The sequence below is a fragment of the Lytechinus variegatus genome, chromosome 4 (assembly GCF_018143015.1).
Source record: "Lytechinus variegatus isolate NC3 chromosome 4, Lvar_3.0, whole genome shotgun sequence".
Taxonomy (NCBI): domain Eukaryota; kingdom Metazoa; phylum Echinodermata; class Echinoidea; order Temnopleuroida; family Toxopneustidae; genus Lytechinus; species Lytechinus variegatus.
In genome coordinates, this window is record NC_054743.1 from 25,951,688 (window position 1) to 26,095,866 (window position 144,179).

At 35.4% G+C, this 144,179-nt stretch overlaps 4 protein-coding genes and 8 non-coding genes across 12 annotated transcripts in view; 10 read left to right on the top strand and 2 right to left on the bottom strand.

The window, feature by feature from the left end:
* Positions 1-12,983, top strand: part of LOC121413697 (exportin-4-like) — a 19,752-nt gene extending 6,769 nt beyond the window's left edge. The window contains 5 exon segments of the mRNA XM_041606622.1: positions 963-1,057; positions 2,070-2,145; positions 2,148-2,323; positions 10,952-11,044; positions 12,122-12,983. Of these exon segments, the coding sequence (XP_041462556.1) occupies positions 963-1,057; positions 2,070-2,145; positions 2,148-2,323; positions 10,952-11,044; positions 12,122-12,319 (638 nt within the window). The 3' untranslated portion in view covers positions 12,320-12,983.
* Positions 12,984-20,023: 7,040 nt separating this feature from the next.
* On the bottom strand, positions 20,024-24,849 carry LOC121412621 (transmembrane protein 242-like). Its single transcript, XM_041605400.1, has 4 exons — positions 24,747-24,849; positions 22,645-22,745; positions 21,143-21,286; positions 20,024-20,579 (listed from the first exon to the last, which is right to left on the bottom strand). Exons 1-4 carry the CDS (start codon positions 24,847-24,849, stop codon positions 20,442-20,444), a joined length of 486 nt encoding a protein of 161 aa, XP_041461334.1. The 3' UTR covers positions 20,024-20,441.
* Positions 24,850-25,097: 248 nt separating this feature from the next.
* LOC121413698 (palmitoyltransferase ZDHHC9-like) lies at positions 25,098-78,912 on the top strand. Its single transcript, XM_041606623.1, has 10 exons — positions 25,098-25,154; positions 27,167-27,517; positions 33,948-34,108; positions 43,463-43,618; positions 44,477-44,614; positions 63,760-63,847; positions 68,103-68,205; positions 70,802-70,911; positions 71,439-71,568; positions 77,219-78,912. Exons 2-10 carry the CDS (start codon positions 27,189-27,191, stop codon positions 77,657-77,659), a joined length of 1,656 nt encoding a protein of 551 aa, XP_041462557.1. The 5' UTR covers positions 25,098-25,154; positions 27,167-27,188; the 3' UTR covers positions 77,660-78,912.
* A 21,568-nt stretch (positions 78,913-100,480) lies between these two features.
* Positions 100,481-124,403, bottom strand: LOC121413699. Its single transcript, XM_041606624.1, has 8 exons — positions 124,055-124,403; positions 112,312-112,363; positions 111,260-111,312; positions 110,474-110,602; positions 108,722-108,918; positions 102,635-102,712; positions 101,328-101,544; positions 100,481-100,585 (listed from the first exon to the last, which is right to left on the bottom strand). The coding sequence occupies exons 1-8, from the start codon at positions 124,224-124,226 to the stop codon at positions 100,539-100,541; spliced, it is 945 nt and encodes a 314-aa protein (XP_041462558.1). The 5' UTR covers positions 124,227-124,403; the 3' UTR covers positions 100,481-100,538.
* Positions 115,681-115,753, top strand: TRNAK-UUU. The gene has a single exon. It is a non-coding gene; the product is annotated as a tRNA-Lys (tRNA).
* TRNAK-UUU lies at positions 116,173-116,245 on the top strand. Its single transcript has one exon. It is a non-coding gene; the product is annotated as a tRNA-Lys (tRNA).
* On the top strand, positions 116,644-116,716 carry TRNAK-UUU. The gene has a single exon. It is a non-coding gene; the product is annotated as a tRNA-Lys (tRNA).
* On the top strand, positions 117,137-117,209 carry TRNAK-UUU. The gene has a single exon. It is a non-coding gene; the product is annotated as a tRNA-Lys (tRNA).
* TRNAK-UUU lies at positions 117,614-117,686 on the top strand. Its single transcript has one exon. It is a non-coding gene; the product is annotated as a tRNA-Lys (tRNA).
* Positions 118,106-118,178, top strand: TRNAK-UUU. The gene has a single exon. It is a non-coding gene; the product is annotated as a tRNA-Lys (tRNA).
* TRNAK-UUU lies at positions 118,583-118,655 on the top strand. Its single transcript has one exon. It is a non-coding gene; the product is annotated as a tRNA-Lys (tRNA).
* On the top strand, positions 119,173-119,245 carry TRNAK-UUU. The gene has a single exon. It is a non-coding gene; the product is annotated as a tRNA-Lys (tRNA).
* Positions 124,404-144,179: the final 19,776 nt, after the last annotated feature.

The following is a 144,179-nucleotide window of genomic DNA, read 5'->3' on the forward strand; positions in this document are numbered from 1 at the left end:
TCTACGCTCTACCAGTGATACCTTCTTATGGTACAAATGTAAATTAATGAAAAATAGATTAGCACCCAAGAATATGTTCCAGTCGTTCGTGAATTCATTTGCAACTTATGATCACCTTTATAGAATATTGATGTCAGTAGAGCATAAAGGTAGCAAATTCGTGTACATGGTTTACAATGAACTTAGAGGGTAGGATAATTTTACAATTGATTGTTACTCATTTATGTGTGATACATTTCACTGATCAGCCTACTTAACTCTTGCGTGTGTGCCTTGTAGCAAGATTTTTACTTTTACTCCTTCGTGTACCATACTGTGTCGGTGACAAAGAACTCTTGTATGTGCGTGTGGGTGTGTGCGTGCGCCTTGTAGCAAGATTCTATTTATACTCCTACTAGTACCATACTGTGTGGGTGACAAAAAAAATATAGAGGGTCTTACAGACACATTTCTGAATAGATTGGTTTTGATAGCACATCCTGGTCTTTGTTCATGGCATAGCTATCCCAGTTGACTTTAAAAGATATTAGGTACCTGACCCACTTCAATGAAAAGAATAATGATCGTCATTTACATTTTGATGAGCCAACTCAACTTGCTTGATATTTAAAAGGCGCAACTGTCAGGCAGAACAACAATATTTTTTATGATGTCTGTTCTCATAGTAAATTGCAATCACTTTTCAAGTAAATATGTCTCCCCCACCCCCCTCCCTCCAACACAGATGCCAGTTGTGATAACGATCTCAAAACGAGTTTGAACAGAATCCCTGAAAATGACCAGCCAAGTTGTATGTTCATATGCCAGGTGATTGTTGTAGAAATTGTGTAATTGCTGAGTGATGCAAAATAAGCATGACATTCTACTGAGGTGTAGGGTCTTTTTCCAGGCGATTAGTATATGCTGTGCCCATTTGCTTACACGTGGTTTACTATTAAATATGTAATTTATCTCCATCTTAGATGAGCCAAATCCAGCAAGCAATGTTTCTGCCCCTGATGTTGTCCTGTATGGCCTCAACCTTCTTCTACCTCTTATTAATCATGAACTTCTCAGGGTAAGACTTGTAGCCATTGTACCAAATAAAAAAAAACAAAGTGAGATCTGAAGGTTTCGGAGGGGATGGGAAATTTGATGAGGATGAGTTTTGCGGAAACCCCAACTTTGTCCTAGCTTAACCCTAAAATGGCCTCAACATTTTCTGCGATCATTCTTTTTTTTGACCGCGCCACTCACAGAATTTATACTTTTAAGTCTCGCGCATATTTTGAGACCAAATTTATGACACCCAGGTACGCGGTTCCGAAATTACGCAACATTTTGTAAGTGCATGTCAGACCAAAATTTTTTCCAAAACGTGATTTTGTGTACAAAGTCAATGCAAATTGAGTTTTCTCATCTTATTCATAAAGATATGATTATTTTTTACTTTAAACAGCTGAAATCAATTGATTTTAGCATAATTATGCTTCAAAAAGGTTGTGCAATAAATCTGGTCAAAAAACAAAAAAAACAAAAGGTTGAAAAACAAAGAAATACATTAGAAATTCATAATACAATAAAATACATAAGAAATTGATTTCCAAACCAAAGTTTTTTTCAATTGCGATTGTTAAGAATGCTACAAAGAATATTTTTACCAAAAATTAGCATTCTAGGAGCTTTATTTAGTGAATTAGAGCAAAAAGTATGATTTATGCATAAATTAGCATAATTAATTCATATAAAATAAAATCTCATTATTTTGAAAAATTTCACCCTACAGCCTTGTAGATTACATAGCACACTACCAGCGTGCAAATTTTTGAGGCGCTCGCGTGATCAGCGGCCAAGATCTCAGGGGGGGGGGTGAATCAAACCCCCCCGGCCACAAGAACTGCCAAAAAGCCTGGCCTAGTTAGGGTTAAGTCTCACTCTTAACGAAGAACGTTGCATGATAATTGAAATGTCAACCCTATCAAAGTGAGCTTTGAAAATCTCATGACATTAGATTCTGTTGTTGAAAGTTTAGAAAAGCAGAGAATCATTGAAATATTTAATCTCAAGAGTCGTGTCTTTTCATTCTCCAGTTTCCAACCCTATGTCAGCAGTACTTTCGGCTCGTCACATCCATCGGTGAGCTGTATCCTGAACGTCTTGTTCGCCTACGGGGGCGCTCTTCCAGAACCTCATGGCGTCGATGGAGGCAGGACTGACAGAGTTTGGTAGCGACGTTTCCTGTATGACCCTAGATGCCTTGACGTCCATGGCCGAGCACTGTGCTAAGAATCGTCAAGTGGTGGCGGGCTCTCAGCTTGATCATGCCATGGAGCACTTTCTAAGGGTAAGGCTATTGTGGCACTCAGGGAGCATTTCATGAAAAGTTTAGTCAGCCAATCAGATGCAAGGATTTCTAGTAGCTTATAAAGTATTGTTATTAATAGTAATAACTTCTGACAATGATGATACTATTTATAATAGATATAATAATAATGAAAACAGGTTGATAATAACTAAATGAAAATAAAACAATTATATTAACAATAATAATAATATAGTAAAATATCAATAAAAGCAGTTATACAAATAAACAATATTAATGACAAAGATGATAAAGACCAAATACATGTATAATGATAAAATTGATAACTATATTGAGTAACTCGCTTGTTCATATGTTCACCTGTTTACATGATTTATTTATTTTGACTATGGAATATGAGAATTTATTGCAAGATTAATTGCAACCAAGATCTTTGCTATATAATATATTATTCTGTTCTCTTATCTATTTAGTATTAAGTTCTATATTGTATGTCCTGCCTCGGCAGTAATAAGCCAGGACCTGGGCTACTTTTACTTCCTTTGTTAATTGTGTTTGTAAACTACTATGTAATTGTTTTATTTTATATGTTATCTGATCCTTTATGAATATTAAAATAAAGTGATACAAAATCAAAATTTGATGGTGATAATCACTGACATTGTGCTTCTTAAAACACTCCACATGGATGTCGCTTTATAGACTATAAGTATTCATACTGTTTTCATTATATTTTAAGGGCATATTCTGAATTATTTCCCTCACGTTTCATTTATGCTAATTTATTCACTCATTCATTCATTCACTCACTTCCTCACTCACTCATTCATTCATTCATTCATTTATGCTGTTACATATATGAATAATTGTAAAAGAATTTTAAAAGCAATTACATTTATCTATTAGTTATTTCCCTTTAAGGATAGCCAAGAATTGTAAAGAACATTCCAGGATGTCTTTTTATTATGCAGGCCTTGCCTATTTTAAAGGCCAAGGAGTTTTATTGTTGAATAAGGAAAAGCCAAACAATAGAATTGTATTGGTAGTGGAAATGAATAGGCTTAGGTATTTTGTTTACACTGTTGATTTCAATGAGGTCATTCAAGAGTGTTCTGGATTTTGACTGCTCCTGAAAGGAGAAAGTTCTTTTGGAAGACAATTCTAGAAGCTTGTAGATTAGTCGGAATTTGAGAATGATCTAGAACACTTGTAATTAGTATAAAGCTGCAGATTTTTCAAGATGATCATCACATCATATTAGATCACTTGATCATCACATCATATGAGAGCAGGAGATCACATCATATTAGATCACACCATCACATCATATGAGAGCAGGAGATCACATCACATCATATGAGATCACTTCACCAGATCAGATCAGAGTAGTTTATGCATCAATGAACTGTTTGCAGTTATTTTGAGAAATTATCAGTTCTCATCGAGATCATCAACATCATCAACCTGTTCAATGAACACGCTTCAACCCATGGATTACTGAAATTGACTGTTAATCATCATCAACATCGTCTTCACGGACATTTCAACTCGTTGCAGTGACTCTTATTATTCATCGGACTTCAACATCAGTTTCATCATCGCCATCATTGTGAATTTTCGCCAGTCAACTGGGATTTTATCATTTGGATTATTACTTGGATATAGCATCATCACTTCGGGATTTTACATCGGACACTTCAAGAGATTTATGTAAGATCATTATTTGTTTTATTTATGTATAATTATTTCCTGTAATAAAAAAAAAAGGAAATTTAAATAAAATTTAATTGTTATTTGTTGCAGTATCGTAACAAATAATTTTGGGGGCTTGTCCGGGAAACAAAAGCCAATTTGTACAAGCCAATTTGAAACTAAAACAAGTTGTCCGGGAAACGAAAACCAAATTTGTACAAGCCAAGGCAATTTGAAACGAAAACCAAAATTGTATAAGCCAATTTGAAATTAAAAACAGTTTTTCAGGAAACAAAAGCCAATTTGAATTGGAAACATTTTGGAAAGTTCTAGAATATACTGTACTGTGTTATTACGTGCTTGTATTTGTGTATATTCACTATGGCTACATTTGATGTTGAAGAATTTCTTGCAATGACAGAATTGTCATATGATCATTTGAAGTCACTGAAGAAAGATGATTTGATAACAATTTGTGATCATTTGGGTGTATCTCTAGCCCCAGGTTTAAAGAAGGCAGAGATAATTGACTTGTTAGCTAGTCACATGAAGCTTACAGAGGGGTCTGAAACTTCTATCAATATTTCAGATGATGCTCAGATTCAACTTGCAAAATATGAAATGGAAATGAAAATGAAAGAAAAGATTGAAATGGAGAAAATAAACATTGAAAAGGAGAAAATGAGATTGGAGTACCAGTTAAAGTTGAAAGAAATGGAGTTAGCTCATGCAAATACTAACTCTACTAAAGATAAATCTCCCAAGGCTTTGATGTGGCGAAAAATATTCGCCTTGTGCCAAAATTTGATGAAGAGGGAGTTGATACATATTTTGTGTCATTTGAAAAAGTGGCCAAGAGACTGAATTGGCCCGAGGAATACTGGACTCTTCTCCTTCAAAGTGTTTTTGTTGGAAAGGCTGCAAAAGTCTATTCTTCGCTCTCTGAAACGCAATCATGTGACTATGCTACAGTAAAAGAAACAATTCTCAATGCATATGAGTTGGTACCAGAAGCGTACAGACATAAATTTAGGAACATGCAAAGACAATCAGGCCAGATTTATGTTGAATTTGCTAGGGAACAAGAGATGATGTTCGATAAGTGGTATAGATCACTGAAAGTTGACAAAGATTTTGTTCACCTTAGGGAAGTTGTCCTCCTAGAAGAATTCAAAAAGAGTCTTCCTTTTGGCATTAAATCTCACTTAGATGACCATAGAGTTACTGAAGTCAGTAAAGCAGCCATAGTAGCTGATGAATTTGAGGTCACACATAAAGGTAGTGGAGATAGGCCTCCTTTCAAGAATTATTGGAAAAAGAAAGGTAAAGGGTCATTTGAATCCCACAATAAACTAGTGAGGGAAAATATGCAAGCAAGGATAAAGACGCTAACAAGAATCAGGCTAGTGGGGGCACAGAATCAACCAAAAGGTCTGAGAGTCGTAGTTCCAAAATTTGTACTCATTGTCATAAATCGGGACATTTGAAAGAATCATGTTGGAAATTGGTTGGAATGCCAACCAAAACTAAGAAAGACATGGGTTTTGTCAAGCAAACAAGTGTTCCCTCGATGGAGTTTGTTCCATCAGAGCCCAATCGAGATGTTGAGAGTGTTTCTCTAGAATTTGCTGATAAAGTCAAGCAGGTTGATGAAACTTTTAGAAGTTTTTTGCATGATGGTGAAGTATCCCCTTGTTCGACTGGTGCTGCTGGTAGGTCAGTGGTGATCCTTAGGGATACAGGGGCTGCACAGTCCCTGATGGTGCCAGGTGATTCGGCTCTTCCTCTGGAGAGTTCAGAAAAGGCCAACGTCTTAGTTCAAGGTATTGGCCCAAATTTCATGTCGGTTCCTTTGCATAAGGTCGACTTAAAGTGTGACCTAGTTAGTGGTCCTGTGACTGTTGGTGTCGTTCCAGAATTACCCATGAAAGGTGTTGATTTCTTGTTAGGTAACGACTTGGCTGGAGATAAAGTTGTTGCATCTCCAGTGGTTTCGGAAAAGCCCGTTGAGGTAGCTGAAACTAAATTGTTGCAGGAAGATTTTCCAGGGATTTTCCCGGATTGTGTTGTTACTAGGTCTCAGACTCGTAGAGCTGAAAAGGATGATGCGGAATCTGCTGATGTAGAGGAGAGTACTGATGTCTGGTTAGCTGAAACCTTTTTCAAGGATTTGAATGGGGATAGTGTTGAAGGCTCTGTTGCTAACAATGATAGTTTGTTTAGTAAATCCTCCCTTGTACAGGCACAACAGGCAGACCCAGAATTAAAAAGCTTGTCACAGAAAGTATGTTCTGTGGCTGAGGCTGATAAGGTTCCTGAGTGCTTTTATGTCAAAGATGACATTTTGATGAGGAAATGGAGACCTCCCGGAGACCAGCTGATGAAGATTGGTGTATAATTCACCAGGTTGTAGTTCCTCCTTGTTACCGCACAGATATTCTGAAAATGGCTCATGAGTTACCTATGGCAGGTCATGTCGGTATTCGGAAGACAGAAGATAGAATTATGAGGCATTTTTATTGGCCTAAGATGCACAAAGATGTTGTGCATTTCTGTAAGACATGTCACACATGTCAGATTATTGGTAAGGCACAGCCTTCTATCAAGCCTGCTCCATTGATACCAATTCCTGCATTTGATGAACCTTTTACTAGGGTTCTTGTTGATTGTGTCGGACCCTTACCCAGAACGAGGTCGGGTCACAGATTTCTCCTGACGATTATGGACTTGTCTACACGGTTTCCAGAGGCGATACCTTTGAGAAGTATCACTGCAAAGACAGTGGTGCAGGCGTTAGTGCAGTTTTTCACTAGGTACGGTCTGCCGAAGGAAATTCAATCTGATCAAGGGTCAAATTTCATGTCAGGAATATTTCAGCAAGTTATGAAGGAGTTGGGAATAAAGCAGATCAAGTCCTCTGCTTATCACCCACAGTCCCAAGGAGCGTTAGAACGCTATCATCAGACTTTGAAGACCATGATTAGGGCTTATTGTGAAGACTATCCCGATGACTGGGATAAAGGGATCTCATTCCTATTGTTTGCAACTAGGGATTCCCCTAATGAGTCCACAGGTTTCAGTCCATTTGAATTGGTCTATGGTCATGAGGTTAGGGGTCCTCTAAAGCTTATCAAAGAGAGGTTTATGGTTCAGGATGATGATGTAAACCTTCTAGACTATGTGTCAAAGTTTAGAGAAAGGCTCTCAAAAGCTTGTGATGTGGCTAAGGAACACTTGAAAGAGTCGCAGGGAAAAATGAAAGCTCAAGCTGACAAAAATGCAAAAGAGCGAAGTTTCAAGCCTGGAGACAAAGTGTTAGTGTTGTTGCCTTTGCAAGGTGAGCCCTTGAAAGCTAGGTTTAGTGGTCCCTACATAGTCAAAAAGAAATTGAATGATGTCAACTATGTGATCAGTACCCTGATCGAAGAAAGTCTCAAAGAGTTTGTCATGTAAACATGTTAAAAGAATACTTTGAGCGAGAGGCTAGTCAGCCAATAGGTACAACACAGGTCAAAGAAGAAGAAAAACATGTAGATGTTCATGAAGAAGAATGCTATGAAAAGACAGATAATGAATTGTCTTATACAGATGTATCTAAGAACGAACCATGTGGTATAAAGTTGTCTAACTCAGAGATGTTAGGAAATATGGATGAGGCATTAAAACACCTGCCTGAAGATCAGAGAAATGATATATCTGGCCTGTTAAGAGAATATGAGAATGTATGTAAAGACAAACCAGGTCGTACACCTTTAACTGTACATGATGTAGACGTAGGTGATGTAAGACCTATCAAACAGAATCCTTATAGGCTCAATCCAAGCAAGTTGGAAATGGTGAATAAGGAAATACAGTTTATGTTAGATAATGACATAATCGAACCGAGTCAGAGTAGTTGGAGTTCTCCCATTGTAATGGTTCCAAAGCCAGACGGCTCTCAGAGATTTTGCATTGATTACCGGAAGGTAAATGCAGTAACTAAGACTGACTCGTATCCAATTCCTAGGTTAGAAGATTGTATTGATAGGGTTGGAAATTCTGCCTATATCACAAAGATAGACTTGCTTAAAGGATATTGGCAAGTGCCACTGACTGACCGAGCCAAAGAGATATCAGCCTTTGTCACACCCGAAGGCTTATTTCAATGCAAAGTCATGCCTTTTGGAATGAAAAATGCCCCAGCAACCTTCCAAAGGTTGACAAATCAAGTGATTGCCGGACTTGACAATTGTGTCGTATACATTGACGACATCCTAGTATACAGTGATACTTGGAATGATCATTTGAATCATTTGCGAGCACTGTTTGACAGGCTGGACAAAGCCAATCTAGTAGTGAATCTGATGAAAAGTGAATTTGCCAAGGCAAAGGTCACATATCTTGGTCATGTGGTTGGTCAAGGGCAAGTGCTACCAAGAGAAGCCAAGATACAAGCTATCTTAGACTTCCCAATTCCCACAACTAAGAAAGAATTGCTCTTAGGTATGAGTGGCTTCTACAGGAAATTTGTTCCAAATTTCAGTACAGTGGTTAGTCCTCTGACAAACCTGCTGAAGGCAAAAGTGAAGTATGTTTGGTCTGACGAATGTCAAAGATCATTTGAGAAATTAAAGGCCATTTTGGTGAATGAGCCTATTTCGGCAGCTCCAAACTTCACAAAGCCATTCAAAGTAGCAATTGATGCATGTGATGTTGGAGTAGGAGCAGTATTGCTCCAAGAAGATGAAGAAGGCATCGAAAAACCAGTGTGCTACTTCTCTAAGAAACTCAATCGGTTTCAAAAGAAGTATTCAACTATTGAAAAAGAGGCCCTGAGTCTCGTACTAGCCCTTCAGCAGTTTGAGGTGTATCTAACCAATGGAGAGATTACAGTCTATACAGATCACAATCCTCTTGTGTTTTTGGAGAAATTCAAAACAAAGAATCAAAGACTGTACAGATGGAGCCTAATGCTCCAACCATTCCCTTTGAAAATTGTACACATAAAGGGAAAGAATAATGTAATTGCTGATGCTCTATCAAGAGTATAAAAACTGAAATTATTCATGATTTTGACCAAGTGTGTCATTTGAAGAAAACATCTTTGATGTTCATTTATTTTAACATGTTCGTTAAGTACTATATCTTTGTACACGATAACTGTAAATGATTTATCAAGATGACTTTGAACAGTTAAAAGAAAAATAATCATAAAGAAACCTTTACTACGGTAAAGCTTTCTTTTCCCCGGTGGGGGAGGTGTTACATATATGAATAATTGTAAAAGAATTTTAAAAGCAATTACATTTATCTATTAGTTATTTCCCTTTAAGGATAGCCAAGAATTGTAAAGAACATTCCAGGATGTCTTTTTATTATGCAGGCCTTGCCTATTTTTAAAGGCCAAGGAGTTTTATTGTTGAATAAGGAAAAGCCAAACAATAGAATTGTATTGGTAGTGGAAATGAATAGGCTTAGGTATTTTGTTTACACTGTTGATTTCAATGAGGTCATTCAAGAGTGTTCTGGATTTTGACTGCTCCTGAAAGGAGAAAGTTCTTTTGGAAGACAATTCTAGAAGCTTGTAGATTAGTCGAAATTTGAGAATGATCTAGAACACTTGTAATTAGTATAAAGCTGCAGATTTTTCAAGATGATCATCACATCATATTAGATCACTTGATCATCACATCATATGAGAGCAGGAGATCACATCATATTAGATCACACCATCACATCATATGAGAGCAGGAGATCACATCACATCATATGAGATCACTTCACCAGATCAGATCAGAGTAGTTTATGCATCAATGAACTGTTTGCAGTTATTTTGAGAAATTATCAGTTCTCATCGAGATCATCAACATCATCAACCTGTTCAATGAACATGCTTCAACCCATGGATTGCTGAAATTGACTGTTAATCATCATCAACATCGTCTTCACGGACATTTCAACTCGTTGCAGTGACTCTTATTATTCATCGGACTTCAACATCAGTTTCATCATCGCCATCATTGTGAATTTTCGCCAGTCAACTGGGATTTTATCATTTGGATTATTACTTGGATATAGCATCATCACGTCGGGATTTTACATCGGACACTTCAAGAGATTTATGTAAGATCATTATTTGTTTTATTTATGTATAATTATTTCCTGTAATAAAAAAAAGGAAATTTAAATAAAATCTAATTGTTATTTGTTGCAGTATCGTAACAGTTCACATAATCATCCATTCATATTTTTATTTTGGGGGGAATTGCCTAGACTCAATACTGTCACCAAAAAAAATGGCTCGAAGAATTTCAAGGATCTTTCTCCAATTCTTTTAATTGGCTTGTGTCTGACTCATGTCTTTACAGAAATACATGTATGGAGGATTGGAAAGAATTAAGTTGCTAAACATGTAGACTGTGCCATGTCTTTCACAAGGGAATCCCTCAAGCATCTTATCATTGCCTATCATATTATCATTTACAAAACATTGGGGAATGGGGGAAGCATCTGTGCAAGACAGGTTACACTTTTATTGTGTGACTCCTGCTAAATGAAGTGATATGGGTCCCGTAACACAAAGGTTAGCGATTGATCGTACGCCTGATTTTCACGATTGATTGTACATTGTAGTCAATGCAATCAACCGTAGAAAAATGTTCTACGATCGTTGCTAAGCTTTGTGTTACAGGCCCCTGGTTTTCATTGCTGCAGTCACACCAAGGAAACAGACTCCAAATGGATGGATGGTATGTCAAGTAATAAAGTAACAACTTTATTTGGTGTGAAGTTGGTTCCTCTGAGTGATTGGAGCACTAGATTAAACCCCTAGGAGTTTTCCATGAAAAGGCATGGCCATCATTTACCACAGGATTTTGTGAAAGCATGTTGGGTCTCTCTGTTGAATTCCATTGAGAGGTTTGTGATAGATCCACAATTTACATTTTTTGATTATTTTTTTTCTTCAAATTCTTGTAGGTTTTATTTGATACCATCGTGAGGCAGAGCTTTGATATGGATATCATTCCAGCGGCTGGAGTTGCTTTCTACACACTCATATGTAGCCATCATGTAAGTCCATCTGTGTTTCTACAATCATCTATCTTTCTTATTTCTTCAAACCTGTAGTATTTCCATCACAATAGTGTTCTGTCTTCCGTTTCTTTAAATCTTTTGTTTCATTCCTTCCAACATGGAGTCTTTCCAGTCCATAGTCATTTGTCCATTATTTCATTCTTTTATAGTCTTTATCTTGTTTTCATACCCTAGACTTCTAGTCTGTAGTATTTCATGCTTAAGCTGTAGACCTGATTAAGATATAATTCCATTTACTGTTTGCTATACTAAATTTAGGAGGAATAACCTTTCTATAAAAACTGTTCAGATGAAACAAATTTTCTCCACATACTATGTTAACTTTATTAGAGTGGTAAAGCTAATTTGGCAAGGGAATAAAGATGTTAGTTACTAATTCTGTGACAGTTGATTTCTCCTTTGTATATCTTTAATATCCTACTCCAAAATATGTGCAGAAGTTTGATGGAATACAGCCTTTAGTCTCCTGAATATAATTATATAATATTGACTAGCCTTGAGGGGAACATCAAATATATTGCCAGCAAATGAATCATATTGGCCCGAGTCTTTAGACGAGGGCAATATGGGTCATTTAAGGGCAATATATTTGATGTTCCCCAAAAGAAGAGCTAGTCAATATTTTTATTATCATCCAAATCAGATATCTAGAGCAAAAATCATGATAATGGGATATTTCTTTTAAAAATAGAGTTCTATTGTGTCATGTTAATATCGGTCTAGGCTCTGCACTTTACCATTATGACGTACTTGCAAGCGCTCGGATCCAGCGTTGTCTTTATTATGACGTATATTGTTGGTGCGCGGATCCTTGAAGCGTATCTCTTTATTATACGCATCCTAAAATGCCCGGATGTGAGACCAGGGAAAATACAAAGGTATATTTTGTGTCGTCTCTTCATGCAAAGTAAATACGCGCATTGAGACCGAGCAAAATGCAAACAATATACCTACGCTTCTGATATTCAGAAAATGTAGTACAGTTTTGTAAATGACCAGCTCAGATGTCTGATACGGAGGATAATTGTTTTTATTTCCTTTCACCATATCCAGGAAAAGTACAGTGAGTTGGTTAACAGCATCCTCCGTCACCAACCAGATCCTTCCAACTATCAGCGATTAGCTACAGCTTTCAGTCAGCTTACACCAAACAATGAAGTCTTCAATCTGGACCGTGCCCATCGTATCAAGTTCCAGTCCCAACTGGAGAGTTTCCTAGTCAATGTCAGACCGTTGCTTATTGTCAAGTGATGGCAGTGTCCCAAGAGGGGTTGCATGAACCCTTGGTGTCAGAGGTAGTGCGATTGGTTCTTGAGGATCGTCTCCTCTTCGTGGTATGGCTTACTGCTCAAAGACGTTTACTCCGTTGAACTTGCCTGTATATCTGGATCGCGCCCATAGTGTCAAGTTCCAATCTTAGCAGGAGTGTTCCCTTGTCAATGTCAGAGCGTTTGCTCTTTGTGAAGTGATGACCATGCCTGAAGAAGAATTGACCCAAGATGTCAAGGTTAGCGCGATTGGTTCATTGTGGTTCTCGATATCCTCTTTGTGGAATGGTTTATTGCGTAAAGACTCTTTAATATCTATGTTGAACTTGCCTCTTCTGTTCATTATACGAACCACTTTGGCATTGACCACTTCTGTCTGGCTGCTCACCACATTCCATCTCTATCAGTGTTAGGGTTTCTAGAACTAAAGGTTCAAGAATTGAAGGTGTAGGAATTCAATGATTGTAACATAACAGTCTTGATAGTCTTTATTGAAGGTCATTGAAACTATCAGCATTGTGAGGATCAAGGACTCGACAACTGAAGCATTTTTGTACATTGATGACCTAGATCGAAGATCTTGCCTGTTGAGGATGAAAACTAAGGTTTAAGAATTCAAGAATTTTTGTATCTTTATGATCTTGAACTAAAAGTTTATCATTGGTATCAACATTCAAGAATTCTTATTTGCCCGTGTTGAACTTGCCTCAAGAATAGTTGAAAGTACCAGAAGGGTAAGATTAAAAAACTGAAAGGTGTTACAATCTGAGCATTTTATAACCATGATGATGTTTATATGAAAATTGCAGATTAAGTGATAAATGTGTAATTATTGTAAATCATGTTGTCTACAAAACACATTGTCTTCCTCTGTCTTGGTTTACTCTGTAAAACGTATCAGATTACCGTGAATGAATGTGTTGTAAGGGCTTGTCTCATGTTTGGTAACGTCAGCTTATCTTTACATCCCAGTGTTGTATAAGAACATGCCCTATGGTGACCATAGGAGTGTGTTCAGATGGAAATTCAAATATTCTGTATGGTCACTCCATGGTGGAGTATGAACATGACCAGTATTGATCATAGGAATGTGTTCAGATGAATTGATTAATCCAAGTTTTCAAGTCTTTCAATACAACTTTAATGTACTTTATATTACTGTATAAACATGCCTTGAGAGCTGAGATGGAGCAATCATTGCTTGTTTTCTTAAATAGGCAAGTGTATGTGCTGAACATAATTTGGTTATTAGAGTAACCTGTGTGGGAGCAAAGGGAAATTTTGAAACATGAGAAATCTTGAAGAAAATCTCTTGCTCAAACTGTGTGTGAATAATAAAACAATGTATTTTGTACATGAACTTTATTATTTGTATAGTTAAAGCCTTATTTCTGTATTTCTTTTTTTTTCTTTGCTGTTAGGTCGAGTGTTCATGTTATAGAAACTATTACAATTGAAAAAACAAAACTAAAACAAACATATTGATAATATACATGTAGACTACAATTTAAAATGTGAAGAGAAGTGATTATTAGGGGAAAGATGTTTTATGTAACTGCTTGAGAGCTACACACATTATGAATGCAAGGAACATGCTCTTTGTTACTAGATCAGGTGCTACAATATGTCATTTAATTCCCATCTAGCTGCTAATCAAAGTTGAAATCCGATATCTGCGAAATAATACATGTATTCTCATCATTAAAAAGCATCTCATTACAAAGTCATTAGTCAAAATGTTAGGTGGTTGATAGGACATTTAGCTTCATATGTTGTAAACAAGCACGTATTTGGGTTATCTGATTAATTGCAGAAGATCATGTCATGCATGATTAAGTCGTAGGTAACGTACAAAGAAATGTAAGAAACAATCGTTGTTGTCCTCTTTTGTGCTAGACATTTATTGGCAATTACAAGTTAAATTGAGCTCTACTATTGTTACCAGTATATTTGTGTATTTATTTAATTATCTTCTTGTTCTGTAGACTGTAGCTACTTGCCAGTATAAAAATATCCAATGTTAGGTTGGAAAACTGAAGAAAACAAAAGATACCCCTCCAAACACACACACAACAAAAGTGTGTTAACCATTCCAATGATGTGAGTAGACAATGTACAGAATTACTCTGTTTATGTGTAACTTTGCTTTTAATTATTTATTATGTACATACATGTATACAGTAAATTCATACACTATCATTAAATTCATCTTTGAAATGAGTATGGCATGAAGTTAATGCAAAGACATGTATGGGCAGCCTATAGGTCCAAAATAATATATTTAAATAACAATTAACACACCAAGCAAAGGCTGCTCTGTGATAAAGACAATCAGTCAAGGATTCAATTTTTCTTATTATTTATATTCAATAATCAGAAATGTATGGGTAAACAGTAATGATGATAATGATGATGATAAATATTTCTAAATACAAATATATCTTAATACAAATATATCTAAGCGCTTCATATTATTACCTTGATTAGCATGGCTGCCAATAAGCTCTTAATAGCATTTGAGGAATGGATGAAGTTTGGCCCCAACGACCACTATACAGCGTTGGGCCTTGCCTTCCAATTAAAGATCAAAATTTGTATAAATGATATAGAATGGTTAATTAAAGGATTATGTACGTCTTGTGAGCCCATTATTGATCAATTTGCCAGTGTAGAAGGACAATCATCTATCGATATTAAAATGAATGTTAGAAATCATTAGCCAGAGATCATGCTACCTATCCAATCTTTGATAAATATTCAACCATTAGAATTATTGTGCAAGCATTTAATCATTTTTGTCTCACCTGCATAGCAGAGTGAGACTATAGGCGCCGCTTTTCCGACGGCGGCGGCGTCAACATCAAATCTTAACCTGAGGTTAAGTTTTTGAAATGTCATCATAACTTAGAAAATATATGGACCTAGTTCATGAAACTTGGACATAAGGTTAATCGATTATCACTGAACATCCTGCGTGAGTTTTATGTCACATGACCAAGGGCAAAGGTCATTTAGGGTCAATGAACTTTGGCCGAATTGGGGGTATCTGTTGAATTCCCATCATAACTTTGAAAGTTTATGGATCTGATTCATGAAACATGGACATAATAGTAATCAAGCATCACTGAACATTTTGTGCAAGTTTCAGGGGAGCGTTTCATCAATATTTTCATCCGACAAGTTGTCAGATCTGACATCTTTCCTTGATTCTGATTGGCTGAGAGGCACTGTTCCTATGGTAACTGTCGGATAAACTGGTACTTGTCGGATAAAATGTCCGACAAGTCCTTTCATGAAATGCCCCCCTGGTCTCATGACTAAGGTCAAAGGTCATTTAGGGTCAATGAACTTTGGCCGATTTGGGAGTATCTATTGAATTACCATCATAACTTCGAAAGTTTATTGGTCTAGTTCGTTTAACTTGGACATTAAAGTAATCAAGTATCACTGAACATCCTGTGCGCATTTCAGGTCACATGACCAAGGTCAAAGGTCAATGAACTTTGGCCGAATCGGGTGTATCTGTTGAATTACCATCATAACTTTGAAAGTTTATGGATCTGATTTATGAATCTTGGACATAAGAGTAATCAAGTATCACTGAACATCCTGTGCGAGTTTCAAGTCACATGATCATGGTCAAAGGTCATGTAAGGCCGATGAACTTTGGCCATGTTGGGTTTTTTTGTTGAATAACCATCATATCTCTGTAAGTTTATTGGTCTAGTTCATAAAAAGTGAACATAAGAGTAACCATATATCACTGAACATCTTGTGCGAGTTAGAGTAGTTTTCAAAGTCAGCACTGCTGCTATATTGAACCGCGTGATGCAGGTGAGACGGCCAGAGGCATTCCACTTGTTATTTTGTGCTGGGCTTTGTAGCCTACATGTAATAGTCATGCTGCATTTGAACAGGGTTCATAAGAAATATGCGCAACTGTAGTAGCTTACATGCATGTACTTGCATACTGCTACTGCCATAAATGTTAACTACTGGTTACTCTGCCAAAGTCTAACCTCTTGGGAGCAGAAACATCTGTTCTTCTTCGGCAAAATTATACTTAGAAGATTACGGTTTACAACACGTTTTGAATAATCTGGACTGAAAAATGCTTCAACTTAGGCGTTTCATGGACTGATGGAAGTTCGACTTAGGCAGATCTGTGTGTATTTTAGTAAATACTTGATTGATGTACCCTAAATGTGCCATGTGACACACTGCCAGTAATTAATAGAATATTGGTTTTAAAGCGACCTTTTATTGACAAATCTTGGGGAAATCAAGACTTATCTAGGAACAGAGAAGGGATTCAAGTCTTTCACTCGGCTGCATGCCGGAGGGTGTTATGTAATAGACGCCGGCATGTCTGTAGGCGAGCAATAGCAAGTAAACTAACCAACCAGAAGTAAACTGCGTGTTTTCACTTTGAAACATGTACCTTCACAGTGTTTATTTATTCTCTGTTAGCAATCAAGAGACTTGCTATGAGTCTAGGAATGGGGATTGTTGGAAACTGGAACTGCGATGATCCGAAGTATCAAGAGTTCGGTCGAATCCGTGCTGTCCGAACTTTAATCGCATTAGTACGACGGGCACTCATGACGGACGGATTATATTATGCAAGTCAATTGGCCTTTTGCAAATTTCGTATTGTTTCAATTTTCCCATGATTTGTCAGTTGCTGGGTATTTTTCCCATATTGGGAATGTTCATTTCTCTGATGAATCATTGAAGTAGAATTATATCATTCAGTTTAATGTAATGGAAGTTATATATTTGCATTTGCAATTCTCCCAATGAAACAATGGGACATACATTTTAGATTCACATATGAATAACTGATCAATAGAGGAAATAAATTTGAAGGGTTGTATATTTGTTAAAGAGAAATTCCAGTAGTTGCAGTAAACACTGATTTCATGAGAAAGTCTGTAAAACAGGGCTTAATTGTCAGTATATCATCGAGGATCTAGATCTGGTACAGTTACATTAACTGAACTTTGTGAATCTTGAAATCTACGCTAAAAAATGTTCACACCGAAGATCTCCAACACAGATAAGCGCACTCGGGCCAATGTATAATTATTGCTTAGAGCGTCGGGCCCGACGCTCTACCCGAATCGTGTGCTTATTTGCTGATTTCTCAGCAATTACACAATTTCTTCCAGAATCCTTCGGCACATGCGTTTTATTTATACAAACAGACATTTTGGTGGTCATTTCATTGGATTCTGTACGAACTCATTTTGATATCGTTACCAAAACTAGCATTTACCTTTAAAGTCACTAAAAAAAAAGAGTATGTCAATGTGAGCCACCCATGCATTTACAATAAAGATACTCTTTTGGTATTACTGAAAGGAAATTTTCTGTTGTTGAGTTAAATTTATTTTTATATATATGTAAAAAAAATTAAGCTTTGTGCATCGTGTTAAGATAATTATGTAACTTGTGAATTCGATATTTTTAGTGAAATATAAAAATATAAAGCAATTATGTTATAACTTCAATATAAATGTATTGCTTACATTCTTGTTCAAAATACAACAGTGCTCTGATTAACTCGATTCCCTTGTCTTGTCTGTACAAAGTTATGAACATGCTTGCAAGAATGAAGCATTTTTGTTGAAACGTATTATTTGAGTCTTTTGAAAATTATGGAAACCATTTGTACAAGTTTGTTCTATTGACTTTTTAATCAAGCGATCAAATGTAACCTGAATTTCAACATTTTCTTTTGATTCTTTGCATTGCAAAGTTTTCATGCATCATTTGGAAAGTGTTCATGCGCATGAATGCTAATGTGAAATTTTCCTCTTTCTTTCAATCTTGTTATACTTGATTTGATGAGCTAAGTTTCATAAGGTACCACCTCTTGCGCAAACTACTAGTGTATGCAAGCACACATTGTCCTAGATTTGGAAAGACTTGAGAATTGTGATTTTTCACGTCCTTTGTTTCAATAGTGGACGATGGACAAGACATAGTGCATTGCCTATCAATGATATCACTACCTCGGAGTCCACTGTGTTAATGTACAAATCTAAACTCTGTCAGTAACTAAGTTTCTGTTGAATGTAGATGTAGTACCTTGTGCAACAAAGCTCTTATTTTTTTCTATAAAGAACATTCAATATCTTTGTCTTCTCTCCATAAATGCCTTCTATTTATTTTAAATGTAAATAAACTGAAAGCGAAATTCTGCTTTCATGAAAATGAGACTTGAATTGCCGGTTCAGTTTTGTGATCTGTGTTTCATGCTTCAATGCACGCCAAAGTAGACTTGTATGATACAGATTCTAAGACCCGATCTTTCCACGAATTGCAATTAATCCAATCCAATCTCATTATAGAAAGCCTGCAGCACTCGCCTTTTTTCTAGAAATTCTTTTTAAAGTGTTTTCTAAATGTAAACAATCAGCCATGGTAATTGTTGATTTGATAAGTCAGTACTCCCGTCTTCCTCTTTGTTCATAAAGGGAAGGTACATACCCCCTCTTTGGTAAAGAATCATGAATTACTTTCCATATTTGAGATTGATTGCATCATTTGCAACTGTTTGAAAGACCAGTAGTAGAATCCATGATTTGTTTTCTATATCCATTACAATGACCATACAAAAATAAAGGTTAATATTTCTTTTAAAGTTTTATTATTTGAAACAAATTTCTGAGGCATCCTCTGATGTATTTGCTTGGTTTATTGAAACTATTCAAAGCAAGAACTACAGTTGATTTAGTTTTAAGAGCCTAAATTAATAAAAAAAATCAACACTTTGTTTAACATGATATTACGTGTAGACACATAGACTGTGATTTGGGAACTGTATTCATAAAATATGCATACGCTACATACATGTACAAAAATCTTTAGCCTGATTTTGCACATGAGAAGCTTAGCTCAAAGGGCACTCCTTTGTCATGGACTTTTTTACTATAATACAATGTCAGAATAAAATCAACTCCCCAAATTCAAAATATCTTAAAATCGCAGAGATACATGTAATATTGTCCACAAACCTGTACCAGATGCACTACAAAAATTGGATTTATCAGTCAATTATATGCGATTTTATTTTATGAATTCTAAGTTTATATCGATTTGAATTATGATAATAAACATCCTTTGTTGAAGCACCAGAGAATGGAAAAGAACAGGTAACTAGTCATTGGTAAAATCATGCATTAATTACGAACAGTTTTATGAATCACTGCCCTAGTTTGCTAGAATGTCTGGTTACCATATCGTACCCCATAAAATCGTTGATTACGATCACAGGTTTGTTGTATACTTTGTAAATGCATCATGAACCAATCAAATAATTCCCCAAAATAAAAACATAAAAATACTGTGTTTAGCAGTACATTACAAACTCTTTGCTATGATTAACAGGATACAGTTGTACTCAAAAGTTTGTTGACCCTGCCACAAAAGGTACTCCTTCATGCCGAGTGTTGAATGTAGACAGCAACACTACAATGTGGTTGGGGTTCACCAAGAAGATATCTCCTTGGGTTCCCTAAATTTTGAGCACCACTACGTATCTGCCGACCTTTGGACTTTGTGAAACTCTTGACCTGAACCTCGCCACCTAGATAATTTTTATTCATAGAGTTGTCACAATTTTTGTCATTACTTGGTAAAGAAAAAAAAAGAGCAAATATTTTTAAGCACTAGATCATACCAATCCTCTAATTTACCACCTCAGCCAGAAAATGTGTTTCTTACCAAACTGGTATACATCTGTTATCTAACCAGATTATTGAAGTCATTGATAATCACTAACTAGTCAAATAAATTGCATCCATCTTTATTCTCTCTATCCCATCCATTTTTAGTTGTCTGTTGGATATTCCTAACTGGACTCCTTGATCATTTGATTAAATAGACAAAGATCATTCACCAGAATCTCGTCTCAATGAATGACATCCGTCTATACAGTAATTAGCACTCTTCTAGGAGACTAGTCAATGCCCATCAAAGGACCAAATCCAGGTCACAGACTGGTACAAACTTGCCAAAAGTCGAGGCATAGGTCTCTTCATTATATGTTGTATAAACTCCTGTCATAAGGCAGTTATGAGTTACCAAAAGAATAGGTCTCAGTCTATATCATTTTTCGTCCTCTCATCCTTAAAGATTTCTGCTTTGAATCTTGCAATGATGACCTCCTCTGGTTCAGTCTCGTTTCGTCTGATAGCAGGGGCCACTGATTGGAATTTCACCTTGAATTCTTCTACCTGGAAGTGAAATAAAAATATGAAATTCAACAATAAAAGATAAATGAAGTTCACAACAAGACAGGATTTAAACGAACAGTCTTATTTAAAGGAGAGAGTCAGAACCACAATACCCTGACGTAGGGAAACAATGGCATGTTCAATTATTTTTGTTCCTGGCTTCAGATCACAATCAATGTAAGCAGTTGATTTATCTGGAATTTATACTGAAATTTGATTAGGAAACACAGGATATTAGCAAAGAAAGTAGAGAAAATGACAGAAGAGCAGTAAATGAAAGAAAGACAAGTGGGAGGGGAAAGACAGATTATGGGGTGCATTTTACTTGAAGGATCAAAGATGTACATAATGAATATTATTATTAATGTGACAGTAATATAACAAAAATAAAAGAGAAAGAAATTATAGAAAAGGGTATTAATTCAAGAGAAAAGGGAGAAAGGAGGAAGAAAGAGAGAAAGATAAAGAAGGAAACCAAGAATTTAAACAAGTCCTTTTTTTCAAGAAAGGGAGGGGAAAAATGAAAAAAAAAATAAGCAGCAATGTTTTTGTTGAACACTTACATTTTTAACTCCCAAGGCTTTGCAAACCAAGAAGGTAAGAGACCCAACCCCAACGATGGCCCAGAGGGTTCCCCACCGTAGGGCTCTCATCCCTAATGCTGCCCCACTCTCATGGAGCTCAACAGATGGATCAGGTATCAGTCCCTATTCAAAAACAATGATGAGACATTAAAGGTCAAGTCCACCTCAGAAAAATGTTGATTTGAATCAATAGAGAAAAATCAGACAAGCACAATGCTGAAAATTTCATCAAAATCAGATGTAATTAGAAATTATGACATTTCAAAGTTTCGCTTGTTTTTAACAAGATAGTTATATGAACAAGCCAGTTACATCCAAATGAGAGAGTCAATGTCACTCACTCACTATTCTTTTGTTTTTTATTGTTTGAATTATACAATATTTAAATTTTTACGAATTTGACGATTAGGACCTCCTTGCCTGAAGCACAAAATGTTGAAATAATGGAATTCCACGTATTCAGGGAGGAATGAAACTTCATTTCACATGACAATGACAAGAAAATAAAAATATTTCATATTTCAAATAATATAATACAAAAAAAATAGTGAGTGATGTCATCAGTTCCTCATTTGCATACCGACCGAGATGTGCATATAACTGTGAAATGAAGCGAAACTTTAAAATGCCATAACTTTCTTATTTTACATCCGAATTTGATGAAATTTTCACTGTTATGCTTGTTGGATTTTTCTCCTTTTATTAAGATCAACTTTTTGGTGGGGTGGGCTCGTCCTGTTATAATTAGACCTGTAGCCAGATGATGTCACTGGTCAGTCTACAGCAAGGAAGAAATAACACAGGGGCTTGGGGCCATTCTGCCCCTAAAAGATCCCTAGGGGCCGTTTCATAAAGTTGTTTGTAAGTTAGGAATGACTTTAATATCTACTGATTTTTCTTGTGGTATTAAAATGATATTCCCCATTAAATGTTCACCGGTGATTATTCAGCGTGTCAGAAAGGCTCACCAGTCATTCTTATAGTTGCTCTTAACTTACAAACAGCTTTATGAAAACACCCCCTGGAAATTAAAAAAAGAGCCCCGGAAATCCCTATTCACTGCAAGGACAAAAGGGTTTATTTTCAATTCGTCTAATGCCAATTCATCCAATTGTCAACTCGTCTACCATCATTTGGTCTACCATTAGTTCATCTACTCACTGCATGGTCAAATTTAGTCTAATGCCATTCCGTCTAATAACCAGTTGGTCTAATAGCCAATTAGTCCATATACCATTTGGTAAAACTTTGCAAAATAATAAAAGAAACAACAATAATTGATGATGATGATGTTAATACAAACAATAATAATATTAAACAATTAACACAAAATTCATCAAAAACAATAAAAGAAACTTAACTTGAAGTCCAATCAGAAGAGCCCATTTTGGACTAACATTTTCATTTATTTGTTCAGATTATATACACAAAACTTCCTCCAATTACATAGATCTAGATTCACAGACTATTCTTAGGATTACCTTGGAAAATGATCCAGGATGTCTTCTCTTGGCCTTGGCTAAAGTCATTCCAAACCCGGCAAATATAGCCATTCCACTGACTCCAGCCAGGAAACCAATTTCTGGGAAGATAAGACAAGAGGTTTTGAATATGAAGTTACATGTCAGAATCTGATGTTGCCAATCAAAACTCTTTCTTGGAAATGATGTAAGATGTCAATGGGCTGTATGCCAGTAGCATCATTAAGCCAAGAGAGGAATGCCAAGTGCTGGTGTCCTCATGCTCTCTTACTTTCTATAGCACCAGTAAGGGCCACTGTCTCTAAGCGTTCTTACAAAGAATGTGGCCCAAAAAACGTATCTGTCAATTTTTGGGCCAGCACCTCTAACATAAAGGTTAAGTCTATTATATCATCATGGTCTCTGCCAAAATAATTGGGCCTACTAAAAAAAAATAGATTCAGAATGCTGACCGTCGACTGTTGACTTGTCTCTAGTCATGCTACTTTTAGTAAACACAAGTCTTCATAAAATTATATTAAACAATAACATTAGATTTTAATATATCTTAAATGTTTGACCTAACTTTATCCACTGCAGTGGATCACCCACTCCACAGCCACGATGCAACGGGAGCTAGCTGGAGTGGGGAAAATAAGTAATTTTGGTCACAAAAATGATCATCATCATCATCATCTGGTACGGGATGAAGGCGCAAGCCTGTAATTCCCGGTCGCTTCTTGTAAGATTGGTCACTGGAAACTACTACTTCATGAGCTTGCGTGAGGAGTCATGGAAGCTCAAAGTGCTTATTTTGCCAAAATATATCAATATTTCTTTTAAATTTGTCTGTTGATGGCATTTGTATTAGGTTTTCAGGAAGACTATTCCAGTCATTAATTACTCTTCTACTAAAAGATTTATTTCTCACATCCAGTTTGCTATGGGATTTCAATAATTTCATGGAGTGACCTCTTGTAGAGTTACTACCAGACTTGGAGAAGAAATGGTCTGGAGAGATGTTGACCAATCCATACAAAATCTGGTATTTGATATGATATTTAATGATTGTTTAAAAGTGTTTTCTCAATACAGCATTGGCATACCATAGTCCTACCTGTAGATTCTCCACAGGCAGGATGGTAGCAGTGAACAAGTGGGTGAGTGAAGCCAACGGAGTTCAGCTGAACAACCAACATAACACTACAGAGACCGTAACCCAGGGAACTCCCGCCCGCGTAGCAGACGGGAGCCCAGGAGCTTACTGTGTAATTGACCATACTCGCGGGACAAGGGTAGATTATGGTAAAAATATCTAGCAAGATAAATTATGAAAACAGAAATTATGCACTTACCACGATTATATGGATGATGGTCTAACGAGTGGCAGTTTTTCTGACATCTGGGCACAGACTGAAACCTCAAAAAACGAAAAGTTCTCTCCTTCTACCCCCGTCTCGATCTCGATTGGCCATTTTTGTTATGAATTGTAACAAAATGGCCGATCGAAATGGGGGTAGAAGGAGAGAACTTTTCGTTTTCTGAGGTTCCAGTCTGTGCCCAGATGTCAGGAAAACTGCCACTCATTAGACCTTCATCCATATATTATAATCGTGGTAAGTGCATAATTTCTGTTTTCATAATTTATCTTGCTAGATATTTTGACCATAATCTACCCTTGTCCCTTGAGTATGGGTAAATACACGGTGAGCTCCTGGGCGCCGGCCCGCTATGCGGGCCAGCGCTCCCTGGGTTACAGAGACCGAAGCTCTTGGACTTGGTCTAGATCTAGTTGTCCCTCTCTGGAGTCTCTGCTCTGTCCTCCGACTCCCTGATCTTGGCAAATATGAAATAGGGCTTCATGAAACTTTTAAGTGAAACGGTTAGCGGACAAGTATAGTAGCTCACTATCTCCAATTTAGTCAAGAAGTTAGACTTATGAGTGACGCGGTGTTGATAAACGGTTCCCTTGATAAACAGGCCCCTTACCCTGTCTTAGGGCCTACAGAAAATTCAAGCTGTGGGACTGAGTAAATTCAAATTTCTAGTTAATGAACCAAGTAGTAGGCCCTAGTAAGAAAAACTACGAACGAATTATATTTCTTAATGAATAAACAACTCACTTTGAATTTTTGTGTTTTTTGATTGATCAGACTGGCAATTCGTGTCCATTTTGAGGGACATATTATTAGGTGATTCATTCGATGATTCCATGGGAGCGGCCATCTTGATTCTGGTCAATCAAATTTCTTTTAATTTTGCAAAGAAAAGAGACAAGCTCATATTGAATAAATTATTTAAAAATATTTTTTTCAATATGAAATATATTATAATTTGCTTTAATGATAAAATCATTAATTTAAAATATTGTTTATTAAGGATAATTTTTTTCGAAATCTTATTTGCAAAACCGGCCATAACCCTTTGATGACTCGCGATCGGATGAGAGATCGAGAGAGAGCAAGAGAGAAGCAAAGCCAAGCCAAGGGTTGAGTTCATTTTATCCTCGTAGGGTGAATTATTTTGGAAAGGTATTGTATGATAATCTACAATGTTTTTTTAGGTTTGAAGTTTATGTTTGATTACTGTGGAGTTGTAGTATTCCGTACAAAAGCCCAACAAGAGCAAGACAAATTAATAAAAGTGTAAAACTTATGTTTGCAAACAGCTCTGTCTCCAGAAAGAATGTCCGTCACTTGTCAGGGAAACTGTTCGGGCAGTGTGTTGTCGCAACGGGACTTACCCGGCCGGCCCGTTGCACCGCGACGGTCAGGTCTCCGAGCCGTGCCTGGCCCAGTGGCAGTGAACTGCGCTGCTTTTGTCTTGCTGAATTTTAATACTGAATCTGGGATGAAGTAGGGTCTAGTCTAATTTTACATTTAACTTTTAAGAAACGGCAATGTCAGTCATGATTGATCAGACAGCTGGAGCTGGCAGCCGTCTGCTTCGAGGAATTTTTTAACATTTTTTTTAAATTTCTCGTATTTATAATATCCATATTGCCTGGTGAGTCGAGCCAACAAACGGAGTTTAGCGGAACAACCAACATAATAAGAGACCGAAGCTTTTGTTCTAGATTGATCAGTACTAGTCTCTCCAATATCAGTTGTTTAGTTACATCCTGATCCTTGGCCTTTATGGCCTTGTTTATGATTAAGTGGTAACTTAGAATTTCCATTCTTCAGGTAGAAATTTTCAGCTCACGCTTTGTTGCTCGCATTATTTGAATGTTGAAATATGTAATGTCATCATTGCTAAATGCAACTGTAAGCAGCAGTCATGACAGCTAGTGATCCATTTTTGATCAGATCAAAACAAGTAAAACAATTCTGCTCGCGCTTTGCGCTCGATGTGATTTTTTTTATACACATCTTCAGGATCACATTACATAGCCCAGAATGTTTAAAAATTAAAATACATGACAAAATAGCTTGCACTATTCAAGGCTATTGAGATTATTATATTTTCATGTTAAGAATAAAGCTCAGAAGTGACTATTAGGATGACCCCTTCAAAGAAACAAACGGAAATCAAATTCAAGCGGTTGATTGGGGAAAATGTGGCTTAAAAAGATTTCTGGTCCCCACCCCCCCCCCCCCCTATTGGCGAAGGCTGGATCTGCCCCTGCTTAATACATACATGTACAATGTAAAATAATGTTGGATTCTTCAGGTAGAAATGTCAAAATTTTCAGCTCGTGCTGCGTGCTTGCATTATTTGATTGTTGAAATATATGTCATGGCTAACTGCAAGCAGCAGTGATCCATTTTTTATCAGATCAAAGAATATATGAAAAAGTTTTGCTCGTGCTTTGCGCGCACAATATTTTCTTTTATACACATCATCAGGATCAAAAACATAGCCCAGAATGTTCAAAATACATGAAAAAAATAGCTTGTGCTTTGCGCTCGCACTTTTCAAATAAGGCTTGTGAGATTATTATATTTCGTATTAAGAATAAAGCTTAGAAGTGACTATTAGGACGTCCATTCAAAGAAACAAACGAAAATCAACTTTGAGCAGTCGATCAGGGAAAATGTGGCTTTAAAAGATTCCCCCCCCCCCCCCCCCCCCCCGCTGTTGGTGAAGGCTGGATCTGCCCCTGCTTAATACATGTACAATAATACATGTTGGATACCAAAAATGTCCACAATTGTACAGCTCTTCTCGTGTTAAAATCTTGCCCATTGAGGTCTTTATGAAGTTATAATGTTCATGTTGCACAAAACATTTGTATAGAGCAAGCAGGCCTGTAAATTTTCAGAGTTTTATTTTAGGGAAGGGCCATTTTCCTGCAGGACACATCTAATGTATTGCACTAGTTGAACATACATGGAAAAAAAGGCACAACACATCCTTCAGACCAATTGTTAACAGGGGCCTTTAGGCCATTTGTGAAAAGTTAAGCCCTGGGTACATGCACAGCACTTTTGAATTCCACACCAGTACAATGTTATTTCCAAGACAGTTCAAGTAGTTCGGCGAGTCTTTTTTGCAGTGTTCGAGTGTAATTCTTTATATTGTTTGTATTATCTCTAAACAGTTCTTGAGAAGGAGAGGGCTTGATGGTCTCACCAGGAACCCTGGCTGCAGCCAACACCCAGACAAGATTACTGGATGATTCCTCTCCTACCCCCACCAACCAACCCCGAGACACCGACGCTGTGGAAATAAATCTGGAATCGCGTAACAAAGTGGTGCCGAGGAGCACGGATGCGACAATGACCTCGCCCACCATGGCGACGACGAATGAGATGCGTAAGAAATGGCAGGTCTTGCCAGGAAGGAACTCATATTTTTGTGATGGTCGAATTCTCATGGCTAGGCAGAAGGGAATATTCTACCTAACTACATTTCTGATTCTTATGGTCAGCACAATGTTCTTTGCTTTTGAGTAAGTACTATTTTCATTTTGATGAAGGGTTCCTGTTATTTAGGCCTACTCAGTCAGTATATGTAACCAACAAAGGCATCATAAATGTATGTTTGTCCATCCCAACCTTCAACTTAGCATTTTACTGGGGCATTTTATGAGGTTTATTAGTCTGCAGGCATTTGGTCTATGTACTTCTCAGATAGCCTCATGTACATGTACCTATTTGGTCAACAATTTGGTCAAATTGCAAAGTGGTCTACACTACCCTACATGTAGGGCTAATACCTACATGTACTTTGTGTAATTCTTATTTAGTCTTATTTCAAGTTTAAGTTAAAGTTTAATTTATTAAAAACCAGACATACATGTACATGTATGAGTACAAATCAATGAACAGATAATACAAAAGGATCATTTGACTAAACGGGTAGAGTTGTAGACCAATCGGCAATCTGTCCAGGAAATCTCTTTCATTATAAAATATGATTATCAAACAAACAGTTTGAGGGATCAACGTAGAACTTTGAAATGGAATCATGTAAAGACTGGAGATAATCTGCCAAGAGGTTATTATACTGTAGGTCGAAGGTCGCAAGAAAATACATTCTGAGATATTAAGAAGGTATGTGTGATGGATCATCTTTGAACAAACTTTAATCATGTTCATAAAAATGGGGCAATAATGATATGTTCCTCAAATTTTGGGGTATTAATGAGCATGATGATGTAGGTCAAAGTTCGTCAGTGTGTGTGAATATACATGTACATATTATTATTCAAGCATGTCTCAGGTATACTTTTAGGAATGAAAGTTTTCTGATCAGATGTACAGGTGTCACTACATGTACATGTAGGTCAAAGCTCTTGGAGAGCATTGCTTGTCCCAGTTAAACTTGATCCATGAATGCATTTACATGTAGTACCAGCCTATATATAGTTTTGTGTAGTGTTTGAAGTTTTGAAGTTAAAATTCTGGCAAAGGAACAGAGCTCTACATGTGAATGGCAGAAATTCCAACTCTGTGAAGTTGATAGCAAGTCAGGAAAAAAATTACACAGGGGCTCAGGGTAATTTCACCCCTTAAATACATAAACTAAAGATCCCTAGAAAATTAAAAAAGAGTGCTTAAAGGTCAAGTCCATCCATGAAAAATGTTGATTTGAATAAATTATAGAAAAAAATCAAACCAGCATAACACTGAAAATTTCATCAAAATCGGATGTAAAATAAGAAAGTTATGGCAATTTCAAGTTTCGCTTATTTTGAACTCAGTTATGTTTGAACTTATTATGAACTCAGTGTCATGCAAATGAGTCAGTCGTTGATGTCCATCACTCACTATTTCTTTTGATTTTACTGTTTGTATTGTAATATTTTACATGTATTTTGTACAGATTTTACAATAAGGACCAAGTTGACCAAACCATAAACAATGCCAATTCCACATGTTCAGGGAGGAATTAATCATTGTTTCATATGACAATGAGGAGAAAATTAGAATATTTCATGTGTTTCATATAATAAAATACAAAAGAAATAATGAGTGGATGACGTCATCAGTCTTCTCATTTTCATACTGACCAGGATGTGCATACTGTATTACATGTATAACTGTTTTGTGAAATTCAGCGAAACTTTGAAATGTCATAACTTTCTTATTTTACATCCAATTTTGATGAAATTTTCTGTTGTAACACCCAATATCCATTGGTCTATTACATGTAGGTACAAATGTTTCATCATGATTAACTACATGTATGTACCCTTGATATATTTCAGTACATGTACCATGTACAAACACATGTAGCTATCATCAGATCAGAGAAAAATATCTGAGTTTGCACATTTCATTTCAGATGCAATGGTTTTGAAAGTAATAGAATAAGCACACACCCTTTTCCCTCATCTTCCCTAAATTTAGCAACCTAGTTTCGGTGCTCCAGTTCATAAAGATCATGTGTACTGATTATCGGCTTGATTCAGCAGACTTTACAAATCCCTTTTTACTCCTCCTATATATCCTCCCATCTCCACTATTATAACTCAAAACCATATTATGGTATCCTGAATACTTTGTGACCCTTAAACATAAAATATGTACATAAATGTAATTTGATTTTGCTACCTCAGGGAAAAGGGTAAAGTGCTTTACTAAAAGGTTCATTCAATGCCAACATCTTTACTGTACAAGGCATTATACAAGAAGAGTTTACAGAAACATTTGCTACTGTACAGTGCATCTGTACTACTGTACTACTGTACTGCAATAAATGCACATAGATCACATCTGAGAATGGATCAAAGAATACAGTACATGTTATCAATATCATAACAAACAAACAGAACGGTACATGTAGTAACCCCCACCCCCCCCCCCCCCCATAACATGTACATGTCTACAATTGGGGTTCACATGAGATTCTTTAAACTTTTCAAATTTATGCAAGCATCCTGAAAATTCACAGAAACTTCCCATCTGTCTTTACAGAACAGTTGTCATTTAATTTCTGTTTAGCCAAGTTTCTCTCCAGAACAGTCAATAGTGAGAAGTTGTTAATCAGGCATTTCCTCTCCACTTTACCCTTCTATTTTTATTTTGGAGAATATTGCCTTGACCAGTGAAAGGATTAATATATGGAAACCTTGGATTAGTGTATTGAAGCTAAATAATTAATCCATGCATGATGTCAAAGTTTTATGGAACTAATTATGAAAAGGCAACTATATTGTAGACATTTCAAACTTCATTTGTATATTGGGATAATGTGAGAGATGCACACATGTACATGTAATAATAAATAATAGGCATTTATATAGCGCCATCTATCTAGAAATATTCTATTCCGAGGCGCACAAGAAAAGAAAGAATGAGAAAGTTTGGATGAGTGTCAAAGTGCCAATAACTAATACTGTTAGAAAAGATAAGATTTCAGTTTGGATTTAAAGGTCTCCAGTGATTGTATAATTCTTAAATTTAATGGCAAATTAAAGCTCATGCACCATGTAGACACTTGGCCTATACTTGGCTGGTTTTTGTACGACCAAGCACGTACTTGTACATTGTGCAGGCTGTGTTAATTGAAGTTCATTACTGTAAACATGTAATTATTGCCGTTATTGCATTAGAAATTAACAGGTGGTCAGCTCTGGCAAAGCATTTTAAAAAGGGGAATCCAACCCAAATAAAAAGTTGCTATTTAATAGAAGAAATAGAAAAAAAGATATTAAAGACAATAGGTGAAAGTTTGAACAATGGTGGACAAGAAAGTTATGACCTTTTTAAAACTTGTAAAAAGTGGTAATAAAACCTATGGAGACATTGAATTGGCTGCATTGCTGATGATGTCATAGTACATGTACATGTAGGCAAGGTCAAGTCTTCCATTAATAATTCTAACACTTATTATGGCTAAAATGTCTTTTTCATCAGAAGTTTCACTTCAAATACATTCTTTATTGAGGACATGAGTCCTGTTCAGATGGAAATCTATGCCTAAATTTGTAATATCCTTGTAATACAGGAAGTACAAATACAGTATGTATTTTTTCTTCTTTAGTTTTACATTTTTGCCCAAAACTGGACCCACCGTTTGATAATGGATGAACATTAGGCCTACAGTACATGACCTGATAAATCTCTGAGTTTGTATGTTGCAGTTTGGGAAATACTGTAATAGTAAACCTTTTCCCTGTCGTGTTATGATCTGATTTCCCAAGCTCTGCATTGCAGTACGAGTATGCATTGAAGGTTGTTTTAAAGCTAACACTAGTAACTACTCAGTTGAATAGGCATGAATACATCATAGTTATTTATAGAGCACAAAATAAAATTGAAAAAGGGTTTTTAGGGAAAACAGTGTTGTGGACTTTGTACAGTACAGTACTACGTACATGTACACTCTTTTTTTCTTATAAAAAGCAATTGATTTTTTTGTGTGCGTAAATACAGAGTATTGTATTTCTTTATTGCCTTTTTATTTTATTTTTTGTTTCATAATTTTGATATGACTATGAGAGTATGAATTGCATTTTCTGCCTTTGAATATATCATATAGTACGTAGCCTGCGCATGTTGCAGAGCTGCCAAGTACATGTAGTACAGATTTTCAGTATTAGTACTGAAAAATGAGAAGAATACTGATGGTTTCATGCAAAATACTGATTTCTCAAGTTTCAGTTTTATGTGTTGTCCTATGGTATTTCTTTGAAAATACTGATTTCCTCGCCAAAATACTGATTTTCAGCTTTAAAAATACTGAAATGTTCTTGTTCAGGTTGGCAGATCTGATGTTGGCCTACATGTACATGTACGTGTACATGTAAAATTTTTTCTTCTAAAGAGATCCATTCCAGAGAGCCCGATTAGAGTAGGCCTATACATGTACATGAAATCTCTCTTTTTTTAGGTGATCTGTCAATCGACAGATCAACTATTAATTTCGTACTGTGAATCTTCTTTTTTATTTATTTCTTTATTTATTTATTATTTATTTTTATTTTCCCACCTGTTCTTGTGAGCACAAAATCTCCAAATCTACATTGTCAATAATCTTCAAAATATCATCAGATATGGGGACTTATCATGTGATGTGTATAAAGCAAGTTCAAGGTCAAAAGGTCATCATGACGTCATCTAGACGCCATTTTGTAAAATCACATTATCAATCATATCTTCATTATCAATGATCGAAAATTAACAATATTTTTAATTGTAGTTGTAGAGTCTAGAATTTCACTCGATCTACGTGTAAGATTGTGGAAGGGGGGAGGGGGATGGAATCATTTGCTATACTTGTACATCATCATGTACATGTAGATACTGTCTTTAATACTGACCCCGACAAGGGTGTGACTATTTTGTGAAATTAAATGAAACTTAACTTCATGCATGTAATTTGTAAAATAAAAACTTTCTTTACACTTTTAAACATCAGATTCTAAAGGGGAAGTTCGTCCTAACAAAAAATTTATTGTAAAAAAAAGTAGCAGAATAAAAAAATGAAAAAATATTTGCCAAAGGTTTCAGAAGAATCCATCAAAGAATTAAAAGTTTTTTAGAATTTTATTATTTGATTTGTAATGTCATATGCAAGCAGCATTCATATAAAATCAAAGAAATTTCATTTTCTCTGATAAAATTGATAACGGTGTTTACTGTATCTACATTGTAAGTTTGTACAATGTATATCAATAGAATAAATCATTTCACACCCGATAATGAATAGAAAAAAAATAAGTTGTCAGGAACCATTAACAAAAATGAAATTCATCTATTTATACTGTAGCATATGGGGCTGCTGCTCGTTAATGACGTCACAAATGCAAAGGTTAAAATTCTAATCTTAATCTTTGATTGATTTTCCTCAAACCTTCACCAATATTTTTTATATATATTCTTTCTGCTATTTTTACAACAAACTTTTCTTTAAAGGGTGATTTTTCCTTTAATGAAATTTTCAATGTTTTTCTTCTTTTTTTTTTCCTTTTTTTCAAATCAACTTTTGTATCAAAGCCTGAGGGTTAAAATCCCCCTTAAAACGAGGAATGGGAATTTAGAAAGTACCGGTAAATGTACTTCAAACATTTCAATGTTCACCAGATGGACATTTTTTGATGAACACCGTGCATTAGCCTTCAATAGGGAAATTGAAAGCCATCCTTGCAAAGTGCCAGATATTATGGATGCCTGTGGGCAAACCGTGTGATCCCATTTTGCATGCACAGAAATTCTGAAATCTGAATTTAAAACCCCAAATCAATTACCATTGATTTCCCTGCCTCTTCTAGACTTGACTTTGTATTGCATTTCTCTTTATTGAATTATTCGCCCCTTTTCATTTCCCTCCATTGCAGATTTATCTTCTAGCCCCGTCCCCCTCTTTTCTTCAAACCTGGGAGGTGTGATCATAAAACTGATTTTAAAGTCATGCATGATTTGCTATGCCTGACTGGTCGCCTGTTATTGTGCTTTGATAATAATGAGATGCTCCAAATTTTCCCTGGTGTTTCAGCAAAATGGAGCTGTAGCAAATGCTGGATTTTACCCTTTTGATAACAAATTGCATCTATATGTATGATTTTTTATACTTTATATAAGAATTTGATATGGGACGTTTTGGGGAGTCAGAGTCTGAGCAGCACCCAAGAATAGCTTGCCAGTCACATAAATGTACAAACTGCTTGCTAAATGTATGAAGTACATGTATGAAACACTAACAATTAAGGCCCCACAATTATTCCCCCCCCCCATCCCTTTCCCCACTTTCTATTTGCCTTTCCTTTTCCCATCAATACCCTGTTTTTATGATCAGAATCCTCAATTCACAATTTCACAATGAATATATGCATTTACATGTATCTGTCTTCGAAAAGTAATTAATTTGAAACAGTTTCCATTATGTATTGAATTTTCCCTTTCTCTTCATTTTATTCCCCCATCATGGTGCAGCTCCCCGTACCTCGCCAACAGAGTAACGATAGCCATCCCCTTGATTGCAGCTGTCATGGTGGTCTTCTGCCTAGCTACTCTCTTCAGAACAAGCTTCACAGACCCAGGGATACTACCCAGAGGAACGGCAGCAGAGCTTGCAGACCTAGAAAGACAAATAGGTGAGGGAATATTTATAACTTGGGTCATTAAAAAGGGGTACTCCAGGCTGAAAATAATGAATATGATTTTAATGTACAGACTAAAGTTTGTGTGAGGAAAAATCTTGTTCTAAATATAGATAGATTTCATTCTTTTTGTGTTTCTATCCTGTCTAAAGTTACAAAAATTAATAATGTTTGGAATTTGTAAAAAATAAAAGCGAAAAAAGTAAATTGTTTCATACATATATTTTAAAGTAAAGATTGATGTTGAATGGGTATACAGATATTAAAAACAAGGTGGCTCCTCGCATGAAATTATTCATTTTTTTATGTAGCATTTTGACTGTTTTTTTTTTTTCCTTTTATTTGTGTAACATAAAATGATTAAACCGCCATAGGGGAAATATCAACAGCTATTGTAATTGGATTTATTGCAATAAAACTATCAAAACAAACAATCGCAAGCAGTCTAAAGACTGAAATATACATGTATGACTGTTTACAAATAGAATCATAAAAAACAGATGAAGTACCGTAAACATATTAAGTTAATGTTCAAATACAATACACAAATTCATACAAACAAAGAAAATAATAGTATCATAAATGTACATTGTGTATGAAATGATAAAATGGAAATGAGACCCAAAGAGAAAAAGGAAAGAGGGGGCTGGGGGGGGGGGGGGGGTTGCCAGGCCCCTGAAACTTAAACAAGAGCCCCAAGTCAATCTAAAGAAAACCAAAACCACACACAACTATCCAAAATCTCAGAGGGTCTCACCTGTACTAAAATAAAATACCAATAACAAAAACATAATTACCATAAGCGTAGGTGCCAATAAAGAAGAAAAGGGGAAATGAAAGGTATATGAAAGAGGAGGAGCTCGAGGAGACTGAGGTACACGTAGTACATGTAGATGAGAAAAGGCAAGCAAGAAATGAGTCAAAAGGCAAGGCGAAACGTGAGAAGAGAAAAAGAGGCAACCTTCTGATTAGAAACTCATCATACAATACAAGATATTTAATAATGATTACCAAAGGAAGAGGGGCAAAAAAATTTGCACTGTACAATGTACATGTACATTATGTTACATACATGTAGAGATCAACCGATGTGTTGGCTCAGTTGGTAGAGCGTCCGTCTCACAACCGGGAGGTCGGGGGTTCAAACCCCAGCCGCGTCAGACCAAAAGACGTTACAAGATGGGAGTTGCTGCTACATGTACCCTGTTTGGCGTTCAACGACTATGGATAGAGCCTCGTCGATCTGGCGCTGCACAGCGGCTGCCGGTCCCAAGATCAATTGGGCAAAGCAAATTTTCGGAGTATTTCATTTCATGTCTATTTCGAACAATGAATAATGGATTTTCTTCATTTTCATCAAGATAGGGACTCCCTAGAAAGGGACTACATGTACATGTAACATTCAAGTAAATTTGCTTTTTCTTTTGTAGAAGATGCCAAAATCATCCAATCCATGTGGCTTTGTCCTTGGATGCTTATATTGGTGTAGATGTACATAATAAGTTTTTAGGAATAGACTTTAAATGAAAATTCAGTCTTCCATCTTTTTGGAAGGAAATTGAGGGTTGTACATTCAATTCAATTTCCATTTGAATTATTTTTGATAGAAATATTCATTCTAAATTCATTCCAAAAAGATTTGATATGAATTGATTTAGGGAATGCTTTGGCAATTTTCAAGGGGATTTCCTATGACTGCCTTTTCCACATTTATTCTTTGTTCAAAGGTTAAGTGTACATGTAATCATTGTTTATTCATAACGTTGAAATATTCATATTTTTATATATTACTCAGCCCTATAATCATTTAGTCAAACAGGCATTAATGTGTAATGAAAATGAATCAAAATAATATTAAGAGTATATGTTATTTTTCAGTGTTTCATAATACTACATGTATTCTACAACATCCCATGTGTATGTAAACAAGACAATACACATTTTATAATGACATTTCTTTTTCATGATTATCCTCACTATGAAATAAAAAATAACATCGTTATGATGTCTACAGCACTCTCATTTCATCTTGGCGGACAGCTACATGTAGTCAATTTGGATGCGTACACACACGCTCCTTATGCCCCTTGGATGTCATTTCATTTTAAGAGTGCCTGAAAATTAATCATCAAGATTAACTTCCTAACTGCCTGGTTCGGCAACAGACTGCTGGCTTTCTACTTCAAAATGTCAAACGGCCGGTCCCTCAGTATCGCACGTAATCACTGGCTATATATACATGTAAGCAACGGGCAAAACTTGAAAGGCCAAGTCTTATCATTTCATGTAATTTCATAATGATTTTAAAGATTTAAAGCAAGAATTGTATTTTGTACACTGAAAATTAGATCATAACATGTACATTGTACATTGTATGTTACAAGTCATGTGCTGTGTAACATCATGGGTTTTGTAGATTGAAGTTTAGGAAAAGATCACCAGTGGTGGCAGCAAGAGGGGGTATATATTGTAGGCACTTGTCAACCCCCCCCCCCACCCAAGTTGGAACCAGTGACCCGACCCCCTTAATTTTTGATAAAAGGTCCCCCCCCCCTGAAATTCCCGGTGCTGTCACTAAACATTTGATAATGAATTAAATGTACATGTACATGTAGTTCTTAATTACATGTATGTAGGGAAAGTTTGCAAAACAATGTATTTAAAGAATTCTATAATACTACATGTAGTGTGTAATTTTTCTCTTGTGAGTTTTTTCGTGAGCATGTACATGTGTACACTGCACTTAAAATAAAGGCTTCACACCTTCAAATAGTGAGAAACAATTCCATCAGTGATAAAGTATTGCTGAAAATTAAATATTCTGTAAAGAAAAAGATTGCTTGCAATATGGTACCCCTTTTACATGTACAGGGGAGCTCTGTTTTTAAAGGCCAAGTCCACCCCAACAAAAAGTTGATTTGAAAAAAACAGAAAAATCCAGAAAGCATAACACTGAAAATTTCATTAAAATCAGATGTAAAATATGAAAGTTATGACATTTTAAAGTTTCACTTTATTTCTGAAAGTTGAAAACAGTTTACACATCCTGGTCTGTATGCAGGTGAGGTGACCGATGACATCACTCACTCACTACATGTATATCCTTTGTATTTCATTATAGGAAATATAAAATATTCTCATTTTCTCCTCATTGTCATGTGAAAATCAGATTCCTTCTTGAACATGTAAATTACTATTGTCAGTCACGTTGGTCATAAAGGTCAAATCTATATATTGTCTAAAAATGTCTACATGTATATGATTTATATAGACATTTATAAATTCAAATATTAAAAAACAAAAGAAATAGTGAGTGAGATACCTCATTGACTATCTCATTCAAATATCACTGAGTTGTGCATACACCTGTAGAACTCTTTGGTGAAAAATAAGTGAAACTTTATCATAACTTTCACATTTTACATCCGATTTTGATGAAATTTTCAGTGTTACGCTAGTTTAATTTTACTCTGTTTATTCAAATCAACATTTTTCTGGGGTGGACTTGACCTTTAAAGGTTTACATAGTACAATGTCCTTTCAATAACTTTGGACTCTATCTTGCAGACAGGTCCCCTAAACTTTCAGACCACCTCAAAGTTCAAGAATAGCAAGTATTTTCAAATCAGGATATTCATCCTGATCTACATGTACATGTACCTTGATCAGAAAATGCCTGTATTTTTGTCAATTTGAAAGCAAAAATACTTGTAAAATTCCTTTAACTATTAAATTACCCCTATTATTTGTACATTTTACTGTAGGCCTACTACAAAGTCAAAATTACAAGAAAATTTGAGCATGATCGGTTAAGGGTTCGCATTGAGATGAAAATTTTTTTTTTAGGTATTTTTATCAAAATTGCGTTTATAATAATCTTTGGTATCTCAGGTTTCAAAGAACTTAGTTTCATGATGATTGATAATTCCGAAAGTACCGGAATAGACCATTTTATTCACAGGGGTGCTGTTTACCTCTCATCACGGACGGACATTTTTACTTAAATTAGATTCACTCTAGTTTAATGGTTTTTAAAGTTACTTTTATTTGGTTTGGATGTTCTTGCACTCTGAACAGTAATCTATTATCAATTATAAATTAATAGAAAAAAATATTAGGAAGTAATTTTTTTTGGTACATGTAGGTGTTAACATTTCCAATTTGAAATTTCCGTCCGTGATGAAAAAAAAGATGAAAATTTTTTTAATTTTTTATCAGAATGGAAATTAAAAATAAAAAGGTGTAGAGGTATCTCACTAAACACTGTACATCATTTAATTTGAACATAGCTGAGATCCATCCATTTTATCCATATCATAAACTCAATAAAAAATGATCACGGACGGACATTAATTTTATCACGGACGGACAAAGTAAATTCACTCAAATTCAATTCACTAGAGTTTTATTGTTTTCAAAGTACTCTTATTTGGTTTTGATGTTCTTGCACTCTGGACATTAATCTATCATCAAACATAAATTAGGAGAAAAATAATGTATTACAAATACATTTTTCTGGTAGATTTTGAAATTTCCATCCGTGATGAAATTGATGTCCGTCCGTTATCAGTTTTTTATTGAGTTCATGATATGGATAATATGTATGGATTTAGTTTTTTATTCATTATCAGAATAGAAACAAAATGTGTGAAGAAGTATGTCACTAGACAATGTATATCATTTTATTTGAACATAGCTAAAAAAAAATCCATACATTTTATGCATATTGTAAATCAATCAAAAATGATCACGGACGGACATTAATTTCATCATGGATGGACAAGTGAGCAATATAAGCTAATACTTGGGAAAGATCCATACATGCAAATGAGAAACTTTGCTGAGCAGATTACAAATTTAATTTTAGTTTCAATTTTCAATGAGAAATGGCACTGAAAATTATTCAGAACTCAAATGGATGGAAACTTAAACTCTTCACAATTTTGGGGATTGGGGGATTTGGGGCTAAATTGTCAGAAAAAATGGTTAAACATACATGTAATTGGAATGCAGAATTGCAGATAAAGTTGGAAAGCTACATACATGTACATGCCAAAAAAGCAGGAAATAAAAAATGGCAAGAACAAGTCCAAAACTGTAGATTTTATCAATACAAGCTTCCAGAAAGTGATGTAAAACAAGAAGAATGCATAATCTGATTTAAGCAGAAAAATCTTCAATTTTTTCCATGTATAAACCCTATGGATTCTAACAGAACATGCCACAGTCTTTAGGCTTGTGAAAAGTACAAGAATGCTTTTTTTTCAAAGTCCATTTTGGAGCTATTTTTAAGCAAATTGCTTTGTAAACTGAAAATGCATAAAGATTGCACTACATTGTTGAGAATTTTAATAAGCTTTTGATTGTTATATGATTTATCAATTTCATTTGGATTCTGTCAGGGCCTAAATACATAAGGGTTGTTGATGTTATGGGGTGTCTCCACATTAATACGGGCCAAATATGAATTTAAAGAGAGCCTCTGACAAGTGTTGTGATCATACTTGATCCAACAAACAAGCGTAAGGATCAGCAACCTGTGAATCTTTTGGATTTAGGTATTAATGGACCCCAAAAACATCTTTGTTCTTGGAAAATTAATGCCCCAAAATGTATTAACATGTATCATCATGATACATGTATATCATAAAAATACTTGTATCAACATGATCATTGATAAACCAGATGTTGATTGAGTATATGTACTAGTATTCTATAATTTGAAAAGAAGACAATGTGCATTAGGACATTCTTTACATTTGATTTTGACAAGAACTGTGTTTAAAGCAATCGTACGTCTAGATTATACTGTGCATCTGCATAGAATCAAGTTGTAGCAACTTGATTGTGCAACTAATACTGTTTATCATATTAAATAATGTACAAATCATTATAAATAGCATTTGTTCCCCCCAAAAAGTAATAAGAACTTCTTACAAGGTACTTCCAATGTATTTTAATTGTGTCCGTCCGTGATGTCCGACTGAGATGTCCGTCCGTGATGGAAAATATTTGCAATTCTCTCAGAAGTTTGATATTGATTAAGAAATCAATATGCTGAACATACATGTAGAAGCTAACATACCTGAGTGTAAGTTGCATTAACAATTATTGGTCAATGTTAAGCCGTTTAGATAGAAACATTAAAAACGTACGAAAATTCTGAAAACCACATTTCTATCATGTCCGTCCGTGATATGGCACATTTAGTGGATTCCTATGTTTGTAGGTAACCATGGCAACAAACTTTTTTCATCATTCAGCATACTTTGTCCTAACCTCCTCTATAAGAAACAAAGGAACCTTGTTCATCTTATTCCTAATTTGTTACAAGCCTTTAAAGTTTCCAAAATCTATCAAATGTCCGTCCGTGATGAACCGATCACGCTCATTTGCAGGTTTTTTCCAAGGTTCTAGGTATTCTTGCAGAGTGAAATAAAATTATGGGAATTTTCTCAGCAAGCGAGTAGTTGGGAATGAATGCTGTGGTGTTGACTGTTAATGCCCTGAGCGTGTTGCTCAACATTTCATTTTTAATGCAGAATTATTAGGTATTTTTTTTAGCCTGAACAAGTTCTTGTAAATTTAACAGATTCTGGTGATCAAGGCAGTCTGAATACACCTATTGAGCATACTGCACAAATTGTACATCAATCTATTCCACAGCCAAATTTAGCATTTCATGCGCTCTGTCTGACACTCATTCAAATCATCATGTCACAATCATGTTTAAAGAACAGTATTAGACTGCATAGCAAATTTCATGGAGATTCTTAAATTGCATGCGAAATTGCGAATTGGAGGTCGCTTACCCTGCAATCTTCATTTGGTGGAATCTGATCTGGGCCGAAGCTCTTATGGTTGTTTGCTGAACACACCAATGACACCATGCAGGGTTTCCAAAACTGCCCTGGAAGAGAGTGCAAGGTATGGATCAGTTGTCCTGTTCAGACCAAAACAAAAATCACAGTTACATACATGTATGAATAATAGGGTCTTCATTTAGCCAGCCAAAATGTCATATGAAATTAGTTTTGCTGGTCAAAAACTATCATCAGATCATTAAAGATTAATTGCGTGCTAATACTGTCCTTTCCGAGCCTCTTCAGTAGAGTCGGGTGTGGATCAGGGGAGGGGGGATCTCTTTGATTTTAGAAACCTCTTTGCCCCCCCCCCCTCCAAAGCTGCTTTATTCAATTTATTTACCATTATCTTCAATATTTTTTTGTATTTCATACTTCCCTATGATGTAATTGTTTTTTTAAATTAGAAACCGCCTTTAATGTCAGGGTGAACTTCTCTTCATAAATAAATTATCAGGAATTCAAATCAATGAAAAGTTCCTGTACATGCAGGTTGCAGGACATTCAGAAATACACCAAAGTTGACATTAAAGCAATTTTGTTGAAAATGCAGAATTTTAAGAAATAATCTGCTATTTGAGAGAACCATTTTTGGAGTTTGAAAAGGATATTGTTCATAGATGTTGGTAGAAAATGCATAGAAAATATCTGATTTTGTCTGTCTCATTTCCTGGATTAGTTTAACCATTTCCACCATAGTTGTATGACATTGAATTTTGAAGTGATTATTAAAACAGATAACAAGGTACATGTAGATTGTAAAATTTATGAAAGGTACATGTACGTGTATTGGGGTTGTGACAAAGGCTTTAATTCTTAAAGGGGAAGTTCACCCTGAAGAAAACTTTCTTGTAAAAATAGGAAAAAAAATCCGTTAAAGAGTAAGAAAGTTATTAGAGTTCAAAGTTTTGGATTTGTGACGTCATAAACGAGCAGCTGTCCCATGTGTTATGTAATACAAAATGCATAAATTTCAAATTTTGTATGGTTCCTGATGACTTAATTTCGTTTTCTTTTCATGATCGGGTGTGAAACGATTTGTCTATTGATATACAAAAGTTACAGTAAAAACCATTTTCAATTTTCTGAGAAAATGACATTTCATTGATTTTTTACCATTCGCTATGTAGGAATGCTGCTCGCATATGACGTCACAAATCAAATAATTGAAATTTTAATAACTTTGATTATTCGATGAATTTTTCTCAAACCTTCGGCAATATTTTTCATTAATTTTTCTGCTATTTTTACAATAAACTTTTTGTCAGGGTGAACTTCCCCTTTAAATGTAAAATCTGTGCTTTTATAACTTTGTGAATTTGACATTTTATGGTCAGTGACGGATCTGGCTTTTTGCTATTAAGTAGGGGTTTTACAAGTTGGTTTGACCCTGACGAGCTGCGACGTACATGTAATCCCCCCCGTAATATACCGGTACATGTATCTGCCTCTGCTCTGTGTGTGCAACTCCAGTAAACAGGGAAGCAGTGTTGTACATGTAGTTTGATCCCACACTCTTTTTTAAAATTATGTTTAGGGAGTTTGAGGTGGGGGTTAAAACCCTATTAAAAACAAACAACCCGCCCCCCCCCCCACCTTGATCCGCTGCTGGCGTTGCAGCTGATTTCAGTCACTTGTGTCACTTATCAAAACCAAGTTATATTTCAGTCAATAGGAGATACTTCACATTCATGTAATTCTACGTGCTCGCCAGGTAGGAAGTCAGAGGAACAAATTTGTTTTGGATATCGCCTGCCCCAGATTCAAAGATTGATTATAAATTGATATTTACCTTCAAGACTCTATAAAACTTCTGGTCATTTCCGTTACTCTCGCAGTAATCTTTGCACAGGTGTTTTCAAGCACCTTTTCGAATACCAGTTTTCTCACTGTAATCATTTCAGTGAAATCAAGAAGTTTTTCCCCTGCAGGAGCGAGATTAAAGAAAATCCTTGAAAGGTGGACGTAAAGTCTACATGTACAATCAGAAATATTTGTATCAAAATTTGTTTCCCTCTGTCCTGAATACAGGTAATATGAATTTGTATCAAATGATGAAATGAAATCTTTGAGGTATAATTGTTGCCTGAAGTCAATTTGTTGATAAGTGCTATCGGTGCATCAAAGCAAATTGTTGTTTTGTCTATAGGGGTTGTATTGACTATTGAACTATTATTTTTGTTTGTCTGATTTTGGGGTTGAACTATGAAATTCTTTGTGATATATATATTTTTTACTTTTTCAAGCAAAGTTTGTGATCTGAAAAGCAAAACTTTGCTGTAGTGTTTTTTTTTAAGATGTTAAGTCAGAGAAAGTTTTGACCAGTTTACTTTTTTTGCTCCAAGTCCTCAGAAAGTGATATACTCCAAGAGACAGAACAATGGTGCACAGATGTATGTATTTTATTTATTTTGCCAATACTATCACTATGATTCAATTATTTCAATTGTGAAAAATTTTGTTTTTTCTGTTTCTTGTTCTTTAGAACCCCCAAATCCAGATAATCCCCAGTACAGGCCACCACCAAGAACAAGAGAAGTGACAATAAAAGGCCAAACCATCATCCTAAAGTACTGTTTTACATGTAAGATCTTCCGTCCCCCGCGGGTCTCGCATTGTAGCATGTGTGATAACTGTGTTGGTAAGTTTAAGTCCGTTGTTTATACTCATTTCTTTGTTTTCTTTACCTGTCTGTTCTAGCATGATTTTCTTAAGTTCTAACTAGTTGAAACCACTACCTTGACTCTATTAAAAAAGTGCAAGTTATCAATCAGTGTACATGTACTTCAAAAGAAGTAGCATGAACCTCGTCAAGTTGTGATTCAGTGCACAAACTAGCAAATTTTGGTGCAGTCTGCTTTTATAAAGTAGCGAATTTGTACTTATTTGTTGCAAATTTACATTGTCTTTGTACAATGTATTTGTCATGTTCTGAATGTTTATGATACTGTACATTTACACCTGTGTCAACCTCATTATTAGATTTAATTGAGGTTTGTTGTGATTAGTCATAAGCTCAAGTCTATCAATATCATCATTCTTGGCCATGTTCATGGCCGACTGGCCGTGATCATTAGAAGAGGCCCCTTTATGTAATCCACTTTCAGTGTCCACCTGCCATTTTGCAATTCTGTTCATGTATACCTTACCCCCTATAAGATACTTAAAAGTATTACAATATTTAGCACTATATGTCATATGTGAAAACAAGTGTTTGATGTTATCATTATTGATATTTATGAAAGACTTTGCTGGACGTGCTACTAGCAGGACTATCATTTTTCTATGATTTGAAAGTAAACACACGTGTAGTATCTGAGCCTTACTTGTATTGATATATTGTGAATCAAAGTTTAAAAAAATGAATATAAGATTGTATTTTTTTCCCCAAATTTTGTTGATAGATTATTAATTGCCAGTTCGATATTACTTTTCCATTTTATTGATTTGATCTCCACCTTTTCTCCCACTTCCCCTATTCCTTTTTTTGTCTCTGCAGAAAATTTTGACCACCATTGTCCATGGGTGGGAAACTGTGTTGGCAAGAGGAATTATCGATATTTCTATCTCTTCTTAGTCTCAACGTGTATATTATCTATGTTTGTCTTTGCCTGCAATATTACAACACTTGTACTAGGTGAGTGATCATTGAGAATGACTAAATTATTATCTGAAATGTGTTTGTGATGGTACTTGTGTGGGAAATTTCCATCTGCTTGCTTTGAAAAGGGGCAATGTTCTCCATTTTATTGATCTTCAACTTCATTATCTTTTGTCCTCATTTTTTTAGTCTTTTCTCCCACCCTTCACTCTTTTGCTCTTCTCTTTCTTGCTCATCCACCTTTTTAATTTCTTCTTCATTATTCTCCTCCTCATCTTTGTTGTCGACTTGTTATTTCTTTCCGCCTTCTGCTTCTATTTCTTCTTTTTCTTGTCATCGTCGCTTTCTTCTTCTTTGTAGTCGGCCTTCTTCGTTGTTGTGTTCTCCATCACCTCTTCCTCATCATCCTCCTCTTTTTCTTCTTCTACTTCTTTTTCTCGTACTCATTCTGAATCTACTTCCTCCCTTTTCCTTCTCCTTTTCCTCCTCCTCTTCACCCCCTCCTCCCCCTTCTCCTGCTTCTTCTCTTCTTCTCATCCAGCTTATTGATATTCTTTATTTTGTCTTTGCGTCCTATTTTCCCAATATAGGACCGCAATCACTTGACTTTTTGGCATGGGGAATTTTTATTTCTCCTGATGATAATGTCCAATTACTACAATCTCATCTGCATTGTAGGAACCATTACGTGTGAAATCGCCTGGGTGATTAATTAGTCCATTTCCTGTCCGCCGACCGCTAGCTGTTTTATAATTGTGTGTCCTGTGGTATTTCTTGTTTTTATTTATCCTACAATTCTCAGTGTCTCAAATGATTTGAAAAATGTCATTGGCCATTGAATTCAGAGGCCCATATAAACACAATGCTTAGCGATGATCGTAGAACATTTCTCTACAATTGATTGCATTGACTACAATGTACAATCAATCGTGAAAATCAAGCGTATGATTAATCGCTGACCTTTGTGTTACGGTATCCAGGTCTGAGGTTTCCCGTAGGATCTGGCTTAATTGGTGTGTACACTCCTATTCAGGGAATGAGCATGGGTTTTGGGTGTATTTTCTGTATAAAAATTTCTTCTGTTTAAAAATTTGAAGGTTAATGCATTGCTTGGTTTCTCTTGTACACTGTAGATATGTACATGTATGCTCAAATCCATACTCGACCAGTGCCCTGCAGTGCGGAACGTAATTTTTTTTAATCAGCCATCAATAGCAAATTCCATGGCACCCTCCTTCAGTTAAATATTGCATTTATTTAATACCATTCATGATCTAGACACCATCAGTTTTCAGGATTACCCAATTGCAAACATGATCTTTGTCATAAAATAAATGTGTTGCCATTTGAAAGAACATATAGGGTGATTCCATACGTGTCGTACGGGACATTTAGAGAACATTTGACAGTTTTTGACAAGAAAAAACAAAAAATATTCCAGTAACTATAGGTGGTCATCAACTACTACCAGAGTGTAAGAAAAACCAAGACTTAACATGACTTGAATTCACATCCTGTATAATACAGATTAAAAATAGTAATGTGTCGTACGGACGCAGAAAAAGTGGCTTTTTTAGAAACCTCAAGTTTGTACTCAAAAGTCTGTGAGTTGGGCAGATAAATTTCATAGAAACTGAACTCAAATTGACACTCAATTACCCAAGAACAAACACATTTATAAAAGAAAGCAAAATAAACATTCATGAATAAATAAAGCAAATTATAATTTTCGAGAACATTGTGGCATACGGGACATTCAAAATGTGTCGTACGGGACATCTCTAAATTGAAGCCAAACTTTCTTACTTTATGTCACTTTGACTTCTTCAATCACATTATTTGGCTGATGATAATGATAATCCCATCAAACTAAGACATTCATTAGGTTAGAAACCGCTATTAGGTGAATATTTCTGTCAATATATCATAAACAAAATAATGTGTCGTACGGGACAATTGTGTGTCGTACAGGACACTTCTGTGTCGTACGGGACACTTGTGTGTCGTACGGGACACTTGTGTGTTGTACAGGCACTTGCGTGTTGTACTGGGCAGCCTGAATAAATAAACATGAACTTTTTATCAATCAGAAGGAGCATTATACCCCTAAATTCTTGCTTATTTATATACCTACTATTTATGGTTTCTGAATCCAAATCCTGCAATTAAATGCATTATTATATTGTGTGTCGTACGGGACATTTTTTAATAGGACAATAATTGAAAAATGAAGGGCAGTAATTAGATCCTTATGGGATAAATCGATCACCCATGGGTCAAACAAAGAGAAACTCATTTTATGAAATTGCATCATCAAAAATAAAATTGTAGGAAAAACTTTTGCATTGTCATGTGTCGTACGGGACATTGCCAAAAATAGGTTCGGAAAAATTAGGGCTGCCCCTATTATGGATCATGAAAATGTTGTAGATATTATTTGGAACCATCAATGATATATTATTCTATTGACCTGCAATATTTTCAATCTTCTCTTGCTTTGCAAATAATTGTTTCAGGTGGAATTTGTACTTGACTATTCAATGAGCAAAATTATTGAAAATTTAAAATTCCATTGTTCTCCCCCAAAAAAACTATATCTGTCTTCACTTTTGGTTAAAACTAATAATTTTCATAAAATTTAGGTATCATAGTGAAATATTACACTACTTACTGGGTATGACTTATTGAAAGCATGTTGAAATTTATGATAATTTTGAAGTTCTAGTGTGGAATCGCCCTCTAGTATCAGGGCTTTTATTTTTTTTTAGTTTTTAGATTACTCGTACAGTATCTTTGTATTTTTAATGAATTGTCAGTCTTCTCATGAATATAAACCTGCTATCATTATTATATCCTTCAATTTACAGAACACATGTTGAGTACACAAGTATTGTTTCCCCATCTTATGCAATTACCATGACAATAACATGTCCAGCGCATTATTAGACAGCACATTCATTACATGCCTGCCTGCAGTAATAAGGAGTCGCAAAACGTCCTGACGTCAGACATGACGTATGGGAAGACCATAATACTTGATTAGAGTTGTAACATTACACCAAACTTTGTAAAAATGAGATGTTTTTGTCTATTTTCAGTCATGCTGAAATAAACAATCATAATGGCTACAAGCATGCATGAAGAAATTTGTCCTGTTCTGTCAGCAGTTTCCATTTTTCAATTTAATCTGCAAAAGTATAACCAGTTCATTTCTGTCTTAGAATTTTAAACTTCTATTGGCAAAGAGAAAGAAAAATTGATGAATGGAAAAAGTGAGCACCTCTGGAGAGTTGATAATAACATCAGAGATACTTATCCTATAGAATTTCAATTTTCAAAATCACTGTACTGAACTATGGCTATATGTACTTAAATAGTCTACGGGCACAGACTTAGATTGATGCATTATCAACAACTGAGTCTTGGAAAGAGCATAGTACAAATTCTAACAAGTTACATATAAAGTCAAACATCAAATTATTCCTTTATAAAGCCTTAGAAAGGAAAACAAAATCTGACCACTTTTTTCGACAAAACTGATGCTTGTAGCTTCCATTTGGAGCTCCATTAGTTTTTTTTAATCTATTTTTTATTGCTTTATACTTATTATACTCCTCCTATAGATAGTCATAGTCAGCAGTTTTTATTGGTGATTTATTGTATATGTATTAAAAAGCTACTGACAAAGATCATTGTTTCTGATTGGCTCAGATCAAACTTGTCAATGAAAACCACTGGTAAAGTGCTTCATGAAACATCCCCCTGACCTATATATACCATTTGCCTGTTTTTGCTCTTCGCTGCGAAAGCTTGAGCTGTATTGCGTTATCTCATCAATAATAAGGCTTTCATTGAATATTTCATTTTCCAAGAATGGAATATCAGCTGTTGATAGCCCCAAGTGTTTTGATTCACTTAACTTTAACTCAGAGTTAATGCCTTATAGGGGCTTTCACACCCATGCAGTAGCAAAAAATACCTTGTATTTTACCAGCATGACAGCAAATCAATTGTAACATCCCCCAAGAAATACTTGCAAATACAGTGCATGTCAATAAAAACCTGACAGTTTTGAAAAGTCTGTCAAAATTTTGTTTGAAATTATGATGTCTATTTAGATGCTTTTAAATCTTTCAAATGATATATTAGAAAAACAAGTACAGTTCATGCTTGAGCGAACACTAAACGTTTTTGTCAGGGGTTCAAAAAAGGCTTACGCCAAAACGGCTGAAAATGATAATATATTGATCATCAGACTTCTACCTAATAAGCAGCCTCTTCTTTTCATACATTTTCATTTTTTTTGTCATGACTTTTGAATTATGCTGTCAAAACTCGTTTACAGAGCTACACGAAAGCTACATGTATTGACTTACTTGAGCCAGGGAAGGAATAAATTTTTATTCTTAGGGGCTGTTTTTTCCATATTGGGGCGATGGCTGAATTTTGGGGTATTTCGTTAATTTCAAGGGGTACTTTTCTCCCAACGAGTACATTGTAATGCTCTGTGAGCATACATGTATTTCATTATTCTGATGTATGTAGAATATTGATTATCTAAATTTTCTTTAAAGGGCAGATATTGCGGCAACTTTAGAAAAGATGGTCACCCCAAAGCATTCCATTTTGCAAATTTTAGGGTGATTTTGGGTGTCATGAGGGCAAAATCGCCCGTCGCACTCATGAGGGCGAAATCGATGTCACCCTCATGCGAAATCACCTGTCTCCCTCATATTTTCCCTGCACTGACCAAATTATTGTGTGATTTATCTTTTAGTATTGATTATTGTATTGAGGGAGAGTGGAAATACTCTCATTTATTTCTTTCAATAATATATACATGTAAAAACATACAAATATCATACATTATTTTGAACATAAATATACAAATATAATCATGAAACATTAAGATGAGATTTAAAAAAAAATAATGAAAGAAAAAGGTATCCCAAAAAGCCTCAAAGGCTTGAAAAAAGGGAAACCAAGAATGAAACATAAGTTTAAGAATGATTATAGAAAATGATTTACAAAAGAACAGAGTACTGGAATGTTACAACAGTAACATTAACATAGAAAAAATAAGAATTTCGTCATCCCAAGCTAAGAGATTTAAGTTGCCAATGGGGAGAGCTTGTAATTTTTTTTTACATCATTGTATTTGTGCAACAAAGATTTAATATGGTGCCTTTGAAAGGCATGAATCCCTTTGTCAAGGGGACATTGATTCCTTGAACAAGTTAAATTGTGTGCATGACAGGGCAATATTAGCAGGAAAGGATTCATGTTTTTCAAAGGCACCATAACCTTTGTAGCACAAATGGAATGATTTTAATAAATTACAAGCTCTCCTATTAACAAAGCAAATCCCCTTTACAGGGTTAACAATTTTATAAAGGAATGTTCAGTAGTAGAAGATATCATATAAAAAAATGATATTTTAAGTATTAAAAATCAAGTTTTGTTAATGAATTTTGACAGAACAATTCTGCTGATTAGCAAGAAGTATGATGATCGATATATTTTCTCATCTGCCATTTTGGGGCTAACCTTTTTTAAACCCCTTACAAAAATGTTCCGTGTTCGCCCAAGCATGAACGAAACTTATTTTTCTAATGGCATTTGAAAGATAAGACTTCAGCATTAACTTCAAAATAGAGACATTATGATTTCAAATAAAATCTTGATAGACTTTTCAAAACTGGCTTTTTTTATTGATACAGACTGTATAGGTACCTGTGATATTCCTAGGCCTTTTGATGGGATTTATAGATGAATATATGCACCTGTATCATTTGCTATGAAAATAATGATAATGATATAACATTTATATAGCACTCAGTACATTGTTTCGAAGCCCTGCGTACTATTAACAGACCTTTAGCATGGCCATCCAGATCTGGCGTTCAAGCAACTCAAGGAATTCCTTCCTAACAGGATCTACTACAAAAATAATAATCTCGATGCAAAATGTAGATTCACAATTTGCCAAATGATGCCATGCGATTTGAACTGTGGACCTTGTGGTTGAGACTTCTTCACTGAGCAAAAGCACTTCTTCAGGAACACACCTCATAGCCAAAAGAACTGTACCTGATCCATTAGGCAGGTTTGCAGAAAGAGATATTGAGGTGTGAACATGTCCTTGGTATATTCTGTGATCTTGTAGGAGTGAAAGCGCCTTTTGAGACTCCAATACTACTTCGAAAGATGATATCTGTTTTTACAGGTTTCTCGAAGCTTGCCTTTGGTCATATCTGTCGGTTTTTGCAGGTGTAACTGCTTGCCTTTTGAATAGATATCTCTGATCAAACACGCACACTCTCTCTCTTTCTCTCTCTCTCTTCAGTCTCTTGTTGATCTTATGCATTTGTTTGTGTTATTTCAATATTCTAATATTTTTTAAATATTTTATAGTTATTCTTTATTTCGTTTTTTTTTTAATACGTTTTTTCTGGTTCAAACTTGTCTCTTGAATATTGATTTTTTTTCTCTGCACTGATCAATGAATTTGAAGCCAACCCTAGCATCTCTGTTTTGAAGCTCGTTCTTTGAACATGTACTTTATGACTTTGTTATTTGATCTAGATTGTGATGATGATCCCTTGAAAGCTATACTAGTTTGTAGAAAACATGTACTTGTTTTCCTTTATCAAGGTCATTTAGAATGTGATAGCTCAAGAAAGTAGTCGCCTGTTCAAATTTTTTTTTTTTATTTTCCGGGAGCTCAGATAACACTCATCAGCTTACTAGTCATATTGCTTTTATACACTTGTTTATAATGCAGTATTTTTTACAGGGTATTCCAATAATCAGGATTTGTTTGTGTATTAAAGGAGAATGAAACCATTGGAACAAGATAGCTTGTGTGAAAACAGAAAAATCAAAGAAACAGATCAACGAAAGTTTGAGAAAAATCGGACAAATAATGAGAAAGTTATGAGCATTTGAATATTGCAATCACTAATGCTATGGAGATAGCAAATTGGCAATGCGACAAAGATGTGTGATGTCACTTGTGAACAACTCTCCCCATTACTCTAGTATATATTTCACTAGAATTGCCTCTTTTATCACATCTATCCATAAATCATGTGTTCTGTCTACATGAGGGCATGTAATGCATATTTTTCAAGAATACATCATGGATAAAGAGTTTGTATCATCATAAGAAAAAACAAAAAGGGACATTTTGAGGGTAATTTATAGTCCACCAAAGGGAAAGTTGTTCATCAGTGACATCACACATCCTTGTCGCACTGCCAATGTGAGGATCTCCATAGCATTAGTGATTGCAATATTCAAATGCTCATACCTTTCTCATTATTTGTCCAATTTTTCTCAAACTTTCTTTATTCTTATTCTTTGATTTTTCTGTTTCTACACAAGCCTATTTGTTCCAAAGCTTTCATTCCCTTTAAATACAAAATTCAGATATTGCAGTTTTTGTCTCGCCTGCATAACAGAGCGAGACTATAGGCGGCGACAGCGACTATGTTATTCATAGATCTTTTCAATAATTCTATCCAAGGTGGAAGGTATGACATTTTAAAGTTTGGCTTATGTTTCACAAAACAGCTATATGCACAACTCATTGATATGCAAACAAGAGAGTCAATAATGTCACTATTTCTTTTTTTATTGTTTAAATTATAAAATATTTCAAATTTTACAATTTTTACAATAATGACCAACTTGACTGAACCAAAAATATTAAAACAATGGTAGTTCAACATATTCATGGAGGAAGAAATCTTTATTTCTTATGATAATGAGGAGAGAATTTAAATATGTCATATTCCATATAATGAAATACAAATAGAAATAGTGAGTGACTAACGTCATCAGTCCCTTCATTTGCATACCGACCATGATGTGCATAACTGTTTTGTGAAATCACGCGAAACTTTAAAATGTCATAACTTTAACCTTGGCTAGAATGATTGAAAAGATCTAAGAATAATTTCGATTTAATTTTCAGCATTACACTATTTATATTTTTCTCTTTTTACCCAATTTAACTTTTTTGTTGGGGTTGGATGACTTGTCCTTTATCAGATGTAATTTTCTATAATGAGCTTAAAAATCACTTCTGTGAAATAATTACAGGAGCACCTAACTTTAACCTATTAAAAACCTAAACCTGAAACATAATTTCATATGTCTGATTCTGAATAGATTTTAACATTCAAAATTCTTGCAGAAACTTCAATCTCAACCAAATGATAATGTAGACATTAAATCAATAGCTCCCAACATGACAGAATTCACCTCTCAGAAAAAAATTAAAGTCTGTCATGATGAGTAGATGACATGAGCAATTAACTTGAAGTTCATGTAAAGATTACCCCATCTCGATGTCAGTTGAAAAGTGAACATCTTGTTAAAAATTCAAAATATTTCATTAGAGTTTTATTCTTAACGGCAGTGCATATTAAAAGGGAAAACTAAGCAGTTCCTTTCATTTGTTTCTTGTTTTTGTTTTTTTTTGCCTCTGGGATGTAATGTACCTTGGATAGAGTGATTGAAAAGAACTATGGATAACATGTTTTTATCAAAAGAAGATCTTTCTTCTTCAAGGCATAGAAGTCAGTTCCCCATCATCCCAAGTTTACCAATCTTGTGGCTTGGTTAGCCCTCTTTAGATGTATTAAGACCGACTCGATCACCTAAGTTAACATAACCGTCACTCCCCGAGTCCCCAAATGCTATTTCTTCCGCTTTTGAGAAAGTAATTTTTGGCAAAGTATCTGCTCAAAGGGGGAGGCATTAAATTCATGCCGTGCTATATGCAAAAGTATGTACGATATTATACTTTATTCTATATTGCTGCACATCCATGTCTTGTTTTGCACCATTTATTTGAATTTTTGAATATCTCTGAAGTTTCTTAATCAAAAGGAAGCGCTTAATATGAGCGAAATTACACAATATTTATTTCCAAATTAAATCACAGAGGTTTCCATACTTCGCGAGCATGGGAAAGGAAACGTCCCTCTTCTAGCTTGCATCATCCCTTTCACATTTTGAGTTCGTTTTTCTTCGTAATCGAGATCTGAGAAATGACAAATTTAGAACAAGTTTCAGGGAATTTTTTTATATTCGAGGGAAGGAATATAGCGCCTATTTCCTACCTGTATATACCCGTCTTCTACTCTGTTTGCGACATGAGTTAAAGAAATTTAATATGGATACACTTTTTACAATCAAATCTGATTTGACCAAGGTAGGCTCAATCATTTCTGTTCTCTATTTTTATAAAACTTAAATTTTTAAGCTTCTACGCTTTGCGCGGTAAGAGGAATTACATGTATTTCAACTTCTTCAGTCTTTTCCCATTTTTGGGGCACTCATAATTTCTTTCGAAAACAATTTTGTTTTAATCATAGCAAGTCAATAATAGAGTTGATAAGGGTACTAGAGACACAAGATATGCCTTCTTTTGATTTGAATTTGATGAGATATCAAAATCATGGTGCTCTCCCCTACACAGAAATTTCAAGCTTGCGGCAAGCGTGCGACTAGCTTGCGCAAGCTTGCGGCATGCTAGTAACTAGCATGCGGCTAGCTTAATAAGCGTGTAATATGCGTGCAGAGTAATAGTTAAGCGATCTTTTAGCGAGCAGGGACTGTTCGCTATCATGCACTCGCTTATTAAGAGAGCGCCCTGCTAGTCGCATGCTAGTTACTAGCAAGCAGCACGCTTAAATTTCTGTAGGGGCTGTAAAGGGAAGAGGGGGGAAACTCCCCCTTCCTGCACCCTCCCCCCTTGGGAGTGCGCTTCGCGTGCCCTGTTAGTGTTGGCACCTTTCGTGTGCACTTACCGCCCCCTCCAAAATTAAATCCTGGCTACGCGGTTGTGCTCAACTACTCGTTTGGTTGTGAAAGATGGTTTCACACTGCGAGAATGCCTACAACCATGGAAAAAAGCCCTTATAGTATTAAGGTAGATTTGACAATGTTGTCATCTTAAGATGATAAACCCATGAAATAGCCTGCTGATTGTATCTTCATTGCAAATAATCTTGATTTTTAATCATGCTGATATGCTGCACAGAGAAAGAATTATCATGGTGGCTGTTGGTGATTTCACTTTCCAAATTACTTTATAAAAGAGAACACAAAAAATTCCCATTTATGCAGCGTGTAATGCTTATCCATTCTTGCAAATTTGTGGGAAAAAAAACTTTTCCTGGTGCTCCATCAGAAAAAGCAGGATGATTCCAAAACTCGGTCTGATGAAGATGGGCTATTGCTATTGCACATATCCTTCAAATGAAGAATTAATTTCAGGTAATGTCTAGATCTACAAACATATCTAGATTTACTGAGTGGGTGGATAGAAATAATGTTTTAAAGGTCAGAAAACATCCAATCCAGACTGTATGATTAGTTTTTTGTGTTATTAATCCATCGATTGGGATCCAGGGAGATATTTGTGAAAGATTAAGAATTTCCTGAAAAAAAGTCAAGATGAGAATGATATAAACTCGGAGAAGGAAAGAAATAATGGAAACACCTAAAATGGGTAACAAACTTTTGTTTCGGTTTAATAGAACAGTGGTGTAAAGAGCTGATTCTTGGAGACATATGGAAACAAAGAAAATTTTATTACAAACAAGAAAAAGGGGGAAATGGGAAAGTTATTCCAATCTACCTATAATCAGACCATTCAAAACCAATTAAAGAGATGATCTGTGAATAGAATGCTGAGAGCCGTGATAGATTAGATATATCTGCTCACAATGGAATTCCAAATCATTATTCCATGCATTAGGCTTCCTGTTGAAGATTGAATCCAACGTCTAGGCTTGGTCCCCATGAGACCATCCATGCCCTGATTCCCAGATGCTGCTCATCATTCATTTCAGATTTTGTTCCCTGCCAGATACCATAATATTATCATTCCGCTTTCACGCCTCGGTAATATCATCGCCCTGTATCTCTTGGGAGCTGCTGCATTATCACCTTAACATCCTCAGGCAGGCTTGCGCCATGGTGTGATAGGATGCATCCGCATCGTATCACACTAGAGTTAAATATCCAGCATAATTGTGTAGCAGTGGGACTATTATGTGTCGGCTTAGCACCAGACCCTCTGAAAGGTTGAAGAGAATCAATGTGTGGGTGTTGTACACATGGAATGATATTGGGTTAACCATTTTCCCTCAGGTTACAGTTATATCAGAAGAATCATGATCTGCATTCATGTTCATTTCTTCATTTGAATAGTTAGAGGGGAAAAATTTGAGGAACATCTAAAAGATCAGTCATTTGCAGCAGACTTTTTTCCATATTTGATTTTCCTATAAGTTCACAATTAATAGTTTTCACTCATCCCAAAACTTCACTTTCCCCTATAAATACATGTACAAGGCTAGTAAATTTCAATTGTTCTTGAATGTTTGCATTCGAGATGCAATCTCTATCTATAATAAATTTTTTCACAGATTATGAATGAAAAAAAGGATTCGCTTTTTACATTTAGTCGTTACAAAAGCTTGAGGATCAATTAAGTCCTTTTGTAATTGTACATCTATTATACAGTGCGTCCCAGAAAAAACGAAACCGAGATTTAGCGATCATTTATCATTACTTAATCATAAATAAAATAGACAAATGACCTACCAATTTAAAGCTTAGAATCTCCTCTTTCATCTGATATTACTTAGATTATTTCTCATTCACGCATGAGTGAGCAAATGCAATTTGAAGAAAAGATATCAAAAACTCATTTCGCAGGGGGTATCTGGGTTTCAAAAAGAAAACCACATTTATGAAAAGTTCAATATCTCCTCTTTAATTTGATACCTAAATTACAGAAAATTGTCACGAAATAACAAAGTTCTGGTCATTTGAAATAAGGCTTGAATTTCAATAATTTCATAAAATGAAGAGGTTCTCCAGGCTGGCTTTCAAACTCACTGAACACTCCGTTTTATTGAAGATCAGCCATGCATAATCTTTTGTTCACCATGCGAAAGCTTCTGTGGGAAACTGGTGAAAACACGTTTATCTCATGAAATTATGGAAATACAAGCCTTATTTCAAATGACCAGAACTTTTTTATTTCTTGACCATTTTCTGTAATTTTGGTACCAAATTAAAGAGCAGATATTGAACTTTTCAGAAATATGGTTTTCTTTTGAAACCCAGATACCCCCCGCCAAATGAGTTTTTGGTATCCTTTCTTCAAATTGTTTTTGCTCACTCATGCGTGAATAAGAAATAACCTAAGTAATATCAGATGAAAGAGGAGATTCTAAGCTTCAAGGTGATAGGTCATTTGTCTATTCTATTTATGATTTAGTTATGATAAATGATCGCTAAATCTCGGTTTCGTTTATTCTGGGACGCACTGTATAAAGGGATTTGATATAGATATCACATTCATGGAATATCTTTATAATTCAAAATGACACTGCATGCAATAGCTTGAGTGAGATCTCTTTAAGTTTGTTAATTTGAGAGCAGGTTATTCATTCATGACAGTTTACAAACAATTTTTTTAATCTCAAACATGTCCTTAAAAAAGAATTGTCTAGAATCTAAATCTTTACTCACTCTCATAATAACAATAAACTTGGAGCCATCCTTTTTTAGCACGGCTCTGTATATATTTGTGACAAATCTTGATGAATTATTCTTGATAATGATATCAAAATTTTAAATCTCTCTTACTCCTTTATGCACACTGAAAATTACTGAACTAATTTATTTATGACAGTTAACAAACAATTAAATCTGAGACCTGTCCTTAAAAAAATTGTGTAGAAACAGAATTTTTACTCACTCTCATTTAACAATAAACTTTGATATGTTACTGAGCCATCCTTTTTAGCACAAGCTCTGCATATCTTTTGTGAAAAATCTTGAATTATTCTTGATAATGATATCGAAATTTCAAATCTCTTTGGCCCCTGTATACAAACAGAAAAATACTGAACTGTGTACTATAATTATTTGCTTATATGTTTGTAAATTGTGGATGAAAATGTTGAGTGCTTCATGAAGCATCTTGCCAGAGATTTTCATTGACAAATTTGCTTTTAGCCAATCAGAAATCAGTTGCTAATACATGTATCTAATATAAAGAAAATAACTAATTGTTTCATGAAATGCTTCCCAAATTCATTTTCATGCGGAACACACTGTACAGTACATGTATATCATCTCACTGATGTTTATCAGCAGAGCTTGCCACTGCAGTTCAAAATGAGAAAGGCTGCTGGCTATTCACCCCGTCACTCTCGTCAAATGGTGAAGAAGGCACCATTCAGATTGGGATGCGACTTGATGGGATGTTTATTGCGGCCCCGAGGGTTACGTGTGAATGCAAAATTTTGGATGCACCTTCAATATAGGGCCTCATGATCGGGAAACTTGAGACAGGGTTTTTGCAACGCCAAGGTGCATTCAACGACGGCAAAGTACAGTGCTTCGAGACAAGGGTTTGTGGATTTGATGGGATTTATGTAGTGGCACTTTTACAATTTCAGTAGAGGAACGGGAACATACTTTTTATTCAAAGAGAAAATGATGTTTTTGTTTGTTTTGAAAAGGAAAAGTAACAAAAGACTTGCAAATTTTGTCTGTTTACTCATAATGACACAATTACGTCACGAAATGATATTTTTTTTTCATTCAATGTTCAGACCTTGATGCTTTTGCAAATGTTTACATTGAATTTGAAATGATTGTGTACATTGTAGGTGACTGGCAATGATATTTCTAAAATGATATAATGAAAAGATGTTTCAGTGTATGTGTTCTTTTTCTAAATGAATATTTTTGGTGAATCTGAGAAGGTGCATTTAATGTGCATCTGCCCTTGAAGCCTTTTATTAAAATTAGGAGAACATAAGTACAAAGTAAGATCTTGCACTTATACTTTTTTATGTATAGGTAATTTTGCCTTCCATTTAAAAACTTCCTTTGACTGTTTCACCATTTACAAATGTACCACATCGGGTGGAAATTGTTACTATACCTTGTGAACAAAAAAAAACTTGTCCTATCACAAAACCCCAATTTAAGGATGAATTATGTCCTGAACATATTTATTATCTATTTTATGGCCTGAAAATGTTTGTTCTCCCAAATAATTTGATACCAAATTTATGTGGATAATCAGGAGGTATTCTTTGCAGTGATGTTAATTTTGATTTGCACCAAAGTATTATAAAGGCATGACTGTAAATTTAATCCAGTTATCAATGATGTCAATCCTACAAGGGTTACTTTAAAACCTGTTTTAAAACACCATTTCATTAAATTATTATGACTTTTAATAAACACTTTTTCAGTGTCAATTTTCAAGTCAATTTCATTGAAAATGGATTCGCATTTCGCAAATATACTAAATCATGTAGGATTATGACATCATTGACATCTCGATGCGTTCATTGCAGTCATGCCTTACTTTGGCGCAAATCCAAATTTACATCACTTCAAAGAATACATCCTGATTATCCAAGCATTAACACTAACCACGTAAATATGGTATCAAATTATTGGGGAGAGGATATTCTTTCCAGCCATAATTATGATTATGCATTCATGACATATTTTTTTTCCTTAAATGTGGGATATGTGAGGTGTCAATTTTTTTTACTCACACGGTATAATTATAAATGTATATACACATTGGCTCATGTCTCAAAATATCAAAATACCAGATAATTTTTTGTTACATATTCATGTCAGCTTGAGCCAAATGAAATGTTTGCAGTTTGTAGCTGACTGGAAACGTGTCTAGAAATACATTCAAATTTTACTGCATTATTAAAGGGGAAGTTCACCCTGAAGAAAACTTTGTTGCAAAAATAGCAGAAAAAATAGTAAAAAATATTGGTGAAGGTTTGAGGAAAATCCGTTAAAGAGTAAGAAAGTTATTAGAGTTCAAAGTTTTGGATTTGTGACGTCATAAACGAGCAGCTGCCCCATGTGTTATGTAATATAAAATGCATGAATTTCAAATTTTGCATGGTTCCTGATGACTTAATTTTGTTTTCTATTCATGATCGGGTGTGAAATAATTTGTCTATTGATATACAAAAGGTACAGTGAAAACCATTTTCAATTTTCTGAGAAAATGACATTTTATTGATTTGTTACCATTCGCTATGTAGGAATGCTGCTCGCATATGACATCACAAATCAAATAATTGAAATTCTAATAACTTTTTAATTATTTGATGAATTTTTCTCAAACCTTCGGCAATATTTTTTATTATTTTTTCTGCTATTTTTACAATAAAGTTTTTGTCAGGGTGAACTTCCCCTTTAAGGGTTCTTATTCCTTTGTAATACCTCAAACCCCGGGGGGGGGGCGTACTTGACCAAAAAAGTAGTACATTTAGGTATGTGCCACGGGCGAGACAAAAAATGGGGGTCTTGAACGGGCTTATTGTAGAAAGGAGGGTCCTCGGAACGGGCTTCGGAACTACATTTATGTTTATGAAAACGGGGGTCCTTGGAACGGGTTGCCTGCGTGTGAATGCGTATGCATCCCTATGGAATGTGCATGCAGCTAGCCCGGCGGCATGGGCGCCGGATGCGCTAGCGCAGAGGCGATGGTCAGACAGCGCTCTGCGGCCTCTTTTCACCAAACTTGTGGCTCATTGTAGCAGATCAATGGGACCAGAACGGCGTAACAGAAGAATATGCAAAGCTTTTGAGCGGTTTCTTCTTTTTTCTCGTAAGAAGAAAATGCTATGCTTTGGAGTGGCTTTCTTTGTTCTTTTTAAAAATGCTATGCCTTGGAACGGAAATTTTGAGTGTAAAAATGGGGGTCTCCTCCGCGGCACATACCCACTATGCATGCAAGGGAGTATACTGAGTGCCCCCCCCCCCCGGGCCTCAGACTTTCTGACTTTTACTTCCCACTTCCCATAATCTTGGAGAAATCCTTCTGAAAGATCTCCTTATTTCTACGTGTAGAAATGTACATGCCAGGGTTGGCGGATTTAAATCACGTTGATTTAAATCACCATGATTTTTTAAAAAAATCATTGATTTAAATCACTTCCATTGAAAAATGTACAAATCATGGACAAAGTATTTGTTCAATGCAGTTTTAATTCTTCAAGTCAACTGAAAAACTTTGAATTAACTTTATATCAATAAAAGATCAACAAAGTCTTCATATCTACTTAAAACAAATTAAAATCAAATTAATAAAATCAGGTAATTCCTTAAAAACTACAGATGTATGTTGTCAATAGGTACTCATTTTTTGTAAATTATGTCGAGTTTTTCTTCTGAAATTTTACATTCTTTGTCAGTTATTATTAGTCAATTTCTTTCTTAACATAAAGTTTTCACATAATCCAACTTTTCAGAGAGCAGTTTGTAAAAAAAAATATATAATATATAAAGTCAATGAGAAAAGGTTTGTTGGCAGTTTTCCAGTTTTGATCCTTCGCCTACACATAACTACTTCTGTCATGTAAAAATAAAAAATGATACCTGCATGTAATCAACATATTTAACATGCCTCTTATTTCGTATTGTTACATTTATCATACATTTGATGTTTTAAATAACATAATTATAAAAATCACATTAACATAATGTAGTACAGTCATAAGCTTTCTCTTATAAACCTTTTAAGTCACTGCAGCCCATTTTATGTTCAGTGCTACAAATAATGGAAGTTTTGTATCTGCATGTAATAATGGAAAGAGCTCTATAACAACAATTTGCAAAACTCAGAATAAACATTTAACACTGCATTTTAATGTTAAGATGCAGGTACTTCAGTTACAATCATTGGCAGTTGTAAGCTGTGTCTCATTTGAAATAAAATACTTCTTTTTGTAATACATATGTTGTAATTTAAGCAGTTTTGCAGTTTTTATCCTTTAAGTTAAAAGTAAGTAGATTCTTTTTCATACTTCATGGATCAAACAGATTTTTTTTTAGAGAATATGGGAATGAATATTGTAGATTAATGTAAAAAAATCACAGTAACAAAATGTAGTATAGTCACCCTTTGACTAAGCTATCTCCTATATTGTTCTCCAAAACTGAGAGTTTTGCATCTATATCTGTAGCAAGAGAGTGCTTTTTATCAAAAAGATCCTTAACATATACAGTTGTAGTCTGTTTTTGACATATTGTAAAGCTGTGACTAATTGAAAAAATCATTGATTTGAATTATTTCTCTTACAATATACATGAATACTAGTAATTGGCAAAGGGTTTGTTGGCAGTTTTGATAAGGGATTTTTTCTCTTGGATTTTTTAAATATTTGAATGAAAAATCCCAGAGGGGAATTTTCTCTACTCACTGGGAATTCCCTATGGAATATTCCTTCATAGGCCTATGTATGATAGAATTAAGTTCAGATACATGTACATGATTCCTCAAATTTATTTTTAATTGTCCATTTTTACTGGATTTTAATTACAAAATATGTGGTTAAGAACAATATTAGGGGTGAAATGTATAACATCAATATTGATGTCATTGTAAGAGTAAGGGGGGGGGGGGATAATTACCCTTTTTTTCGAAGGAACTTTAAAAAAAAAAAAAATCTGATTTAAATAAAAAAAATCTGATTTAAATCAAATAAATCCGATTTTTTTTATTTTTTTAAAAAAATCAAAAAAATCGCCAACCCTGGTACATGCACTCATTTGGAGGTTTTTTTTCTTTCTATCTTGGAAATATTGCAAGTACTCTCATTTGCATGCTCTCATTTACAGAGGAAAATTACCTACATGTAGAATGTTTCCAGATAGGGAGGTATCTGTATAAATTCACTATATGGGGCAAACACAAATTGAGATTATTTGGTACTCACAGTTGGCCTTCACAGTATGTTTTTCTCTTTACACCTGTATGTACATGAAATGCATTGAAATGTATTCATTGCCTGTCAGAATGATATATCTTTTACAATCAGTATAGATGTGTTCTGAGCTGCAAACTGTCAAGGGGACCCCTTTATTTATGATGCATGAATAGTAATTGATGTTTCGACCCTGGCCAGCAAGTGACATTGTTGCGGAAAAATACATTGTATTTCATCTCATGCAACAATGTAGGTTGATTTGTTGTGTACAGTACAGCTACACATCCAGCAATTTTATAAATGTATTATGCTCTACTATGATGACATATATGCACATGTAATATACCATTTAAGAATTGTTTTGGCAATGTTTGGAGTGAAAGTTGAATATGTTTAGAAATTTCATGCGAATGTTTTAAATTTAATTGTAAAAACATTCATTTGGGTTTGTTTATATCTTTCTAAGTTTTACCCGATTTTCTTCATTTTCTCATCAATTTATTTTGTTTCTGCCTTTCCATCTACTTTCCCTCTCCCAATTTTTTTTTTTTTACTTTCTTCAGTATTGCCTACCATTTTTCCATTCTAGATCCTAATCATTCCTATATTCTTTCTTTTTCCTCTTCCATATTTTTTTCCTTTTCCATCTTTTTCTTACTTTCCCATTCCTACATTCCATTCTCCACATTTTTCTTTGTTTTTCTTGTGTATTGAGATTACCCGATGAATCAAGATTTCTGATTCAATTCATGTAGAGGTCTTTGAATTCAATTTCGGGTGTGTGGAGTGTAATGTGCAGTCTTTGATCTTGTAATTGTTGTTGATGATGTGCTTGATATTCACCATTATTATTTCAGTGTTCCATTACAATTTTGTGTTTGTGTCGATTGTACTTTAATGTATTTTCCGTAACACCTAATCTTTACAAACTTGTGTCAGCATCTACTGTAAGAAATGAAATTATGGGGGAATGGCCTTTGCTTTATATGCAGGGCCAAACCTGTGGAATGCTCTTTCACAAAGTTTGAAAATTGAGACATCAGAGAACACCTTCATTGGCAACCTGAAAACGTACATACCTGTTTAAGAGCGCATAAACATTGATTTATTGTTTTCATTGTCAAAGGTTCTCTTTCTCTGTCTCTCTCTGTAATGCTCTGAAGCGCTTTGGGCAGCTACATTAAATTATGATGGGAGGGTGAGCTGTATGAATCTTATAGCATGTATTATTAATATTAATGATATAAACAGTGTCAGCTTTCGAGCGACAGGTTATTTTTCATTCTCAATAAACCTAATTGAATCATTTCTCTCTCTTGTTCTTCCATTTCTCATCCTTTCTTTTCTGTCTCTCCATCTCCCTTTCTCTTTTCTATTTTACAGTGAGCACGGAGCAAGGTGGATTTTTAGAGGCTCTGAAGAACAAGCCAGCCAGATATCCTTTTCCCATCTTCCTCACACCATTAGGCAGATATCCTTTAGCCTGCATATCATCCATCCATTCTTTCCTTTAAAGCCTAGCGCACACTATGTGACACGTCTGCACAAAGATTCGATTCGAACAAATCACAGTGTGTGCCAACCTACGATGCGCAGCAACTGCGACCCATTTTGTTGCAGTAGGATCAAAGACCAAATCTCAGACATTTGATGTGCCAAAGCTTTCTGCAATTTTGCTAATTTCAGCCTTTCAGATTTGTCCTCGACGATGATGTCATGGCCAATTTGCCGCGCTTCTGCAGCGCAGACAATATACGTGCAAGAAAGAGGCGCCATGAGATACAGCGCGTTGCAGAGCTGTTGCAATGTATGTGCTGGCCTGCGATGCGATTGTACCGTGATGGGATTGGAAACTTGTTGCATTTGGATCTCGGTGCAATCGCTTCGCATAGTGTGCACTGGGCTTAAGGTTGCATACATGAATAGACAATGTTTCTGTGTATGTGTATGTGTGCTAGAATCATGGTTTCCGAACTCCTTGTGAAGGGGAGGGGCACTTCCATTAGAAGGCGCAAAAATAGATGTCTTTATGAACATGAAATGATGAAAAAGCTGCTATTTGTAATGTGATTTTGCAGAAATAGTCTCTGAAATCGATGGAGCACAGAAGAGATCTATATTGTGATTCTATAACATCCAAGATTTACTAACAATTTATAAAGCTCCGGGCACTCTTTAAAAAAAAAAGCCAAAAAAGCACATGCCAGTTGCCTCCCCCCCCCATCCGTGCATTATTATGGCCAGATCCCAAATTGGACTTGGATTTTTTTCAACTTCAACTGCACAATTTCTATAACAAGTTTTATGAAATGGGGGGGGGGGGGCCTCGAATAGTTTACACCCTTATAGCATATTCATCAGTCATACGGAATACAATTTGCATGCCATATGGTACTGTATGGTACATCATGACATAAGGTACATGTAAGAAGGGCCTTTTAAGTCAAGTGATTTTTAATTCAAGTTTATTTTTAATTATCTCATTACATGCCATGGTGTCATTTTTTTTAAATAATCTATTGAAAATACAGAGTGAGTTTTTTTTTCAATTTACTACAATTGGGGATGTATGCCTTGGGGTCTTTTTGGGAAGGGGGTTCTTTTAGAGCAGGGGTCCTACTGGCATGATAAGTCCTTTCTAATTACCCCCATAGAGGGTTAGAAGCTTCTGAGATGACACTGAACTATGTTGGTACACACACAAGGCCATGGGTTCACCTTTCCTCTCCATTATATTTTCATTTGCCTGGGATCTTTATTCATGTTTTTCCATCATCTGTGAAAGAATTGTATAATCGTACATACATTTTTTTTTCAAAGACACTTTAAATAATGTGCTATGTGCCCAGGCATATGAATTTCATAGTCTAACCAGCAAAAGCTTCCCTTTTTAAAGCCCTCTACAGGTTGTTATTGGTCTACTGTATTGCCCCCCCCCCCATGTAGAAAGTGTAGGGGAAGGCGGGGTAAGTTGAGCATAGGGGCAAGTTGAGCCACCAGCCCCAGGCCAATAATGAATGAGTCAGACATTGTGGTGGTGTCATGTCTTGATGACCCATAGCATAACCCCTAACCCCACCACATTGTTTTCAACTTTGAAACAACAAGTAGTTTTTTAGAGGGAAAAACATGAATTTCAGCCAAAAAAGTAAAAAAGAGTGTGAAATAGATAAGTGCTTTATAAACACACACGTCTTTGAATATAATAAAGACATGATAACAACATTATTAGTCCAGGTATGGATCTTCATTCTTGTCATAGTCTTTTATATGATGGATGCATAATAAATGCGTGGATACAAAATTATCACACTAAGTTCGGACTGGGGTAAGTTGAGCCAAACAGCATGGGGCAAGTTGAGCCATGGTAATTCCTATGGTAATATATCTTAAAAACAAACAAACCATAAAAATCGATTGAAATGCTGGCTGAAAGGAGCAAATTTACATGACTGCACTTTTCCTTTTAAAGGATGTTAGTATTTATAGAGAATTAGCAAGTGAAAAGACTTTAAACAAAAAAGTGACATGCTGGTTCTCCCCTCATACATTTTGTACATAGTTTTTGTGGCTCAACTTACCCCAGAAGGTGGCTCAAACTTACCCCATATATGGGGCAAGTTGAGCCATTTGACATCGTTTTTTTTCAAAGGTCACGATGACTTTTAGTGTGGGGATAGAAAGTTAAATATAGGTGGAAAATATTTCAGAAGAATTAAATTTCAAGGCAAGGTACTTATTTCGACAAGATTATTAATCATATCAATTCTCACATGCAAAAAGCAAAAACTGTCACAACTTACCCCGCCTTCCCCTACAGATGTTCAAGGTACATGTCGAGAAAACATACATGTAATGTAATACCTCATTATCGTAAAAGGGATACATGATTTTATAAAAGCTTTTGGAATATATCCTTCTGCCCACGTTTTGAAATTACCATTAAGTTTGAGTATTTCCAAAGCATTCAAGATTGGCAAATACTTCTTTCTGTAATGCGAGCAGGTGTATTTTGCATCTGTTTCTTATTACTAAATGCATTTTCCCTGGAGGTACAAACCAAATTCAAGTTAATAGTCATCTTGTTTATTTTTCTGGATCTCGTTTTCTTTTTGACTGATGCAGTCAAAATTGCTGGTCGCTAGAATGCTTATGAGAAAGAATGAAAAACAATAATTTGATCAATGTGATTGTTTTTAAGTGTAGTCTTTTCTTTGAAATTAAAGTGTGTGTTTTCATAGAGAAGAAGAGAAGAAGGCATTGCCAATTATGTTGCACACACTCTAAATTTCAAGGATTTAGAATAAATCAACAACCTTAATATCAAAACTTTTTGAAATCAAATCTTAAAAGATTGAACATTAAACTTTTTAGATTTAGATTTGTATTTAAATTCACAAGATTTAAATCTAAATCTGATGATCAGCCAGTCACTCATAATGGCTGATCGTGATTATTTCAAATCGGTGAAATCTAGAGTGTATTATTGGCTCAACAACAATCAAAATAAATGCTTTCTGAGCCTGAAGCTTATATTTTATATACTGCATGTTTTAAAGGGGGGTGGGGGTAGAATCAAGGGGGTGGGTGTTTTATAACAGCTAAAATCAATGTTAAGGAATTGAGGAATAATGAAATGTCATGAAATTGATTTTTATCTCACTTAGAACCAAATTCATCATTCAGTGAATCACCTCCCGGTTTCCATTGCATCTCCATCTGTGCAGCTGTGTGGATTGAGATAGAATCAGAGAGTATAATGTGACATCACTCTGTCTTCAATCCCATCCACTGACATTCACGTAGAGTAAACATGTAATCGATGAGCGCCAAGAGACACTCGACTGATTTATTACCAATCATTATCACTGAGCTAGGGTTATCCATGGAGGGATTGCGAATACTGCTGTGCTATTTATCATTCTGTGTCTCATTCAGACATTTAGAATAGAATAGTGTGACTTTTTGAACTCCTATGTTTTACTTAGAAATAGGGAAAAAATGATTTAAAAAAAATCTTTTTGCTAGGGGAATCCAACCCAAGTGAAATTTTTGAAAAAAAAGTAAAATTTATCAAAACAGATCTATTTGTTTAAACGAAAGTGAACAAACATACAATGTCATACGACTTCAAATCGACCACAAAAGTGTGATTTTTTTTGTGTGATGTAGTGAAGGGAATACTCATCCAATTGCTTCTGCACAAAACGACTGAAATTTAATTCATTTTCAGAAGTGTTACTCAGAATTATATATTCATTAATTAGGGAATGTACGAATATGATGTATAGTGAAAAAAAATTATTTCCATTGTTGGATTTCCCACTGTTCTGGGAAAGGTGGAAACTTTTATTGTGAGCTTTTAACATTGTCGTTGCCTGGCCAGCACTCTTCTGATCCAAAAGGACTGTTTGATGGTGAATTCATGAAAGCAGTATTATTTACCTTTAACAGAGCTGCCAAGTAGTATGGATTTTCAGTATTTAGTACTGAAAAATGAGAAGAATACTGATGGTTTCATGCAAAATACTGATTTCTCAAGTTTCATTTTTAAGTGTTGTCCTATGGTATTTCTTTGAAAATACTGATTTCCTCGCCAAAATACTGATTTTCAGCTTTAAAAATACTGAAATGTTCTTGTTCAGGTTGGTAGCTCTGCTTTAAATGTAAAACTGATGAAATGTTTTTGAGATGATTGATGTTCTATTTCCTTAACTCCATTGCACTATCGTGGAGGCGTTGGTGTGTTTTATCTCAATCTGGTCAGTTTTAGGATTGGCAGGCTTTCACACGTATCTAATCGCAGCTGGTATTACAACAAATGAAGATGTGAGTGACCTGAGTGATTCCTATGAGATCCTTTTTTTTAATGAGCCATTTATCATCTTCCTTCCTATTATCATAATTTTCATTGTAACCATCTGTAGTATATTGTCATTACTACTGTTATTAACATGTCAAGATCATCATCACCCTCACCATCAGCACCATCATCACCACCATCATCACCACCATCATCACCACCATCATCATCACCATCACCACCATCATCATCGCCATCATCATCGCCATCATCATCGCCATCATCATCGCCATCATCATCATCACCATCATCACCATCGTCACCATCATCACCATCATCACCCTCACCATCAGCACCACCATCACCACCATCATCACCACCATTATCATCATCATCACCACCATCACCACCATCACCATCATCACCATCGTCATCATCATCACCATCATCATCACCACCACCATCATCACCATCATCATCACCACCACCATCATCACCATCATCACTATCACCATCATCACCATCATCACCCTCACCATCAGCACCATCATCAGCACCATCATCACCACCATCATCATCACCATCATCATCATCATCACCACCATCACCATCATCACCATCGTCATCATCACCATCATCATCATCATCATCATCATCACCACCACCATCATCACCATCATCACTATCACCATCATCACCATCGTTACCATCACCATCATTACCATCATCATTAACATCATTACCATCATCATTAACATCATTACCATCATCATTACCATCATCATTAACATCATCATCACCATCATCATCACCACCATCTTCATCACCATCATCATCACCATCATCATCACCACCATCATCATCATCATCATCACCATCATCATCACCATCATCATCACTATCTTCATCATCATCACTATCTTCATCACCATCACTATCTTCATCACCATCTTCATCACCATCACTATCATCATCATCATCATCACTATCATCATCACCACTATCATCTTCACTATCATCATCACCATCAACACCATCAATTACTATGACCACCTATATTATTATCATTACTATCATTATCATCATCATTATCATCATCACCATCATCATCATCACCACCATCATCATCATCACCACCATCATCACCACCATCATCATCACCATCATCATCACCATCATCGCCATCACCATCATCATCATCACCATTGTCACTGTCATCATCATCATCATCACCACCACCATCATCGTCACCATCATCATCATCATCATCACCACCACCATCATCATCACTATCATCACTATCACCATCATCACAATCATCATCACCATCTTCATCACCATCATCATCACCATCATCATCACCATTATCACCATCACTATCTTCATCACCATCACTCATCACCACTATCACCTTCACTATCATCTTCACTATCATCATCACCACCATCAATTACTATGACCACCTATATTATTATCATTACTATCATTATCATCATCACTATCACATCTAACATCACTATCACCACCATTATCATTGTCAATATCATCATCAGCAGCAGCAACGTCTTCATCATTACCATCAGCATTATCATTATCAACATCGTTACCATGGTTATTATTATCATAATCAACATCACTATCTTTAAAAGAGGCATTGATGCTGGATAATGTAAGTATGAAGGTAAGTTTTGAGGTTATGTTTGAATCAATGTACAGATTTGAAGTGCAAAACCTGTTGTGTATCAGTGGCATCTGCTATTTTACATACAACACCAAGACAATTATGTGGTTTATTAGAAGCCATATAAAGCATTTTTTATGAAACTTCTTTTCATAATAAATGGGGTTGGAGATTGTGGAATACTCCATATAGATTTTATGATATACCTAGGGATTCTTCATGAAGGATATTGGCATCCATGGCAATCAATTTCCATGGTATCTTCTATAAATAATTTTAATCAAGATAATTAAAAAACCAAGTTCACATATATTTGCGCATTGCAGTTTCATTCTTCATTTAGTTACTCGCACTTTAACTATTCTCATTGCTTTTAATAGAAAATCTGGAAACTTATGAAGTTCATGTACAGTGTATACAGTACAAATTAGGACTGCCATACAGGATTTTCCTCATTTTTTTATAGAAAAGTGACATCACTTACTGTGGTTTTGGAGAGAAAGGGGATTTGACAAGACTTTGCTCATTATTTACATGTATAAATGAAGGTTTTTTATGCCCCCGCAGACAAAGTCCGGAGGGGGGCATTAAGCGTTGCCCCTGTTCCGTCCGTCCCCCCACTCGGTTTCTGCGCAATAACTCGACAAAATTTAATGGATTATGAAAAATGTTGGTATGTAGGTAGATGACAGCAAAATACAGGCTAAGTTCGAATTCAGAGTCCGTAGGTCAAAGTTCACAGCTCATTATATATGCAAATTGGTTCAAAGGTCTAAGTTTGTTCATTATATAAATGCATATTGGTTTCTGCACGATATTAGGTTCAATCATATTGAATGAATTTCTGGCCGCGTTAAGCGGGGGCATCTGTGTCCTTTGGGCATGTCAAATTTTTAGTATTAATTATGATTTGTGATGCTATAATTACTTGTTTTTTACAGATAAAAGGAGCATGGTCCAAGAAACATGACCGAGATGCCTTCAATCCTTACAGCAATGGGTCTGCCATGGCAAACTTCTGCTCAACGTTATGTGGGCCTAATACTCCCAGGTTCGTAGAAATTCTTTGTCCTTCAACAGAGATGTCTAACTTCATGCGCATTTTAAAGGAAGCGAGTGAACCTTCCAGTTATAGAGTGTATGCATTTATACTAAAAAATCATCTGACATTCTAATATGACAAAAGTGCAGTGGTCACAAAAGTGTGTTTTCAGCTAGTTATATTCTTTGTGAAAAATGTATTGTTTTTTCAAACATTCATCATCCTCTCAATGTGATGATCATGTATTTCTTTCCTATTCCATGTGTGAGAAGTGATTTTATGAATTACAAAGATATAATTGTATTTATTTCAAATCTTACCAAGATAAATTTTCACATTTTTATGGTATATCCTCCATATTGTATTGTTCTATGTCACACATAGTGTCATATAATCTATTGAATAATTATGATAGTGACATACACTTTAGCGGGAATTACCAAAACTTAAAATAGGCATTACACATAGGCCTACACAACAACAGTGAATTCATCTCATGTTACGTTTCCTTCTACTTTGTTTATGTCACCTCTCAGTTTAATAGACAGGAGAGGTCTTGTGACGGAAGAATACACCAAGACTCTGGTCCAAAGCAGTCACATGGCTCCAGCCCAGCCTTACATTCCAGTACAGAACCAAACGGTGGATGGCGCCACGTATCCAAGGGTAAGACCGACCTTTGACCTCATACACACTTAGGATACTGTACACATTTTTTTTTTACAATGCTGTTTAGTACAGTTGTTTAAAGCAAGCATTTAAACTCTTAGGCCCGTCTTCTGAAGTCGGGTTTAACTCAGGTTTAAAGTTGTGGTTTAAGTATGGGAAGCCAAATGTATCAAAATTTTTATTAAGTTGTATGTTTCCTATGTTTACTGTGCTCTTTCCTGATTCATCGATGTTGAAGACAATCATCTATTTATACTTCCTGCACTATCATGAATGATTTGAGAGCCAAATGGGCTGAAATATGATATTTCTACTGTTAGTGATTATGTAACGATTGGCTGTCCATACTTAAACCACAACGGTAAACCTGAGTTTAAGTAAAACCTGACTTCAGAATACGGGCCTATAAGTTCAATTTTCAAAATTTAATCAACAAATTTTTTTAAAGCATGATTAAAAAAATGTAACACTTTTTTCAAAACTTTTAAGTTCATATGGGGAACAGTGTTGTATAAGAATGTTAAACAGAATTTTCGCTAGATTTAAGATTTTTCAACCACTTGGCAATTGAATGCTGTATTGATTTAGGAAACGGAAAAAGAACCCAGGGGTGGTATTCTGTAACTCTGTCATAACTTTTGTCATAAATTTTGTCATTTCTCTCCGAGAAGTGACACCTTTATGATTGTCACAAATCAGTATTCTGAACATTTCCCTGTCATATCTCTCAAAATTCCCATCCATCTTTTCGGAAGCAAACCAAAATCATTGTTAGTTCCCAGTTGGACCCCTTCTAGCCAATAGGAAAGCCCCGTGGCAGGAAGGGCGTATCCCAAAAACAGTTGCTGGCATCGCGCAACTATGCGTATATTGATGTGCGTAATTACAAAGAGAGACAGGGAGCTGTGAAGGATTTTAGAGGAGAAGTAGAAAAGTAAGGAAAACAGAGAAAAAATGGAGGAATAAATATGTAGGGCCTAACTAATTGTAGCATGAAAAAATAATTTTGAAAATTGTCATGGAAGATTAGTGAAACTAATACCACAATCTAATCTAAATAATATAATTATTTGCTTGACATTCAGTCAGCAGGGTACCGGGATATTTGGTACTAAAAGATATGACAAAATTTATGACTGCTACCCCCTGTCATAACTTTTGTCATATCCTTTGCTTGTATGAAAGGATTACACGCATTTAAAGCCGCATATTTTTGCTGTGCGCTAAAGAGAAGAGACAAAATTTATGACAATTTTTGTGACAAAGTTATGACATCCACCAGAATACCGATTTTGTCATATTTCTGAGATAAGATAAAATATGGAGAAAAGACAATGTTCAGAATACCGCCCCTGGATTCCGGGAGGCAATGGATTCTGACATGTTATAGACTACTACAATGTATAATAGGCCAGTCAATGGATTCAGTACTCCCCAGGGAGAGGAGTATGTGCATACAATGTGTGCTCATTCCCCACTCATCTTGGAGTATTTAGGCATCCACCAAACCTTGTACATCAATATTCTATCTGTTGAAATTGGAATCCTAGAAGGATCATGTTTGGTCTGCTGAGTAGCTTTGGAATGCGCCATCTTGGTTAGAATTAAACCAACCAGAGTATTCAATTCAGCTTCATAAAAATATTCAAATTTGCACATTTGTGTATTCTGTGATGTACATGTTATTTGTTAGTACCCCTGATGTACATATATAAAGTGGAACTAGTCAATACCCTATGTTGTATTCGGAGCATACATGTTTGTTCAATGTGATATGCCTACCCCATCATTTAAAGTAAAATCAAAGCAATCACAATTTCTTTTTGTAGTATAGACGCAACCAGCGGGTTAAGTCTGTAGATCATCGAGAGATTACATCATGATTGTTTTGCAAAATAGCGTGACATTTTGTGAAATATCCGGCTTATTCGTTAATGAAGGCATACAACATGGTTTTTGTTCTGAATGATTTGTTGAAGATACCATACCACTGTACATCACGACTATGGAGCCAAAAGTGTTTATGTAACAAAGATCACATTTCACGCTTCATCGCCTTGGCTGATGGGAATTGGGCTTTCATTATCTCAAGTTTAATCCCAAAGGCCCGAATTCACAAAGGTGGTTTTGAAAATCCACGGTTGAATCCATGGTTTATAGAGTTTCCTGTATGAATTACGCTTATTTTAGCACGTAATGGGTGCTTGTATAAAAAAATTCCAATGCTGATGCGCGCTTTTGTCACAGTGCGCCAAATTGACGCCTGTTACCATGGTTAGATATGCTATTTTATTCATGAGTCCACTCTTCAAACAGTGGACTCATGAATAAATACATGTAGCGTTGATAACCACGGCAACAGGCGGTAAAATAAGTGTAATTTATACAGGAAATCTGCATAAACCATGGACTCAAATGTGGGTGTTCAAAACCACCTTTGTGAATTGGGCCAAAGAGGTCCAATCAGACTAGAATCTCAAATTATAAAGCCAACTACATGTAGAATTGGTTGAGAACTATCTCTTATCTCAGACTGTTAAAATGTTGCCTTGGAATGTCAACCTGCACTTTGCATGATTAGAGAAGCATTTGAATGATAATGTTCCATGCACTTTATACTGACCTTCAGGGGAGTGTTTCATGGATAGTTTAGCCAGTGATTTTCACTGAAAATCCTTGCCTCAATCAGGCTGAGAGCAATTCAATCAGTGAAATTCACAAACAGGCCTTTTCATGAAGTGCTCCCCATAACACACATACTTGTTATAAATCCAACCCAAATAGAAAGTCATTCTGAAAGGAAAAAAAAGAATGGTGATATCTGTTTGGTTAAAAAGTGAATCATGATATATATAATTCTGAAGATATAAATCATTTCGTATTTGATAATCACTTCAGATCTAGTGAAGAGAAATTTAAGAGAAATCCACAAATTCCTTATACTTGTAATTTTACTGAAAAGCAGTATGATTTTTTTTGTAAGTCTGATCAGTGTTCATATCAAACTATAAGTTATAACAAACCTGGATCATGGATAGAATGTCATTACGTGTATGAGCTTTGAAAATCTCAAATATGTGAGGGTATAATTGCAAGAAACTTTAAAATTTACACCCAATTGCAAATTCCAATTGTAAATCTGCAATTGACAAATCAACTTTAATTACGTGTATAGCAAACTAATGCTGTGATATAAAGATGTTGACTAGCAATCGATTACATATTTAAAATTGATGTAAAATTACATGTGATTGATTTTTGCAAGTCTCTTGCAATGCCCCCTAACATTGATGTCTCGTGTCAATAGTTGTACCCATTATTTCCTAACCCTTTCATTTTCCCCCCTTTTGTTCATATTATTTTTTTTGTACCTTTAGCAACCCATGCCTGCAAACTCAGAATCCACCAATGATAAGCTGCCTACTGTAGCCTTTAACAGCCACTGACCAATCAGAAATCCCGTTCCTTACCAGCATCTTATGTTCCAGTATGTATGTTTTTTGTGTATGATGAATTGCATTGCTCTGTACGGAGGGGGCTATGTCCAATCATGTGTAGTGTTTCAGGCCAGGAAAACCTCATGCCTAAAACACCCTGGAGGGTCAAACCTGCCTATTGAGACCACCCAATAGAAACAGAAAATGTGACCTCTGTAGAGAGGTGGCCTTTATGTAAAAGTTCTCTAACACACATTCCTTTCATATGGAAAACAATTTTGATGGCCACTACAGACAGGTTTTCATAATAGACAGGTGGCTTCAAAGACAGGTTTGACTGTATCTTCTTTACACTATTTTCATACCTCAGTCACATTTGCTCTAAGGCGGCCTTGCGGCGAGTCGAAAACAGCCGTTTTATTCATTTTTATTCAAACCGCGTGTATGTAGCTGGTACAAAAAAGTTAAACGGCTGTTTTTTACTCGTATAGCAATTGTGACTGAGGTGTAACTTGTTCTCATGATATTCGTGGAAATATTTCAATACAGTTTGGTATCTCTCTCCGTTTGAAGATAATAGGTAATTTCACACTTTCAGAACAACTTACATGTACACTATAACTTCCAGGTCTTGGGTTCAAATCCTACTGCACCTCTTGAGTCTTTTGGCCAGGCGTTTATTGGCATTTGTCACTCTTCACCCAGGTGTAGTAAATGGGTACTCGGTAGAAAGGAATTTCTTGAATGTTTGAGCACCCGATCAGGGTAGCTGTGCTAAAACCGGGGTAAAAGTGTGAAGCCCTAGAAACATTTGCATTAAGCAATATATAAATGTTACATATTATTATTATGTAATCAAAAATTTAAGTGTGTATACATTTCCACCAAATATAATACAAAATAGTTAGATAGCATACATCCATTGCAATAGCCCTGAAAACAGTTCTTGGAAAGGGTACTTCAGGGGAATGTTAATGTAGGCTTTAACTGACTTTTTGCTCGGAGTCAATCGGATGCAAGGATTTCAGTAGCTTACAATTGTGTATACATTTCCACCAAATAGTTGGATAGCATACATTGTTTCATGAAGTGAGCCTGTTCAAGATCTTTCCCATTATGCAATTTGACAAGGTGCCACCAGTTTAGGACCCTTTTACTTTAGAAACATACTATTGATATTTGCAATCTATTGTAACTGTATACATTTTTTTACATAGACTTATAGTCAAAGCTGGTTTTACAAGTGATTGCATCTTGTTTGTGTTACAGGGTCCTGCATTGATTTGAATTTCTTTTCATGTTATTTACAAAGAACATAACAATCAGAAGGTCCTAATAAGATATGTTATCAGTTATTATCTCTGGGTGAGATTGGGTGGTCCTTTTTAGGACCAACACTTGCCCAAGAAAGGTACATGGTGTACCATGAAATCTACTACACTATTCTTCGCCATGGAAACCTTCAGAAGTTACAATACTATTATCTTTATCAATTTTTGTTCACTTCCAATTGGGTCTTGGAGCATGATTGTAGTACATGCATATTCATCAGTTACCATTTGTATGGTACTTGAAACCAAAACGATCATTATGAATCACTCCTGATTGGACATAGCCTAATAACTCAGTAACTTTGTTTGAAAATCTTGTAGTGTTTATGATTTGTAGAAATTTTGTACTTTTTGTTGTGCCATGTGCATGTATCTGGATGGTCATTTACTTCCTTTGCCTAAAAGCAATGAAAATACTGTTACTTAATAAAGTGAAAGGATAAATATTGAGAATGAAATACATATGTATATGTATGCATAGAGTAGGAGAAGCTCCCTTCTGAAAGAGGCAACTACACCACATACACTTTGAACACTCGTGTTCAAAACAAAGAAAAGTGTATCTAAATGTTCATGTATGTCAAGAGCTCAGTACTCCCAAAAGTGGCTTTAGTCCTTTTGGAAGGAACTTTGTCTTTATTCATGTTTTACCATATTCTTTCATGAATAATATGTTGGCAAAACAATTTTTTGTTCATGATAACCATCTGCTTTTGAATCAACATCAATATATACATGCACTAATCCTTGACCTGTTCACTAGTTAATTCTGTAATTCCCATAGGCTGTGTTCGTGAGCCACTTGGTTCCACCCTTTAGTGGGGTAATTGTCTTTATAACTTTGACTTTACTCTTTACTACTTTGACTTTTGCCCTCAGCAAGCAATACCACGTTCCAGTCTGACGACCAGCTCTTCTTCCGATAGCAGCACTTACGAGAGCTGCTCAGAGGATCGTCCCATCTCCCGGCATCACCCCAGACCAGCACACCCAGTCTCCTTCCTCCAGCTGTCCGATCTGTCAACGACATCCTCCATACACAGCAATAAAGACTCCATGGTGTCCCCGACCAACAGCAATGCATCCACGTTGCGGTATTCAGCAGCTCTCAACTCGGTCAACTCCACGTCGTCACCCCCCGCACAGCAGCAGCACGAGATGCAGCCCCTACTGCCTGCCGGGCACAGAGAGGAACCCCGTGACTCGAGAGCGGAAGACAATCCGGGTTCGTCGCAACCGTCTCCTGCGGATATGACATCTAGTGATGATGCTTTCCAGACCCACAGTCAATGCGGGATCTTGAAGTTGAGTTCAGTATAGCACCTTGTAACTGGTGTATTTTGTGGTGTTCAGCAGGACTTCCATGCCATGGCATAATTTATATTTACACCAATTTCATATAATGCTAACACCTTCTAGCCACGATGCCTTCCAGCTTCTGTCTGATGTGTAGGATCTGATACCACCTTTCAGTTTCAATGGGTGTTTGCTTTGGTGTTTCGCTGGACTTCCATGCCATGGCTTTTAAATTAACACCATTTACATATTATGTGTGATGCCATTGACACATTCTAAACACCAAGGAATGTATGCTTTCATCTGTGCAGCTAAGTAAAGGTTAACATTGATGTGATATCATCAACTTGTTCATCTATCAAAACAATTAGTGGAATTTGTTTCCAGGAAGTAGGATGAGTATTCATCCAGTGAATAACTTCAATTTTGGTGTTGATTTGAAGTTCAGTGTTGAACTTTTGGTGTCAATGTTACAGTGTATTCTAAAAATTTAATATGAAGCTGAGATGCATCTCATTTGGTTTAGAGTTAATGTGCTTTGGATCATTTTGTTAACTCACATGAGGTGTTGGAGCTAGGCAAGGCAAGGCAGTCTTTAGTATGATTCGAACACTAACACCAACTTTAACACCAGTGTCAACACCAAAATCACCCATTACCATTTGAGGAAGAATTAGATATGTATGGATTAGTGGGTCCATTCATTATACATGTTTTGAAAATCCAAACTCACCGAGTCATTATTAAAATGTGTACACTAAGTACTTGTACATTTCTGGATTCATTTTGAGCGATCATGCATCATTAAGCTAAGCACTTTTATGAGCTTTTGATTATTTGATGATTTTGAGTGTTTATTTTTTTCACTCACCCAAGCACCTTAGTGAACACCTAATTGTTTAGATGTTTTGCGGTCTGCAAATTAGTGTGAATAATTGAAAAATGTCTAACCAAAACCAAAACCGAACACCTTTCCTCATTTGAAGATACCACAAAGTGCTTTATTCTGTGTCAAACTAAGGTTTAATCCAAACCAGAAGTATTACACCTCTACATTCAATCTAATGTGTGTATACAATCCAAATTTATGAAATTCCAATACCATTGTGGTGAGAGTTACAATGTAGGACTCACTGTTTTTTTTTTTGTTTTCATTGTCAAATTTATTACAAAATATTACACTCTGGCTTTTGTTTCGTGTTGCAGTGTTGCTCTCTACAATTTGCCTTCATAAAGATCCATTCCCTATCATTTCGAATCAAAGGCTCAGAGAACTTCCACAGGGAAAAAAATGATGCCGTAGGTACTGCATGCATTTTACTGCTTTCGTTGGATCTCTACTAGGTCGCATGTAAGGTACAGGTATAGAGAAATGAAGCGATGTCACAAAAACTTTTTTTTCTGCATTTCAGTGTTTTTCAAACCATATCTTGGGGGAGCGTGGTAAAAAATATTCACAGCCCAAGTTAGGTGTGAATATGTATGCGAGTGCCCAGGATGTGGCCATATGAATATCTATTAGACCAATTGAATTCAATGTACATGTAAATGGGCCTGGTTCTAGTAAGTTATGAATCGAGTCAATTAATATCACTTTCTCCGGTGCAGACCAGGCTCGGGCTAAGTAGTAAAATTTTGAGTTTATGAATGCTGCTGGCTAAAATAGGCAGCGCTATGCGAAGGCTATTTTGGTGCTACATTTATCAGCACCAGACCAGCGTCATCGTAAAAGTAGCACGGCCATGCTACAGTTACTTGTGGTGCAAACAATTGAGTGCGGGTCGGGTGCAGACCAAAAAATCATGAGCTACCAAAAATGGTATAACACTGATTTCAATGTGTATAAGGTCTTCATTAGGCCATACCTTGGGCCAGCATGAACCAATTCCTCTCCAACTTGGGGTGTTGAGGGTTTTTTTTCCATTGTACTTTTCCTTTATGTGGTCATGAACATGCTGAAATGCTTAAAAAGAAATTGATGATATCACAATTTCTTGATTGCTGCTGTTGCTGGAGGGGGGGGGGAGGTCAAAGCTTTACATATAAAATAGTTCAGTATTGAGTAGGGTGATTTTAAACAGGGTTGCCGTAATGCTTTATCCAATGAAAAAAAGTCTTCCCTTGGGCAAGGATTGAGGATGGGACGTCATAGTCTGTTAGCACAGACTCAAATTTGATGCTTTAAAAAAAAATTATGCTACAGTGTATGCCTAGAGTGAAGACTAGCTAGAGTCACCCTTAAAGGTCAAGTCCACCTCAGAAAAATGTTGATTTGAATCAATAGAGAAAAATCAGACAAGCACAATCCTGAAAATTTCATCAAAATCGGATGTAAAATAAGAAAGTTATGACATTTCAAACTTTCGCTTACCAGTTACATCCAAATGAGAGAGTCGATGATGTCACTCACTATTTCTTTTGTTTTTTATTGTTTGAATTATGCAATATTTCAATTTTTACGAATTTGACGATTAGTACCTCCTTGCCTGAAGCACAAAATGTTAAAATAATGGAATTCCATGTGTTCAGGGAGGAATAAAACTTCATTTCACATGACAATGACGAGAAAATCAAAATATTTCATATTTCATATAATAAAATACAAAAGAAATAGTGAGTGATGTCATCAATTCTCTCATTTGGATGTAACTGGCTCGTTCATATAACTATTTTGTTGAAAATAAGCGAAACTTTAAAATGCCATAACTTTCTTATTTAACATCCGATTTTGACAAAATTTTCAGTGTTATGCTTGTTGGATTTTTCTCTTTTTATTCAAATCAAGTTTTTGTTGGGGTGGACTTGTCCTTTAACTGTCTGTCTCTGTCAAAGCAGTGCATGAATGAATCTAGTCTTACTACTTCAGACTCTGCATTATGCACCAAACCAAAGGTTTTTGATTCCAGACTATGGACATCAATAGATTGGTTTTGAATTAAAGTCATGTTTTCCTTAAAGCTTGAAAAACAACATTATTCCCCCCCCCCCTCAATGTAGCAAAGGTCTATACTCATTCTTTCTATATATTGAAAAGCCCCAAAACAGCATGGCAGTTTTAATAAGGGATGCACCAAATGATGTGTTTCGTTAGGGAGAAAAGCGGTTGTAACTAGAAAGTACTGAGCTAGAATAATGTACATTAATATTTCAAACATGTGTGTCCTTAATGTGTACTCTCGGTCTAAAATAATTTCATGTGAATATAAAGAATCTTTCAAGATTTACATTTATATAATATGTATATATTTGTATATTGTATACATAAGACTAGATGACAAACTATTTTGTATACAAGAAAATGAAGAAATGGACAAAACCAAGATATTTTACTCTCTTGAATTTGAAAATCCAAACAAGATTCATGTATTTGCATATTTTGTTACAGAAAGTCTTTCTGTTAAACATTGAGTAATCATGGTTTTATATTCAAGTGATTTAGAAAAGCTAACGTTTGTTGAAAAAATATTTTAGGTTACGTTACTATCCCTCCAGCTGGTGAAATTGTGTTCTGTTTTTTTTCTTTGTTTTCATATATAGTTTAAAATTAGTGTGCAATTGTAGTGAATTTGCACAATTATTTATGATTAAAAGTTCATATTTCGTTCCAAAAAGGTTTTTTGCTGATTTACAATTTTCAAAAGATTTAATTCAGCAATACCACAGTGTGCAAGTAGGCCTACAATGGTCACATTCAGTGTGGGGAACCAAGATAAATATTATATATAAATGATAAACAAGGTACAATAAATAGGTGACAAGTGAGACCTTCAACAGGGTATTACTTTCAGTGTACTTCTATATTTTCAGATTAAATGAAAATAAGATGCTCGTAATTACATAGTGATTAAAGATAATGTAGCTTTGAACAAAACTGTGAAATATACGTTTAGATACAGATTCATGGGTTACCTATCACAAACTATGAAGTAAATTCATCATGATAAAATAGTTTGGTATTTAACCCTAAAACCCTCTCAACATTTTGCACAACCATTCCGCTGCGCAAATTTTTTTGACAAAGCTGCTCGCTGACTTTTTACTTTGAAGTCTTGCGCATCTTTCGAGACCAAAATTTACGATGCCCGGGGTATGTGTCTGAAAAATAATGCAACATTACTTATGGTTTGATTTTTAAACTGACCAGTATTATTGCCTTGGCAAGATGATGTGCATTTTATGTTGTAGGACTCTCATACCAAACTTGCAAAATCATTTCATAAGACCTTAGATATTTAGTCCTTCTTTTCCAGTTATGTATAAAATATAATACATTTATTGAATGATGGAAATATTACTTGCAATTTTGAAAGTTTTGATACAACAAGCAATACTAAACAATATAAATGGGTGTAAGGTATTTCTTTCCACATTGATACAAAGACTGCCAAATGTGCCCATACTATAGAATTAAGAATGACTGCTCTTTTAGTAATGTTACATTTTTCAAATGCTTTATGCAAATTTGGTCTCAAAAGTTGCAAGGAACTTCAAAGAAAATATGCATGAAACTTTGTAATTTGGTCCTAAAACGTAGAGGGGCCATTATAAGCCCCTCCCTCCCCCCCCCCCCTTCCTCCTCAGACTAGTAGCGTTAACATGTCAGTATACTAGTCAAACAGTGATAACATACTAAAATGGACAAAATTTGATCTATTCAACAAAATAAAAGCCTAGATTTGTTGTCCATTCATTTGCTCCAGTTGAAAAATACAAATATATTTTGTAGTTGTTGAAAAAAATTAAACATGATTTAATATTTATTTGATATACATACAATACTAAGGACTTGATTTTGGACTTAAAAAATGTTTTATGTGTGATTTCTTCTCCAAATATTGATATTTTTGCTGGTAATCAAAAATCAAAATATTGCCCATTAAATCAAATGCTACTTTCCCACATTGTCAGAGGTTCAATCAGATTATTATTTTGCGTTATGATATGAGCCGATTCAATCTACATTTTTATCTGCTCAATAGCCGCTTTGGTTGATTTTATATCATGGGGAAAAGAAACAATACATTTATCTAAAAACTCAATTTGATTGCTCTGTTAATGAGAAATGATAGTATTTATTATTATGTAGAGATGTGATGTGTTGATCTTATGTGTATATATTGTTTTTTTATTTTAAACTCGTATATTTCAGCCTACTTTTAAAAAAGAAACTCCATGAGCTATTGGAGCTTTGTCCCGTTTCTCAAACTTTGTGATCAATTGAATGACAAAATTCTGTTATAAGCTCTGGAAATGAAAATGGTGTAATTTGATTGATCAGGAGCAAATTCATTATAATTTGAGCATTTCCTTTTTACACTATTTGGCCTTATATGGCATGTATCAAATCTATGGGAAACTTCAGCTGATGTTAGGTCTCTTTCTCTCCAAACCATCAGGTGATTTTAAACTGCCTCGATCACAAGAATCCCTGTTAAATTACAAGAATTTTTTTTTAGGCAAGAAAAAATACCCGTTAATTATTCCCACATTCACACTGCCCCGAAACATACCCTTTGGGACAAGTTCCTGAAGCATGCGCAGTATACGGTCTGATAAACAAGCAAGGCGCGAGATTCAAAATCACTAGCTCAGCAGCCACGCACGGCGCTCTACATGCAGTGCTTAAAGTTCCTGTACTTTGCATTCACATTGCCAAAATACATGTGACCTTGGAAAAATCCCCGCGAAAGTTCTTTTAATTTTGACAAGTACCTACTATTTAGCGGATAATTATGCATAATTTGCTTTCACATTTCCAAAATACCTGGAACTGACGAACTTCAGGCGGTCTGAAAATACCTATCATGTGGTAACAGCTGTGAATTGCACACTATTCCTAAACCCAGTTCTTCACAGGGGCACTTGTGATATAAACAGCTGTGCCCCATAAATTCATATCCATTGCTGCTATCTCTCCCTCGAATTTTTGTTCCTAAGGGTGTGTTCAATGTTGATTTTCAAATTTTAACAGCAAGTTAAATTATGATTGAAAACTTAATTCCAAAACACCGAACACAAACACGATCAGCGGTGCACTGTTCAATGTCGAAAATTTAAAGCCGTTTATATGTTGCTCATCTTTAAATTTCCCGCTTCCATTAGCGCAGCTTCAGTGCTCAGTTCGAACCATCACAAGAAAGGTCAGTTCTGACACCCGATTGTGTAGGCTTCCACTGCGAGAGCAAATTTAAAGGTGTTCAAAACGCGATTGTGTTCAATATCGCATTTGAGATGCTCAAGGTCGTCAATTTGAGCTTATCGAGTTTGCAAACTCATATTTTTTTACGTTTAAAGTTTCCTCTGAATCGTGATTTGAAAGGCGTTTACTTTTACGACCAGGAATATTGGACATTAAACACACCCTTTGTTTCTCATATCTACGTTTTATTATCCATGTTGCCATTTAAATTTGGAAACCGACATTGAATACACCCTAAGCCTCTAGATTGAGAGGTGAAAGGGGAGTAAAGAGAGATCTCCGCTGAGAAATCTTTGTGATTCGGGGAATTCCCTTTTGACAATAGCTTCGGAATGTTTCATGTAGCACGTAGTCAGTGAGTTGTTCTGCGCCAATCAGATGCGAGGTATTCAGTAGTTTATATCAGTTGTGACCGAGATGTGAAAAACACATATTTGCTATAAATCTATGCCTGGGGGAAAATTAATATCATGCCATCCAAGTGAGGGTTCATACGTTCAATACATTTCCAACGAAATATATTTTTGTATTGTGTGTAGGAGGCCGTTCTCATTACGCTTTCTAAAACTAGTTTACTGGAAACCGATTCAGAAAACCGATTTGGAAGATCGCTTTGCTAGCGTTCCCACTTGATCACACGAAAATGGTTCTCAAAATAATTTCGCGTAATGCGCTCTTGTTGCTATGGATACGCTCTCAGTGGGGTGACACATTTCGCACGAAATTCGAACCACAGCGGAGGCATTCCACATACAGTGTGTGGAGTAGCGCGCTCAAAATGTAGGGAGATCGCTTACCGAAGAACATTGTCCTCACGCTAAAACCAGTTTAACGAGGCAAAGTGATCTTGAAAACTACATCGCGAGGTGGTTTTCCAAACTGGTTAAGAAGATCGCTTCAAAGACCACTTCGACTGTTCTCACTACGCGTTAAACTAGTTTCCAGTAAACTAGTTTTAGGAATGTAGTGAGAACAGCCTCTAGGGGTTTCATTTCCTGGTACTTGATATAGATGAAGATCACGGTTTGAAGAATGTGTTTGAAAAATCATGTGATTCAATAAATCCCAGTGTCAAATTCGTATTTGTTATTTAATCTAATTCATGTCGTGCAATCTCGATTTGGTTAATATGATGATACAAAAACGGCATGTGTTGATTGATTAATCAGGCTCCACGTTTGTGTTCTGGGGTAAATTTTCACAGAATTCAGCAAGAATATTGAATCCAGAGAATTTTACTGAATTTTAGGGAAACAAAGATGGAGTTTTGACAAATATGCAAGAAAAATCCCACAAAAATCAAAGAAAAATGCAATAAAACAAATCCATGCATCAGTCTAAGACACACAAATTCCAGGTAGCCTACATTCACGCAGACAAAGCTGGGTGAACATGTATTAAACTGAACAGGTTTGATCTGCAGATTTTTCACTGATGCATGGATTTGTTTTATTGAATTTTCTTGCATATTAATGGAAACCTAAATCTTTCTAAGGTTTCACCACTGAATTACCAAAATGAATGCATTATTATACTTTCTTTAGTCTTATCTCTAAAGACCATACATCTATATTTAGAACAACATAGAACACATAATTTGCATTTCAGAGAACAGAAAATATGAGATTAAGAAATTTGTTTCGGGAAGAATGTTTAAACTGTTTCAACACGTGGACTAAACAAAACATGGGTGAAATGCTGAATATGGCCAGCTCTGTCAATCTATATCTTGTAGATACTTTCAAGTTTTGAAAGGAATACTGGCTTGAAAATAAATTTCCCATAAAGCATGCTATATGGTCCCACATTGTAATACTTAATGGAGTGAGTTTTGATATTTCATTCATAGCATCTTTGTCACCTTTATTATTATTTGTAATGTTCGTTGATTATGTTGATATTTACTTAAAATGTCCAAATTTGAAGTCCAATGATTGAAGATTACTCATATTATTTAATCACTGGGTATTAGCAGGCAATTTGAAATTAATTGAATTGAATTGAATTTGATGTTTATCACTCTGTTGTAAGTCAGATTTACAATGTCACAACAGCTCTTCACTGGGTGCGGTTTCATAAACCTACTTATTGTAATTGTCAGAATTTGAAAAGAAAAATAAAAGATGCATGCAATTGCTCAAAACCACCTGCAGTTTGGTCACCATGTTTGACCTGTATTGAATGTATTTGAAAACGATGTTTATTAGGACCCCGGCGTACAACTCGGGTGTCATCATAGTTTAAGCTTTTAATTTTGCAATGTGATACTGTGACAATGGGTTTGTTGATGTGAAAACATCCTTATTCGATAATCCTATCTCGGAGTTTACTATATTAAACATTGAATCCATCCTATACGCAGATTTTGTGTATAAAGTAAGTACGCATATTTCCTGCATATATTAAAAAATGCCAAATGCTGATGCGTGCTTTTGTCACAGTGCACAAATTGATGCCTGTTGCTATGGTTGAGTATGCTATTTTATTAACGAGTTCCCCATTTTGAATTAATGAATTCAGTTTTCAAAAGAGTATAGCCTACTCAACCAGTCGCTTTGTAATTGTAAGAAAAGTGATGAACTCAGAATGTTCATATTATATTGACAAACACATATGGGCATTTCTCTACAAAGGTTAAAAAAAACCAGGGACTTCTGATATTTAAAGAATTATATTTGAAACTGTTCTCAATTTTTGACAGTAGTAAATTGTTAACCCAAGATTGTTTTGCAAAACATAATTAAAAGTTTTGTGTGAATAAATCATTTCATTATATATACAGTTGCCTTTCTGCAATTTTCATTACATGGTATAATGGGTCCTATTGACAATTGTCTTACAAATCATTCATTGCTAGATAATCATGGTGGTGGTTTTAATGGCTGTTCTTCAGGCGTTTTTGAGCAAATGCAAACATTTTTTAATCCCATTTCTACTGTATTGTTACTACATGTATAGAGTGTGGATGCAATTTTCTTGGATTTTATGATCTTGTATTGAAATTTGTGAAAATAAAGTGAAACTACCAAATTTATTATCTTTCTAATTCATTGTATTTGGGGTGATTTCTTTGTGTTCATTGTCAGTTGTGGGATGGGGCAGATTTTGGCACTATGATAATGGCGCAGTCACATTTTCTCTACGGTGACCCTCCGGCGAGTTGAAAATTGTCGTTTTGACTGATGGAAATCACAATTTTTGTACCAGGTGATTCGCAAAGAATTAGATAAAATGGCTGTTTTGGACTTGTGGTGCAGGCACTGTGGTGAAGATGTGCAATCATGTTTATTCAAAGGTCCTTTCATAAACCTGTACCTACATGTACACTTTTTTTGTGTGACGTGGATATTGATTTGCCTAATCAAATAATTAACTGTATTGTTGTCATTTGGTAGTAATTAATTTCATGCATTTGAAAATTCTAGACCCTTGCCAAATTAAAATTTAGCACATTGAATATTCATATTTGCAGACCATTTTAATCTATAAATTTCAAGAAATCATTGGATTTCAAGTGCCCTGTCAACCCCTCCCCACACCCCTTTCTTTCTCTTTCTCTCAGTATCCTTAAACTGTTATTGCAAATTGTTATTATCACAAGTTTTATGAAACAGAACCTTGTCAGGAGGAGATAGTCGGAAGTAGATGTATATAACAGAAAAGGAAAAAATCTAAAATATCGCGAAGCACGAACAGAAATTAATATATAAAAGTAAATAATATTTACCTTTTTATTCAAATTTTCAGGTTAGCATATATTATATGCTAACCTGAAAATTTGAATAAAAAGGTAGAAATACCTCTAAAGAAATTGGCAGATCTTAAAAAATGGGCTTTCAAAGACTCTGTAGAAACTCATTGGTTGTTTACATATTTTTTTCACTATATAAATAATGTGAGCGCGAAGCGCGAGCTTATTTTGTTTTAAGATTCGGACCTGCGAAGGGGACATTTACAGCATACTATTTTAATCATGCTTTGGTTGCCTTTCTTACATAATAAAAGCGCGAAAGAGAAGCTAAAATCATGAAAGTTTTTGTTGCGATTTATTTGAGCACGATGTAATCGTCATGGCTACATAAGTATGTCCCACCTATTTCTGTAAAATGGTGCTTGCACTTCCGTAATTTCATACCATAGCAATTCATTTAAGAAGAGATGATGTAATGTTCATTTTAACTCGCACGCGATTATAATTTCACTTGTTTGCCAAAATCAAAGGACAAGTGCACCCCAACAGCAAGTAAACAAATAGAGAAGAATCAAACAAGCAAAACGCCTCAAATTTTATCGAAATTAAGATAAAAAGGAATGACTGTCTGAAATGTCGCCCATTTTTCACACAGCAATTTTAAAAGCCAAGTGCACCCCAACAGCAAGTATATTTAAACAATCTGAGAAGAATCAATAAGCAAACCGCTTCAAAATTTATCGAAAATAAAATGAGAAAGTTATGACGGTTTGAAATTTCGCTAATTTTTCACAAAGCAGTCTTTGTCTCACCTGCATAGCAGAGTGAGACTACAGGAGCCGCTTTTCCGACGGCGGTGGCGTCAACAGCATACCTTAGAAAGTATATGGACCTAGTTCATGAAGCTTGGCAATAAGGGTAATCAAGTATTAACATCCTGCATGAGTGTCTGGTCGAAATTGGGGGTATTTCTTGAATTGCAATCATAAATTTGAAAGTGTATTGGTCTAGTTCATAAAACCATGGCCCTATAAAAGGTCCATGATAGAACTTAAACATAAGAGCATGGACCTATAGGTCCATGATAAGATTAATCAAGTATCACTGAACAAAGGTCAATGAACTTTGGCCATAATGGGATAACTGTAGAATTACCATCACAACTTCGAAAGTTTATGGATTTGATTCATGAAACTTGGACATAAGAGTAATCAAGTATCATTGAACATCCCCTCGGAGTTTCAGGTCACTTGACTAAGGTCAAATGTCAATGGATTTTGGCCATGTTGGGGGTATTTGTTGTATTACCATCATAACTCCGTAAGTATGTTGGTCTACTTCATAAAACTTGGAGTCATCATGTATCACTGAAAATCTCATGCGAGTTTCAGGTCACATGACCAAAGTCAAAAGTCATTTAAGGTCATTGAACGTTGGCCAATTTAGAGGTATTATAACTTTCAAAGTTTATAGATATAGGCCCGTATTTTGAAGTCGAGTTGAACTTAACTCAGGTTTAAAGTCGTGATTAAAGGACAAGTTCACCCCAACAAAAACTTGATTTGAATAAAAAGAGAAAAATTCAGCAAGCATAACACTGAAAATTTCATCAAAATCGGATGTAAAATAAGAAAGTTATGGCATTTTAAAGTTTCGCTTATTTTCAACAAAGTTGTTATATGAACGAGCCAGTTACATCCAAATGAGAGAGTTGATGACATCACTCACTATTTCTTTTGTATTTCATTATATGAAATATGAAATATTGTTATTTTCTCGTCATTGTCACGTGAAATGAAGTTTCATTTTTGCCTGAACACGTGGAATTCCATTATTTTAATATTTTGTGCTTCTGGCAAGGAGGTCCTAATCGTCAAATTCGTAAAAATTGAAATATTGTGTATTTCAAACAATAAAAACAAAAGAAATAGTGAGTGACATCATCGACTCTCTCATTTGGATGTAACTGGCTCGTTCATATAAATATTTTGTTGAAAATAAGCGAAACTTTGAAAATGTCATAACTTTCTTATTTTTCATCCGATTTTGATGTAATTTTCAGCATTGCGCTTGTCTGATTTTTCTCTATTAATTCAAATCAACATTAATCTAAGGTGGACTTGACCTTTTAAAGTATGGGAAGCCAATATGTCAAAAAGCGTATTAAGTTATATGTTTCTTATGTTAACTGTGCTCTTTTCTGATTTATCGATGGTGAAGACAATCATCTATTCATACTTCCTAAATTATGAATGATTTGAGAGCCAAATGACCTGAAAAATGATACCTCTATTGTTAGTGATTTATGTAACAATTGGCTATCCATACTTACACCAGAACTTTAAACCTAATTTTAGTTAAGCCCAAGTTCAGAAAACCGGCCATAATAAAGGGGTAATCAAGTATCACTGACAAGTTTTAGGTCACATGATCAAGGTCAAAATGTCTATGAACATAGTATATCGTATCATATGAATGGCGTTTTTGTGAATGATTATTTTATAGTAGTTTTCAAAGTCAGCACTGCTGCTATATTGAATCGCGTGATGCAGATGAGACAGCCAGATGCATTCCACTTTTATTAACAAGAGAGTGACTGTGTGGAAATGAGAAAGTCGATGGTTTCACAAACTCATTATTTCTTTTGTATGTTATTGTTTAGATTGTAAAATATTTTATATTTTTGCAGATTTAGGACAAAGGATACTCTTCATCAATTCACAGTAGATTACACCAACGGAAATTTTACATGTTAGGAGAAAATCAAACTTTGACTAACATCATAATGAGGAGAAAACTTAAATCTTTCATATTTAAGGGGAAGAAAAGGTGAGTGCCAGACGTTTTCGATTCTCTCATTTGCATACCGACAAGGGTATTTATTGCCATTTTCTGAAATGAAGCGAAATTTTGAAATGTCATAACTTCTTATTTCTAGATCCGATTTTGATGAAACTTGCAGTGTTAGGTTTAATATTTTCCTTTCAAATCAAAGTTTGAGCGTGATACAAATGCCCTTTAGGACGATGAATGCAGAGGCAGTGGAACACGGAGAGGGCTCCTACTTACAAAAGCAAAAAAAAAATCGCCATCTGATAATGATTTTTTTTTTTGCATGGTCAGCTCCCAGTATGCAGTACGCCAATCATTGTAACTATTACTTTGTTCTTCTGTTGAAAATGAAAATAAATAAATTGAATTGCATTTAATTGAAATCACTAATCATGCTAATGGAGCCACCCTACTATAAAAAGACTTATGAAAAAATAAATACACTCTCAATTCACGTGCCCAATTTGGTGCAATTACTTCTATACAATATGCTAGATATTCATGAATATATACAAGAGAATCTCAACAGCGGGGAACTCTTCTCCCACGAAGCCCCCTTGATGATTGTTCCAACTTACGGATGCATACTCTGCTATAGATTCCAACGGGATCATCATATTGGAAAGGAAGTAGCTTTGGCAAATTGGATTACGATGGTAAGGTTAACTTTTCTTTAATAAGTTTATTTGCAAAATTATTTTAATCTATAATTCATATGGGTGTAAACTCAAGTCCACATCATTTAATCATGATGTATTATTTTTATGAAGAAGACATCAGGAAATAAACCTAGCTCTGTCGAGACTTAAAAAAATCTTCTCAAAACTCTTTTATTAAACTCTATAGCTCTTTATGCGCCTTGGGCACTCTACAGACTGGATTTTGGTGCTTTCTAAGTCGCTGTTATTATAATTATTATTATTCAGCTTTTGAAAAGCTAGCTCATCACAACATTGTTTCGTTTATTAGAATTTTAAAAACCCCTTTTAAAATTGGTCTGAGAATCGTTTGCGACCTTTTTTGGACCTTTTTGACAGGCTGTAAAGATCGTCCCCACACTATGCGATCCGGTGCGATTTTGGAATATTGTAAGGACGAACCTCATTTCGTTTTCGGACTAACGAACCTTCTTCCCCCTTCTTCGCAATAACGAACCATCGAAATATCCGAACCATCGGAATAACGAAGCTTCGGAATTACGAATGTATGCAAAAAGGGAGAGAAAAAACAAGAAGAAAAGTAACCAGAAGAAGATTTGTGAACGAAATAAGGGGAGAATTATTGGAAAATAGAAAAAAAAATGTGTGGTTATATAAAAATAACAAGTTCACGCCTCGCTCTCACATTGCCAATTGAGTGAGATGTTAATCTACTCAATGTGATAACATATAGCTTTAAAGATCCCGTTATAAAGTCAATATGCAGAAATTGCTCTGCTTGCGATTCTATTTCTATTTTGTCGTAAAGAGATAAGCACCATGTTCATACTCACTAAAAAGTACTGACAATAAAAAAAATTATCCAGCGCTATACGCGCTCGCATGATTTTATTAGATGAGAAACGCATCCTCTCCATGAAATCCGGCAATCAGTCCTTGGGATACGGGGGGGGGGGGGGGTAGATGTCCGAGAGTAAATGTCAGGGGGGAGGTAAATGTCCGGGGGATATATGTCCGGGGGGTAGTTGTCCAGGGTATAGATGTCCGTGGGTAGATGTCCAGGGGTAGATATCCGGGAGAAAATGTCCGGGGTAGATGTCCGGGGGTAGATGTCCAAGGGATAGATGTCCGGGGAGCAAATGTCCGGGGGTAGATGTCCGGGTAGATGTCCAGGGGGTAGATATCCGGGGTGGATGTCCGGGGTAGATGTCCTAGGAGGTACTTGTCCTAGGGGTGGATGTCCTAGAGGGTGGATGTCCGGGGTGGATGTAAATCGGGTAGATGTCCTAGAATCCCAATTCATCACCCGTAGCAGTAGCAGAAAGTACCAGTAATTCTTCCGCCAGCCAAAAACTATTTCCAAAGTCATCAATATTTCGTCCTAATTTGAGCAAAGCAAGTGCAGGAGTTGCCCCCCTAATTATTATTGTTAGATGGTTAATCATATTTATACACTTTTGTCAATCAGCAATATAATTTTTTTACAAATTTGAATGGGTTGTGTATACTGAACATCTTTTGCTTTCCTGTTGTAATTATGCCCGTGTCACCTTTATCTGTCGGCGTCATCCAATTCAAGAGGGCGCCGCGCACTTGGCCTCTGTGATATTTCATGCCGAGAAAGAATCATTTGTTATTTTCTCTATCTTTTCAGATTGGGACACAGGTGAACCTGACGATCCCAGCTCAGATTGTGGGTCACTGTACATGGTAACAGGTGGAATGCACGATGCTGGATGCTCTGTTCTTAAGCCTACAGTTTGCCAAATCAACATCCCTTCATAAAATAAATCGACATTTTGTGATAGATTTAGGACATACCGATTTGATCTTATTTAACATGTTATATTTGGACGTAAAAATGGAGGAGGGAATGAAGAAAAGTGAAGGAGATAAAAAAGAAGTGTTATGTGTTCTATCTGTGTAAAACCCAATTTTGAAAGAGGTAAAATTATGTCATTTAAGATTATTTATATTGCACCCCAAGTCCGGCGTCAAAATAAATTCACAGATTTAAATTGGCTTTCATCATTCGGTACTAGAAGAAAGTTAACTGAAAAAAATGAAACATTAAGACAATTACCTCAACAAATAATGATTTGGATCAAAATCTTACAGAATTTGTTTTCTTGTACATTTTTTTCTTAGATATTATTCATTCTCCGCGTAATCTGACTTTGAAAAATTAATTCAATTGTTTGAAATATGAATATATATTTAAAAGTGTCTACTTGACTCCGACCCTGATTAATTTGACAAGACCTATTTTAGTATTATATATGTATTTCATTGAAATCAAAGCCGAAGTATCTCTTGTTAGGATAATTGATACTAAAAAAAGTGTTTAACAATGTAAGTTCTTTAAAAGGTGTTTTGAAATGTTTTGTAACCCAGCTCGGATCATGGCATCATTGACATCTGGATTCATTCATTGCGGTCATGCCTTACCTTAGCGCCGATCCATTTTTACATCACGGCAAAGAATACCTCTCGCTCAACCAAGCGTAACAGATGCCACATAAATATGGTATCAAATTACATGGGATAACATACTCTTTCAGGCAATATATAAGAATCATGTGTTCATGACATAGTTTTCCTTATTTCAATTGGCAATTTAATGAGATGTCAAGTTGTTTTTTTATACTCACACAGTGGACATAAAGACAAATATATTAAAAATTTATAAGTTATAATTTATATTTATAAAAAAAAAGTTTTGACGATCAGACCTGACATGGATTATTTTGAGAGCTTCATGGAATACATAAATATAATAAGTACTTCATTAACGAACCTTCGGATTTACGAGCCTCATTTCGTTTTCGGACGAACGAACCTTCGGAATTACGAACCTGATTGGCTGCTGAACCCTGTTGCCGTGGTAGTTGCCATAGTGGCAAAGTTACAACAGTTGTAACTCTTGTAACTCTCGGCCCCGGGACATATCTCAGCATCATTCAAACCCGTCGCACTGACTGATTCTTCATCTTATTTGCCCAAATTGCTTTTCTACAGTGAGTTTGTTTCAGGTGAGGGGTACACCAGGCTGAAAATAATATGATTTGACCAGGGACGTATGACAGACGAAGAACAATCAGACAAGCAAAACACCGAAAATTTGATCGAAATCGGACGAGGAATAACAAAGTTATGGCATTTTAAACATTTGCATTATTCTGGTGAAACAGTTCTAGGCATGTCTTCATGAATATTCAATTAGTATCATGATGTCACTTTCCCACTTGTTCTATATTTTATTATATGAAATTAGATTTATTCAATTTTTTCCTACAAGAACTAGAAACATTGGATTGACAACTGATTGAGTGCATTAGATATTCATTGCTGCAACTTACTCCCTTCATTGTAAGGGAGACATATCATTCACACAGAAGTATGACAAAATTTAGCAATGTTGATTTAATGTAATAACATAAGAAAATGAGAGTGGTGATGTGTAATACCCACTAGATATGACAGAAAAATATATTTGGACTTTAGAATCGGTATTCATATATCAACCAATCCTATTTGTCACAACGATGTAGAATAGGTTATGTCACAAAATGCAAATAAACAATCCAGATTCATTGAATATGAAAGGTTGAGAGTTTGTAATAAAAATGGCAAGTCTCTCCCAACAATAAGTTGATTTGGATAAAAAAATCTAACGTGCTTAACTATTTAAACACTAAAAAAAAAATAGGATGTCAAAAGAGAACGTTATGAAATATTTCATTTCGCTTAAATTCACAAATTGGTGATTCACACGACTGGTTTGCAAATGAGAAAATCAAAGACGAGGGCTTATGGGCTACAATTTTTTTCTTTCAATCAACAGAGGGCCGCACAAACTAAAGCCGGAATCACATGTTTGTTAGTGCTTAGGTGAATGAAATAACCTTAAGCGTTATAATAAAAAAAAGAACATTGATCTTTTTGTTACAAAGACGATATTCTAAAGCACTAATCCAATGTACAAGGTTATTACATTACATTATTCTCTGTTATGCCTCCCTGTGTGGTGAAAGAAATTTGGCAATGTATGGCTTATTTATACCATGGTCACATTTGATCTACGGCGGCCGTACGGCGAGTCGAAAACAGCCGTTTCAACATTTTTTGTACCAACTACATATAGGTGGTTTGAATTGAAATTAATAAAACGGCTGTTGTCGACTCGCCGTATGGCCGCCGTAGATCAAATGTGACCAAGGTATTACTCTTGCTCTTGGGGATAAATGCTTAATTTTTCACTGTCAATTTGTATTACAGCTATTCGTCATATAACATGGTTCTAAAGTAATCTAAATTAAAGAGAAAGAGAGTGTTTGGTAACAATTCAGACCAACTATACTTTCCACCTATAAAGGTCCAACACAAAAATATGCTCAAACTTAAATTTGTTGAGCGCTCTGGTGAATAAAAACAAAATGGCCTCATAGTTAATTAAAAAGTATTTCGGGTTACAAATGTGATATTTTAAAGAATTTTTAAAATTTTGTGTTTACTGCATAGATCATCATGTAGATTTTCCACAGGCAGGGTTGTTGCAGTGGACAAGAACCTGCAACCATGCATGATCACAGTATTACGTCTTCGACATTACCTTCCTACAGAAAACAGCTTTCGAGGATGATTGATGAATATAAAAGGCGGTAAAATGTCTTGAATAATATACTTACACTATGAAAGCTGTACATCAGCGACAGGTCAATCCATTATAGCAAATGTGTTTGCCTACAAATCGCCGATATCTAGTGCCGAGTCACTTGGCTAACTCGTTCAAAGCTCGCTCATTGAATCATGCTGGCGAGCGGGTTACTTCAAGCCTTTACACTCTAATTCCTTCTTTGACAAATCGAATCAAGCATTTTCAGCATGTTCATGTGCGGCTGTTATTTGTACCAATAAACACAAAAGGAAATATTTCGGACAATGACTCTGTCAGTTTACTGAGGCATGACTTGGTAAGTGGATGCTTCCCCTGTACCGTCGGTACTTTTACCTCGGACACAGGTGGGGGGGAGGGTGAGCGCCCCTATAATTTTTCAAGGAGCGAACAAGTAGGAAAAGCCAATTAAAAAAAAGAGTGATAATGAAGAAATAAAATAAGGAGAATTCAAAAAGTACATATCTGAACCATTAAACTCTACATCGTCTCTATAAATAATCGAGAGAAAAAAAAGGACATCACCTCTTGATCATCTCTCCAACTCACCCTAGCAAAATATTCTAGTGCTGCCCCTACATGGATATTGTGGACAAATGACGCTCTCTTTTCTTCCGATTTAAAAAGGGTGCACTTATGTCGGGCCTGAAGGCCCTGTACACACTGCCGCACAATGGTAGGAACTGAAATTTGTCGGCTCATCGGGAGAAATGTCTCTTTCTCTCTCTCTCTCGCTACTCCTTTTTCTCTTCTCCTATAACAACATGCCTATCGCTTCTATTCGCGTCGTTCAAATGTAAAAACTGTATGAAAATCCCTGTCGTCATGGAGAGAATGGTCCGAACTGAAATTATCGGCTTATATGGAGACATGTCTCTATCTTCTTATCTTTCTTTTTTAATAACTCATAGTTCATTTCCCTCAGTCCCCCTCACGTAACTTCTCGCCACTCATATAGATTCTACCCCCCCCCCCCCTCCCCCACTTGTCGTTCAAATAAAAGAACTGGTATGGAAACACCCCGTCCTAAATTGGGAGAAGGGTAGGAAATAAAATTATCTGCAAATGGAGATACAAGTTTCTATCTCTCTCTCTCTCTCTCTCTCTCTCTCCCCACCTCTGTCTCACACACACGCACGAAGACGCACCCACATATACCCTTTCACCTCCCCTCCTACCCTATCTACCTCTGTTACCCATTATATCATTCGAGTAAAGGACACATTTTGATAAGCAAACGTTATTACACCCAACACAAGTAAAAGAGCACCTGATGAAAGGAAAATTTATCTTGTTTAGCATTATTTTTTTGTTGCATGAATTTATTATTCGGCACTTTCAAAAGATACATTCGTATAATTTACAAAATTAACATAACATCGATTTGAATACAAGAATGGTAAAAAAAGACAAAGATTATAAAACGAATGAAAGTTTCGTAGAAGTCTACCTCATGCATGTCATGCATAGACAACCGTCTGAGGTACAACTATCTTAGCTGCTTTGCTTCAAGCATATATTTGCTTATACAGTGCGTCCCAGAAAAAACAAAACCGAGGTTTAGCGATGATTTATCATAATTTAATCATAAATAAAATAGACAAATGACCTACCAATTTAAAGCTTAGAATCTCCTCTTTCATCTGATACTACTTATATTATTCCTCGTTCACGCATGAGTGAGCAAAAACAATTTGAATGATACCAAAAACTCTTTTGCGGGGGGTATCTCAATTTCAAAAAGAAAATCACTTGCCTAAAAAGTTCAATATCTGCTCTTATATTTGATACCTTAATCGCAGAAAATGGTCAAGAATTAAAAAAGTTACGTTCCCTCGAAATAGTGATTGTATTTCCATAATTTGATTAAATAAACGTGTTTTCACTGTTTTCCCACAGAAGCTTAATGCATGACTGATCGTCAACAAAACGGAGTGTAAAGTGAGTTTGAACGCTAGCCTGTAAAACCTCTTCATTTTATGAAATTATTGAAATTCAAGCCTTATTTCAAATAGCCAGACCTTCATTATTTATTGACCATTTTCTGTAATTGAGGTATGAAATTAAAGGGCAGATATTGAACTTTTTAGAAATGTGGTTTTCTTTTTGAAACCCAGATACAGCCCGCCAAGTGACTTTTTGGTATCACCTCTTCAAATTGTTTTTGCTCAATCATGGGTGAACGAGAAATAATCGTAGTAATTTCAGATGAAAGAGGAGATTCTCAGCTTTACAATGGTAGGTCATTTGTCTATTTTATAAATGATTAAGTTATGATAAATCATCGCTAAATCTCATGGTTGAATAAACTTGAACTGAACTGAATCTCGGTTTCGTTTTTTTCTGGGACGCGCTGTATAGTTTGCCTCTGTATTTTCCCCATCTTAATAATAGCGAGTTTCGCAAATCACAATGAACAGCTGACAGGTCTTTGTCGAACATCGATGAACCTGGACAGCTGATGGTCTTAAGATTCCGAGCTGACGAATAATTGCAAATTTTGACAATGACTGCAATGTCATGAAAGGCTATTGACAATTTTGTGCAGAATTCGTCATCGTCGTATGACGGACCGATTTATTATCGTCATACCGATATCTACATGTATTTTCTCCCCTATTTTGATTGCTCTTTCTACTCCGTTTAACTTTATACTGTACTGTTCTGTTGCATCACATTGAACTGCATTATGAAAAAGATTACTCTAACCATTTACTTACCTTTACATGTAATCTGTATTCAGATGACTCCGAACAATTATTTGGCTGAATAAAAAACATGTCAAAACACGTCCCTGTTCATTTAAATGTATCATCATTATTTCTATTATTGTTATTCATTCTTTCAAGCTATTTTCTCAAAGTTAAAATAAACGCAACATATATCCTTGTTGTATGACAAAAAGGGTACTTACCTAATAAACATTGCCTTATGGAAACCTCATTAATGTCATTCTCTACACCCCACCTCTCTCTCTCTCTCTAACTTTTTGGGAGTGTTACCATTAATTTCAATTAAACAAAATAACCAATGATCGATGATTTATTTCCATTGGAAATCATTTATACCTTTTGCGACAGAAAATATGTCATGCAATCAATGTTGAAAGACTTGTAATTGATATTTTGGACGCTCTCTTAATTACAAAAAAATTATGTCGAAACATATAATTTCAAGAAATACAACATTATTTTGTTCCATTTCACAGGGTATATATCTCGCAAAAAACACCTAATAATATAGTTTTGCGACTAATAAACCGGATTGCTGATGTATAATTTATAATTTTCTACCAATAAAGCCTATTCATAAGGGTTAGTTGATTCATCACACAGCTTGGGATCCTGAATGGCAAATTTTCTATTGCAATTTTATGCTGTAATGTTAGGCAAACCTCCAAAATGGAAACGGTCTACCACATATCAGGAACAATATTCTCTTTTGTAGACCTGTGTATGGAGTTATACCAATCTTATCCGCAATGTAACTATATACTACATCCAGAAAGTATATACATAAATACATTTTATAAGAAATATAATAAGGACCAGTATGACCTGTAATACATTGCTTAGCGATTGATTATACGACTGATATTTAAAACAGACTATTTTGATTATTATGTACAATCAATCTAATCTTAGACTTGATGATACTGTCACTCACGAGACATTGTGCAACGAGGGCCTTTTGTCTTTACGATCTTTTCAAAAATCTCCCTTGCCATTTATTTCAATGCAGAGTTAAAGTAAATTCCGTTACAATCATATATTGTTAGAGCGGAAGATTTGGGTTCAAAGAGCAATCTTCGATGTACAGTGATTTGCCTCTTTCTTGTATGAGATCTTGTCATTATTTCAATCCAGACCCGCAGTAACTTCGTTTCAATTCACAGCAGAAGACTCAAGTTCAGACAGCAATCGAAATGTAGTTAAAATTTCATTAAGGTCAAGTCCAGCCCAGAAAAAATGTTGTTTTGAATCAATAGAGAAAAGCCAGACAAGCATAATGCGGAAAAATTCATCGAAATCGGATGTAAAATAAAAAAGTTATGGCATTTTAAAATTTTGCTTATTTTTCACAAAAAAGTTATATGCATAATTTAGTCACGTGCAAATGAAAGAATCAATGATGTCCTTCACTCACTATTCCTTGTTTTTTATTGTTTGAATCATACAAAATTTCAATTTTTACAGTTTTGACGTGCCAACCTCACCGAACCGTATAATGTTAACCAATGGTAATTCCACATGTTCAGGGCGAAATAAAACTTGGTTTCACAGGACAATAGGGGGAAAATTAAAATATTTCATATTTCATGTAATAAAATACCAAAAATAGTGAGTGATGTCATCAGTTCCCTCATTTGCATACTGTCCGGGATGTTATTTTACATCAGATTTTGATGAAATATTCAGTGTTGTGCTTGTTTGATTTTTTTTCTCTTTTTATTCAAATCAATATTTTGTTGGGGTGGACTTGTCCTTTAAGAACTTTTGTTTTGGACGAGGAATACTTCTGTGACAGTTGAACACTTACGAATGTGTCGTTGGGTAATTTTTTTTTTCGTCCTGCGAATAAAGTATTTCGGGTTTCAGGACGAAGAGGTACTCTCCTTACTTATACTGAAAGAGAATCGCGTGACCAATTCGACCTGGTTCATGTTGTCGTTGTCACCACAACCATGACAACGATAGCTACCACAACCCGAAAGCAGTCTTAAAAAATTGAAGGACCGACGAGACCTCAGAATTGAATGGTTCAATAGTCAATTTCTCAGTCACAAAAGCATCCGTTGACCGATAGGAGAGCTCCTAATGACATGACGGTGATGAATCAATGGGTTTCTAGTATCCAATACAAACATCTCTTGCCCCAGATCCGGGTTTGTGTCCTGAAATTGGCGGAGAAATCATGGGAGAGATAGAGAAATTTAGATCAAGAACCACCATTACCACAACAGGAATAACAACACCAGGAATTTAATTGACATCTCTATTTAAATTGTCGGAATATATCCATTAATCATTATTAAACCTTTATATCAAATCAATCACAAAATAACCCTGACTGTGTAATAACGAGGAAATACGACGTTATTAAAAGAATGCGGTGGGCACTACTCATGGACATATACAGTTCGTATTCAAATTAAACTATTTTAAAACTGACCTTCTGAATTACCCTCTTATGTATCGACTGGACAAGTTGTAATACTTGGTAATATATTTTAAAGAAATTTTTATTAAGATTATTATTAGTTAAGGTACTGTCCTGATATAAAGGCCCCGACATATAACTTATAGAACTTGCAAGTACACTCCTATCGCCCTCAGTGAATGTCATATAATTTATACAGTGGATATTTTGCAAAACGCCCTTTTGATCCTATTAATGATCCTATATACATGCAGACGATTTGGCACAATCAAGTGCCTGTTTTGTCCGCCTTCCTGTACTGTTACACTCAATCTCCCGTTCAATCCCTTTTAAACATCAGCCTGAATTCATTAGCCATTCCCTCACTCTGAAATATGTGCATGGTATTTATAAAATTTAAGAATGAAGTATTCAAAAGGAAAGAATCAGCTTGCCAGAAGATGACTGCATTGAAGTTCAGACTGCATGCGACTTACCATGTACAGTCTTGAGTCTCGTGCAGATTTCGTCATAAGCGGGCGTTCCAACCAGACGTCCAAAGGCATCGTTCCACCAGGTCAAAAACTCTGTGTTGTCCTTCCGGGTCATCATACCGGCTCCATCCAGGTAGCAATTATTCGCGAAGTCGTTTGGCGTGAGGCGCTGGAATCCGGCTTCGAGTTGGGGCAGCTTAATAGCAAAGGCTACGTCGATCTTGATGGTATTGAAAAGCGAAGATGAAAAGTTGTTAAGGATAAGTCAACCCCCCCCCCCAAAAAAAAGTTAATTTGAATAAAAAGAGAAAAATCAAACACGCATAACACTGAAAATTTCGTCAAAATCGGATGTAAAATAAGTTATGACAGTTAAAAATTTCACTTAATTTCACAAAACAGTTATATGCGCACCCTGGTCGGTATGCAAATGAGGGGACTGATGACATCACCCACTCATTATTTCTTTTGTATTTTATCATATGAAATGTTTCAATTTTCCATTTGTCATGAGAAACATGGTTTTCTCATGTGGAATTACCATTGTTTGAACTTTATGTGGTTCAACCAAGAGGTACGTTATTGTCAAACCTGTGAATATTTAAATTGTGTATGATTAATACAATAAAAACAAAAGAAATAGTGAGTGAGTGACATCATCAACTCTCTCCTGAGTTGTGCATAGAACTGTTTTGTGAAAAAAAATAAGCGAAACTTTAAAATGTCATAACTTTCCTATTTTACATCCGATTTTTTTTCTGGGTTGGACTTGCCCTTTAAGATCATTTTTGCTGTGTGAGCGTGTGTGTATCTTCTATAGTCAATATATCGATTATATTAGAGTGATTCACTCTGATTGTTTTTTAGGCGGCAATCAAAACTGTAGGGAAAATGTGACTGCAGCATTAGGGGTACTGTTTGTCATTGGCGGCGGAAGCCAAAAAATTTAGGGGGTGTTCACCTGAAATTTCGGGATGGACACAGGTAAAAAATTGGACAAGCGCCCCCAAAAAAGTTTATTAACCTAAATTTTAGGAGTGACTAACCAAAATTGTTGACAACCAAGAAAAAAAAATGTCATCAACCTAAATTTTAAGGGGGGACAACACACGTTCCGAGGGGGGTCCACGTGACTTTAGGGGGGGACGCTGGAAAAAAATTGAGAAGCAAAAAAAAAAAAGGTTATCAAAAAAAAAATTAGGGGGTCCCTAAATTAGGGGGACCGTCCCCCCCACCTAAAATTTAGGGGGGACACGTCCCACCCGCTTCCGCCGCCTATGCTGTTTGTACTAATAATTTGATGTCCTTACCTGGCCATTCGTCAATGCTTGAATCAGTTCGAGTCCAGTAGAAAAATGATGAATGCGATCAGATGGAACGCTAGCACCCTATTATACGAGAAAATGAAACAAAAAAGCCAATGAGAGAATCGATCTGGGAGGAAAGAGTAAAATGAGGGGATCAATATAGTAGTTAAGAAATAGGAAAGTTTTAAAAGGTCTCGTTGTACTGCCTATGGGGATCCTTAAAATGGCAAACAAGCTAAAAAAACAAAACAAGAATGGAGTGCATGGCGGATTATGTGAAAGACTCTCCTTACGTTTTGTACACAAATCAGGGGTAGCGGAAAGGGGAGCGCAGGGGCCACTTGCCCCCCCCCCCCCCTCTAAAAAAAGATGCCCTTAATGGAAAATTCCTTATTTAAAAAGAATTGTACCCCTTTTTAAAAATGAATTGCCCTTTTTAAAGTTAAACGTAATACATTTTAGGTTAGAAAATCATGAATATTTTTGGCTCGCGCTTCAATTATTGTTTAAGAAGGTACTCATTGACTTCCTGGTTACGAAAAATGCTTAGAATATCTAGTTTTCACTTTGAGCCCGCGCTTGCATTATTCGATTATTACACCTTTTCAAGTTTCTAAGAATGAAGATTTAGTTAATAGGACCCTAACCCTTAACACTATCTAGGCCGAGGTATTTCGGGAGTTCATCTAGCCGGGGGGCCTCCCAGGCCCCCCACCCCCTTGAGATCTCGACCGTTGGCCGCGTGATCGCGCCGAAAATTGGCACACAGATTGTCTGGGACATAATCTACAAAACTGTATAGCAATTTTTTCATGCAATTCGCTATTAGGTGGTTATGCTAATTTATGCGTAATTAGTATTCGAAATCATGCTTTTCCCTCTAACTCCCTAAATAAAGCTCCAAATGTTCTAATTTTTGGTTAAGAAACTTTTAAGAACTGTCCAGATTGCGCCAGAGTTTCCAGCGTTATTGTTTATCTGTAACTGAATAAACTCACTTTTTGCTTCCTTGATTTTATGAGTAATAACATTTCGCAGACGCCTATATGCAGTCCATACCACTTGACTGTTCAAAGTTGTGGCTTTCTTGTGCAAAAGGTCACGAGTATTCATTAAAGAAATCAAGCCTCATGTGATCCATGGACATGGATTATTACGAATGCGTTTTCTCTTGAATGGGGCATGATCGTTTACTGCATTCATAAACATATTATACCATAATTCCCATGCATAATTCACATCCTTTGTATCAAATAGTAAATAAAAAGGTAATTGTGACAAAGTTTGTTCAAATGATTCTGAACTGAAGTCCTTAAAACTCCTCCATTCGATGTAATTGTCTAACTTTTTAGGGGAATCGCTTCCAAATACAGTGAAGACCAGAAAATGGTCACTCAAAAATGTTATAAATACTCCAGTCATTGAATGGTTTTCAGAATCAGTGGTAAAAATATGGTCACTTATTGTACTTGAGCCTGATGTAATTCTGGTAGGAATGTCAACAAGTTGGTCAAATAAGTAGCCGGACACCAATGTTTGCAAGCTGTTAGCAAGATGATCTACTTTCGAAGTATTAACATCACAGTTCAAATCACCTAATATAATAATCTCATCAGCCACGTCAATGGCTTTCTGCATTAAGCAAGTATACATGAAAAAATTGCGATATCAGGTCAACTTCTTATGTATTACATATTTTTTTTTGCAATTTCTTATGTATTTCTTTGTTTTTTGGACCTTTTTTCCATTGTTTTTCTTGGGGACTCTTCTGAGACCATAAACAGCATAAAATAAATACATTTGGACCAGCAAATCTACAAATAATCATATAATTATGACTTTTGGTTGAAAACACAATTTGTATTGACTTTGTACACGAAATCACGTTTTTGAGCAATTTTTGGTCTGACATGCAGTTACATAATGTTGCGTAATTTCGGAACGCGTACCCGGGTGACGCAAAACTGGTCTCAAAAGTTGCACTAGACTTGATAGTAGACCGGCCAAAACGATTTTTTATACTTTGGACGGCAAAATTTGTTAATGCTTGCTAATGCTTGGCATCCCAGCTAAAAGTCTTGCAAAAATACCCAGGAATAGCGTACGGCCGGATGCCAAGCGCAATTTTGCGTGAAAGTGTCATTTTTAGCGTAAAATCTGAAAGACTGTCGAAAATCACGCATTTTGATATTTTGACGGATTATCATCATATTTTTAATTATCTTTGATATGAAATTATTTTTATTCAGAATTTCAAATTATAAGTCTACTAAATATGCATTTCAAATTTGAATATTACACACACACATATGGCACAGGAAAACATAAAACCGCGATTTCCTCGAAATAAAAGTTTGTGAAAACTATCAATAGTTTGAAGTTTTTTACGCAACATAAATTCTTCGATTTAAATGCGTTTATCCATCGAATGTATAGTAAATGTCCTAGTGCCACAAATATTAAAAGAATTTTCAAGTAAGATGGTAGATATCTCATTTTATGTTATCCGAAAGGAGACAATGTGCATTTTACCAGGTGCGCATTTTGAAAGAAAAATTGAAAATACCGTACATTATGTACATAATTACATGTATAAGTACATACTAAAGCGAGTTTTTATTTACATGTATAAGTCCATAATAAAGCGAGTTTTTAATTGGATAGCACAATTTGTCAATTCCTTGCATCCCAGCTAAAAGTCTTGCGGAAATACTGAGGAATAGCGTACGGGCGGATGCCAAGTGCACTTTTGCGTGAAAGTATCATTTTTAGCGTAAAATCTGAAAGACTGTTGAAAATCACGCATTTCGATATTTTGACGGATTATCATCATATTCTTGATTATCTTTGATATAGAATTGTTTTTATACAGAGTGTCTAATTATAAGTCTACTAAATATGCATTTCAAATTTGAATATTACACACACATATATGGCAATATTAAATATAAAATCGTGATTTACTCAAAATAAAGGTTTTTAAAAATTATTAATGGTATAATGTTTGTGTTCCTTAACTCAATTTCGTCAAGATTTAGTGCTAACTGAATAAATACTTAATAATTGTTGTCATGTCACATATAGTGAAAATAAATACTGAAATAAGATGCAAGATATATATCATTTTATGTTATAAATGCGAAATATAACGATGCACATTATTTTATCAGATGCGCATTTCTGATAAAAAATAAACAGCGCACAATATTACATCGATATTGCACATATCTTGTATGAGTGCGATACTCGTCATGATATTATATAGGATTATGTTTGCTTTTGTAGAGTTCGATCTTCTTGCTATTTCCACGAATGAATTGGTGCTGAACTTAAATCTACCTGTGGCGATATTCAGAAATAGGTCTGATATTTAATTTGCCGTTACCATGGTAGCATTAATTTTACAGGAATATCTATATCCAAAATCATAGAAAACATACATGTATGAATAAAGCGATTGAATTAGCATTTTTAAACCACTCTGTCAATCTACATTTTACTTCAGTTATTTGATTATCAAAGTATATTAAAAAAAATGGCCGTTGCACGGCAGTACCCATGTTTTGTCTCGCCGGCATAATCTTAACCAAAGTTACATTTTTCAAAATTTCATTATAACTTTGAACGTATAGAAAAAAATAATGACACTTTAATTTTAATGACACTTTAATATTCATGTATTACTGATCGTCTTGCACAAGTTTTAGATCACATGATTAAGGTCAAAAGTCATTTAGAGTCACTGAACTTTGGCCATATGGGGGTATCTTTTTAAATGTCATCATAACTTTTTATTTTTATTGATCCAGTTAAAGATTACACTTGAACATAAGGGTATTAAAGTATCATCGATCATTTTGCACATATTTCAGTTCACATGATCAAGGTCATACGTTATTTTGGTTCGATGAGCTATGGATGGCGTTTTTTTTTAATTATTAATTTCAGTTGTTTCCAATGTCCTGCTGCTATAATTATTATCATGATTATGTTAAAATATGAATAATAAATGTTATTTGGTCTTTTGCATTGCAAATTATAATTTTCATTCAATTCATTTTACTTCATCAAAGTTTTTGCATTTGCTATTATCACAGGTCCATGTTGTTATATATCCTGGTCTAAGACGGGGGCCGGACAGCCCGACCCTGGGCAGCCCTGGACATACCAATGCCCTTTGTGGAAATGCAGTTGTACGACCATCTATATATTACAATATATGCCCTGGACGCTGGTCATTAGCCTTTAGATTTGTTTGTCATAATGGTCGTGCGACGGCATTTCCCAAAATGGCAATACACTGTGATGAAATGAGCTTTAAGATTTGAAATGTGAACTTTAAAGGACAAGTCCACCCCAACATAAAATTGATTTGATTGAAGAGAAAAAAATCCAATAAGCATTACACTGAAAATTGACAGAGGGGTTTAAAAATGCTAATTCAATCGCTTTATTCATACATGTATGTTTTCTATGATTTTGGATATAGATATTCCTGTAAAATTAATGCTACCCTAGTAACGGCAAATTAAATATCAGACCTATTTCTGAATATCGCCACAGGTAGATTTAAGTTCAGCACCAATTCATTCGCGGAAATAGCAAGATGATCGAACTCTACAAAAGCAAACATAATCCTATATAATATCATGACGAGTATGCACTGATATAAGATATGTGCAATATCGATGTAATATTGTGCGCTGTTTATTTTTTTATCAGAAATGCACGTCTGATTTTTAAAATAATGTGCATTGTTATATTTCGCATATCTTGCATCTTATTTCAGTATTTGTTTTCACTATAAGTGACATGACAACAATTATTAAGTATTTATTCGGTTAGCACTAAATCTTGACGAAATTGAGATGCGGAACACAAACATTATACCATTAATAATTTTTACAAACCTTTATTTTGAGTAAATCACGATTTTATATTTCATATTGCCATATATGTGTGTGTAATATTCAAATTTGAAATGCATATTTAGTAGACTTATAATTTGAAACTCTGAATAAAAACAATTCCATATCAAAGATAATCAAAAATATGATGATAATCCGTCAAAATATCGAAATGCGTGATTTTCAACAGTCTTTCAGATTTTACGCTAAAAATGATACTTTCACGCAAAAGTGCACTTGGCATCCGCCCGTACGCTATTCCTCAGTATTTCCGCAAGACTTTTAGCTGGGATGCAAGGAATTGACAAATTGTGCTATCCAATTAAAAACTCGCTTTATTATGGACTTATACATGTAATTATGTACATAATGTACGGTATTTTCAATTTTTCTTTCAAAATGCGCACCTGGTAAAATGCACATTGTCTCCTTTCGGATAACATAAAATGAGATATCTACCATCTTACTTGAAAATTCTTTTAATATTTGTGGCACTAGAACATTTACTATACATTCGATGGATAAACGCATTTAAATCGAAGAATTTATGTTGCGTAAAAAACTTCAAACTATTGATAGTTTTCACAAACTTTTATTTCGAGGAAATCGCGGTTTTATGTTTTCCTGTGCCATATATGTGTGTGTAATATTCAAATTTGAAATGCATATTAAGTAGACTTATAATTTGAAATTCTGAATAAAAATAATTTCATATCAAAGATAATTAAAAATATGATAATAATCCGTCAAAATATCAAAATGCGTGATTTTCGACAGTCTTTCAGATTTTACGCTAAAAATGACACTTTCACGCAAAATTGCGCTTGGCATCCGGCCGTACGCTATTCCTGGGTATTTTTGCAAGACTTTTAGCTGGGATGCCAAATTTGCCGTCGAATCCTTATCTAGAGCACTTTTTGAGGTTTGGCCGGTCTACTATGAAAGTAAAACGTCAGCGAGGTCAAAAAATTTCGCACGGCGAAAATATTGCCCGAATCGTTGGGGGGGGGGGCCGGCCTGGATATGGTTAAAAAAAACCAAGTGGAACGCCTTTGTAGTCTCGCCTGCATTGCACAGTTCGATATAGCACATTTTTTTCTTACTTTCATTGAGGATTTGTGAGGTGTCAAGATTGTTTTACTCACACGGTAGACATGGAAGAGAAATATTAGAGTGTAATTACCAAAATATTATCGGCCTCATATCTAGCTAAGCAATGTTCATCCGAGGCCCATCCGTCGATGAAGCCGACATTGAGTCCAGTTAGATTACGAAAGTTGATGGTCGATGATCTCGGAGCGTAGAGGGCTACGTCCTTTCTTTTCACAAAGGCTCGGGTAAAGTCAAAAGTTAAACTTCTGGGGTAGGTTTTAACCCAACCTGGAATGAAAGAGAGTCAGAGCGAGGCCAGAAAAGAAGGTCAGGTTACTATCATCGTCGTTATCATCGTTATCATCACCATCGTTATCTTTATTACCATTGTCATCATCATTACCACCATCATCATCGTCATCATCATCATTATCCTATTTACCATAATTCGTTATCACCATTTTCATCATTATCGTCATTATCATCATCACCATCATAATCACCATCGTCATCCCCATCACCATATCATTGACACCATGACCCTCACAACCATCATCATTTCCGGGATCAGTCAACACCATCATCAGCACCATGATCTGTAGGTCACAATCACTAACACCTCACACCCAACCACCCCAGCCGCCATCATCATCATGACCACCATCATCAAAGGACAAGTCCACCCCAACCCGGACCCCAACAAAAACTTGATTTGACATCAAACTGGGATGTAAAATAAGAAAGGTATGGCATTTTAAAGTCTCGCTTCATTTCACAATACTCGGTCGGTATGCAAATGAGGAACTGATGACATCACTCACTCACTATTTCTTTTGTATTTTATTATATTAGATAGCCAAGACAGATAGCCAAGCGCGATTGGTCAATTGCGCGTCACGTGATATGATCGAAATCCGTGTATTTTCCCAGCCGGTCCACCTTCGATGAATATATTGACCAACCGGTCCGTGAATATATTTTTCTACGCGTATGGCGCCCTCTTGTGGATTAGATGTTACCAACTACACGGAAATAAAATATGTGGGACTAAAGTATCTGGACTGGACTCTAACTAAGATCTAGGGCTAGGCCTAAAACAAACTAGATTTGATTAGAAAAGGGCCATTCACTGCATTAGAGTAGTAGTAGACTTAAGTTACATCTAGATCTATACCAGTTCCATCAATCACTGTGACTATCGTAAACAACAGGTTGCACGCATCGTTAGGCCATTTTTATCTTCATCATTAAAGGCTATCTAATATAACAGATATTGACTGATGGGATATAAAAAAAAAACATTCTTTGGACTGCCTAAAGGATTAATATTTTCCCTCGTGATCATATTTTCCCTCAGCGCTGCGCGCTTCGGGGAAAATATAACCCCTCGGGAAAATATAAATCCGGCGGTCCAAAGAATGTTTATATTACACACCCCATTAGTCAATATCTGTATAATATGAAACATGAAATATTTTTATTTTCTCTTCATTGTCATGTGAAATGAAGTTTCATTCCTCCCTGAACACTTGGAATTCCTTTATTTTGACATTTTGTGCTTCGGGCAAGGAGGTCCTAATCGTCACATTCGTTAAAAATACGCGAAACTTTGAAATGTCATAATTTTCTTATTTTACATCCGATTTTGATGAAATTTTCAGCATTGAGCCTGTCTGATTTTTCTCTATTGATTCAAATCAACATTTTCTGAGGTGGACTTGATCTTTAAACATCAAACTGTCGGTGGTGCCAGTATTATGATCAGTAACTATGATTATTATCTTAGCCATCTCTACCGTCGTCGTCACACTAACTATCAAACTCATTTTCCCATCCACCTCACCTGTGCACGCATCGTACCAACCGGACAGCAATCCCTCTCCTCCCCGTGCCTGCTGGCCTGGTTCCGAATCCCAACACCGTTGGTTGACGTCCTTCATGAGAACGCATGTCTTATTAGCGAGCCGACAGACTGGAAAAAATGATCAAAATATATCTCTTGAAAACATTAATATTGATTACAAAATGCTGAAATACATAACAGAACGACAGAGAGGGAGAAAAAGTAGGTAGGTAGGATAAAGTGAAAAGGCATATACGCAGGCTGGATAGGAGGAAATAGGCATTCAAGATCCACTTTAAAACAGCCGAAAAACAGTGACAACATAACATATCTTCAGAATTATTATGGCGTTTATCCACAAATCATTCATATTCATGAAGGGAAATTACCGAATTTACCGGATATACAGACTGCGCAAAGTCCTGTTTTTGTGTTGCAAATGGTACATTATACATTACACAAACTTATTTATATCCCCTTGGCAGAGAAGGGCTTGAACAACAACCAAAAATAGACAAATAAACATACATTTTATCGTTGACCCATCAAGATAACTAATTAAATAGAATAAAATCAAGTAAAAAGAACGAGGGGATATGAGTTCATTAACTCGCTCATTGCGTATTCATGCCAAAATATGCGAGAATCGTTCCGGGTGTTTTGCAAAATACTTCAAAAGTTTAAAACCCAATGACTATCTCTTTTTTATTTTACACATGTATTTAAATCCTAAATAGATTAGCATGTTTGCAGGTTCGAGGGAAAGGGGAGTGGGTCATATCCTACCTGCTTCGACCACATCAATGTTGTATCCTTTAATCTGATAAGACGCCTCGTCCCTGAGAAGGGGATAGATAACAATCAACAACAGGTGTAATCAAAATGAAAGGATTAACACTAACTGGCACACCTTTCTGATGCTATAACCGTCATCTCCGCGTCTTATGGTAGTGCATTTCCTATATACTTTCCAACAGTTATCAATGTTTGAAAATATTTAATTTATCATTCACGTGCCTTTTGAAATTGAGAATTTATTAAATCTTCTTTCAACTTTAGCTGGTAGGTCTGTAGGAATCGCCCACGATTTACAAAAACTATACGAGACACCATCCGGAAAAAGTCTAATCGATCAGAACATGCATGTTCAGAAGTGGTGCAAGCCCATGGCCCTGGGAAGCGGGTGTGCTGAGGGTGCTAAAGCACCCCCAAATTTTACCTTTGGGGGTGCTGCGTATGTTATTTACTATAGGCAGCACCCCTTGATATCTGGTACGTATGCTAAATAACTTACGGAAAATGATCTTCATTTTTAGTGACCTTTTTTTTAGCTTATCTAATTTTTCTTGCACCAAAATCACCTTCATTTTGTAGTGAAAGACATTATTTTGTCTTTTATTTTGTATTTTATTTATTCATCTATTTATTTATTTATTTTTTGCTTTTCAAATTTAAGCCAGCACCCCCTGTTAAAAGAGAAAACCGTTCCTAGGGCCATGTGCAAGCCCTGGGCCTGGTTTGTCTGAATATCAATAGGAAATACTATTTCTTCAATTAACGTGCGGATTTTACATCGGAGCAGTTGTCATAAAACCGCCACGATTGGCCTTTCGTATATGATCGCGGAAATTTCTAAACCACTCACTTTTTTTCAACGATCAATACGATTGCAATGGCTAATCTGACATGATCTGATGAAATCACTACGATCACTTCATGATTTAGTACGCAGTTTAAATCATGGCGTAAATCGTGACAGTGAGTACTAGGTATTAACAAATCAGCAGTTTGCTCTTTATTAGTTTTGAAATTGAACTTTGATTGATGATAATACTTACAGATACTCAAGGTTGACACCAAAATCTCCGATTGCAATGGTCCACGCCTTCTCTGTATTGAATAATCATGAATGTCAAGAACATTGAAAATAACTGAGATGTGACATATTAAGGCTCATGATGTAAAGACTTGGTCCCACTGCACTTACGGATGCAGAGAGAATGTAAAACGGACAAGAATCTTGCCATTCTCCGTGAAACGTTATGTATCCGTTGTGTACTCTTTACGCTCTACATCCATCGAGCATCCGTCCACTCTGATTTCATTGTTCGCCCATTGTCTGGGAGCGGATGTAAACGGATGAAAGCACCCCGAAATTTTGCTTGCCCATTGTATCCGTTATGAATACGTTTTATGTCCGTCAGCCAGTGGGTCCAGACCTTTATCAAAGAAGAACTGAAATCCAGGGAACGTTCTAACAAAGGGAATCCTCTGTCATTAAACCTACGAAGGATTTGAATTGAAAGCATTGTAGTATGGCGGTCATAAAGGCCATAACAACAGCAAAAACACATTCAACAGGTTATGTAAAAAGCGAGGGTCGTTGCTATGTCAGTAAATATGTTGTCGTTTTTAGGTATCATTGAGCCCCTCCATCTGCTCGATATAAATTACCACGTGTATTAGGATAGTCTTTATACAAATGGGTGATTCCATACGTGTCGTACGGGACATTTAGAGAACATTTGACAGTTTTTTTACAAGAAAAAACTAAAAATATTTCAGTAACTATAGGTGATCATCAAGTACTACCAGAGTGTTAGAAAAACCAAGACTTAACATGACTTGAATTCACATCCTGTATAATACAGATTTAAAATAGTAATGTGTCGTACGGACGCAGAAAAAGTGGCTTTTTTAGAAACCTCAAGTTTGTACACAAAAGTGTGTGAGTTGGGCAGATAAATTTCATAGAAACTGAACTCAAATTGACATTCAATTACCCAAGAGCAAACACATCTATAAAAGAAAGCAAAATAAACATTCATGAATAAATAAAGCAAATTATAATTTTCGAGAAAATTGTGGCGTACGGGACATTCAAAATGGGTCGTACGGGACATCTCTAAATTGAAGCCAAATTTTCTTACTTTATGTCTCTTTGACTTCTTCAATCACATTATATGGCTGATGATAATGATAATCCTATCAAACTAAGACATTCATTAGGTTAGAAACCGCTATTAGCTGAATATTTCTGTCAATGTATCATAAACAAAATAATGTGTCGTATACGGGACACTTGTGTGTCGTACAGGACACTTCTGTGTCGTACGGGACACTTGTGTGTTGTACAGGCACTTGCGTGTTGTACTGGGCAGCCTGAATAAATAATGATCTTTTTATCAATCAGAAGGAGCGTTGCCCCTAAATTCTTCCTTTTTTATGAAAAATCATTCAGGACAATATAATTAAGTTACCTCAATATATTCAATCGGGAGCAATATGTTATAATTCTTTTCATGATGGGAAATGTACCGGGGAAATGTACAAGTGTTCACGGCATTTTTACGAGCTGATAAACTTGAGGTTTTGTGCGAAGTTATATTTTAGTGCATTAATTGATGATTTAAACAATGAATGAATGAAACTTTGTGCAAATTATGGAGCTAGAATGTTATGATTTTTTTAATATAAAATGTATATCTACATGATATATGTCACAACTGTCACTTGTAATTCCACAAAATATTTTTTTTAAATGCGGTTCTACTCTTTCAAACCCATCTGCATTTCATGAAACCATATGGTTTGTCTTATTTTCCAGGTTTTTTTTACAACTTGAAAAGATTAAGGAGTTTCAATACTGTATTTAAAAAATAGTGATCATCAAGGGAAGTCCAAATAGATGATCATGATGATTGACATGTATTTTTTTTAATAATAATTCCACATTAGCATGCAAGAGGAAGTCATTCTCAGGCTAGGTTGAAATAATTATAAAGGTTTTCTTTTCATGCTCAATGAAAAAAAAATTAACCTGCTCTGATCAGTGAAAATCACCAGTTTATCTGAAGGGATTCACAAAGAATAAGCCTACATGAAATCAATGGAAATGTTTAGAATCACCTATTTCATGTTCTATGGATATAAACAAAGTACTTTTTCAGTTCACTTTATGTTAAATCAATTAAATGAATTTAAATATGCCTACTATTTATGGTTTCTGAATCCAAATCCTGCAATTAAATGCATTATATATTGTGTGTCGTACGGGACAACTTTTAACAGGATAATAATTGAAAAATGAAGGGCAGTAATTAGATCCTTTTGGGATAAATCGATCACCCATGGGTCGAAGAAAGAGAAACTGATTTTATGAAATTGCATCATCAAAAATAAAATTGTAGGAAAAACTTTTGCATTGTCATGTGTCGTACGGGACATTGCCAAAAATAGGTTCGGAAAAATCAGGACTGCCCCTATTATGGATCCTGAAAATGTTGTAGATATTATTTGGAACCATCAATGATATATTATTCTATTGACCTGCAGTAACTTCAATCTTCTCGTGCTTTGCAAATAATTGTTTCAGGCGGTGTTTGTACTTGACGTTTCAATTAGCAAAATTATTGAAAATCTAAAATTCCATTGTTCCCCCCATTTAAAACTATATCCGTCTTCACTTTTGGTTAAAACTCATAATTTTCATAAAATTTAGGTATCATAGTAAAATATTACACTACTTATGACTATTGTAAACATGTTGAAATTTATGATATTTTTGAAGTTCTAGTGTGGAATCGCCCCATGAACAAATTGTATTTTTCATGAAACAATCGATCGCTATTTTAGATTCCATAGCGATTTTGCGTTTTGCCATTAAATATTGAAAAAAAATGTGAACTCATTAGCTCACTAATTAGAATTTGAGTCATATTAACACGCAACTAACTCAAGCCCCGTTAGCTCAGTCGGTAGAGCATCAGACTTTTAATCTCAAGGTCACGGGTTCGAGTCCCTCATCGGGGGATGGTAACCATTTTCATTAAAGTTTTGATACAAGCCTTTTACGTTTTTGACGTCTTAATCTAATCTACATTTCGTTTGTACAATGCAAAACTTCCAAATGCTTTATCTTTTTCGATAACGAATCTTGATAAATGCTTGTATATTTTATTCTAAAAATTCGGCTCAACTCATTATTTAAAATATAATACTTATTACTGGAGATTTAATAATTGATAGGCTCTGTATTTAATGTTCCATGAACAAATTTTTTTCATGAAACAATGTATCTGTATGATTTGTAGGTAAATTTTGCGATTAAATATTTTAAAAAGATAAGAAACTGTGAACTAATGAATCAAGGACATCATTAGATCACTTATTAGAATTTGAGTCATGTTGATACATAACTATCTCAAGCCCGGTTAGCTCAGTCGGTAGAGCATCAGACTTTTAATCTGAGGGTCGCGGGTTCGAGTCCCTCATCGGGCGATGGTTAGTATTTTTTTTCTTTACGAAGAGCATGCTAGAACTTCCAAAGCATTTTGAGTTTTTGACATCTAAACATAGTCATAATAAATTTTGAGCTTTCTTATTGCAAACACTCTATTCATTAGCCTTAACTTTTGTATACGAAATGTTAAAGCATTATAAAAAATGAAATACCAAATAATTGACATTGATGTATATAGAATTAATAATTCAGAAGACCTTTGTTGAGTGACAAGTCTAAACGAATACATACAATCTTTATTGTTCAGAAGAGTTAATCCATGTTTTAGATTACTGTTAGTATATGACTGTTTCCGATGAAATATTTCAAAACATAAGAATCTGTAAATTAATTACTTAATGACATAATCGGCTCACTTATCTGAATTCGATCCTTTTGAAATATATCAATACAACAAGCCCGGTTAGCTCAGTCGGTAGAGCATCAGACTTTTAATCTGAGGGTCGCGGGTTCAAGTCCCTCATCGGGCGATGGTTACCATTTTCAAGAAAGTTTTGATACAAGCCTTTTACGTTTTTGACATCTAAATCTAATCTACATTTCGTTTGTACAATGCAAAACTTCCAAATGCTTTATCTTTTTCGATAACGAATCTTGATAAATGCTTGTATATTTTATTCTAAGAATTCGCCTCAACTCATTATTTGAATTATGATACTTATTAGTTGAGATTTAATGACTGAGAGGCTCTTTATTTAATGTTCCATGAACAAATTGTTTTTTTCATGAAACAATGTATCTGTATGATTTGTAGGTAAATTTTGCGATTAAATATTTTAAAAAGATAAGAAACTGTGAACTAATGAATCAAGGACATCATTAGATCACTTATTAGAATTTGAGTCATGTTGATACATAACTATCTCAAGCCCGGTTAGCTCAGTCGGTAGAGCATCAGACTTTTAATCTGAGGGTCGCGGGTTCGAGTCCCTCATCGGGCGATGGTTAGTATTTTTTTTTCTTTACGAAGAGCATGCTAGAAATTCCAAAGCATTTTGAGTTTTTGACATCTAAACATAGTCATAATAAATTTTGAGATTTCTTATTGCAAACACTCTATTCATTAGCCTTAACTTTTGTATACGAAATGTTAAAGCATTATAAAAAATGAAATACCAAATAATTGACATTGATGTATATAGAATTAATAATTCAGAAGACCTTTGTTGAGTGACAAGTCTAAACGAATACATGCAATCTTTATTGTTCAGAAGAGTTAATCCATGTTTTAGATTATTGTTAGTATATGACTGTTTCCGATGAAATATTTCAAAACATAAGAATCTGTAAATTAATTACTTAATGACATAGTCGGCTCACTTATCTGAATTCGATCCTTTTGAAATATATCAATACAACAAGCCCGGTTAGCTCAGTCGGTAGAGCATCAGACTTTTAATCTGAGGGTCGCGGGTTCAAGTCCCTCATCGGGCGATGGTTACCATTTTCAAGAAAGTTTTGATACAAGCCTTTTACGTTTTTGACATCTAAATCTAATCTACATTTCGTTTATACAATGCAAAAGTTTCAAATGTCTTATCTTTTTCGATATCAAGTCTTGATAAAAACAATGTTCATATTTTTCATTCTAAGAATTCGCCTCAACTCATTATTTGAATTATGATACTTATTAGTTGAGATTTAATGACCGAGAGGCTCTGTATTTAATGTTCCGTGAACAATTTTTTTTCAGGAAACAATGTATCTGTATCTTAGATTTGTAGGTAAATTTTGCGATTAAATATTTTAAAACGATAAGAAACTGTGAACTAATGAATCAAGGACATCATTAGATCACTTATTAGAATTTGAGTCAAGTTGATACTTAATTATCTCAAGCCCGGTTAGCTCAGTCGGTAGAGCATCAGACTTTTAATCTGAGGGTCGCGGGTTCGAGTCCCTCATCGGGCGATGGTTAGTATTTTTTTTCTTTACGAAGAGCATGCTAGAACTTCCAAAGCCTTTTGAGTTTTTGACATCTAAACATAGTCATAATAAATTTTGAGCTTTCTTATTGCAAACACTCTATTCATTAGCCTTAACTTTTGTATACGAAATGTTAAAGCATTATAAAAAATGAAATACCAAATAATTGACATTGATGTATATAGAATTAATAATTCAGAAGACCTTTGTTGAGTGACAAGTCTAAACGAATACATGCAATCTTTATTGTTCAGAAGAGTTAATCCATGTTTTAGATTATTGTTAGTATATGACTGTTTCCGATGAAATATTTCAAAACATAAGAATCTGTAAATTAATAACTTAATGACATAATTGGCTCACTTATCTGAATTCGATCCTTTTGAAATATATCAATACAACAAGCCCGGTTAGCTCAGTCGGTAGAGCATCAGACTTTTAATCTGAGGGTCGCGGGTTCAAGTCCCTCATCGGGCGATGGTTACCATTTTCAAGAAAGTTTTGATACAAGCCTTTTACGTTTTTGACGTCTTAATGTAATCTACATTTTATTTATGCAATGCAAAACTTCCAAATGCTTTATCTTTTTCGATAACGAATCTTGATAAGTGCTTGTATATTTTATTCTAAAAATTCGCCTCAACTCATTATTTACAATATAATACTTATTACTGGAGATTTAATAATTGATAGGCTCTTCACTTAATGTTCCATGAACAATTTTTTTTCATGAAACAAAGTATATGTATATTTGATTTGTCATTTAGGTACATTTTGCGATTAAATATTTTAAAAAGATAAGAAAATGTGAACTAATGAATCAAGGACATCATTAGATCACTTATTAGAATTTGAGTCATATTGATTCATAACTATCTCAAGCCCGGTTAGCTCAGTCGGTAGAGCATCAGACTTTTAATCTGAGGGTCGCGGGTTCGAGTCCCTCATCGGGCGATGGTTACCATTTTCATGGAAATTATGAAACAATGCAACGTTTTCGAAAGCATTTTACTTTTTTGACATCTAATTCTAATCTCCATGTATTTTTAATTTCATTGTAAAAACTCTGTAAATTTGCTTCGAACTCATTATTTGTAAGAAATGTATGAGAGTATCGTAAATAATGAAATACCAAATAATCTAAATTATTGTAATAATGATAATAATAACGCTCAATTCTTGTATAGCGCATCACACATAGCATAGCATGTCCCTATGCGCTTAATAAAGAAATAGTGAAAGGTAAGTATTGTAGACTTTATAATTATAAGTTCTTCATTGAACGAAAAATCTAAACAAAATAATACTGGTTATTTTTCACAGTTCGTATATGAGAGCCAAACCATCTTACAGATTATAGTAGTCTTTTTGCGATTTAATATCTCTAAACATGATAAATATTTTAATAAATTACTTTATGATATAATTGGCTCATTTAAATTTCACCCAGAATAATAAAAAATTAACCCAAGCCCGGTTAGCTCAGTCGGTAGAGCATCAGACTTTTAATCTGAGGGTCGCGGGTTCGAGTCCCTCATCGGGCGATGTTTATCATTTTTAATGAAAATCATGATATGCAAAACTTTCGGAAATTGTTTGATTTTTTAAACATCTAATCTTTATAAACATCCATCTATTTCAATCTAAAATTTCGCATTCATTTCGTCTCAGATCATGAATTGAATTATAAAAAGTTTAAGTTATTATAGATGTATTCATTGTGAAGCTCTCTAAGTTTAAAAAAGTTAATATATTGGCAATTTCCTTCTTTTTGGAACAATCGGACACTGTTTGTCTTTACGATTAAGCAATTCACAACATAAGAACATGTGAATTGATTACTTAATGACATTATCGGCTCACTTATTGGAATTTGACCCATTGTCATATTAACCTAACTCAAGCCCGGTTAGCTCAGTCGGTAGAGCATCTGAGGGTCGTGTGTTCGAGTCCCTGATCGGGCGATGGGTTCTAATTTTCATGAAATCATAATACAATGCAAAACTTTTGAGAGCTTTGTTTTTGACGACTTAAACTTAGCATCATAAACGTTAATTCACAACATAAGAACATGCATGTGAATTGATTACTTCACGACATTATAGGCTCACTTATTAGAATTTGACGCATTTCTTAAGCAGTAAAAAAGAAAAATACATGCGCGAAGCGCAAGTTTGAATTTTATATTGAGAACTAAATATCTAATGATATCTAATGACGAACAGGACGCCGTATCTCACATAATATTTCTGTCTCCTTTTCGTCCTTTACCTTCTTTTACTTTTCCATTTCCTTGCTATCTCTTTATTACTTGAATGGTAAGCAAGCAGCGAGGCCGTTTCTGCCCTTACTCTGAAAATGCACGTGTGTTTCCTTTTCCCACTTGGCTATCTTCCCATGGGGGTGGGGTGCAGGGTCGTATTAGCAGGATTTCTTTTACTCTTTGTTCCCCTCTTCAATTTTCTTATGTTTTTCTTTTTCTTTTTCTTTTCTTTTCCCCTTTCATCTCTCTCTCTCTCCACCTCTCACTCTTTCAAGGGGGGAAGGGGTGGGTAAGGCTCATTCGGCCCTCATTGGATCCGCGCCCGCCTAAATAATTACGTATACAAATCAACGAGATGATAACCCATCGTCGAAGACATTTACCTCTGTTGGATCCAGTAAATTCAAAGAGGGCGGTATGTAGAGAACCCCCCCCCCCCCGCCTAAAAAAAGGGTTTATCATTAAAAATGGAGGTTTGATTTCTTGGTTTTGATTTCAAAAGGGGAAGGTACTTTTTGTTAGAAAGGGGAACAATGGCGATATCCATGGAATAACGGGGGCACGTCTGCATCAAAACCCTTTCCTTTTAGTTCAGTATCATGATCTTAGAAATTCGATAACCGCACCAAAATATTGTACATTGTTCGAGCATAAAATGGGAGTCAGGGTATTTCAGCTCACTAGTTTTGTAGTCTAGACACAATTAGAATTATCATATGTGCCACTCATCGGGCGGGAGTAGATATTTAGATTAGTAGATTTCAAACGAAACCTTGAAGCAATGTAATTCTTCAGACGCGGTTTTCTTGCATGTAATTATGCGCATTTCTTTCCATCCCTCAACGTACTGATGATGCGTATTCATTGTGCACTCTGAATGTAGGCCTACATGCCAATTTGCAAAATATACTCTTCCCACACCATTGGTTTATTTCTTTGTATTCATATTTTATCTAGAAAAAAGAGAAAAAAACGGAAGGATTGCTGAGCGATAGTGTTGATATGTTCTTGAAAACAAGAAAAACACAAACGTTTTACAGAAAGATGCAGATAGAACATTGCATCGGTTGATTGATCTTATATTCACCCATGCAGTGTAAATCCCGTCAGTAAATTACTAAACACTCTTTTTATTTAATGCCCTGCACATGATAACAAATAATTATGATAGTGATAATAAATAATGATAATAATGATACTATTACTACTACTACTTCTACTACTACTACTACTACTACTACTACTACTACTACTACTACTACTACTACTACTACTATTACTACTACTACTACTACTACTACTACTACTACTACTACTACTACTACTACTACTACTACTACTACTACTACTACTTCTACTACTACTTCTACTATAATAATAACAATAATAATAACAATAATAATAATAGTGGTCTTATATCGCCCACATCCATTCTGGAGTTTTTGAAAGCTGTAACTTAGGTATAGAAATATGTTTTGAAAGATGAAACCGGTGTGTTTATTAGGCCGTGATCGTCTTCCAATTATTGTCAGAAACTGTGTTTTATTCGAGAGCAAAAGAGAGTGGAACGAAATTTCTTTCTATTTTGGAATAAAGTGTATATCGTCTGAAAATATATATATATCATTAAGCTAGTCAAATTCCCTTTTTTTCTAAACCCGACTAAAATAACCAAGGAAATATTAGGCCTAGCAAGAATCCCACGTTGGTAATAGCTTTTTAGGAATTTTGATATACGGGATGTGAAATATGAAGGTAAAGTTGTTTTGAACATGACATTGTTAAAATTCGGTCAGCCACTTGCAATACTTTAACAGCTGATCGCTCCGGGTTATATAAGGCCCTATGTCCTTCACTGCCCCCAAAAGAGTCGTTGCTCTTTTTTTATTAATTCAGCATTGACCTCCAATGACAGTTACACTTTTATAAATGAAATTTTACTTCGGGCCACGTGGAATGGGATCATAGTTTCGGGTTAAGTCTAGGCACTAGATGTTTTTGCTTTTGTTTTTGTTTTGAGATTGAGGGTTGTCCTTTTTTACAACTTCCAAAATCTTTTCAAATCTCTTACAGGACATATTATACGAAATCGTAAGACAAATATGATTTCAAAAATATTTTAAAAGTAACTAAGAAATACTAATATAAGCCTTGTAATGGCTTTGTTTCGTGTATGTCTGACTCAATAAACATGATAAAAGTAAGAAGCTGTTTATTATGTGTATTTCAGATATTTGTATTTCATGACATAAGATCATTTTTTAATAAAAATGAACATTGAGACATCTGTTGTTTTTATTCCATTTTCGGGTTCCCATAACTGACGCGAAACGATGAATTCGTGTTAATGGCCCATTACGAATCCCCGGTGTTGTCACTTTAGGGACTAGTTTTAGTTCAAGTGTAATAGGTTCCCACGAATATTATTGCTCTTGAAATCCAGTTCAAAGACCTATTTTCACAAAGGAAATACTCGTGATACTTAATTCAATGATATCCGATTGTGTAATAAAGAACGTGTTTGATAACTTCTAATTTAACGTGGTATCTACGTGCACATGTATTAAAAAAAAGACATGATACTATGATATCATTCCCTCCCCAATCCCTTTAATCAACATGCACAGGTATGAAAAAAAAGATCTTTGCTAATGCGAGAAAATATTTCGCTTGATTTTTAATCGAGTTTTGCAGCACTCAGGCAATATAACCATTAAATTAGACACCAATTATAAATAAGCAGGCTATGTTGTTTGATAATAATTCACTGTTTCAAAAGCTATGGTTTGGAAAATAAATGAATTACCAAGTACAGAATGATTTGACGAGAAATATCCCATGGCACCAAAAATTACTAGCAAATTTTCAATGCTGCCTTGTGTAGTCGTGTAAATACATTGTCATTATTGTTTTGATTTTTGTAATTATGTTTTATTTGATCGATAAAAATTGAAAGAAAAAAAGTACTAGCAAAAATGCATTAGTACCAGGATGTATACCAGCTAAAATTAGAGACACCATATAGCAGAAATAAAGAGCGTAAACTTAAGATAAGGTCCGTCATATTATCAATATAATCCAGCTGATTAATATGATAACAAATAATTCAACAATGAAGTAAAATAGACGGATGTTTGGCGGACCCTTATCATGTTGTATATAGGAACCATCAATTAACGCGTCTGGCCTGCAGTGAATTTTACGGGAATTTTACCCAGACATGCATGCCAGACGGACGCGTTGATTTATCTCTTTCAGGCAATTGATTCCATAATCAAATAAAAATGGTACAAGAATCCCCATTCCACATGAATGACAAAACAATTTCACTGATTTTTGTGCCAGAATATTGTGTTCTAGTCATACGAATATAATTCTTTTTTATTTCTGACTCACATTGCGAGTTTCGAAAATCATGATTGACTTGAATATATTGAACGGAAGTTATGTGAAGGTCAATTTGAAAATAAATTTTAATGACTTTAGCGGCGATGACGTTAAATGTTTACAATTATCATGGCAATGATGTTAAGGCTCAAATGAAATATTGTTTAAACACCAATGTTATCTTTCTATTTTCAAAACTAATATTGAGAAAGTTTTAAGGGGGATTTCACCCTGACAAAAAGTTTATTGTAAAAATAACAGAAAGGTAATAAGAAACGAGATTTCATTAATCTCCACCAAGGATTAAAAAGTTATCAGAAGTTTTTTTTTTTTTAACTTAGTGTGAGGTCATTTGCGAGCAGCAAGTATCGGGATTTTGGAAAGTGATTATGCAATTTTCGTGAAAAAATGTCAATGTTTTTATTGTACCTTCAGAATATTTTTTTTCAATGCATCTGCTCCTGGAAGTCAACGACATTTTCATGAACTCGGGCATGAACCATTCAAGACCAAATCATGCAAATGGAACAAATGCTCGCTAGCTCATAAGGTTCCAAATAAAAAAACTTTAAATTCTTATTTTTTCCTGTTAGTTTTAAAATAACTTTTAGTCAGGGTGAACTTCTTCTTCACAAGAGGTATAAGGAGCACTATGATTGTGACTCCTCCCTTTTTGCTCCCCCGGATTTTGAGATGTACTTACCTTCTTGTGTCCGGTACCATTGCTCTGTAAGATCGCTCATCTGCACGATACTATGACTTGACTTGGCAAGGCTAACTGACCCGATGATCAGGGCGACCAGGCTTGCTGTAAGGGCAAGCAAAATTCCACACAGGACAACGGTCCGAGAGTTGTTGTCCGTCGAGTATCCCATTTTCAATCTTCCAAGTTTTGAACAAGACGCGAGAACGCAACCAGTTCCGGCGAGAAGTGGCTTCCGTGATCAGTGGGTGGGGAGAGAGCGACTGAATTGAGATGCGATCAGTTTATCCATCTCATCTCGCATAGCGCGCGGCCTTTTGTGTCAGCAAATTCAGGTTATCAGTGGTCGAGATCAGTGTGGATCGGATATACAGCATGGTTACTGCACAGGGAATGACCGGAAATTGTTCCCCCTATGGACCCTACTCTTCCACGCCCCCCCCCCCCACGGAGATTCACCATGTGACTTTCAGTTAAAACTTTGTCAAATTCATTTATATAGTTACACTTCGTTATTCCGAAGCTTCGTAATTCCGAAGGTTCGTAATTCCGAAACACGTAAATTGCCTATACCTCGATGTTCGTTAATCCGAAAACGAAAAAGGGTTCGTTAATCCGAACATTTGTGGCGTTATTCCGAAGGTTCGATAATCCGAAAACGAAATAAGGTTCGTTGTTCCGAAGGTTCGATAATCCGAAAACGAAATAGGGTTCGTTGTTCCGAAGGTTCGATAATCCGAAAACGAAATAGGGTTCGTTGTTCCGAAGGTTCGTTAATCCGAAAACGAAATAAGGTTCGTTTTTCCGAAGGTTCGATAATCCGAAAACAAAATAAGGTTCGTTTTTCCGAAGGTTCGTTAATCCGAAAACGAAATAAGGTTCGTTAATCCGAAAACGAAATAAGGTTCGTTAATCCGAAAACGAAATAAGGTTCGTTAATCCGAAAACAAAATAAGGTTCGTTAATCCGAAAACAAAATAAGGTTCGTTAATCCGAAAAATGAAAACCGGGAAAGCAGAGGCAGAGGCAAGGGGGGGGTGGACACTTGCCGTTCAATTGTTATGAGGATGGGAAGGCAAGGGCGGCCAAACGAATTTTCGTTTGGGGGTAAAGCCAAAAAATGAAACTCATACGTCAAAATGGGCACTTTGGTGATATTTTCACCTTAAGATTATCAAAAAAAAAACTTTTTTGAAATGACTTCTTATTATGGCAAAATGTATATTTAGCCTTTATTTTTCGGGAGAGAGTATAATGAGCGAGCGGCTTGGTAAAAAAAATCAAATGTTAAGTTGTAAAACTCGTTTTGGGGATCAATTATTCTTTAAATGGCATTATTGCGAGGTGTTGCGAGCGTGAATCACAAGCTAAAACTTAAGGGTATTTCAATAAAAATGGAAATAAGTTTTTAAAAATCCGAGCAGATTTCTGCTGTCACTAAAAATATGTACATCTAACTAAAGAATTAACACGAGCGCAATACGCGAGCTTAAACATAAAATACTGACCAGAAAAGGAATCTTAAAGAAAGAATTTAGTGACCTCTTTAGGATACATATTTCACCAATCGAATAACTGAGAGTGCGAAGCGCAAGCTGAAAATTTGCAATATTCCAGCCTGAAAACTTTACTTTAAAAAGAGTATTTTATTTCGAAAACATGAAAAACAGCATATTTATTTTTGAAAAAAGATCTTTCCCATTTTTTGAAAAATATGCATTTCCCTGTTTTTTTATTTCATTTTTGGGGTGCAAGTGCCCCCTGCCTCCCTCCCGGCGGATCCAACTTTTGTCAAAGGGGGGGGGCAATTTTTTTTCGGCCATATTTTCCTCGATCGGCAGCTTAAAGTTGATTTTTGTTTGTTTTTTGAAAGGGTAGTCCTAACAGTCAATAATTAGCTTTATACTTATAAAATAAAGTAAATATGTAATAACATGATAAACCCTTTTTAAATAATGCGAGCGCGAGCTATATTTTTTTTTATATGATGGGCAATATGTTTGTGATCTTCAAAACGAGATGCCTATGTAACTAGATAATAACTGCGAGCAAGAAGCGCGAACAGAAATTTTAAATATAAGCTCTGACCTGATCTAAAGGGGACATTTTAAGAACTTTTTGCAGTTAGCCATGAAGACGATGCGTGTTTCAACCAGTGGCGGCGGAACGTATTTTCCTTTTTTTTTGGGGGGGGGGAGCCAAAAAGGGGCCAATAGGGGCATTTTGGTGCAAACGGATATTTTCGCCATAAGATTATCATCTGTGTAAAGAGGTTGTGTGTTTTGTAGTAATTAAGTTGAGCAAAAAAATTTAAGTGATCTCTGATTGGTAAGTTATATATTACGTTTCATTTCTGCGAGCGTAGCGAGCAAGCGGTTTGGGGGGAATGTAAAATTCGCCTATTTGGTCAATTACTGTTAAAAGGGCATCCTTGTGAGATGTTGCCAGCGAATCACGTGCTCAAACTTTTGGAAATTTCATGTAGGCCTAAAATGATAAAAATTATATTATTTACCCAGGGAAGCCACTTCAGTTCTGAAAACTGTTCTCCCAGCTATTATTATTATTATCCGAGTTTGTTACCAACATGAATAATTTTCATTTTCGGAAATACGAACCTTATTAAATTTTCGGATTAACGAACCTTATTTTATTTCGGATTAACGAACCTTATTTTATTTCGGATTAACGAACCTTATTTTGTTTTCGGATTAACGAACCTTCGGAATTACGAACCTTTTTTCGTTTTCGGATTAACGAACCTTCGGAATTACGAACCTTATTTCGTTTTCGGATTAACGAACCTTCGGAATTACGAACCTTATTTCGTTTTCGGATTAACGAACCTTCGGAATTACAAACCTTATTTCGTTTTCGGACTGACGAACCTTCGGAATTACGAACCTTATTTCGTTTTCGGATTGACGAACCTTCGGAATTACGAACCTTCGGAAATACGAACCTTCGGAATAACCGAACCTTCGGAATTACGAAGCTTCGGAATTACGAATGTATGCGATTTAGGTTTATGCAAAAGGAATGTCTCATTATAGGGCCTTGATCGAAGACATATTGATCACTGCTACATGAAATAAAATACAAACGATAGATGATTATCCTTTTGAAAGTACAGAGGCATCTAATATCATTCTGTTAAGGGGAAGTTCACCCTGACAAAAAGTTTATTGTAAAAATAGCAGAAAAAATAATGAAAAATATTGCCGAAGAAAAATTCATCAAATAATTAAAAAGTTATTAGAATGTCAATTATTTGATTTGTGACGTCATATGCGAGCAGCATTCCTACATAGCGAATGGTAAAAAATCAATGAAATGTCATTTTCTCAAAAAATTGAAAATATTTTTTACTGTACCTTTTGTATATCAATAGACAAATCATTTCACACCCGATCATGAATAGAAAACAAAATCAAGTCATCAGGAACCGTATACAATTTGAAATTCATGCGTTTTATATTACATAACACATGGGGCAGCTGCTCGTTTATGACGACACAAATCCAAAACTTTGAACTCTAATAACTTTCTTACTCTTTAACGGATTTTCCTCAAACCTTCACCAATATTTTTTACTATTTTTTCTGCTATTTTTACAACAAAGTCTTTTTCAGGGTGAACTTTCCCTTTAAGGCCATAATCGGTTTTTAAGAAATTATCTGGGGCCTTTGATTATTTTTTCTTCATCGGGACGCTTGTCTAGGGTATAAACATTCATTTCCCTCATCGTGTAGAAAATTGTATCACATACACTGACTCTCCTCGCCCCATTAAAAAAAAGTTCCACGACCAATAAAAGCAAAATGTGAAGGAAAGAAAGGGAAAGCTTAAAAGGGTGAAATGTTATTTTTTTGTTGTTGAAGTTTTATGCCAAAATCTTTCACAAAGTAGGATTTTTATTTTGAACAGGCCAAATTTTAAAGATTTTATTTCCAGACAAGCCAAAGTTTTGCCCCTTAAAATTTTTGCCTTACTTTGCCACTGGTACTACATTAATCTATCTCCCTCTATCTTCTTTGCTGTTATATTATTACTTGTCTGTTCACGGTACAGAAACAAATTGCACCTATATAAGAATGATTTGTGTCAGCTTCAAGCTTTTATCGAATGGTTTGTCCGGAGACATTTAGTTTTAATCTGTATCTGATGTCAGAAAGGCATAAAAACCATTTCTCTGTTATTATATAAGTTCAAAGGAGAAGCTCACCCTGACAAAAATGTTACTGTAAAAATAGCAACTACATGTAAAAATAATAAACGCTATTGTCGAAGGTTTGATAAAAAAAGTTATTAGAATTTTGATTATTTGATTTGTGACTTCATATGCGAGCAATTTTCCTATATCGTTTGGCAAAATGTCATTTTCTCAGAAAATTGAAAATGGTTTTTACTGTACTCAGTATATTTACACAAATATCATTTCACACCCGTTCCTAAAAAGTAAGCAAAAACGAGTCATCGCGAAAATGTATGTATTTTATATAACATAGCATATGGGCAGCTGCTTGTTTATGACGTCACAAATCCGTAACTTAACATTCTAATGACTTCCTTAATCTTCATTGTTTTTTCCTCAAATCTTCACAAATATGTTTTATAGCAGTAGTATAGTAGTAGTAGTAGTAGTAGTAGTAGTAGTAGTAGTAGTAGTAGTAGTAGTAGTAGTAGTAGTAGTAGTAGTAGAAGTAATAGTAGTAGTAATAGAAGAAGTAGTAGTAGTAGTAGTAGTAGTAGTAGTAGTAGTAGTAATAGCAGTAGTAGTAGTAGTAGTAGTAGTAGTAGTAGTAGTAGTAGTAGTAGTAGTAGTAGTAGTAGTAGTAGTAGTAGTAGTAGTAGTAGTAGTAGTAGTAGTAGTAGTAGTAATAGAAGTAGTAGTAGTAGTAGTAGTAGTAGTAGTAGTAGTAGTAATAGTAACAATATGCCTAGTAATATTAATCATATTCATAATAATAACAATAGTAATTAAGAAAATAAAACGAAACTGACGATGGCAGTAATAATAATGTGATGATTAACGGTTACCGGGTGGAAGAGCCGTGGTGTAGTGGTTCTGACTCTCGCCTTGTAATCAGAGGGTCGTGTGTTCGAATCCCACCGCGGACTTGCGTCGTTTTTAGCAAGGCGTTAATCCACACTTTGCCACTCTCGACCCAGGTGCTAAATGGGTACCCGGTAGGATGCGAAAGATATTGTATGTTTGATTTTGCCAGCGCCATAATGTGGCTGCGACGAATGCAAGGAATGCTCCCCAGGGAGTGGAATTTGTGCACTTTTCGTGCTTGATTGAAATGAATGCAATGACCGGGGTAATAATACGCTATAACGCGCTTTGCGCTTTGGGAAAAAGCTCTTTATAAAAATTGGATTATTATTATCATCATTATTATTATGGCAAAAAGAGGCTGCTGAAAACCGCTTATCTAATAAAAGAGAGCCAATGGAGTAAATTAGAAAGTCAAAAGGGGCCTAAGCTTTCGATCCAAGCAGAATCTTCGTCGGAGGCAAAATGACAAACATATAAAGTGGAACAACCATAATATAGACCACAGACAAGCTACAACAACACTAGAAACAAGGAGACAAAAGGGGCATTAGTGAGATTATGATAATGACAACAATGATACTATCATTCAAATATTTATCCATTTATTCATCATTCATTTCAACAGGTTAGCCAATCAAACAAAAGTAGATTTTCCATGATGATGCCCTGAATAAAAAATGATAATGATAGCAGTGAATAATGAATATCCAATGCACTGGAAAATACAACCATAATTTAAAGTCATATTAAATAGAAAACAAATGAGAGCAGTATAACATATAAAAGGAAAGAACATAATTGCACAGACAATTAAGTGATAGAATTCATGAGCTTTTGATGTGGGAAACAGAATTTCATCCAAGCTAACCAGCCAAACCAGAACATGTTTTTAGAAATAGTTGAATTGAGTATATCCTAAATACCATGAGCTAGAATATTACATGAAAGGGGCCATTATGATAAAAAAAACACTCTAATAGAAATCTGTGTGGCATTTACAAATTATTATTTGAGCACTCTGTGGAGTGTTGATATTATGACCTTTAGAATTTCTCTTTAAAATCAGTTTTACACAATCAACTGATAACATCATTTAAACAGGTAAAGATAAAAATATTAGGCCTATACACCTGACTTTTTATATTACTTTCTTAAAAACATCCATCTTAAGGTAGTAAAATTGATTCGAAGTGGTATACATTACACTTCAAATCAGTCTCGCTGCCCTCTTTTTGATATTTAGTTTACTTTTTGACCTTACTTAAAAGACAAGTCCACCTCAACAAAAGTTGATTAGAATAAAAAGAAAAAAAAATCCAACAAGCATTACACAAAAAATTTCATCAATATCGGATGTACAATATAGAAAGTTATGACATTTTAACGTTTCGCTTAATTTCACAAAACGTCCTGGTCGGTATGAAAATGGGAGACTGATGGCGTCATCCACTCACTATTTCTTGTGTATTTTATTATATAAAATATGACATATTCTAATTTGTTCCATACTGTTAATTCCTCCCTGAACACCTGGAATTAGTATTGTTTTAATACTATATATTGTTCAGTCAAGTTGGTCCTTATTGTCAAATCTGTAAAAAATGAAAAATTGTATAATTTAAACAATAAACAACAAAAGAAATAGTAAGTGAGGGACATCATCGACCGTCTCATTTGCATGTCACTTAGTTGTGCATATCACTGTTTTAAAAATAAGCGAAAGTTTGAAATGTCATTGCTTTCTTATTTTACATCCGATTTTGATAAAATTTACAGCGTTATGCTAGTTTGATGTTTCCCTATTTATTCAAATCAACATTTTTTCTGAGGTGAACTTGACTTTTAAGTCTATTTCCCCAATCATAACGATAACTTATTTGTGATTAAGTACTATAACAATGGCGCTGAGGCAATTGTGCCTCGAAAGATGTTTTAATGACTAGTTAAAAATAAGTGGAATGTTCATGGCTGTCTCACCTGCATCACGCGATTTAATATAGCAGCAGTGCTGACTTTGAAAACTACTATAAACTAATTATTCACAAAAAACACCATTGACATAATGACCATTTATATAATGATACAATACTACATTCATTGACATTTGACCTTGATCATGTGACCTAAAACTTGTCAGTGATACTTGATTACCCCTGCATCCACATTTTATACACTATACAAACTTTGAAAGTTATGACAGCAATGTAATAATTACCTCTAAAATGGCCAAAGTTCAATGACCTTACATGACCTTTGACATTGGTCATGTGACCTGAAACTCGCATGAGATGTTCAGTGATACTTGATGACTCTTATGTCCAAGTTTTATGAACTAGACCAATATACTTACAGAGTTATGATAGTAATTCAACAAATAGCCACAACATGGCCAAAGTCCATTGACCTTTGACCTTGGTCATGTGACCTAAAACTCGCACAAGATGTTCAGTGATACTTGGTAACTCTTATATGTCCACGTTTTATGAACTAGACCAATACACTTACAAAGATATGATGGTAATTCAACAAATACCCCCAACACGGCCAAAGTTAATTGACCTTATATGACCTTTGACCTTGGTCATGTGACCTGAAACTCGGATGAGATGTCCAAGTTTCATGAACTAGATCCATATATTTTCTAAGTTATGATTACATTTCAAAAACTTAACCTTAGTTTAAGATTTTGATGTTGATTCCTCCAACATGGTCTAAGTTCATTGACCCTAAATGACCTTTGACATTGGTCATGTACGTGACCTGATACCTGAAATACTTGATTAACCTTATGGATAAGTTTCATTAACAAGGACCATATACTTTCTAAGTTATGCTGTCAGATCAAAAACTTAACCTTAGGTTAATATTTGGTGTTGACGCCGTCGGTAAAGCGGCGCCTATAGTCTCCCTATGCTATGCAGGTGAGACTGAAACTAAACAAACAGGTTACAATTTTACATATCTTTAAAGGTGCATTACGTTTAGAATACCGATTTCTTCAGGCAAACGAACATTATGATTGAAGGTGTTCGAAACAAATTCTGAATGAAAATCATTAGCCAATTTATTTGCTGCTGCTTTGTTTGGAAACCAAATGCATGTTTTAAACGATCTGTCAAAAAGGTAGAAATTAAGCATGTTTTCATTCAGAATTTTCTCAACCACGCGTAATTCATATTTTATGCAGAAGGTCTCGTATGAAGTGAGAAAAGACGGGTATTAAAGTTATGAACTTTTCCTTCCGAATAGATGGCAGTTAAAGCCAGAAAAACTCCCACTCAAAATCGTAATTAGCTCGATCAAATGAAAATTTGGTAGGACCACAACCAGTTATGCGTGCATTATGAACGTTGAGATGGGCTGCATAGAAGAGAAGCACATATTTTTCCATTCATGTACATTGAAAAATTATGATCAAGATAGCAAGAAATTACATTGAATTGCGGTTTTTTTTCTAGAAGGCATTGTGTCTCGACTTTCCGTTTTGTCATCACCCACTCTTCCATTCAACGTACCAAGAGTGCGAGAGCGATTTCTAGATTATGGGAGGGAAATAGTGGGCAGCGACACTTTTACCAAATTCCCAATTTTCAGGGCGTCACGCCCCCCCCCCCCCCCCACCCATCAACGCCAATACATAATAACATTTCGCTGCCTTCAGAAGTCGGCATTGATAGTGAAATATAACTGCGGCCAATTGAAACTGTTTTATATTTCGAATAGCCCAACTGTTTTGATTATGATGAAGAAAATTAAATAGAAATTTTTTTTTTCTTATTTAGAGTTTTAGGACAATATGACATTATGCGTTGCACGCTGCTTTCTCTCAAAATATTTCTCTTCTCGGTGATCAACATAAGATTGACTTATTCGAGAAGGTTTCCCAAACTTTGTAAAGTTCTTCGGGAGTGGTGGTAATCCCGCGAACAGTCAGGGTCTCGTCACTCCGTAAAGAACATACATCAAATCTCCCACTCCATGTTTTGAAACCACGATGTCCAACAGGCTCAACAAGCACCCTCTTAGCAAGGATTCCTTGGAAGACATCTGGAATACCGATAAGAGGCGTTCGCAGCGCCACTCTGTACATAGAAGGCGCCACATCGGCGGATAAGATGTACCCACTGGCGCTGCAGAACGGTGGGTAGAAGCGCCCCCTGTATAGCTCATCAGGCACTTGATAACTCTTCACGTTTACTCCACCCTTCCTTTTGACGGACAATCTTCCGTCACCATAAATTTTCGAACCAAGGTAAACTCTCTGTCCAGCCTCTCCCTTGCTTCGAAGGTCTTTCAAGTAGCGAACAGCACTTCGTAAGTTTACGAAACGATCTTCATCACCTACATACAAATAACGCGCATGCGCGCAATTCTTGGTGATCCAGCGGAGCGCTGTGATGACCTTCAGCGTCTGATTTGGAAAGGAATCAATGAAATTCCCTTGGAGAATGTCCTGGTGCTGTACAACCTCGTTCCTTACATCACTTGTATCTGTTGACACTTCTTGCTTTCCGAGGATAAACAACAGCCTGATGGACTCACCATTGATAGATTGCCCCGAGCCCCAGGTTGTACGGATGGCCTTTCGGATCTCTGAGTTCCTAGGATGGGAGTTAATGAACAAAACCATGAATATGTCTCGGCTTTTTCCTCCTGGCGCGGAGCAGATATCTGGATGGTCAAACTGGAGCCGCAACACTTTATCTAAATGAGGTTTGTTGTCGATATCGCTTGGAAGAACGTAGTCTAAATCCGGATCTCTGCAGTTCATGAGACAGGATTGGTTGCTGAGTTGATCCACTACTCTAACCATTGCATTTGGCTTATCTGGTACAATTGCTGAAACAATGTGATCAACTAAGCAAGGGTTGGAGGATAAGTGCATCGTAGTAAATAGCTTGTCCTGGTTGACCAATGTCCAATTTTGGTTCCTTCCTAATATGCGTGAAAGTGGAAATGTGTTATTAGTCAAGGATAATTTGTATACATCTCTGGCTGCAGCAATACTCATAACGAAGCCAGCACTGGAATTGGGAATTAGAGGATCCGTAGATTGGCCGAACTGTTTCTCTGAAACAATGTGAAAATTAGATGGCTTGTGAGTTTGGATTCTTTGAATGTTGCCTATCAATAACTTTCTATTATTGACGTGAGCATTGTGATGCTTCAGAAGTTTGAACAGTTGCCTGTAATTGACAAACATGGTATCATGGACAATAAGGACATATTTGACCTGATGACAGTTTCGTAGAATCCAATGAAGACCAAGTAATACCAGGGAATCGGACCTTGAATCAAGGTTGAACTGTCCTTTCAGAATGTCCTTATACTTGATGATTTCATTGTTCAATCCTGTAATCATGGTAATGCCATAGCGTGTTCTTGAATCTAGATAATCGCCCACCACGAAGACGGTGTGGACAGTATTATTTTCCACCGTAAACGGTCTCGCCCAGGAATCCCTGATCGCTTGACGGCGAGAACTGGCTTCAAGTTTTGATATCACCAGTGTGATGACGAAGGTGTGATTGTCCCAACAATCAGGCGGTAGCCCTACAGGTTTGTCCTTCTGCAATGGGGTTACCGAATCCTTTTGGGACATGTTGGCAGATTCCAACATCCACTTGTCCGCCTTCTTAAGGTCAACGGTGGGCTTGTGATAGTGGACAATATTCTTGACATTCTCCTTTGAATCCCGCGGTTGGTTTATATCGGCAGAATTCTTTAGTAGCAAGGAGGCGACGATGGCATTAAAGATGGCGAGGACCGTCAGTAAGAGCACCGATAAACGAACCCTCTTTGCAGTCACTCTGCTCAAAATGGTATAACCCATCACTGACTATTGCTGGTCGACATCACAATAAGCAATAACAGTTGATGGTCATTCACCAAAAGAAATATCAATATGTCCTTCATAATCCGTATCTATATATTTATTGTATTCAGTGAAGAATGACAATGGCCGACATAATACTATTCACCGCGATATGCATCGATGCGATTCAACAACCGTTCTAATAAAAATTATATATTACACACGACATCTGCAATTTTTCCGATATCGATCAATAAACTACTTTTGTATACATTGCTTATGCTGGTAGAAATATTGTATTCCTAAGGTCACGCTCCAAACGAGAGCTGTGTTCAAATGTGCGATTTATCATTCGATTGGCAATATTTATGCACTGATCGAAATACGTAATTTATTTTAGTTATTCATTGGTCAAATTATACATCTATCGATTGCTTTCCTGTGGAATACTGATATGTAATTACCTTGAAGATCGGTAGAGAAAAATCAAACAAACATAACGCTGCTAAGTTCATCGAAATCGGATGTAAAATAAGAAAGTTATCACATTTTAAAGTTTCGCTTATTTTTCACAAAACAGTTAAATGCACAACTCAGTGATATTCAAATGATGTCCATCACTCATTATTTCTTTTGTTCTTTATTGTTTGATTAATCATGTTAATACAATATTTAAATTTTTACAGATTTGAAGGACCAACTGTTAAAACAATGGTAATTCCACATGTTCAGGGAGAAATTAAACTTTGTTTCACTTGACAAGGACGAGAAAATTAGAATATTTCATTTTTCATATAATAAAATACAAAAGAATAGTGAGTGGGTGACGTCATTAGTCTGCCAGTTTGCATACCGACCAGGATGTGCATATAAATGTTTTGTAAAATTAAGCGAAACTTTAAAATGTCGTAACTCTTATTTTACATCCGATTTTGATGAAATTTTCAGTATTTTGATTGTTTGCTTTTTCTCCTTTTTCCAAATTAACTTTTTGTTGGGATGGACTTGTCCTTTAAGTAAAAGAGTAAAAATGTAACACCCAGTACACTTCTAATTCGAAATCACGCATAAAACAAATAAAAAAGGGTCTCTCTTGTGAAGCGGTTTTGTACTAAAGAGACCACCCTTTTGAATAAAGCAGAATAAATAAATAAATAAATAAATAATGATTAAATCAAAACCGCCAAACATAATCAAGCAGATATGCAAAGAGAAATTGTTTCATTGGGAGTGCACACATGACCGTTGGAGATTGCTGCATTTATTGTGTCAATTTATGTCATTTTGGCTCAGGTCATTTTTCACACCCTGGGCAAAAAAGATCAATATTCACTCAAGCATGAAAAAAATATTGTCTTCCTGGGCCCTGTCTTACAAAGAGTTGCTATTGATCCGATCAACCACAACTTTCGACGGTCAGCAACATCATCATCTAAAAGGTATGTTTGTTCAAAATATTTTCTAGATATAATATATTCATCATTCTCTTGAAAATTCAGTGTGATTCTTTTTGTTTCTCAAGGAGATTGTGCAGTTTTCCTGTAGAAAAAAAATGGTATGGATGGATTTCCATATAGAGTTGAGATTGATCGAATCAATCATAACTCTTTGTTAGACGGGGCCCGGATGTCACCTGATAGAGGAACATTAGAACATCCATCAATTTTCAAAAAGAAATCCTTCTTCATACTATACATTCTAAAATTGAAATTTTAAATCATTATTTGAAAGGTTGGAGGAGTGACAACATTTAATTTTAGGAAGGATATTCACGCCCGGAAATAAAAAAAAAATAACAAAACTCACCTAAAATTCACTTTTTTCTTGACCGGCTACAAAATGAATACTATGAGTACGTGCGAGAAACATCAATTTGTATATCCCTGTAAATTTTGTGTAATACAATTGTGCGCAACGGTTACGTAAGAAATGAAAACAAGTCGAATGCCTCTGGCCGTCTCACCTGCATCACGCGGTTCAATATAGCAGCAGTGCTGACTTTGAATACTACTCTAACTCGCACAAGATGTTCAGTGATACATGTTTACTCTTATGTCCACTTTTTATGAACTAGACCAATAAACTTACAGAGATATGATGGTTATTCACCAAAAAACCCCAACATGGCCAAAGTTCATTGACCTTACATGACCTTTGACCATGATCTGTGACCTGAAAGTTTCTCAAACAGGATATTCAGTGATACTTGATTACTCTTATGTACAAGTTTCATGAATCAGATCCATAAACTTTCAAAGTTATGATGGTAATTCAACAGATACACCCAATTCGGCCAAAGTTCATTGACCTTTGACCTTGGTCATGTGACCTGAAACGTGCACAGGATGTTCAGTGATACTTGATTACTCTAATGTCCAAGTTTAATGAACTAGCCCAATAAACTTCCAAAGTTATGATGGTAATTCAACAGATACCCCCGATTCGGCCAAAGTTCATTGACCCTAATGACCTTTGACCTTAATCATGAGACCTGAAACTTGCACAAAATTTTCAGTGATGCTTGATTACTATTATGTCCAAGTTTCATGAATCAGATCCATAAACTTTCAGTTATGATGGGAATTCAACAGATATCCCCAATTCGGCCAAAGTTCATTGACCCTAAATGACCTTTGACCCTGGTCATGTGACGTGAAACTCATGCAGGATGTTCAGTGATACTTGATTAACCTTATGTCCAAGTTTCATGAACTAGGTCCATATATTTTCTAAGTTATGATGACATTTCAAAAACTTAACCACAGGTTAAGATTTCGATGTTGATTCCTCCAACATGGTCTAAGTTCATTGACCCTAAATGACCTTTGACCTTGGTCATGTGACATGAAACTCTAATAGGATGTTCAGTAATACTTGATTAACCTTATGGCCAAGTTTCATGAACTAAGTCCATATACTTTCTAAGTTATGATGTCATTTCAAAAACTTAGCCTCAATTCAATTCAATTCAATTCAATTTATTTTTCTCAGTATAAAAACAATACAAATATAGTACAAACATTAAATAAATCAGACATGGATATAAATAAAATATTATACTGAAAGGGTAGCAGCCAAAAAGAAGTTAACCTTATGTACGGCCGACCCGAATAAAATACATTATTTGAACAATTAAAGTAGAAAAGGGGAAAGAATTACCTAACTAACCAAACAAACAATCAGAATAATAATTAAGTAAAAAATGAATAAGTAGTGATGATTTTATATTTACAATTTCTCCTAAAAACATTAAGAGAGCAACTATCCTTAAGATCCTTTGATAAAGTATTCCAAATTAATGGTCCCCTATAAAAAATTGAGTTTTGAAATAATTTTGTTCTTACTTTAGGTATATGAAAATCATTATTGCCCCTGGTTGTATAATTATGTACATTACAATTTAAAACAAAATAATTACATATTGACTGAGGTAAAAAATATTTATAACACTTGTACATAAAAATTGCAGTCTCATGATTGTAAAAGTCATAAAATTTCAAAATCCTCTGAGACTTAAAAATTGGTTCTGTATGAGCATAGAAAGACGAATGATTAACAATTCTTATTGCACGTTTTTGAAGTTTAAAAATTCTATCCAGGTGTGAATAAGAAGCACTGCCCCAGGCAAGAATACCGTAACTTAAAAAAGGTGCAACAAGTGCGTGATAAATATTTCGTAAAACAGTAATTGGAAAATTGCGTAATCTGTACAAAATGCCTATGATTTTGGAAATTCTATTACAAATCAAATCAATATGAGGAACCCATAGCAACTTACTATCAATTATAATACCAAGAAATTTGACTTGCGATGCCTTTGCTACACTAAAATTTGCTAATTGCACCTGCAGATTGTCAATGCATATTTTTTTATTTGTAAAAACCATATACTGTGTTTTAGAAATATTTACAGATAATTTATTAATGGTCAACCAAGAAGTCACCTTTTTTAATTCATTATTAAATTGCACTTGCAGAACATCAATATTATCATGTGACATAAAAATATTAGTATCGTCGGCAAATAAAATATATTTCAATTTCGAAGATACATTGCACAGATCATTTATATACAAAGTAAATAAAAGGGGCCCGAGGATAGAACCTTGGGGTACTCCACACCTTAAGTCCTTATAATTTGATTGTTGACTATTCGATTTCGATATTCTTGTGAAATATACGAATAAAGAATTAATTAAGATTACGAATTTGATAAGACAACCTTTATGTAATTCGGTAAAGATCATATAAAACATTTGTATTTGTATTGTTACAAATTGTTGTCTATGACTTAAATAGTTGTTTAAAAGATCCCAAATTTTCCCCCTTATTCCATATTTGAATAATTTTTTCATGAGTATTCTATGATCAAGTGTGTCAAACGCTCTCTGTAAATCCAAAAATAAGCCAATTGATACACCTTTCATTTCAATAACACTAGTAATACTTTGAATAAAATCAAGTAATGCTGGTTAAGATTTGATGTTGACGCCGCCGCCGCCGCCGCCGTCGGAAAAGCGGCGCCTATAGTCTCACTTTGCTTCGCAGGTGAGACAAAAACCTGCTTCAAAAATATATATTATTGATATATGCAATGTTACTGATTTTTTTCATTTTGTCCTCTTTCCAGATGACACAAACTTAATCGCTTTCAATTTCGATTTCGATATTCTTGTGAAATATACGAATAAAGAATTAATTAAGATTACGAATTTGATAAGACAACCTTTATGTAATTCGGTAAAGATCATATAAAACATTGTATTTCAGAAGTTAATATATTCAAGGAATGGAATCCCTTTGAGTACTTCGAAAACCACTAAATTTCTTGGAATTATTTTAGATGATTCATTATCCTATAACAGCTATCGTTCTATTTATATCTAATAAAATTGCAAAAAAAATGTTGGCATTCCTTTGAAACTAAGTAGCTTCTTGGAACAGAAAGAGTCGTTAATGATATATAATAGTCTTACCTCACCTTACCTTCCAATATTGCAATATTGTTTGGGCAAATATTGGAACAACAAAATTGAAACCCTTTCATCAATTAAAAAAAAACGGGTTTTTTTTCAATCAGGATAAAAAAATGAAAGATATCATGAGATGTAAAACAAGTCTAAGATTAAAAAACCGTTTGAACCTGTGAAAAATCTCGAGCGGTTTTTGAGATATGAGTTAAAAGAGTCGAAAACGGGTCTATTTTGTCAAGTTTTTGACGCCGGAATAGGGGATTTGCCACGGTGCGCGTTAAGTGAACACAACAAATTTTTATGTATTCATACTAGTCATACTACATTATTTAGCAGAGACTGAAGCTTTTAGTCTAACTATAAGTAAGATGTATTCTAGGCCTACGTGTACTAGATCTATCCCTGTCCTAAGGCTAAGCCTTTCGGGGGGGGGGGGGCACCGGCGGATCCGACTTTCGCCAATAGGGGACGGGGCCCGAAATTATCTTCACCTATATTTTCCCCGATCAGTCACTTCTTCGTTTTATTCTTATTAAACAACATAAACATGAAATAATCTCATAAGCCTTATGAAAAGTGCGAGCGCGAAGCGCGAACAATATTTTTTTTTTACTTTCATGTATTTTTTCCTGAAAACTTAATTTTCTGGGCAATGTTATGTGTGAACTTGAACAAGATTCGTATTTAACTAGATAGTTACTGCGAACGCCAATATATTTCAATTATGCGAGCGCGAAGCGCGAGCAAATATTTTTGTCATTCGGACCGAAAAAATTGGTCGTTCTAATTTTTGTATTAATAAATGGGATGTAACTAAACAATTGATGCGAGCGCGAAGCTCAAGGGGAAGAAAATTGAGATTTTAGACCTAAAAGCAGGACACTTTATTCATATTATGTAAATCATAAATATGATATAGTCAATTGGATATCATTAATAATGCGATCGTGAAGCGTGGCAGACAATTATTGATATTCTGATGTGTAACTGGATAATTCAAGTACATTTTAAATAAAGAACATGCAGGCTATCGCGCATTTTTTAGATTAACATTTGTATAATGGAACATTATTGAATACACGTAGACAATATACACCCAGTGTGGGCTTAAAACGCTGATTTATGTAGACCATAAAACGGACATTTTACAGACCACTTAAATTTGTAAATGAAAAAAATAATGAAAGCTCGATGTCCGAGCTAAAATATGTTTTGTATATTGACTTCAAAACTTGCTCCATATCAGCCTATTGAGCAAGATATGAATCTCATCGAACAGCCAATCCTGGTGCGAAGCGCAAGCAAACATTTTATAAAGTAACATGAAAGATTTGTTTTTTTAATTGCAAGTCTTCCCCTCACATTATTTCATTCACTCGTCTTCCTCCTCTTATTTTCCTCTTCTTTTTTCTTTTCTTCTTTCTCCCTTTTTCTTTCTTTTTTTTTTTGCTCTGCCAATTTTTCCCCCGTAGCTACGCCCCTGAAAGACAACGCTGGATCTCAGTACGCTTACAATTACGTCACAATGGTAAACTTGAAGTAAATGAAAGCGCACAAATTGCCGATGCAAAATCGGCTTTCTGTTTGCACGTAGTACAAAAGTGCATTGGCTCGCGGTTCAGAACCTAGTATACTTTGGTGGTGCACAATTCCCGGTTCTACACCGCGAGCTGATGCAGGTTACTTGCGTTTACACGCTATGCATGAAAAAGCCGATGCTGCATCGGCTTCTGGCTAACGTTTACACCCCCGGGGGGCCACTTCCATTCACGATTGGATACCATGCGCGACCACGGGGTCTCGAAAAGCACCCTAAACACGTAATTTCCATATTATGAAAATGCACCCCTTAACAAGTATTGGCGTGTGAAACCCTTCCCTTAACAAGTATTGGAAACAAAACGATACTCTTGGCAAATATTCCCTGAAATGAACCCCTAAACAAGTACAGGAATGTTTTATTGTTACGGGTCCTTTGATTGTCGGCTTTACCGGGCTTTACCTTTTTGGTTTAGTACGACCCCACCTTCTACACCTCGTGCAAATAGGACTCTAAACACGTAGTGTTGGGGCAAAAAGGACATCCTTTATAAAACATTTTAATTTTGTTTCATCATCCCCGCAAATTCGACCCTAAACACGTAATTTTCCTAGCGAAATAGATACCCTTTTTTCCTTATTTTTGTGTTTTTGACACCCTTTTCACGTTACGTACGTAACGTGCCCTATCGTGAAAAGGACATCCTTTTTACGTGTTTTTTTGGTCGCGCATGGTATCCACTCGTCAATGTAAGTGGCCCCCCCGGGTTTACACGTTGTTAGAGCTCACGGTTCAGAAGGCGAGCCGATGCAAAAAACTGAAATGATACGCACACCATAAAATAAACGTCATAATAAAGACAACGCTGGATCAGTGCGCTAACAATAACGTCACAATGGTAAAATAAATGAAATGCGCATAAATTGCCGATGCAGAATCGGCTTTCTGTTTACTCGTGGTAAAAAAGCCGATTCTGCATCGACTCGCAGTTCAGAACCTACTACTTTGGTGGTGCTAATTCCCGGTTCTGAACCGCGAGCCGATGCAAGTTACTCGCGTTAACACGCTATGAAAAAGCCGATTCAAATGCCGATTAAGTGTAAACACGATGTAAACACGGTACAAGTGTAAACAAGAGATCAGGACACATTTTTTTAAGGAAGGTTACACTTTGAAGCAGGATTACTGTTTTAAGAAGGTAACTCTTTAAAGCAGGTCCAACTACATGTATAAGGCCAGGTTACGCAATAAGCACGGGTATCAAACTTTTAAGTCTATTAAAATTAGATTACTTTCTATTTTCAGGTTACATTATATCCCAGGGGCCCGTTGCAGAAAGAGTTGCAATCAATCGCAACTCTAAAAATTTCGGCACAACTTGATTTTCAACCAATCAAAGGCGCGCATTTTGGACTTGCGATTGATTTGGGGGCTTGCGTTTAAACGCAACTCTTTCTGCAACGGGCCCCTGGGGCCTGTTGCAGAAAGAGTTGCAGGGCTGGTTATATTGTAAGGCCCGGTTACACTTTAAGATGTTTCAATTTTAAGCCAAGTTATATTCTTTAGTGCTAGCTCACATTCAATTCAATTTAATTCAATTCTTTTATTTCATTTCCATTCAAAACATAATACAAAGTAATATAAGGCAATACAAATCAAGTACAATTTTATAGGGCATTCTTACTTCGTAAAACAGAAAAAACAGTGTAATATAGACATTACATTACAAGGCCAGGCTACATTATCAGGCAACGTTACACCTTAATTCCAGAAGCTACTACTTTATCAGACTTTGTTCTTGTATTGAAAGTCTTCAGATTACAAAAAAACAATAGTGGTAATTAATGTGTGGGAATTATGCGCAATTTTATACCTATAAAGCCATTTGTGACTTTGAGGATTTCTTTTCTCACTCTTATTACTTTTTTTTGATGATTTTTTCATAAAAACATCACAGTGATCATGTCATGACTTTTTTTCGCAAAAGAATACAAGCAAGAATTAAAAATTCTGCAAAATATTTCTATATGCATTTTAAATTTCTAATTATATGAATTAAACAAGGACCAATTCCAGGGCGTCACTGGTACCTACATTTATCTCCTGCTGGCGGCGAGCTGCTCATTGTTGAAATATGAAAAAAATTGCACGTTGGATCTCAAATCAAAAGTTTTTTATTAGCATATATCATTTGCAGTTTTATTAATCAGATTTGTATATATCCAATATATTGTATTCCTCTGGTAATTATGGAGTCAGGAGACATAGAACTGTTATTTTGGCTGTATAGATCCATGTTTTTTTATATTCATATTTGTGCAATCATCAATTGCAGGATTCTTAAAGTATCAGGATTGGGTTCTGGCTTAGTGGTCGAGGATTTTGGTTTGCGTCCCCCTCCCATCCCCCCCCCCCCACAAACAACAATATAATGTTGACTTGCCATATTAGTATTGTATTTTAACAACTAAGGTATATGTTTTTTCGTATAGTAAGAAATTTTATGTCGTATATATTTTCCTTTACATCATGGATATAATGCTTTTGTCTATTTTTTTTTGGGGGGAGGGGGGTTCATGGAGAATTCATTTGCTTTATACTTCGCTTTTTTCTGTTTTCTTCTCCTTAACAAGATATAGCATCATTTTGCGAGTACATTTGTTTTTTTTATTGCTCTTTCTTTTATGTACATATATTTTATAAAAACTAGAAACGTGCCCACTCCACCTCAAGTA

Bases quoted from the DNA above. Each gene is read 5' to 3' on its own strand.
- LOC121412621 (XM_041605400.1), bottom strand. From the start codon at position 24,849: ATGGCCGCTCCCATGGAATCATCGAATGAATCACCTAATAATATGTCC. The intron at 22,746-24,746 runs GTGAGTTGTTTA...TTATCTTCCCAG, and splicing joins AAAAAACACAAAAATTCAAA to AAATTGGTTTCCTGGCTGGA. The intron at 20,580-21,142 runs GTAAGTGTTCAA...TTTCACTTCCAG, and splicing joins AAGCCTTGGGAGTTAAAAAT to GTAGAAGAATTCAAGGTGAA.
- LOC121413699 (XM_041606624.1), bottom strand. From the start codon at position 124,226: ATGGGATACTCGACGGACAACAACTCTCGGACCGTTGTCCTGTGTGGA. The intron at 108,919-110,473 runs GTGAGGTGGATG...CTTTCATTCCAG, and splicing joins TTGGTACGATGCGTGCACAG to GTTGGGTTAAAACCTACCCC. The intron at 100,586-101,327 runs GTAAGTCGCATG...CGCCAATTTCAG, and splicing joins GAGACTCAAGACTGTACATG to GACACAAACCCGGATCTGGG.
- LOC121413698 (XM_041606623.1), top strand. From the start codon at position 27,189: ATGGTCTCACCAGGAACCCTGGCTGCAGCCAACACCCAGACAAGATTA. The intron at 63,848-68,102 runs ATATCCTTTAGC...ACTCCATTGCAC, and splicing joins TTCCTCACACCATTAGGCAG to TATCGTGGAGGCGTTGGTGT. The intron at 68,206-70,801 runs GTGAGTGACCTG...TGTTTTTTACAG, and splicing joins GTATTACAACAAATGAAGAT to ATAAAAGGAGCATGGTCCAA.